The sequence below is a fragment of the Thalassophryne amazonica genome, chromosome 1 (assembly GCF_902500255.1).
Source record: "Thalassophryne amazonica chromosome 1, fThaAma1.1, whole genome shotgun sequence".
Classification (NCBI taxonomy): domain Eukaryota; kingdom Metazoa; phylum Chordata; class Actinopteri; order Batrachoidiformes; family Batrachoididae; genus Thalassophryne; species Thalassophryne amazonica.
In genome coordinates, this window is record NC_047103.1 from 7661545 (window position 1) to 7805723 (window position 144179).

Consider the following 144179-nt stretch of genomic DNA (forward strand, 5'->3'; position numbering starts at 1 on the left):
GTGTATTTGCCAGAGACTGGACCTTGTGACCAGACGGGTGAGATCGTCGTCTCGAGAGCCATCTCATCATCAGTGGATGCAGAGAACGTCCAGGTTTGATGCATGGTCTGTGAAAGAGGAGGGGGTGAGGTCTCACGCTCGTCAGCACACTTCCTGAGGTACGTTAGGTTTTGTGACTAACATTTGTACAGTCAGTAAATGTGGTGTCCCTCACACCTTATTATATTGAGCTGTTATGTTAGTCGTTTAATCAGCTTCCACTGCAGTTGAGTTTGTGAACAGGGTGTTCCATGCCTGCAGGGTGGGAAGCTGATTAGTAATTAAGCCAGGAAGTGTTTGCTGTTTATGAACACCTTTGAGCGGTCTCTCTGTGTGTGGAGTGTGGACTCACATGATGATTTCTTCTTTCACAGACTCGGTTTGTCGCGGCCACCTGGGGGGTGTCGGCGGGGTCCTTGGGTCCGAACAGTTTCTGGCTCCGGACCGTTTGTGCTGCTGGGAGCGCACCGTAATTCACCACGCCAGACCGTGCACTCATTTGTTGTATTTTCCACTTCACTGTTATGTCATTAAATTTAGTTATCCTTTGTACCGTGCTCTGCTTATTTCATACTGGGTCCTTCAAACGCTGGTCGGTTCTCCGGGCTGCGTCCGACACATAACACGTGGATCCCCACTGGGAATGCACTAGTTTCTTTTTAAAACCCTATTAACTCAACCAATTATTTACATCACATTTTACTAAAACTGAAGCAGCTTTGGTGATGGTCTAGTGGTTAAGTGTTGGGCTTGAGACCAGAGGATGCTTGATTAAAATCCCAGCCTGACCGGAAAATTAAACCTTGGGCAAGGTCCTTAATCCTCTAGTTGCTCCCGGTGTGTAGTGAACGCCTTTGAATGGCAGCACCCTGACATCGGGGTGAATGTGAGGCATTATTGTAAAGTGCTTTGAGCATCTGATGCAGATGGAAAAGCACTATATAGATGCAGTCCATTTACCATTTAACTTTTGATCACTGAACAAACTGAACTTGACCTTTGTCCCCATTTTTGCTTTTTTTACCCCATTACTCAGTCACAGCTAGTGAAGGTATACGTTTTTGGAATCTGTATGAACAGCCAAGTAATGTGATATAATTTCCAATATGATTGGAACATATTTATTTGTTAGCCGACATTTAATTCTTCATTGACCCCTACCTGACTATAGCTGCCACCCTGGTATGGCCACCAAGTGCACTAACCACTTGGTCACGACCCCTGCTCAACAACATTAACTGGAGATATATAGCTAATAAATTATGCGTGGTAGATTTTGTCACACGGGGTGAGTACACGCCTACTTTCAGGGGTCTGGCCCAAGGAATAGTTCACTGTAAATATCTTTAACAGTTTTTTGCTTACAAATCCAAGGTGGTGTTTGACCACGCTGGACAGGACGTGGCTCAAAATCATCTCTAACTATATCCACCAATCTTGCTTTGAAGCAGCTGTATCACAACAACAAAACCGTCAAATTTACTTCCAGTTAAGTCTTAAAGAAGAGAAGGAGTTTTGCTTTACATTTATGTTTCTCGTCTGTAATATCTGTGTAAACAACATTTGGGTTTTGATAACAGACAGCAGAGTGAGAGGTCTTTGCAGCCTCCTCCTCATCTTTGCAGCTTGGCTCAAGGAGGAGGAGGTGGAGTGGGCGGGGTTAAAGAGGAAGGAGAAAGATGAGCATCATCTGACTGATGCTGAGTCACATACAGAGCGACTGCTGCCGCATCCCATGAGCCTTTGGGGAGGATGGAGGAGCTTGAACACACCTGTCCACACCTGAGGACGGTAGGACACGTCATACGGTGTGGGTGAGACGGGGGACAAAGCGAGGGTGAGGCTGTGAGATGCGCAAAGCGCTGAGTGGACAACAAAGAGACCCAATCTTCTCTCCATCTTTACAGTCAGGCGCCGTCTCTCCTCGCTGTCTTTCTTTGTCCTCTGTCTCCTTTCTAATCTTGTAAGAAGCTGTTGTTGTTGTCGCCGTCTCTTTTTTCTCTACTTTAATCCTTCTGGTGACAGTCGTCCTTCGGCTGTGGCAACTTGACCTGGATCCAGACCAATCAAATGCCCTCATGTCTTCTAGTTATGAGACGTGGTCAAAGGTCACATTACAAAAGCAGTTTAACTGTTTGTACCCCAAATGCAAAATTGTGCTTTACTTGTGCAGCATGCATGTTTGTTTGTTTACAAATATGTCAGCTGATCCATCATTTGAGTGATTGATCCGTCAGAGAGCAGAGCTCAGCCGAACAGAAACCACACCGCAACTTCAACAACTTTACCACGCTTGGAACTGTTTTGTTACAACATTTTTCAACAATGGATTGAACTTTTTTCCCTGCCCTGGTTGCCTCGTAACACATGGACAGACAAAAACTAAGGAGATGAGTGAGTGAATGAGTGAGTCCATCCCAGCTGGCGTCTGGAGACACTAACTAAAAAACAATAAACGCTATCATCTTGTAACTCACCAAATTAGAATAACATACGAGGTCTGTCAATAAAGTATAGGTCCTTTTTATTTTTTTCAAAAACTATATGGATCTCATTCATATGTTTTTACGTCAGACATGCTTGAACCCTCGTGCGCATGCGTGAGTTTTTCCACGCCTGTCAGTGACGTCATTCGCCTCACGACGTCCTGGATCAATAGAGCCTGAAATGTGGAGGTTTTCAGCTTGAAACAGGCTGACGACGGTGCCTGGGACCGCTGCGCGACGTCTCACTCCGTGAGAAGTCCTTAAAGCGACAGTATCACCTCAAAATCTCTCATCAGCCGTTAAAATTTTCACAGAAAACCAGCTTAATTTTTCGAACCGTGTCCACTTCGATGTGTCTCACAGGTTTAGAAAAAATTTTGATCAAACAAAGCGCCAGTCTCTCAGCAACTTCTCAGACAAAGGAATTCTGTCGAGGGGCTGGACGACTCCTCCCACAAGGAGTGCTCACAGGCGAATGACGTCACCGACAGGCGTGGAAAAACTCACGCATGCGCACGAGGGTTCAAGCATGTCTGACGTAAAAACATATGAATGAAATCCATATAGTTTTTGAAAAAAATAAAAAGGACCTATACTTTATTGACAGCCCTCGTATATTGAAGACAAATCCCGAAACATCTGGTGAACTTTAACGTACTGCATCGATCAAAAGAGCAGCTTTGGTTTGCCGTTGTAATATACAATAGACGTGTCTGCCACCTGCTGGATGGATTATGAAAAATTATAAACAGCTGTGGTTGAACTTGCGTGCAAGTTTGCCTGCCTCCCGACCTCTGGGCATATCGCGTGTGCGTCGCTGCACTCTGCCAAGCTATATCAGTTTAACCTAGCAGACACTACATGGGCGAATACGGGGCAAAAAAGAATAATGAACCAGGATAAAAGGATGGATAGAATGTGTGGCTGGGGATAGTACAAAACCTATCATCAATACTGCAAATTAGTGATGGGTAACTCCACATGCTAAATGGGCAGCGACTGTGTCCATAGAATTGTTTCATTCCAGCTGACAGCTTTGATCATCCATTATAATCTTCTGTCAATGTTTAATGATTTTGGAGGGAAAAGATGGCACCTGTGTTGGCAAGCCGTCTGCCTCGCTCTCTTACTGTTTTGTTTGCTTTTACTCTGCTTTTGCTTTTTTAAGCCTATCAAGATCTGCCTGCTCTTCTGGTTTATGATCAAACTCTTCTCAAAATTAAAGCTTCATCTGAGGCTTTATTGTCATTTGATCGTTCATTGTTTGTTCGGCAAACACTTCGTCCTGTGGTGGTGGACGTTCTTCATCATTTGCGTGTCTTTCCCCAAAGGGGGCACGGTCGGAGGCAACGCTCCGCCAGTGTTCGGGACACCATCACGGAACATCTACACCAGCTGTCTTGTCTACCCCCCACTAAGAAAGTGAATTAGAAGACGTAAAAGGCGTAAAATAAAAACAAAACAAATAAAACTGTTAAAGTAGACACGGGTATCACACTGCAAAGCAAAACCTTCCAGTCATTGTACAAGAGCCTTTAACAATAGCGTCTCTAAGGTTTCTGGGAAGGTAATCAGTAAGAGGCTGCCACATTTCCATAAACAAGTTGTCATTGCCTCTCAGTTTTGCGCTTATTCTTTCCATTGGCATAACTCTAAAAATGTCATATCACTCTTTGACTGTAGGAAGTTTGTCCATTATCCACTTATTCAGGATACATTTCCTAGGCAAAGAGAGAAACGTCTTGAGTAATTTACCATTGAAGTACAGTAGTGCTCAGAATAATAGTAGTGCTATGTGACTAAAAAGATTAATCCAGGTTTTGAGTATATTTCTTATTGTTACATGGGAAACAAGGTACCAGTAGATTCAGTAGATTCTCACAAATCCAACAAGACCAAGCATTCATGATATGCACACTCTTAAGGCTATGAAATTGGGCTATTAGTGAAAAAAAGTAGAAAAGGGGGTGTTCACAATAATAGTAGTGTCGCATTCAGTCAGTGAGTTCGTCAATTTTGTGGAACAAACAGGTGTGAATCAGGTGTCCCCTATTTAAGGATGAAGCCAGCACCTGTTGAACATGCTTTTCTCTTTGAAAGCCTGGGGAAAATGGGACGTTCAAGACATTGTTCAGAAGAACAGCATAGTTTGATTAAAAAGTTGATTGGAGAGAGGAAAACTTATACGCAGGTGCAAAAAATTCTAGGCTGTTCATCTACAATGATCTCCAATGCTTTAAAATGGAAAAAAAAAAAAAAAAAAAAAAAACAAAGACGTGTGGAAGAAAATGGAAAATAACCATCAAAATGGATAGAAGAATAACCAGAATGGCAAAGGCTCACCCATTGATCAGCTCCAGGATGATCAAAGACAGTCCGGAGTTACCTGTAAGTGCTGTGACACTTAGAAGACGCCTGTGTGAAGCTAATTTATTTGCAAGAATCCCCCGCAAAGTCCCTCTGTTAAATAAAAGACATGTGCAGAAGAGGTTACAATTTGCCAAAGAACACATCAACTGGCCTAAAGAGAAATGGAGGAATATTTTGTGGACTGATGAGAGTAAAATTGTTCTTTTGGGTCCAAGGGCCGCAGACAGTTTGTGAGACGACCCCCAAACTCTGAATTCAAGCCACATTTCACAGTGAAGACAGTGAAGCATGGTGGTGCAAGCATCATGATATGGGCATGTTTCTCCTACTATGGTGTTGGGCCTATATATCGCATACCAGGTATCATGGATCAGTTTGGATATGTCAAAATACTTGAAGAGGTCATGTTGCCTTATGCTGAAGAGGACATGCCCTTGAAATGGGTGTTTCAACAAGACAGTGACCCCAAGCACACTACTAAACGAGCAAAATCTTGGTTCCAAACCAACAAAATTAATGCCTCGCAGATGTGAAGAACTCAGGAAAAACTGGTTATACAACTAAACTAGTTTAGTGATTCACAGGATTGCTAAAAAAGCAGCTTGAACTTAATAGTTTTGAGTTTGTAGCATCAACAGCAGATGCTACTATTATTGTGAACACCCCCTTTTCTACTTTTTTTTACTAATAGCCCAATTTCATAGCCTTAAGAGTGTGGATATCATGAATGCTTGGTCTTGTTGGATTTGTGAGAATCTACCCAATCTACTGGTACCTTGTTTCCCATGTAACAATAAGAAATATACTCAAAACCTGGATTAATCTTTTTCGTCACATAGCACTACTATTATTCTGAACACTACTGTATGTAGTTTTAGCTGGCAGTCCTAATAAAAACTGACTGGAGTCCAAAAAGATTTTACATTTTAAAATTGCACCAATCTCCTTTGTTACAAGGAACTAAAATCTTGATATTTTTAGGACATGACCAGAAACAATGAATATATGTACCCAGAGCCTGACTGTGCCTTTAGCTTTTAAACATGTTGTGGTGAAACCTTTAATTAAAAAGAAAAATGTTGATCCTTCTATCCTTTCTAATTTTAAGCCTATATCTCAACTCCCCTTTTTATCTAAGGTGTTGGAGAGAGCAGTCTATATCCAGTTGCAGTCATTTTTAGCTCAGCATGACAAACCCAGGCATAGCACTGAAACCACTCTACTGAGAATTTTTAATGATTTGATTTTAGCTGCCGACTCAGGTAGTCCTGCCATCCCGATGCTTTTAGACTTGTCAGCTGCCTTTGACACAGTGGATCATGCGATTCTGCTGCGTGTGGGTATTACAGGCTCTGCTCTCACCTGGTTTAGGTCTTACCTCACAGAGCAGAGCTTTTCTGTGCAGCTGGGTCACTTTTCTTCAGATGTGGCCCCTCTGACCTGTGGAGTCCCTCAAGGCTCCATTCTAGGGCCTATTCTTTTCTCTCTTTTTTGTACGTGTTACCTCTCGTGTTCAAAAATACCAAATATCTTTCCATTTCTTTGCTGATGATGTCCAAATTTACCTGCCACTAAGGTCGTTAGGCAGTGACCCAATGCAGCCATTATTGGATTGTTTGAGTGAGGTCAAATCTTGGATGGGTGCTAACTTATTAAATCTTAATAAATCCAAGATGGAGGTTATCCTGTTTGGGGGGAGCACGTCCACAGCCTGCTCTGCTCATGTCCAGGGTCCCCTGGGTTCCAACATTCACTCCTGTGTGAAGAAACTTGGGGTGATTTTTGACCATTTAAAATTTGATAAGTATATTAGTGCCGTTGTTAGAACAAGTTTCTTTCAACTCTGTCTCTTAGCCAAGTCCAAGCCATATTTCTCTAGGATTGACCTTGAGAAGGTTATCCACGCCTTTGTCACAAGTAGACTAGATTATTGTAACTCTCTGTATGTTGGCTTGGATCAGACGTCTCTAAACCGCCTCCAGCTTATTCAGAACGCTGCTGCTCATCTTCTTTCTGGAAAGAAAAAGTCCGACCACATTACGCATCACTGGCTTCTGGTCCGTTACCGGGTTGATTTTAAACTTCTTTTAATTGTTTTTAAAGCCCTCAATGGCCCCAGTGTATCTTTTGGAGCTTCTTTTCCTTACACCCCAACCAGAGCCTTAAGGTCTTCTGACCAACTGTTGCTGGAGGTGCCTAAAACCAGATTAAAGATGAGAGGTGACAGAGCCTTTGCAGCAGCTGTCCACAGGCTCTGGAATAGTCTCCCCTTTAATATTAGATCATCCCTCTCTCATTTCCTAAATGAGCGATTACATCTCTGTTTCACCTTAGTATTTCTCCTGTTTTTCCTGTTGCTTAAATGCTGACAAATTTACCTTATTTGTAGTCTTTCGGTAGCATGGCAAGCAGAGGGTCACCCCTTTGAGTCTGGTCTGCTTGAGCTTTCTTCCTCAAATCATCAGAGGGAGTTTTTCCTTACCACTGTTGCCTGTGTTCTTGCTCTAGGGGTCAGTAAGGTGAGACCTTACTTATGCGTTGCACCTGAGGCAGCTTTGTTGTGATTTGGTGCTATGCAAATAAAATAAATTAAAATAAAATAAAAAATTATTTCCTACTACTTTTTACTCTTTATTTTACCTTGTCTTTTATCAGTTTTATTGCCTGTTGTAATTTTATTGTTATTTTTAATTAATTTATTTATGACTGGGGTAACTTGGTGCCCATTTTTTAATTGTACAGCACTTTGGTCGATTGCTGTCGGTTTAAATGTGCTTTAGAAATAAAGGTTGAGTTGAGTTGAATTGATTTGCACCCTCTTGTGTTAAAACATAATAAAACGTAACTAAATAAATGAGGACCACGTTTATGATTTTCATACACAGACAGTGCAGGTCTGTGCATGCAGCAGCACACACATTTCTTATTTGCATCTCAGCATAACTTCACAAAATAAAATCCAACTAATTATAATAAATAATATCAATAAAAACTAAGTAATAATAATAATCGTAGATGGAATCCACTGAGCCCAGAAATGAGCCACAACAGTTCTGGAACAAAGTTTTATGGATGAACCTCTACCAAAGTGAATGAAAGCCCAAAGTGTGGCAGAACAAAAGATCTGCTTGTGATCCAAAACATACAGGCTGATGCGTGAAACGTGTCAGAGGTCAAATACTAAAAAAGAAAAAAAAAAAATCAACCTTGTTAGTTATTGATGAGGCCATCAAAGTTCAGCTGTGCATCTAAAAGTAGCTCCAAAACACAAACCTAAATGCAGCAGAGGTGCACAAGCTTGTGTGAGTTACAGTAACACCCATTAAGTTATTGATTACAGTTCGTGCACCGTACGTGCACACTAAATAGAGCTGCAGTCAGTGTTATTGATCGCTGCGTGTGGGCTTTTGTCAAAAGCCTCTCAGGAAGCCACTATAATGGAAACGAGAAGATTAAAGGTGAAAGAGGTCCAGACGCGAGCCAGCGGGTCTCAGGAATAACCTGGTTTCATCTTAGAGGCATCACATCGTGGTGACATTCCACGTGAGTGACAAGAGGAAAAACATGTAGCACCAGTGATGGATTCACCCAGGTTGACAAAGTCGCATCAGGTCAGACAGCTGAGTGCAAACACTTGCCTCCTCATCGCTGTCGGCACACCTGCTACCGTACGGCACCACAACAGTCACATTTCTCCCATCGGTGGAAATCACAAGGATGCACATTGAGGGAGTCATAAGCTTTGTTCGGTGAATGTCAGCATGTGACAGCAAGGATGTGGACGTTTTCTTGAAAGTGAACCCTGCACGGGGTATTTCCTGTGGTAAGCTTGGTGAAAGGAAAGTATCACTCGGAATCCCGACGAATGTGATGTCACAGGATTTCCTCAGGCTGTATCCACTACTATAAGCAGCAGGTTAGTCATTGTGTCCCACAGTAGCCCATACTCAAGGTTCTTGAAATGGAGCAATATCTCCACCTGGTGGACATTAACCATTAATGCAGGTACAATATCCAATCCAATCCACTTTATTTATATAGCACATTTAAACAACAGAACAGTTTCCAAAGTGCTGCACATAAAAATGATTATACAACTATACAAAACAATAAACCCACTCAGATACTAATAAATAAATAAACATAAAACAATAAACAATAAATAAATAAAACACTAGGCCAAAGACAACAGAGGACCATACAACTCATGCAGAGCTAAAAGCCAGAGAATAAAGTGGGTCTTCAGACGAGACAATAGAAATTTACCAAGAGCTCTAGTATATTATACTGTCATCCAGTGTCACCTTTATCCTGACCTTAACCGATTCCAAACAAACCTGCACTCTGTCTTTATGCAGTGGTCCCCAATGTAGAGAACTGCGCCCCTTGTGGCATATCCACCACATTGCTATATAGCCCATTTCAAGGTGTGTTTCTGGACCTACACACAGGGGACAACTTCATCCTGGGACACACTGAGTACAGACAGGTTGAGGGAAGAGTTGTACCCTGATGCGTTACCACATACTGATCGGGACATGTGCACTGCACATATACTGCTTCCCACCACCCCGTTGTGGGTTTCCTGCATCTTTCACATCTTGTCCTGAACTGTCCCATCATCTCTCCCAAGTCTTTGAGCGATCCCCTCCACAAGCCATCCCTAAACTGGAATTAAATGTACATGTCTTTGTTTGAAAGTATCCATCTTCTTTCCTGGAACATGTGCAATAGGCGAGAAACGTGCATGGGGTTGTGTGTGTGTGCTTAGATTTGGGTGTTCAATCAGTCACTGTCGGATTGTGACATAGATTTCATCTCTGATGACATAATATACGTTGGTATTTTCCCACTCAGCTGACCTTTTCATTGAAGAAAGCGTCAGACAAACCATCTAATAATAAGATTCTTTGTGTCTCAGACTCTGAAAGAACCTGCCATCTTTGCCAGAGAGACCAGCTGCGATTGTCGAGCACCTCATGACAAACTCACCATCGCAGAGGCCCGCAGAGGCACCCCAGGTAGACCCAACCCTGCTCAGATCACCTCACCTTCAACTGTCCTCTCCCAATCATCAGCTTATCTTCAGCTGACAGAGTAACTTACCTTTTATAGTGGATGGTCATTCAAACTGGTTTCCTCAGATAAAGTTCTGGGGCCTCATGTACAAAGGTTGCGCATGCACAAAAACGTAGCGTACGTCCGTCCCCACACTAACGTTCAGATGTATCGAAAGTGAAATGAGCATGGAAATGTGTGGTGTGTCACACAAAAATCCTGGCTGCTGTACACACGTTTTTACAGCTATTGGTACACTGCCAACACGTAGAGGTGATGCTGGGGACCGTTAATAGTGTGAAAACAAGAAGTGGCCGATCGGTCAGGAGTGTGCCAGTCAACCTTGCGGCAAGCCATGCCAGCTGTGTGGAACGCAATCATCTGAATGTCATCTAGGTACATCACATTCCAACATTAAATTGCAATTTGCAGTGAGAGGTTTTTCTAATGTAATTGGAGCTGTTGACTGTACACATATTTCTATAAAGGTGCCATCACATGATGAATTTGTTTTTATCAATAGGAAACATTTTCATTCCATAAATGTTCAAATCATATGTGATGCACAAATGCATTGGGTTGGGTTGGGAACAGGCTAGAGGCTGGCACGGTGCGTGATGGCTGGCTGCTTGGTGAATTAATAGTTAATTCATGCAATTGTTCCAAACAAAAACCAGGGCAGGCACATTTGGGCATGTGTCATTCAAATGTATACATATTTTTTTAGTGTTTTTTTCCTTGGTGGTTAGACTGGAGCAGCAGAGCTTCTTAACCAATTGTCTCCCTGTGCTCAGTAAATGCGTGTGTAAAGTTGTGAATGTCACAGCGGCGCACCTCATTTTTTTTACTTCATTGTGTGCGTGCTGCTGTGAGCCCACAGCATTTACAGTTTCACACACACACATTCCCACTAACATTTTTCCCATTTCATGTTTATTGTTTGCAAGGGTACCAAATAAACTATCACTGCATGTCACCACGTCATGTCAAGTCATTTGTAGCTCACACCCGGTGTAATTTCTTTTCTGTGTTCATGTTGACTGGTCTGACCAAGTATTGAATCCCAGCTCCCAGGGGCCAATTTATATTAATTTGCATATTTAACTAGGGACATGGAAAGGGATAAGTTTGGTACATCTGCATCTGCATGTGCAATTCCACATTGATTGGAATGTACAAATGGAGCGTGCTTGGAGCCATGCCTATGCACACTTTGATACATCTGGATATTTTTGTGCTTACAACAGTTTCTGGGTTTTGGCAAACGCCATGTTTCAGTAGGAAATCCATGCAAGTCTTTGTATATGAGGCCTCTGTTCTTTAAATTCCAAATTCTGATTTTAAAACATAAGTCATGTGATTGAATTTCATTTTACATTTGTAAGAGCTGTAGTACTCTGTTCTAAAAGTAGGGTGTGTGCTAACTTTAAAGTAAAAATTTTCTAAATATTTAGAAAATTTCAAAGCACTGGTTGTTTGAAACAATTTGAATCTAGTTTAAAGTTTTAATTCTGCTATAAACACTTGGCTGGAACAACAGCAAAATGAAAATGGCAGAGTTGAACACTGAAGAGCAGGAGTGAGATCACTAAAGACATAAAGAAGATAATCAAACATGATTCAGTGCCAGTCTGCCCCCTGCTGGATACATATTTTGAATTTATTTACACAAAATTATGTATGTAAGTGTGTGAAACAAGACACTTGCGATGTTTGTGATGCATTGAAAAGTAAAACTGGTATTTCATTCTGAAGCGAGAAAACTAATTTCTTTCACTTTAACTTTGATGTCGTCATTGTGATCATTTGTGACTGTATTTTTGTCAGTGGACCGACCTGTCAGAGTCTACGCAGACGGCATCTTTGATCTGTTCCACTCAGGTCATGCTCGGGCTCTCATGCAGGCCAAGAACCTCTTTCCCAACACCTACCTCATCGTGGGAGGTAAGGACAATTAACACTGAAGTACCATATTTTCCCGAATTCTAAATGGCATCTGTCAAAACAATGCATTGTGGTATGTGATATATATACACTCAACAAAAATATAAACGCAACACTTTTGGTTTTGCTCCCATTTTGTATGAGATGAACTCAAAGATCTAAAACTTTTTCCACATACACAATATCACCATTTCTCTCAAATATTGTTCACAACCAGTCTAAATCTGTGATAGTGAGCACTTCTCCTTTGCTGAGATAATCCATCCCACCTCACAGGTGTGCCATATCAAGATGCTGATTAGACACCATGATTAGTGCACAGGTGTGCCTTAGACTGCCCACAATAAAAGGCCACTCTGAAAGGTGCAGTTTTGTTTTATTGGGGGGGGGGGGGGGGGGGGATACCAGTCAGTATCTGGTGTGACCACCATTTGCCTCATGCAGTGCAACACATCTCCTTCGCATCATCCGTGAAGAGAACACCTCTCCAACGTGCCAAACGCCAGCGAATGTGAGCATTTGCCCACTCAAGTCGGTTACGACGACGAATTGGAGTCAGGTCAAGACCCTGATGAGGACGACAAGCATGCAGATGAGCTTCGCAGAGACAGTTTCTGACAGTTTGTGCAGAAATTCTTTGGTTATGCAAACCGATTGTTTCAGCAGCTGTCCGAGTGGCTGGTCTCAGACGATCTTCGAGGTGAACATGCTGGATGTGGAGGTCCTGGGCTGGTGTGGTTACACGTGGTCTGCGGTTGTGAGGCTGGTCGGATGTACTGCCAAATTCTCTGAAAAACCTTTGGAGACGGCTTATGGTAGAGAAATGAACATTCAATACATGAGCAACAGCTCTGGTTGACATTCCTGCTGTCAGCATGCCAATTGCACGCTCCCTCAAATCTTGCGACATCTGTGGCATTGTGCTGTGTGATAAAACTGCACCTTTCAGAGTGGCCTTTTATTGTGGGCAGTCTAAGGCACACCTGTGCACTAATCATGGTGTCTAATCAGCAACTTGATATGGCACACCTGTGAGGTGGGATGGATTATCTCAGCAAAGGAGAAGTGCTCACTATCACAGATTTAGACTGGTTTGTGAACAATATTTGAGGGAAATGGTGATATTGTGTATGTGGAAAAAGTTTTAGATCTTTGAGTTCATCTCATAAAAAATTGGAGCAAAACCAAAAGTGTTGCGTTTATATTTTTGTTGAGTGTATATATATATATATATATATATATATATATATATATATATATATATATATATATATATAGGCTCTAGATTGGGTAGTGTTTATAAAATAGGTAGCTGACATTTTTGTGGTAAGGCTGGTAATAAATTAAGCAAAGTTTATAATGAGTTGAAATGGCTCGAGTCCAGAATGTTTTTAGAATGTTAGACCTCAACAATTCCTGATAATTATGTAATTTTTTTAAATGTTAATTTGCTGTCTTAATGTATTTATAAATTGTTTAGGTTCTTGCTATCATATACACACTATTATTTTATTTTTACTTCTATTTTGCCATTTGATTTTTAAATGGACCACAATGGAAATAAGTATTTTCATGTTCTTGTGTCATCCATGTATTTTTAACATATTTACAATTAGATTATGCACTTACATTGAACTTAAAATCATTCACCACACTCACCCTTTTAATATAAAGATGACTTACCGCTTCCTGCCAGAATGGCGTGTGTCCAGGCAACACGCACGCACAGGTGCTGTAAGCAGGTGGTTTTAATTTGACAAACAAAGACGGCAGCTGAAGACATTAAAACTACTGAGCATTTAACTCATGGTACCAACATGAAACTTAAGTCACTCATGGTAATAGCAATATCTAAACTGACTAAACCAATTGAGCTACAAAAAACAAATAAATCAATAACTAACAACACTGTTGAACTAACATACCACACTAATCACAATACCACAATAACATTTAAAACCTCAAAACCCTGAACTGCCATGGTGCATTACAGCACAGCATCCATTGTTTATTGGTTAGCTAAAATTGCTAATTTCTCCAAAAATATTTGTCCTATCAACTTTCCATTTTTGCAGCATTCATCCTTGACCCAAAACACATAAGCATACCAAACGGCAAATGCCAGCTTTCCTGGGTTTCAATTATTGGATGTTATTTGATGCAGTTTGGTAGTAAAAAAAATAAATAAATAAACATCAGATGCACATGGATTGCTGGCCTACAGCAACATGGAGAACTGTGCATTTATGCAGTAAACCCTCAGCTTGTGGTGTGTATCATAAGGATTGTTAAATCCAAACATAAACAAAATGGACAAATAAACATATGATAGACAACATACTGGAAGTTATTTGACACAGTTTGGCCAAAAGAAACTATCAGATGGACACAGATTGCTGACCCACAGCTTTGGAAACGCTACAAGAAAAGCGATTTCTAAATCAGCTCTTTAATTTGGGATTTTTGTGCATTGTTGTAGTGTTTTTTTTTTTTATTTTTATTTTTTTATTAGTGGTGTTTTGATTTCTGGGAAAGCCCGATATAAGTAAATCATTATTATTAATAAGAAATCCATGAAGTTGCACCAGTGTCTGAGTAACAGCACCTCCAAAACTAGTAAATAATAAAACAAAAAACAATTTATACTCTGGAAAATATGGTAAATGGACTGCATTTAAATAGCGCTTTTCCATCTGCATCAGACGCTCAAAGCGCTTTACAATTATGCCTCACATTCACCCCGATGTCAGGGTGCTGCCATACAAGGTGCTCACTACACACCGGGAGCAATGGGGGATTAAAGGCCTTGCCCAAGGGCCCTTAGTGATTTTCTAGACAGGCGGGGATTTGAACCCATGATCTTCTAGACTCAAGCCCAACACCTTAACTGGTAGACCACCACCTCCCCCATGGTACTGCTCGAGGTGACATATTTGTCTGCCTGGGTTTTAATTTTCTATTTTGTGTGTCTGTGAACGTCTCTGTGACAGTGTGCAGTGATGAATTGACCCACAAATACAAAGGATTTACAGTCATGACGGAGAGGGAGCGCTATGAAGCTCTACGACACTGTCGCTACGTCGACGAGATTTTGAGAGATGCTCCCTGGACGCTGACGGCTGAATTTCTTGATAAACACAAGGTGTGTTTGATTTTGTGTGTTTATGTCAAAGCCGAACTGTGTGTGAAACAAAGAGTTAGATTTTTGGACTACATGTGTGCGTTTATGACCAACAGGTCATTTACGCTAAACCTCAGAGGGGACATCCCAAGATGTTCCCGAGCCATATCAGATATACCAATAACTTCAATGTATTCTTCATCTTCCCCGCTGTCTCCTTATAGTTGGACATACCTGAAAAACCTCCAAAATTAGACATCTGGTGAACATGGTAGTCAAATGGGCCAAAACACCCAATCTGGCATCTTTCAATAAAATGGACCAGATGATCCACACAGAGGTCCTCCCCCTGAGTTCTGCCACCCTGCAAAGAATTCTCACTTCAGCTGCTTGTGCCATGACCTCAGTGTTTTAGTCACGGTCCAAACTTCATGACCATAGCTGAGGGTTGGAACAAAGATCAAATGCTAATTCAAGAACTATGCCTTACAACAAAGCTTGTTTGTCATCATGACAGTCCAAAGTAACTTTGGCATCACTGTGGACACCGTCAGTCTCTTGCTCCATTTTGCAGAGATCTCAACAAACCGTCATGATACTTGGATTCTTTGACTTGTGGCAACAACGTGTTCCAACCCCAGAAGACATATTCCAGTTTAGAACAAAGTACCACAGATTTGAAAGTGATAGTTCTCATCCCAACTTCTTCACAGTTGGCTACAAACAGTCACAATGTGCACTGGAGGTCTCATCCAGGAGTCTTCTCGTTGTCATGGTGGATGGGTCTATGCACTCCTGTGGTCCTGGGAATAAAGTTATTGAAAGCCTATGGCCCCGGTACAGTCTCCAAGGTGAGGGGCCCCACTCCTACACCTGAGACACCAGATGCTGCATCAGCATCATCTGGAACAGGGAAATCTTAAGGTGCCTTCCTGATGCCAGGGGCCTGCTAGAGGCATTTGTTGGTGAGCTCTTGATGGATGACCTGTGTGGCATCAGGTCTCTTTTGTAAGCAGATGGAAACCCCACTGAGTCTGGTCTGCTTCACGTTTCTTCCTGTTAAAAGGATAGTGTTGGGTGGGAGTGGGGGGGGGGGGGGGTTGCTGTTGTCTCCGATCTACTCACTCATGCCGTGAGTCGGGTCTACACCCTATGTTTTTGGAGGAGGTTCCACTTTGAGATGACTTTTGCTGTGATTTGGTGTATGCTGCAAATAAATGAACATTTGTTCATTATGACTAGCTGTGATCATAAGCCCCCCCCCCCACCAAAAAAAATCCCCCAAACAAATATAAAGACAACAGACTTCAACATCCTCAGTAGCTGTATATCAAACATGAAGATGTTCCAATGACGCATTCAGCAGCTATTTTCAGACCAAACCTACTGGTTCTTTTTCAGCCTTGTTTTTGTTGCCTTGTTTTCTTCCAAACTTGCGCTTTGATTGTTTCTTAGATCGATTTTGTGGCTCATGATGATATCCCATACTCCTCAGCAGGAACCGAGGACGTTTATAAACACATAAAGGAGGCCGGTCAGTGCATCCGCCATGCCGTTATTCTTATGAAAAGAAAAAAAAAAAAAAGCTGGTGGTTGATCATTTGTGTTCCTTTTCAGGGATGTTTGTGCCGACACAGCGCACGGAGGGAATCTCCACCTCTGACCTTATCACCAGAATCGTCAGAGATTATGATGTCTACGCCCGACGTAACCTCCAACGTGGCTACACGGCCAAAGAGCTCAACGTCAGCTACATCAACGTAAGACGTGGAACAAATGTGATTACTCGCTACCATCAGCAAAAGCTTGATTATCTACCTTACTTCACCTCTTGGCAAAATTCTATTGTACCCGCATTAATGGTAAATGCCCACCAGGGGGAGATACTGCTCCATTTCAAGAACCTTCCATACAGGCTTCTGTGGGACACAATGAAGAACCTGTTGCTTATTGTGGTAGATAAATCAATTATGAAATAAGAAGAAAAATACATAATTGGGATTGTCTTGAAATGTCCATGTGGGCATTATGTGTATTGTGTAAGCTACTTGACACCTTAATTTCCCCCTGGGGATCAATAAAGTTACTCTACTCTACTACTCTACTTGTCTTGCTTGTCTTCTGTTCTGTTCAGGAAAAGAAGTACCGGCTCCAGAACCAGGTGGATCGCATGAAGGAGAAGGTCCGCACAGTGGAGGAGAAGAGCAAACATTTTGTTTACCGGGTGGAAGAGAAGAGTCACGACCTCATTCAGAAGTGGGAGGAAAAATCCAGAGAGTTTATTGGGAACTTCCTAGAACTGTTTGGACCTGATGGGACTTGGGTAAGTAACTGGTTGGTCACATGATCCTAATTCCATACCAAACTGTTGTAGCTTTATGTCTAAAAATGCCACAAACTGATGTCAGATATAGTTGAAATATTTGTTTCACTTTTAGTTAAAAAAAATTCCTTCCACTCGGTGGTTTCCGCATTTCCATTTGTTCCTGTCGATTCTTCAATCCTTTACAGCCAGTCGGTTTAGGTTTGGTCCTAGATGTCGACGCCACACATTGCTCCAACCATCACACTGCCGACTCACTGTGGGTCCTGGATGGACCAGTTTTTTTTTTTTTTTACCTGAGTGGTTGTCATCCAGGACCCAAAGCAGTTGTGTAGTATGGTGCAGGACATGAACCCAGACCTGATCTGAATTTAGAATATCGAAGACAACACAAAGAACAAATTTTGTAGAATTAAAAACAAGATTACTGAACATCTGCAAAAATCTGAAAACACTTATGTTCGTCTGAGATCTGGTTTCTCTAAACAAGGAGGTCGAAAATGACTACTTACTGGATGCATACGTAACGATGATCCCTTGTCCATTATTGCATGAGGTTAAGGGATAAAGGGTTATTCCCACATCAACCAGAGGAAGCATCCGCGCACGCTCTCCATGTGGCGGCTGTTTTGAGGAAGAGCTATTTCAAAACATGTTTTTGGCTTTTTTTTAAGTCGTTTCAGACTTCCTGCTTCATGATAGTTTGCTCAAACTGCGTCATAGCGTTCTTAAACACAGATCAATGACTCGTCTAATCATGTTCTCTGCCTCTGTCCTGCACAGAAACAAGTGTTTCAGGAGCGTAGTGGACGGATGCTGTCCTACGCTCTGTCTCCCAGAGAGTCGCCTTCCAACAGTCCTCCACGCGAACTGTCGCCTCTACGCTCTCCGTCTCCACCCTCTCCGCCATCCCGCTGGCACGATGCACGACCTTCGCCCCCGATCTCTCCCAAAGGAGCATCGGCCTCCATCAGCAGCATGAGTGAAGGTGATGAGGATGAGAAGTAGATGTGCCCTGATGTGCATTAGTCTACCTCCGCGATGGTTCCACTGAAAACCAGAACAAACGCTGGCTGGTTCCTGAACCAGAGTGTCTGCGGTGGAAACGCACCAATGGTGTGCTCACGTGTGTGCAAACACAAACACAAGTAATCCTCCTAAAACGGATCCCAACACCTATATCCTCACGGACACACAGAGAGAAGTTAGCGGTTGTGAGAGTTTTAGTTCTGTGCGCCCCAGCTAAGAAGCCATCAAAGTCTCTGCTGTCAGGAAAACCAAGGACACAGGATCTGGATCGAGAGCTCTGTTATGTCAAATTCATGTTTGCATTTTAAATGCAAAATGTTTGGAGGGAATTCCAGCATATTTTGGACAGAATTTGTTTCAACTAAACAACATCAGAACATTCTGATCTTCAAATACGCACCGAGTCCAAATCACAAACCGATATGAGTCCGAGGCAACAAAATGTCACCAGATGTATACATGAACCGGCTTTTTCACATAATCTGGTTTTAGAAAAGCTTACTCTGCCAAATTAGCTTTTAAAATACTTCATATTCTGGCACAAATATAGCTTGCAGTTAGTTCGAAGATCAGGGTGAACATCACCGTATTTTCTGGAGTATAAGATGCACAAAGAGTACAAGTCACACCTACCAAAAAATGCTTCAACATTAGTTGCACGTTTTTTGTTTTTTTTTTCTGTATGTGGAACTTGTTTTGTAACACAGCGTTTCCCTGGAGGTGAGTTTAACAACAGGCAGGAACGCCATGCAGCACCTGTGAACACCACAGCCGGTGCTGTTCCTTTATGTAAGGCCAGTTAAATTCCAAAAATAAGTAAGATGGACAAATAAACATGCGATGGACAACATTTTTATTTGATGCTGTTTGGACAAAAGAAATGACCACATGGACAAGGATTGCTGGCCATCAGCAAAATGGAGAAGTGAACAATCGATTTATGCAGGAAGCCCTCAGCTTGTGGCGTGTACCATAAGGACTGTTAAATTCCAAAAATCAGCAACATGGACAAATTATCTTGGCAATCCCTCTGTGGTAAGGAAGATGGTCTCTTGGTAGATTTCCAGACAGGATTGTGGACTCAGAGATGACTGAGTCATACTGTTTCTGACAGATGCAGCATGTTTTTGCTGCGGGAAGCTTCTGGTCAGGATCTTGCTATCTCTCCTTCCTCTTTCTCCTCTTCTACTTACAGCTGTTCATCCACATTTTTTTCAAAGACTGCTCCAATGTGGATTGTTGCTCGCTGGATGGCTCCATCCCTCACGTGTTCTTCCCAATTCTTCCAGTTGATGGAGCAGTTCTTGAGGTTGTGCTTCAGGAGGTCCTTGTAGCGTTTCTTCTGCCCTTCTGTGGACTGTTTTCCTTCACTCACCTGGGAGTAGAAAGATCTGCTTGGACATCATTTGATGCAGTTTACAGAAAAGGAATTATCAAATGCAAAAAGAATTCTGGCCCATAGCGAAGTGACATACTCCAAAAAATATGGTAGGTGTCGAATCTCATCATGGCTACTAATCCTCAAGAACTTTTGAGAAGGTCCTGATAATGCAACAAGGCTGTCGGTTGGTTTGCTCCTTGCGTGTAAACACATGATGGTAAACATAATCAACTGCTGCTTTAAGTTGTGACAAATTAATCCAACCATCTTCCACTTGTTATCCAAGATCAGGTTGCTATGGCAGCAGGCCATGGAAGGTAGCCTCCAATCTCGTGGTCCAACTAGGCCTCGCTTGTGTGTGAGACCTCAAGATACTTGAATGTCTTCGCTAAGAAGCAAAATCTTAGTACCCACCAGGAGGAAGTGATTCATTTTCCATCAGAGTACCATGGCCACAGGGCTGGAGGTCTTAATACTAACACCAATCCCTTCACATCTATCCAGAAAATATCACCAAGTGCACTGGAGGTTATGTTCTAAAGGATCTATCAGAACTACTCTCCAAAAGTACAGGAACAACAAGGCCGATTATCCTGTTTTTGCGCCACGCTGAGGACTTTTGAGTTTGAGATCAAACGACAAACACGAAAAGATACTTTAGAACGTCAGCTTTTGTTTATTTCCTGGTATATACAGTAGCATTCAGAATAATAGTAGTGCTATGTAACTAAAAAGATTAATCCAGGTTTTGAGAATATTTCTTATTGTTACATGGGAAACAAGGTACCAGTAGATTCTCACAAATCCAACAAGACCAAGCATTCATGATATGCACACTCTTAAGACTATGAAATTGGGCTATTAGTAAAAAAAAAAAAAAAAAGTAGAAAAGGGGGTGTTCACAATAATAATAATGTGGCATTCAGTCAGTGAGTTCATCAATTTTGTGGAACAAACAGGTGTGAATCAGGTGTCCCCTATTTAAGGATGAAGCCAGCACCTGTTGAACATGCTTTTCTCTTTGAAAGCCTGAGGAAAATGGGACGTTCAAGACTTGTTCAGAAGAACAGCGTAGTTTGATTAAAAAGTTAATTGGAGAGGGGAAAACTTATACGCAGGTGCAAAAAATTATAGGCTGTTCATCTACAATGATCTCCAATGCTTTAAAATGGAAAAAACAAACAACAACAAAAAAAAAACAGAGATGTGTGGAAGAAAACGGAAAACAACCATCAAAATGGACAGAAGAATAACCAGAATGGCAAAGGCTCACCCATTGATCAGCTCCAGGATGATCAAAGACATTCTGGAGTTACCTGTAAGTGCTGTGACAGAAGACGCCTGTGTGAAGCTAATTTATTTGCAAGAATCCCCCGCAAAGTCCCTCTGTTAAATAAAAGATGTGCAGAAGAGGTTAAAATTTGCCAAAGAACACATCAACTGGCCTAAAGAGAAATGGAGGAATATTTTGTGGACTGATGAGAGTAAAATTGTTCTTTTTGAGTCCAAGGGCTGCAGACAGTTGTGAGATGACCCCAAAACTCTGAATTCAGCCACAGTTCACAGTGAAGACAGTGAAGCATGGTAGTGCAAGCATCATGATATGGGCATGTTTCTCCTACTATGGTGCTGGGCCTATATATTACGTACCAGGTATCATGGATCAGTTTGGATATGTCAAAGTACTTGAAGAGGTCATGTTGCCTTATGCTGAAGAGGACATGCCCTTGAAATGGGTGTTTCAACAAGACAGTGACCCCAAGCAAACTATTAAACGAGCAAATCTTGGTTCCAAACCAACAAAATTAATGCCTCGCAGATGTGAAGAAATCAGGAAAAACTGGTTATACGAGGTCTGTCCATAAAGTAACGTACCTGTTTATTTTTTTCAAAAACTATATGGATTTCATTCATATGTTTTTACGTCAGACATGCTTGAACCCTTGTGCACATGCGTGAGTTTTTCCACGCCTGTCGGTGACGTCATTCGCCTGTGAGCACGCCTTGTGGAAGGAGTGGTCCCGTCTCCTCGTCGGATTTTCACTGTCTGGAAATGGCGGAATGAAAAGGACTTTTTTTCCATCAGAATTTTTTCAGAAGCTGTTAGAGACTGGCACCTGGAAACCATTCGAAAAATTTATCTTGCTTTCAGTGAAAATTTTACGGGCTTCACAGAGAATAAGGACTTTAACTACAGGTTTAAGGACCCCTTTAAGGACGGTCGGTGCGCCGCGCTCCGAGCTGCGACGTCGCGGCACAAACCACTGGATCATTTCTAAGCTGATGGCTCTGTGGATACGAGGCCGTCGTGTGCTCTTTCTCTGGTTATCACAAGACCTGGACATCAGTCATTTTCCAGCAGATTTCACTTTTAACAAGAGATTTTGTCATGGAAAGCCGCGCGGAGGCTTCGCGCGTCACGACCGATTCGCTGATGAATTGAGACAAAGGAACACCTCCGTTTCGGAGTGTTAGAGGACAAGTTGGGACATGTCCAGCTCTCCACAAGTTCTTTATACTCACTCGACTGGTAAGCACTGAAAGCCGAGATAGACATGTCCCAACTTGTCCTCTAACACTCCGAAACGGAGGTGTTCCTTTGTCTCGCTTCATCAGCGAATTGGTCGTGACGCGCGAAGCCTCCGCGCGGCTTTCCATGACAAAATCTCTTGTTAAACGTGAAATCTGCCGGAAAATGGCTGATGTCCAGCTCTTGTGATAACCAGAGAAAGAGCACACGACGGTCTCGTATCCACAGAGCCATCAGCTTAGAAATGATCCAGTGGTTTGTGCCGCATCGTTGCAGCTCGCAGCGCGGCGCACCGACCGTCCTTAAAGGGGTCCTTAAACCTGTAGTTAAAGTCCTTATTCTCTGTGAAGCCCATAAAAGTTTCACCGAAAGCCAGATAAATTTTTTGAATGGTTTCTAGGTGCCAGTCTCTAACAGCTTCTGAAAAAATTCTGATGGAGAAAAAAGTCCTTTTCATTCCGCCATTTCCAGACAATGAAAATCCGACGAGGGGGCGGGACCACTCCTTCCACAAGGCGTGCTCACAGGCGAATGACGTCACCGACAGGCGTGGAAAAACCCACGCATGCGCACGAGGGTTCAAGCCTGTCTGACGTAAAAACATATGAATGAAATCCATATAGTTTTTGAAAAAAATAAAAAGGTACTTTACTTATGGACAGACCTCGTACAACTAAACTAGTTTAGTGATTCACAGGATTGCTAAAAAAGCAGCTTGAACTTATAGTTTTGAGTTTGTAGCGTCAACAGCAGATGCTACTATTATTGTGAACACCCCTTTTCTATTTTTTTTTTTTTTTTTTTTTTTTTTTTACTAATACCCAATTTCATAGCCTTAAGAGTGTGCATATCATGAATGATTGGTCTTGTTGGATTTGTGAGAATCTACTGAATCTACTGGTAGCCTTGTTTCCCATGTAACAATAAGAAATATACTCAAAACCTGGATTAATTTTTTTAGTCACATAGCACTACTATTATTCTGAACTACTGTACATGCAACATGGAAGCTTTTATTTCAAATGGCCCACGTTCATCTCAAAGCCAGATATCTTCCATGCACAACAAAAATGCCAACTCAATTGGTCCGGTTGTTCCAAAAGTTTTTGAGTGAGGTGTACATCTTATAAAACGCAACGATTCAATCCTGACACTTCCAGAAAAAAAACACAAGGCATTTTTTTTTGTTGTTGTTGGTTTCACCACTGGTGACTTAAAAAAAAAATCATGTGTTGGTAAACTTGGAGTTTTATCGGCGGCTCTGGTCATACTTGAAATGTTAGCTCACCAGGTCAAAAGAACATCACCCAAACACGAACGCAATACATCCATTAATGTGCCTGTAACTTTAGGAATGTGTCTTTTTTTATTGTTAAACAGGCTGATATGTAAATAAAATGAAACGTGAACATGATTGTGAGTTCCTTAATAAAAAAAAAAAAAACAAAAAAGGCAAAGTTGGGTCACACAGTTTTTCCTTTATTGTCACATTAAATAATAACGTGATTTGATCTGAATGCCATAATTGAACTGCTGCCGTGTTACTTTGCTGATGCCATTCATTTGTTCCACGGCCGCCTCCACAGGGAAGGCGCTGGCGCACACGTTAATAAACTGGATTTACAGCAGGACTGAGTGAACACACGCATAAATATCATGCACCTTATTTAGAATTATATACACAGGGACACTACAGGAAGACACAGAGAAGGTCAACAAGGAAACCCCCAAAATTCAGCCATTGGCAAAGATTAAACAAACAAACAAACCCCCCCCAAAAAAACAAAAAAAAAACCCCTAAACATTTTTGCCAAACGTGTTTCTGTACAAAGTTACTCAAGCACTTCAACTTTAATAATACAAAGGATACTCTTTAATTTCTACAACTCAATTTAAAGTAACTGATGAAAAACTGGCTGTAAAAAGTGATCATTAGTTGTGTTACATGAAAGGGATGAGTACTTATGTACTCTGGTGTAACTTGTATTTATTACATTTTTTAAGATTATGATGCAGGAGATTTGTTTTCGCTTTAGGATTAAGGGACATATTTTATTAAATTGATTATCCTCCGCTGGCTAACAGGCTCAGAGCGGGAATATCGAAACGCACTCCGTCCGTCCAGTGTGACCGAGCATCCAGCAGGTTTTGTATCAATTCTACAGCCACGCAGAAAAAAAAGTTGTTTGGAACGTATTTGGGGAACAATCCTGCCATTCTTTTCACTTCGTTTCCTTGGATCCAGCCAAATTCAATGCATCTCATGACATCAATTTCTTCCATACAAGATTTTCCACATATTGGGTAAGTCTTTAAAAAAAGTTTAGAGTCCAAATATTTTTGCCCACTCATTATGCAAATTTCCACAGGTGATCTTCAGAGTAAGCCTCACAATTCGGCCTACATGGTTTGAATCTTTTTTTTTTTTTTTTTTTTGAAGGCACTGGTCCATCACAGACAATGTTGGTGATGAAGCCCCGAACAGAAGTAGGTCATATCTCTGCAACAATTTAACATATGAAAGCCAAACTGGTAAGTGGCCTTATAATCCCATCAAGAAGCACAAAAAAGGTACTGTCATTTAACCTATAGGTGGCGCTGCCTTTGGCAGGGGATGCTCAGTCCTAAGTGCCTTGCTATATAATAAAGCTTGATTTTTTAAAATTATTATTTACCGTTTGTTGTAGTCAAACAAAATGTTAGTCAAAGGTGGCGAGTACGTTTCATAGACATTATATGTACAAATGATTCCCTTAAATGAAGATGATAGTTACATTAAAAAGGCAACAATAAACTGCGGCTGTAAAACAGGAATGGAGCTACAGGACGCAGATTTCCAAACTGGAAGGGCAGCTCAAACTTCTTCCTTTACACTCTTTTGTTTTCACATCAGATGAAACTGAAGGAAATGAGAAGGATCACTTCAGACTGATGAGAAACTTCCTCAGTTTGCTCTTAAACAACAAAAACGAAGCTCTGAGTTTAGATTTGGACCATCATCCTGAGATCTGTTTCAGTTGATCAAGGCATCGCCAAATAATATGAAGCTCTGAAATTATTTGTGAAAACTATGTTTTTTCCAAGTGCACAAAAAAAAAAGAAGACAAAATTGTGGTTTTATTTGACAGCGTTTCCTGCTTCTCCAATCCTCAAGTGAAATGTCTTCAAACTGAATCTTAAAAAGAAAAAACAAAATGTTACACTTAATCCTGTTCACAAGATAACAGTAAGATTAGCTCACGAAAGACAGGTCTGAAATGGTTAATGTCGGTAAAATTGAATAACAAATGCAGATCAGTTATCATTACCTCCACCAAGGGGACTGAGACCACCAGCATGAAGACAAGGGATTTTCATTTAAATGCACTGAAAAGGTGGAGTCTCCTCTGAAAAACACCATAAAAATTCTATAGAGGACCGCAAAAGGGGTGGAGCTATGGTTTTGTTTTTTGTTTGTTTTTTTAAGTATGCATTCCAGAGACAGGGAACTTTGATAGTGATGGACAGGTCAGGGTCTGTGAACACCCGCTGTCGACACACATCCTTCACACTATGGAACTGCACTGGTTCCTGGTTGGCAACCACCCAAGCAGAGAACTGCCCCAATTCAGTTCAGTCTGTTCATTTATACAGTGGCAAATCACAATATAAGTCACCCCAAGACGCTTTACAAGGGTAAAGTCTAACCTTACCCACCCACCTGAGCTAGCGCCTTAGCAACAGTGGTGAGGAACAACTCCCTGATGATTTTTTTGTTTGTTGTAGGAAGAAATCTGAAGCAGGCCAGACTCAGAGGAGGGGACCATCTGCTTTGGCCAAATGTTCAGTCATGTGTCATAATGATGGTGAATTGATGGGGTGGCAAAGATGGCTGACCAGTGACCATCATGGTTAGCACACATTCAATCCCTTCAAAGTCACCGCCACCTAAACAGTGTCAATGTTTCATTTATTGTCAGTGAAGGTCAGGGCAGTCATTTTAGGACGCATGCGACGATCATCTGCACGGTACATCTCACGATCGATGAAGATTCAGAGCAAAATCAATTAGCTAGAATGAACAACTCATAGGAGCAGTATCTTACAACAGAAAAATAACAGACAGGTTGATAACATGATCGTTGGCAGCACAGCCCGAGGTTTTTAAATTTGCACAGGCAAAAATTAAAAACTGTAAAGTACTTTTCCTTAGTACATAACTCAAAAATATGTATACATTTGTGGAGAGTTCAAAGTAAAAAAAAAAAAAAATTAGGCCTTGGCGGAGGTACGCACTCAAATGGATGCAGTTTTAGTTTCTCTCGCACTTAAATCCTTCCATGTTTTAGGAAGAAAACAAACATTTTCAAAACACAAAATGCAGGATTCGTTCAAACATCAAAAGAAAGTGAATGTTAGTACAAGCATTCTGATTGGACGCAGTGTTGTCAAGGAAACAAGGCAAGAATCCACCAGGCAGCTCAACCCAGACACAGAAAGACAGAGGACAGAGGACAGGTTTGTCCTGTGAGGGTTTGTGCAATAAGATGTGTCAGAGACTAAACTGACATGGTGGCTTTCACAAACATTCTCAGACGCTTCCACAGTCACTCATTAAATCAGTAATGCATGGCTCTGCCACGCACTCAGCATGCTGAACGCACGCTACAGCACAAAAAACAAAACTAAAAACCCAAGAATGAAAAAGTCTGATTCACTGCAGGAACCATGAATGAGTTCCCTGACCAGGGCCACCAACGCAACGAACATAAAAAAAGCTACAGTGTAGAAACATTCAGGGGAAACATTTTAAAACAGGTCTGAGATGTCGGGTGCACAAGGACAAAGAGGAATGGATCAGAGAACCTCTGTTTGTCTGCAGCAGAGGGAGCGAAGCCTCAGACACAGCTAGCCGTGTGTGTGTGTGTGTGGATGCTGGAGCCATTGTTCCACCTCAACGGGAAGGGCAGTCAAGAGTCAAAGTGATTCAGCATATAGAGTCTATCAAGCTGCAACTTCTAGTGCTGAAAAATGAAGCCACTCAGAAGTGCCAAAAGCTGAAGTTCCTTGAGCCGGGCTCCAAAAATGAGTCATTCTCCATAAATCCCCACATTAAACTCTCCAACTGTACAGCAGAAATAAACATTTACTGCCTGGAAAAAAAAAAAAAAAGTTTTTGGTATCTGTCTCTATAGGTAGTTCCTCACTCAACACAACTACATGAGGTGTAAGTTTTTATAGAACTCATAAATATAAGCTGTTTTTAGACCTAAATTTATGGATAACTGGGGTTGTGGTCGATTTGATTGATGACGAGCATGTCAGATCCATCCGCTAGCGAAGGCTGCTAGCTGCTGTCAACAGAGTTTGTCCGGTATCTTGATAAGATAGCTTCTTGTGTGGTTCATTGTATTAACGGATCATCTGAGTAGTTGATACTTCAGTATTTTCAGTGAGTAACATTTAAATATTATGTTAGCTTTAATTTGCATGTACTGACAGCTAGGTAGCATTAGTTACACTGATAGCTCCACAATTATGGAGGCCATGTGCTGGTCATAATTTTTAGTCACCACACCCAAACCACACAGCCTATTCACTAAAATATGCTTTAATCAAACACCCAAACCCATCTTACCTAGCTGGTAAGGTCGAGACAGGTGGGCGGTTCGGGCTTCATTCATCCCACCCGGGTTACACTATTTCTTACCCAGACTCCACCCGTTTACCCTCTTATGGGTTTGCCGGAAGTCAGGTGGAGTCACACACTGCCCCGCCCCATCTGAGCTCAAAACCTGCTGTTCTGAAAACCTGCGGGTGACGTTACAGAGGGTCTGTACAGTTGACGTAGGAGACGTTGCTCTGACAGTGTGAAAGCTGCACTTCAGACCACATTCATCTGCATTGTCTCACTTTTTGTTCTCTACTTCCTGCTCAATCTTTACATTTTCTTTGGTATCTGTGGTGACAAAACTCACAAAAATCAACTAAACATTCCACCAAATTACACCTCACATTTCCACCTGAAAGAACGGGTACAAAAAGAACAATCAATCAACCCTTTTTCACCCTTAAAACAAATATTTCATTTCTAACAATCTTACATTACAAATTAACAGACTTCAAATTGCCCTGGAGGCAGGTTTTCTTAATAAATAATAAATTACTGATTCTAGAAGTAAGGCTCGTTAACATGACAATCCAGACTTCTATAAATATTAAAAGCTTTGCGTTGGATTAATGAAGTGTGACTAAAATAAGACACTTCTACTCGTGTCCTTGGTGCGTTCAATCAAAAGCTTCTCCAAAAGAAACAGAAACTAATCCTCCTCCTTTCTGTGGACTCTGCTTTTTTGTGAAGGAGGAAAAAAAACAAACAAACACTTCACTGATGACCAGAAAGAGGTGTTGAACCACAGGAAGCAGGAAAAAAAAACTAACTGTGCACAAAGACAGACAGAAAAGTTCATAAAAATATATCAGCCGGCTAAAAGAACAAACAGAAAAAAAAAACGTTGGAAACCATCACAGCAACCAGCTCAACGCAAACCAGATCATTGCCGTTGGGTTCGGATCAGTCGGTCTATCGTTGACCAGTTTTCACACAGATCGAGACGGAGCTTCCACCAACATTTACCCAACGGCATGTCTCCTCCCACATGCACATTACTGCACTAGCGAGCAGGCGGAGTTATCTGTTGGCTTTGTATTTGGACTTGCTGGCATCGCGAGGCTCTTTGCTGGGGTTGCTCCAGTCGTCGGCCTCCGGGTTGGTCTTATAGTGGCGCCACGCAGACTTGTTGAAGACGGGCAGGCGTTCGAATGACTCGCTCGACAGGCCTGACGGTGAGGGAACACAAGACTGGGCTCAGAACCCAAAAAATGACGGAACACGACAGAGTGCAGCAGCAATCTGAGGAGCTTCAGTTACCTTCAGGTAGATGACGGCATCCGTGCCGACGCCTTCTCATAGAGTAGGCTTCAGATCCCCCTGGAATACCGGGCATAGAGTCTGGAAATGGGTAACCGTAGCCAAACCAGCCTGGATGGGACGAGATGGATTCTAATTAGACATGTTATATAATCAGAGTCCGTACAGACTGAACCATCAGTTAAATATTACAAGAACTCAACAAGAATGACTACGCAGAGAGGGCAATCCACCTCCAGCTCCAAAGTATGTGAAGACAAAGAGCCTGTCAACTATAAAATAGAGCAGTAAAACAATAGGAGTAACATGGTCATAATACTAAAAAATAACTACTGCAACCCCCATGAAGAACCCACTCTAATCATGCAGAATAAATCTCTCAAGTACGTGATCACAGGTAGATGTTCGCCTGCAAGGTATATGCTCCCTGACGCACCTCCTCCGGTGCCTACAGGTTGGCCTGCTGCAGGGTCGTCAGCCGGGTACCACCAATCCTTGACGTTTCACACCCTTTGAATCCAGAATGTCTCCTGGTGGCGGGGCCAGTGACTTGGATGTCTCCCAGTCGCCCCCTGCAGCCTGCCCTTGAGCTAGGTTTTGCCCCAGCATGTATCCCTCCTTTTCAGCCAAGCCAGAAGCTACTTCTCTCCGCCTCCTCTGCCAGGTCTTTTCGCTGCTTTTTCGGAGACCTGCCCTGCACACACCAACCTCCCTCAGGAGGTGGATGGCTGATTGTTCCCACGCAACCATGGCAGCCAACCTCCACAGGGTACATAGTGGTCCTCCAGTCCGCCTCCCTGCACTCTTCTGCAGGTCAGAGTATTTAAGCCTCTTCCACTCCCATGCCGCCTCCACGCCTGCTTCCTACGGGACAGTTACGCGATGAAGCACTGTCTTAGTGCTGCTGGACCACAGCACAATGTCTGACGCAGGCTTGTGGTGATTGATCTCGGCAGGCAACTACAGCCTCCTGCTCAGGTCAACTCTCATACTGCAGTCCTGGGTCGCAAGCTGTGATGACTGTGGAAGCCTCCGAGGAGCTGCAGAGTGGTCTTTGCTCCTGTCTCCCCTTCATGAACAAGAGTCAATGTGCCGGTCCCTGAGCAACTGCCTTGATCTTGAGATGCTCACATCTCCATACTCGTCACCTCAGCCACAATCAGCTCCTTCCTCTCTTTCCTAGTTGCCTTGACCAGATCTTTGGGGCTTTGGGCTCTCCCACTTGCACATGGCCAATGATTTATTTCATGACTGCAGCCTGCTTATTGCCTTGGCAACTTCAGCCTGGGCATCCCACTTATGGCCGGTATGGACCCAGATGTTGGCAGCTTTCAATGCCTGGTCATTTGGACTCCTTCAACTCCAGCACCAGCCTGGTCTTCTCCTGCATATAGCTGAGAGTGATAGATTTCAATGGCAGCGTGAGATGTTTCTCCCAAAAAGACAGTCTCTGACAGGCAACGCGCAACCCCAGCCATTTCCGGATAAATGTATTTGCTTTTCCATCCAGCTTGCTTACTGTGGATAGTGGGATCTCACATAGCTTTAGTGGCCACAGAATCCTGTTGTACAGTGTGGTACGGATAACACCAGTCTTGAGTTTCCCTGAGCTGGCTTTGGTCGATTTTTGAGAGGCCATCTAATAGCTGCTTCATCACAGCTTTCCCAGCTGTCTTGTCCGAGAGCTCTGATGTATAGTATCTCCCCAGCTTTTTATGGGATGGTCAGCAAGCATGGGAATCATCTCCCAATTCTCAGTAAACAATAGTTAACTATTTTAACAGATTTCTTTAGTCATACTATTTACAAACAAGAGCAATTATAGATTTCTGACGTCTGCCAATCCAGATCCGGATCACCTCTCAAATTCAGCGGAGTCTTCCATGTCCTAATATCTGTCTGTGGTGAAAATCTGTAAAGTAGTTTTGACATAATCCTTCAAAACCTACTTAAAATCTTGATCCGGAATCCAGATCTGTATCACCTCCAAATTTAATGTAGTCTTCATTGTCCTAATATCTGTCTGTGGTGAAAATTTTGTCAAAATCTGTGCAGCAGTTTTGACGTAATTCTTCTAACAGACAGACAGACAAATAAATAAACGGCAATGATTTTATTATGTCCTTGGGGCATAATGAAAAACTAACTTTGACCTTGAAAATTGAATCAGTTCTTGCCTATCAGGATATGAATCCTCTGTCCAGCTTCGTTGGCAGCGGTAATTAGACATATTGTAACACAGCTGCTGTAAAGTTTAGCTGGTCTGTATTTATTAAACCAGAGCTCTTCAAACATCAGACCTGCTGATCTGGAAACACAATGATGTTGATGTCTGGGAGAGAAGAACTTTGACTCCACATAAACAGAGGCTCCGTGCGATCGCGCAGGTTTACGAGCCATAAATCTGACCACTGCTGTGAGGATTCTCTTGTTTGATCTCAGACGTTTGATTAGTAATCACAAAAAACTGTTTTAGTATCTTTGAGAGTGGCTAGAGCAGCCAACAACACAGCAGTGGGAGGTCACATGACCATGCAAAGCCTCTAATCTATGAGCACTGAGGCTCTCGGGCGCACTAAATCCGCTGCTGCCCCCCCACCCCCCCCAACGCTAATGCAGCGTGGCGGCATCATTAAAGCAAAGTTACACTCGTCCAGGCACAGTGGAACTCTGTCTGAAAACCCTACGTACATAAAGTGTCTGAGGGCAGCACAGCGTGGTGTGGTGTGTGTCTCGGATGGAGGGGGGCAGTAAACAGTCGACAACGGCAAATAAATACCTACTAAAATTCTACAGTCCACATCAGGATCCTCTGCAAAACACAAACACTTGTTCTCAGCCTGGAAACTTGACCTCACAAATAACCTTCAAACAACTTGCGACAAAGTAAATGGCAGCTAAACAAAAGTAAACAAATCAAATCATCATGGGCTCAATATTCATTTAGATCTCACAGATGTGCGTGTTTACCATTGGCACAGCTCCAGGCTCCAGGCTCGGCGTCGGGGCCGTGGAGTACATGTAGTTAAACAAACGGTCGATCTTCCTCAGAGGAACTCCTCCTCCTCCGTCGCTAATCTGGACAAACAGAACGGGAGCGAGAAAAAGAGAGTGTGCAAGAGTGAAACTGAGATTAAGAATGAATGCGCAAGTGAGCACGAGCTAACGTGAGACTGGGTATGAGAGTGGACATGAGATCATGCGTGAGAGTGAAGGTGAGAGAGCGTGGGAGTGAACGTGAGGACAAGTGTGAGAGGTTATGTGAGATTGAGTGTGAGAGTCAAAGTGAGAGAGCATATGAGAGAGAACATGAGGTCAAGTGTGAGGTTTCATGAGATAGCATCAGAGTCAAAGTGAGATAGCGTGTAAGAGTGAATGTGAGAGAGTGTGGGAGTGAACATGAGGTCAAGTGTGAGGTTATGTGCAATTGAGTGTGAGAGTGAACATGAGGTTAAGTGTGAGAGGTTACTTGACATTGAGTGGTATTGGGAGCTGGTTCCACAGGAGAACCAGCTCCCAATTCAGATCAGGGAGACAGACACCCTCTCTACTTTTAAGATTAGGCTTAATTAGTGATCGATCTCTGCTCCCCTCCACAGCATGTCTTTTTCCTGGTTCTCTCCCTCAGCCCCAACCAGTCCCAGCAGAAGACTGCCCCTCCCTGAGCCTGGTCTGCTGGAGGTTTCTTCCTGTTAAAAGGGAGTTTTTCCTTCCCACTGTAGCCAAGTGCTTGCTCACAGGGGGTCGTTTTGACCGTTGGGGTTTTACATAATTATTGTATGGCCTTGCCTTACAATATAAAGCGCCTTGGGGCAACTGTTTGTTGTGATTTGGCGCTATAAAAAAAATTGATTGATTGATTGATTGAGTGTGAGAGTGAATGTGAGAGATAGTGTGGGAGTGAACACGAGGTCAAGTGTGAGAGGTTATTTGAGACTGAGTGTGAGAGTCAAAGTGCGATTGTGCGTCAGAGTGAATGTGAGATTGGATGCGACAGTGAATGTGAGATCATGCATGAGACTAAACGTGAGGTTGAGCATAAGAGTGAATGAGTTTTTGCTGACTTTTGACTGCCAACACCGATCTTACAGACCAGAGGACTTAAAACCAAACAACACATTTTCATTAAAAAAAAAATAACTGGAGAAAACGCTGTCAATTTAGTTATTTGTCTTTTCTGAGATATTTATGGCCAATTCTGTTTTTCTCCCCATGAAGGCTTTTGAAGAGATGAGTCAGAATGCCAGTTAACACTAATCATTATTAGTATAATTAAGACTTAACTAGCCGCTAAACCAGGTGTTTAGTTTGATTTTGTTTTTTTACCTTTATGGAGAGATCCTCTTTACCCAAAGTGACTCGAGTCTTGATTGGCGGTAATTCCTCCCAACTGTTCTCCTGAAGCTCCACTGTTGCCCGCATTGAGTTCTGCAAACCCCCCCATGGAGGGAGATAATCTCAGTCCTGAGGGATTAACAGTCACGTCAGAGTTTAGCGTGCCGGACAGACACGGCGCTGCTCACCTTGAAGAGCTCAAACAGCATATGGAAGAGATGTGAGGGCACGTAGACCACCTGGACGGGCTTATTAGGCGTCTTCACTGGAACACAAAGAACCACAGAGTCAACAGCCGCACCAGGAAGGCGATGCCCTGGTTCTTAATGCAGTGAGTGCATGTGCTAACTCCTGTAAGGGCTGCTACATGTCAGACTATCCATACAACCATTAGGGGCAGCAAATGTTCACATGAAAATCTGAACATTTTGTGCCTTATTAACTAAAAGCTTGCGTGTGTAAAAAATGTGTGCAAATTCCAAAGGTCACACAAAAATTGCACATACCAAGTTATTAATGGCGTGCAATGTGGACTGCATCTTTCAAAGCACAAAATATCACGTATTGTTACCATGTTTGCCTCCGTGAATATGCAATTCAGGGTGTGTCCATCCACCCAAGTGCAAAATTGTAGTTGGTGAACATGTGAATGGGTGAGGTTTGCACACTAGGGATACAATTTTTTTTTTTTCCCTCAAAAAATCTGTTCCATATTTAGATGTTATGCATAAATAACTGAAGTGAACTCACTTCCGAGCTACGATCCCATGTTTGTACTCTTATGTATAACTTGTTTGAATAGGAGCAATGTTGCAGAGCACTCTTGGCTTTCAATAAATTCAAAATAAAAATTTCAATGTTAGTCATGGGTGAACTTTTTTTGATCAAATACAAAAATAAACCCAAAAACAAAACATTGATTTTTTTCAGAATATGTACACAACTATGGGGTTGCAAAACATTGTATCCCTAATGCGAATGCTACAAGCAATTTCCAGGGCTGAGATTGCATCTGTAAACGTGCGTGTTTGAAACTGCAGCACTAACGCAATTGAGTGTTGCCCCATCAATGCAGACACGCACAAATCTGATTCAAAGTCATTTCCTGTGAGCTGTTTAGGTACGCATTTATTTATTTTCATTCAATAATTCTATAACTGTCTGGTGGTTGGCTCTCACTGCGGTATTGTATCACTTCCTGTTCCGGAGCACAGCGGTGTTTTGCTGTATCTGTTAGCTGTTTAATCTGCGCAGTTAGATGGATCTAGTTAACTAGATAACGATTTGTTTAACAGTGTAATCTTCACGTGCCTTAACTAAAGCACTCCCTCTGCTAAATCACCTCTAAATAATTTACACATTATTCACTTTGTGTGTTTTTAGGAATCCGCTAGCTTAGCGCAGCTACTAGCTCTTAGCCGGTTTAGCATGGCGGCTTCTCCTGTCTCTCCCGCACTTTTCTGCTCTGGGTGTAAAATGTAGTTTAGTTATTCCTCAGCATCCTTTAGCAGTAATGGTACTTGTAATAAGTGTAGCTTATTCGTAGCTTTGGAGGCCAGGCTGGGCGAATTGGAGACTCGGCTCCGCACCTTGGAAAATCCTACAGCTAGCCAGGCCCCTGTAGTCTGTGCGGACCAAGGTAGCTTAGACGCCGTTAGTTCCCCTCCGGCAGATCTCGAGCAGCCGGGAAAGCAGGCCGGCTGGGTGACTGTGAGGAGGACGCGTAGTCCTAAACAGAAGCCCCGTGTACACCGCCAACCCGTTCACATCTCTAACCGTTTTTCCCCACTTGGCAACACACCCGCCGAGGATCAAACTCTGGTTATTGGCGACTCTGTTTTGAGAAGTTAGCGACACCAGCAACCATAGTCAATTGTCTTCCGGGGGCCAGAGCAGGCGACATTGAAAGAAATTTGAAACTGCTGGCTAAGGCTAAGCGTACATTTGGTAAGATTGAAATTCACGTCGGCAGTAATGACCCGGTTACGCCAATAGGAGGTCACTAAAATTAACATTTGAATCGGTGTAACTTTGCAAAAACAATGTCGGACTCTGTAGTTTTCTCTGGGCCCCTCCCCAATCGGACCGGGAGTGACATGTTTAGCCGCATATTCTCCCTGAATTGCTGGCTGTCTGAGTGGTGTCCAAAAATGAGGTGGGCTTCATAGATAATTGGCAAAGCTTCTGGGGAAAACCTGGTCTTGTTAGGAGAGATGGCATCCATCCCACTTTGGATGGAGCAGCTCTCATTTCTAGAAATCTGGCCAATTTTCTTAAATCCTCCAAACCGTGACTATCCAGGGTTGGGACCAGGAAGCAGAGTTGTAGTCTTACACACCTCTCTGCAGCTTCTCTCTCCCTGCCATCCCCTCAATACTCCATCCCCGTAGAGACGGTGCCTGCTCCCAGACTACCAATAACCAGTAAAAATCTATTTAAGGATCAAATACTAAAAAAGAAAAAAAAAAAAAATCAACCTTGTTAGTTATTGATGAGGCCATCAAAGTTCAGCTGTGCATCTAAAAGTAGCTCCAAAACACAAACCTAAATGCAGCAGAGGTGCACAAGCTTGTGTGAGTTACAGTAACACCCATTAAGTTATTGATTACAGTTCGTGCACCGTACGTGCACACTAAATAGAGCTGCAGTCAGTGTTATTGATCGCTGCGTGTGGGCTTTTGTCAAAAGCCTCTCAGGAAGCCACTATAATGGAAACGAGAAGATTAAAGGTGAAAGAGGTCCAGACGCGAGCCAGCGGGTCTCAGGAATAACCTGGTTTCATCTTAGAGGCATCACATCGTGGTGACATTCCACGTGAGTGACAAGAGGAAAACATGTAGCACCAGTGATGGATTCACCCAGGTTGACAAAGTCGCATCAGGTCAGACAGCTGAGTGCAAACACTTGCCTCCTCATCGCTGTCGGCACACCTGCTACCGTACGGCACCACAACAGTCACATTTCTCCCATCGGTGGAAATCACAAGGATGCACATTGAGGGAGTCATAAGCTTTGTTCGGTGAATGTCAGCATGTGACAGCAAGGATGTGGACGTTTTCTTGAAAGTGAACCCTGCACGGGGTATTTCCTGTGGTAAGCTTGGTGAAAGGAAAGTATCACTCGGAATCCCGACGAATGTGATGTCACAGGATTTCCTCAGGCTGTATCCACTACTATAAGCAGCAGGTTAGTCATTGTGTCCCACAGTAGCCCATACTCAAGGTTCTTGAAATGGAGCAATATCTCCACCTGGTGGACATTAACCATTAATGCAGGTACAATATCCAATCCAATCCACTTTATTTATATAGCACATTTAAACAACAGAACAGTTTCCAAAGTGCTGCACATAAAAATGATTATACAACTATACAAAACAATAAACCCACTCAGATACTAATAAATAAATAAACATAAAAACAATAAAACAATAAATAAATAAAACACTAGGCCAAAGACAACAGAGGACCATACAACTCATGCAGAGCTAAAAGCCAGAGAATAAAAGTGGGTCTTCAGACGAGACAATAGAAATTTACCAAGAGCTCTAGTATATTATACTGTCATCCAGTGTCACCTTTATCCTGACCTTAACCGATTCCAAACAAACCTGCACTCTGTCTTTATGCAGTGGTCCCCAATGTAGAGAACTGCGCCCTTGTGGCATATCCACCACGTTGCTATATAGCCCATTTCAAGGTGTGTTTCTGGACCTACACACAGGGGACAACTTCATGGGACACACTGAGTACAGACAGGTTGAGGGAAGAGTTGTACCCTGATGCGTTACCACATACTGATCGGGACATGTGCACTGCACATATACTGCTTCCCACCACCCCGTTGTGGGTTTCCTGCATCTTTCACATCTTGTCCTGAACTGTCCCATCATCTCTCCCAAGTCTTTGAGCGATCCCCTCCACAAGCCATCCCTAAACTGGAATTAAATGTACATGTCTTTGTTTGAAAGTATCCATCTTCTTTCCTGGAACATGTGCAATAGGCGAGAAACGTGCATGGGGTTGTGTGTGTGTGCTTAGATTTGGGTGTTCAATCAGTCACTGTCGGATTGTGACATAGATTTCATCTCTGATGACATAATATACGTTGGTATTTTCCCACTCAGCTGACCTTTTCATTGAAGAAAGCGTCAGACAAACCATCTAATAATAAGATTCTTTGTGTCTCAGACTCTGAAAGAACCTGCCATCTTTGCCAGAGAGACCAGCTGCGATTGTCGAGCACCTCATGACAAACTCACCATCGCAGAGGCCCGCAGAGGCACCCCAGGTAGACCCAACCCTGCTCAGATCACCTCACCTTCAACTGTCCTCTCCAATCATCAGCTTATCTTCAGCTGACATAGAGTAACTTACCTTTTATAGTGGATGGTCATTCAAACTGGTTTCCTCAGATAAAGTTCTGGGGCCTCATGTACAAAGGTTGCGCATGCACAAAAACGTAGCGTACGTCCGTCCCCACACTAACGTTCAGATGTATCGAAAGTGAAATGAGCATGGAAATGTGTGGTGTGTCACAAAAATCCTGGCTGCTGTACACACGTTTTTACAGCTATTGGTACACTGCCAACACGTAGAGGTGATGCTGGGGACCGTTAATAGTGTGAAAACAAGAAGTGGCCGATCGGTCAGGAGTGTGCCAGTCAACCTTGCGGCAAGCCATGCCAGCTGTGTGGAACGCAATCATCCGAATGTCATCTAGGTACTTCACATTCCAACATTAAAGTGTAATTTGCAGTGAGAGTCGGTTTCCGTAATGTGATCGGAGCTATTGACTGCACACATATTGCTATAAAGGTGCCATCACATGATGAATTTGTTTTTGTTAATAGGAAACATTTTCATTCCATAAATGTTCAAATCATATGTGATGCACAAATGCATTGGGTTGGGTTGGGAACAGGCTAGAGGCTGGCACGGTGCGTGATGGCTGGCTGCTTGGTGAATTAATAGTTAATTCATGCAATTGTTCCAAACAAAAACCAGGGCAGGCACATTTGGGCATGTGTCATTCAAATGTATACATATTTTTTTTAGTGTTTTTTTCCTTGGTGGTTAGACTGGAGCAGCAGAGCTTCTTAACCAATTGTCTCCTGTGCTCAGTAAATGCGTGTGTAAAGTTGTGAATGTCACAGCGGCGCACCTCATTTTTTTTACTTCATTGTGTGCGTGCTGCTGTGAGCCCACAGCATTTACAGTTTCACACACACACATTCCCACTAACATTTTCCCATTTCATGTTTATTGTTTGCAAGGGTACCAAATAAACTATCACTGCATGTCACCACGTCATGTCAAGTCATTTGTAGCTCACACCCGGTGTAATTTCTTTTCTGTGTTCATGTTGACTGGTCTGACCAAGTATTGAATCCCAGCTCCCAGGGGCCAATTTATATTAATTTGCATATTTAACTAGGGACATGGAAAGGGATAAGTTTGGTACATCTGCATCTGCATGTGCAATTCCACATTGATTGGAATGTACAAATGGAGCGTGCTTGGAGCCATGCCTATGCACACTTTGATACATCTGGATATTTTTGTGCTTACAACAGTTTCTGGGTTTTGGCAAACGCCATGTTTCAGTAGGAAATCCATGCAAGTCTTTGTACATGAGGCCTCTGTTCTTTAAATTCCAAATTCTGATTTTAAAACATAAGTCATGTGATTGAATTTCATTTTACATTTGTAAGAGCTGTAGTACTCTGTTCTAAAAGTAGGGTGTGTGCTAACTTTAAAGTAAAAATTTTCTAAATATTTAGAAAATTTCAAAGCACTGGTTGTTTGAAACAATTTGAATCTAGTTTAAAGTTTTAATTCTGCTATAAACACTTGGCTGGAACAACAGCAAAATGAAAATGGCAGAGTTGAACACTGAAGAGCAGGAGTGAGATCACTAAAGACATAAAGAAGATAATCAAACATGATTCAGTGCCAGTCTGCCCCCTGCTGGATACATATTTTGAATTTATTTACACAAAATTATGTATGTAAGTGTGTGAAACAAGACACTTGCGATGTTTGTGATGCATTGAAAAGTAAAACTGGTATTTCATTCTGAAGCGAGAAAACTAATTTCTTTCACTTTAACTTTGATGTCGTCATTGTGATCATTTGTGACTGTATTTTTGTCAGTGGACCGACCTGTCAGAGTCTACGCAGACGGCATCTTTGATCTGTTCCACTCAGGTCATGCTCGGGCTCTCATGCAGGCCAAGAACCTCTTTCCCAACACCTACCTCATCGTGGGAGGTAAGGACAATTTAACACTGAAGTACCATATTTTCCCGAATTCTAAATGGCATCTGTCAAAACAATGCATTGTGGTATGTGATATATACACTCAACAAAAATATAAACGCAACACTTTTGGTTTTGCTCCCATTTTGTATGAGATGAACTCAAAGATCTAAAACTTTTTCCACATACACAATATCACCATTTCTCTCAAATATTGTTCACAAACCAGTCTAAATCTGTGATAGTGAGCACTTCTCCTTTGCTGAGATAATCCATCCCACCTCACAGGTGTGCCATATCAAGATGCTGATTAGACACCATGATTAGTGCACAGGTGTGCCTTAGACTGCCCACAATAAAAGGCCACTCTGAAAGGTGCAGTTTTGTTTTATTGGGGGGGGGGGGGGGGGGATACCAGTCAGTATCTGGTGTGACCACCATTTGCCTCATGCAGTGCAACACATCTCCTTCGCATCATCGTGAAGAGAACACCTCTCCAACGTGCCAAACGCCAGCGAATGTGAGCATTTGCCCACTCAAGTCGGTTACGACGACGAATTGGAGTCAGGTCAAGACCCTGATGAGGACGACAAGCATGCAGATGAGCTTCGCAGAGACAGTTTCTGACAGTTTGTGCAGAAATTCTTTGGTTATGCAAACCGATTGTTTCAGCAGCTGTCCGAGTGGCTGGTCTCAGACGATCTTGGAGGTGAACATGCTGGATGTGGAGGTCCTGGGTGGTGTGGTTACACGTGGTCTGCGGTTGTGAGGCTGGTCGGATGTACTGCCAAATTCTCTGAAAAACCTTTGGAGACGGCTTATGGTAGAGAAATGAACATTCAATACATGAGCAACAGCTCTGGTTGACATTCCTGCTGTCAGCATGCCAATTGCACGCTCCCTCAAATCTTGCGACATCTGTGGCATTGTGCTGTGTGATAAAACTGCACCTTTCAGAGTGGCCTTTTATTGTGGGCAGTCTAAGGCACACCTGTGCACTAATCATGGTGTCTAATCAGCACTTGATATGGCACACCTGTGAGGTGGGATGGATTATCTCAGCAAAGGAGAAGTGCTCACTATCACAGATTTAGACTGGTTTGTGAACAATATTTGAGGGAAATGGTGATATTGTGTATGTGGAAAAACTTTTAGATCTTTGAGTTCATCTCATAAAAAATTGGAGCAAAACCAAAAGTGTTGCGTTTATATTTTTGTTGAGTAATATTATATATATATATATATATATATATAGGCTCTAGATTGGGTAGTGTTTATAAAATAGGTAGCTGACATTTTTGTGGTAAGGCTGGTAATAAATTAAGCAAAGTTTATAATGAGTTGAAATGGCTCGAGTCCAGAATGTTTTTAGAATGTTAGACCTCAACAATTCCTGATAATTATGTAATTTTTTTAAATGTTAATTTGCTGTCTTAATGTATTTATAAATTGTTTAGGTTCTTGCTATCATATACACACTATTATTTTTTACTTCTATTTTGCCATTTGATTTTTAAATGGACCACAATGGAAATAAGTATTTTCATGTTCTTGTGTCATCCATGTATTTTTAACATATTTACAATTAGATTATGCACTTACATTGAACTTAAAATCATTCACCACACTCACCCTTTTAATATAAAGATGACTTACCGCTTCCTGCCAGAATGGCGTGTGTCCAGGCAACACGCACGCACAGGTGCTGTAAGCAGGTGGTTTTAATTTGACAAACAAAGACGGCAGCTGAAGACATTAAAACTACTGAGCATTTAACTCATGGTACCAACATGAAACTTAAGTCACTCATGGTAATAGCAATATCTAAACTGACTAAACCAATTGAGCTACAAAAAACAAATAAATCAATAACTAACAACACTGTTGAACTAACATACCACACTAATCACAATACCACAATAACATTTAAAACCTCAAAACCCTGAACTGCCATGGTGTATTTCAGCACAACATCCACTGCTTATTGGTAAGATAAAATTGCTGATTTCTTCAAAAATATTTGTCCTATCAACTTTCCATTTTTGCAGCATTCATCCTTGACCCAAAATACATAAGCATACCAAACGGCAAATGCCAGCTTTCCTGGGTTTCAATTATTGGATGTTATTTGATGCAGTTTGGTAGTAAAAAAAATAAATAAATAAACATCAGATGCACATGGATTGCTGGCCTACAGCAACATGGAGAACTGTGCATTTATGCAGTAAACCCTCAGCTTGTGGTGTGTATCATAAGGATTGTTAAATCCAAACATAAACAAAATGGACAAATAAACATATGATAGACAACATACTGGAAGTTATTTGACACAGTTTGGCCAAAAGAAACTATCAGATGGACACAGATTGCTGACCCACAGCTTTGGAAACGCTACAAGAAAAGCGATTTCTAAATCAGCTCTTTAATTTGGGATTTTGTGCATTGTTGTAGTGTTTTTTTTTTTTTTTTTTTTTTTATTAGTGGTGTTTTGATTTCTGGGAAAGCCCGATAAGTAATCATTATTATTAATAAGAAATCCATGAAGTTGCACCAGTGTCTGAGTAACAGCACCTCCAAAACTAGTAAATAATAAAACAAAAAACAATTTATACTCTGGAAAATATGGTAAATGGACTGCATTTAAATAGCGCTTTTCCATCTGCATCAGACGCTCAAAGCGCTTTACAATTATGCCTCACATTCACCCCGATGTCAGGGTGCTGCCATACAAGGTGCTCACTACACACCGGGAGCAATGGGGGATTAAAGGCCTTGCCCAAGGGCCCTTAGTGATTTTCTAGACAGGCGGGGATTTGAACCCATGATCTTCTAGACTCAAGCCCAACACCTTAACTGGTAGACCACCACCTCCCCATGGTACTGCTCGAGGTGACATATTTGTCTGCCTGGGTTTTAATTTTCTATTTTGTGTGTCTGTGAACGTCTCTGTGACAGTGTGCAGTGATGAATTGACCCACAAATACAAAGGATTTACAGTATGACGGAGAGGGAGCGCTATGAAGCTCTACGACACTGTCGCTACGTCGACGAGATTTTGAGAGATGCTCCCTGGACGCTGACGGCTGAATTTCTTGATAAACACAAGGTGTGTTTGATTTTGTGTGTTTATGTCAAAGCCGAACTGTGTGTGAAACAAAGAGTTAGATTTTTGGACTACATGTGTGCGTTTATGACCAACAGGTCATTTACGCTAAACCTCAGAGGGGACATCCCAAGATGTTCCCGAGCCATATCAGATATACCAATAACTTCAATGTATTCTTCATCTTCCCCGCTGTCTCCTTATAGTTGGACATACCTGAAAAACCTCCAAAATTAGACATCTGGTGAACATGGTAGTCAAATGGGCCAAAACACCCAATCTGGCATCTTTCAATAAAATGGACCAGATGATCCACACAGAGGTCCTCCCCCTGAGTTCTGCCACCCTGCAAAGAATTCTCACTTCAGCTGCTTGTGCCATGACCTCAGTGTTTTAGTCACGGTCCAAACTTCATGACCATAGCTGAGGGTTGGAACAAAGATCAAATGCTAATTCAAGAACTATGCCTTACAACAAAGCTTGTTTGTCATCATGACAGTCCAAAGTAACTTTGGCATCACTGTGGACACCGTCAGTCTCTTGCTCCATTTTGCAGAGATCTCACAAACCGTCATGATACTTGGATTCTTTGACTTGTGGCCACAACGTGTTCCAACCCCAGAAGACATATTCCAGTGTAGAACAAAGTACCACAGATTTGAAAGTGATAGTTCTCATCCCAACTTCTTCACAGTTGGCTACAAACAGTCACAATGTGCACTGGAGGTCTCATCCAGGAGTCTTCTCGTTGTCATGGTGGATGGGTCTATGCACTCCTGTGGTCCTGGGAATAAAGTTATTGAAAGCCTATGGCCCCGGTACAGTCTCCAAGGTGAGGGGCCCCACTCCTACACCTGAGGACACCAGATGCCTGCATCAGCATCATCTGGAACAGGGAAATCTTAAGGTGCCTTCCTGATGCCAGGGGCCTGCTAGAGGCATTTGTTGGTGAGCTCTTGATGGATGACCTGTGTGGCATCAGGTCTCTTTTGTAAGCAGATGGAAACCCCACTGAGTCTGGTCTGCTTCACGTTTCTTCCTGTTAAAAGGATAGTGTTGGGTGGGAGTGGGGGGGGGGGGGGGGGTTTGCTGTTGTCTCCGATCTACTCACTCATGCCGTGAGTCGGGTCTACACCCTATGTTTTTGGAGGAGGTTCCACTTTGAGATGACTTTTGCTGTGATTTGGTGTATGCTGCAAATAAATGAACATTTGTTCATTATGACTAGCTGTGATCATAAGCCCCCCCCCCCCACCAAAAAAAATCCCCCAAACAAATATAAAGACAACAGACTTCAACATCCTCAGTAGCTGTATATCAAACATGAAGATGTTCCAATGACGCATTCAGCAGCTATTTTCAGACCAAACCTACTGGTTCTTTTTCAGCCTTGTTTTTGTTGCCTTGTTTTCTTCCAAACTTGCGCTTTGATTGTTTCTTAGATCGATTTTGTGGCTCATGATGATATCCCATACTCCTCAGCAGGAACCGAGGACGTTTATAAACACATAAAGGAGGCCGGTCAGTGCATCCGCCATGCCGTTATTTCTTATGAAAAGAAAAAAAAAAAAAAAGCTGGTGGTTGATCATTTGTGTTCCTTTTCAGGGATGTTTGTGCCGACACAGCGCACGGAGGGAATCTCCACCTCTGACCTTATCACCAGAATCGTCAGAGATTATGATGTCTACGCCCGACGTAACCTCCAACGTGGCTACACGGCCAAAGAGCTCAACGTCAGCTACATCAACGTAAGACGTGGAACAAATGTGATTACTCGCTACCATCAGCAAAAGCTTGATTATCTACCTTACTTCACCTCTTGGCAAAATTCTATTGTACCCGCATTAATGGTAAATGCCCACCAGGGGGAGATACTGCTCCATTTCAAGAACCTTCCATACAGGCTTCTGTGGGACACAATGAAGAACCTGTTGCTTATTGTGGTAGATAAATCAATTATGAAATAAGAAGAAAAATACATAATTGGGATTGTCTTGAAATGTCCATGTGGGCATTATGTGTATTGTGTAAGCTACTTGACACCTTAATTTCCCCCTGGGGATCAATAAAGTTACTCTACTCTACTACTCTACTTGTCTTGCTTGTCTTCTGTTCTGTTCAGGAAAAGAAGTACCGGCTCCAGAACCAGGTGGATCGCATGAAGGAGAAGGTCCGCACAGTGGAGGAGAAGAGCAAACATTTTGTTTACCGGGTGGAAGAGAAGAGTCACGACCTCATTCAGAAGTGGGAGGAAAAATCCAGAGAGTTTATTGGGAACTTCCTAGAACTGTTTGGACCTGATGGGACTTGGGTAAGTAACTGGTTGGTCACATGATCCTAATTCCATACCAAACTGTTGTAGCTTTATGTCTAAAAATGCCACAAACTGATGTCAGATATAGTTGAAATATTTGTTTCACTTTTAGTTAAAAAAAATTCCTTCCACTCGGTGGTTTCCGCATTTCCATTTGTTCCTGTCGATTCTTCAAATCCTTTACAGCCAGTCGGTTTAGGTTTGGTCCTAGATGTCGACGCCACACATTGCTCCAACCATCACACTGCCGACTCACTGTGGGTCCTGGATGGACCAGTTTTTTTTTTTTTTACCTGAGTGGTTGTCATCCAGGACCCAAAGCAGTTGTGTAGTATGGTGCAGGACATGAACCCAGACCTGATCTGAATTTAGAATATCGAAGACAACACAAAGAACAAATTTTGTAGAATTAAAAACAAGATTACTGAACATCTGCAAAATCTGAAAACACTTATGTTCGTCTGAGATCTGGTTTCTCTAAACAAGGAGGTCGAAAATGACTACTTACTGGATGCATACGTAACGATGATCCCTTGTCCATTATTGCATGAGGTTAAGGGATAAAGGGTTATTCCCACATCAACCAGAGGAAGCATCCGCGCACGCTCTCCATGTGGCGGCTGTTTTGAGGAAGAGCTATTTCAAAACATGTTTTTGGCTTTTTTTTAAGTCGTTTCAGACTTCCTGCTTCATGATAGTTTGCTCAAACTGCGTCATAGCGTTCTTAAACACAGATCAATGACTCGTCTAATCATGTTCTCTGCCTCTGTCCTGCACAGAAACAAGTGTTTCAGGAGCGTAGTGGACGGATGCTGTCCTACGCTCTGTCTCCCAGAGAGTCGCCTTCCAACAGTCCTCCACGCGAACTGTCGCCTCTACGCTCTCCGTCTCCACCCTCTCCGCCATCCCGCTGGCACGATGCACGACCTTCGCCCCCGATCTCTCCCAAAGGAGCATCGGCCTCCATCAGCAGCATGAGTGAAGGTGATGAGGATGAGAAGTAGATGTGCCCTGATGTGCATTAGTCTACCTCCGCGATGGTTCCACTGAAAACCAGAACAAACGCTGGCTGGTTCCTGAACCAGAGTGTCTGCGGTGGAAACGCACCAATGGTGTGCTCACGTGTGTGCAAACACAAACACAAGTAATCCTCCTAAAACGGATCCCAACACCTATATCCTCACGGACACACAGAGAGAAGTTAGCGGTTGTGAGAGTTTTAGTTCTGTGCGCCCCAGCTAAGAAGCCATCAAAGTCTCTGCTGTCAGGAAAACCAAGGACACAGGATCTGGATCGAGAGCTCTGTTATGTCAAATTCATGTTTGCATTTTAAATGCAAAATGTTTGGAGGGAATTCCAGCATATTTTGGACAGAATTTGTTTCAACTAAACAACATCAGAACATTCTGATCTTCAAATACGCACCGAGTCCAAATCACAAACCGATATGAGTCCGAGGCAACAAAATGTCACCAGATGTATACATGAACCGGCTTTTTCACATAATCTGGTTTTAGAAAAGCTTACTCTGCCAAATTAGCTTTTAAAATACTTCATATTCTGGCACAAATATAGCTTGCAGTTAGTTCGAAGATCAGGGTGAACATCACCGTATTTCTGGAGTATAAGATGCACAAAGAGTACAAGTCACACCTACCAAAAAATGCTTCAACATTAGTTGCACGTTTTTTGTTTTTTTTTTCTGTATGTGGAACTTGTTTTGTAACACAGCGTTTCCCTGGAGGTGAGTTTAACAACAGGCAGGAACGCCATGCAGCACCTGTGAACACCACAGCCGGTGCTGTTCCTTTATGTAAGGCCAGTTAAATTCCAAAAATAAGTAAGATGGACAAATAAACATGCGATGGACAACATTTTTATTTGATGCTGTTTGGACAAAAGAAATGACCACATGGACAAGGATTGCTGGCCATCAGCAAAATGGAGAAGTGAACAATCGATTTATGCAGGAAGCCCTCAGCTTGTGGCGTGTACCATAAGGACTGTTAAATTCCAAAAATCAGCAACATGGACAAATTATCTTGGCAATCCCTCTGTGGTAAGGAAGATGGTCTCTTGGTAGATTTCCAGACAGGATTGTGGACTCAGAGATGACTGAGTCATACTGTTTCTGACAGATGCAGCATGTTTTTGCTGCGGGAAGCTTCTGGTCAGGATCTTGCTATCTCTCCTTCCTCTTTCTCCTCTTCTACTTACAGCTGTTCATCCACATTTTTTTTCAAAGACTGCTCCAATGTGGATTGTTGCTCGCTGGATGGCTCCATCCCTCACGTGTTCTTCCCAATTCTTCCAGTTGATGGAGCAGTTCTTGAGGTTGTGCTTCAGGAGGTCCTTGTAGCGTTTCTTCTGCCCTTCTGTGGACTGTTTTCCTTCACTCACCTGGGAGTAGAAGATCTGCTTGGACATCATTTGATGCAGTTTACAGAAAAGGAATTATCAAATGCAAAAAGAATTCTGGCCCATAGCGAAGTGACATACTCCAAAAAATATGGTAGGTGTCGAATCTCATCATGGCTACTAATCCTCAAGAACTTTTGAGAAGGTCCTGATAATGCAACAAGGCTGTCGGTTGGTTTGCTCCTTGCGTGTAAACACATGATGGTAAACATAATCAACTGCTGCTTTAAGTTGTGACAAATTAATCCGACCATCTTCCACTTGTTATCCAAGATCAGGTTGCTATGGCAGCAGGCCATGGAAGGTAGCCTCCAATCTCGTGGTCCAACTAGGCCTTGCTTGTGTGTGAGACCTCAAGATACTTGAATGTCTTCGCTAAGAAGCAAAATCTTAGTACCCACCAGGAGGAAATGATTCATTTTCCATAAGAGTACCATGGCCACAGGGCTGGAGGTCTTAATACTAACACCAATCCCTTCACATCTATCCAGAAAATATCACCAAGTGCACTGGAGGTTATGTTCTAAAGGATCCATCAGAACTACTCTCCAAAAGTACAGGAACAACAAGGCCGATTATCCTGTTTTTGCTCCACGCTGAGGACTTTTGAGTTTGAGATCAAACGACAAACACGAAAAGATACTTTAGAACGTCAGCTTTTGTTTATTTCCTGGTATATACAGTAGCATTCAGAATAATAGTAGTGCTATGTAACTAAAAAGATTAATCCAGGTTTTGAGAATATTTCTTATTGTTACATGGGAAACAAGGTACCAGTAGATTCTCACAAATCCAACAAGACCAAGCATTCATGATATGCACACTCTTAAGACTATGAAATTGGGCTATTAGTAAAAAAAAAAAAAAAAGTAGAAAAGGGGGTGTTCACAATAATAATAATGTGGCATTCAGTCAGTGAGTTCATCAATTTTGTGGAACAAACAGGTGTGAATCAGGTGTCCCCTATTTAAGGATGAAGCCAGCACCTGTTGAACATGCTTTTCTCTTTGAAAGCCTGAGGAAAATGGGACGTTCAAGACTTGTTCAGAAGAACAGCGTAGTTTGATTAAAAAGTTAATTGGAGAGGGGAAAACTTATACGCAGGTGCAAAAATTATAGGCTGTTCATCTACAATGATCTCCAATGCTTTAAAATGGAAAAAAACAAACAACAACAAAAAAAAAACAGAGATGTGTGGAAGAAAACGGAAAACAACCATCAAAATGGACAGAAGAATAACCAGAATGGCAAAGGCTCACCCATTGATCAGCTCCAGGATGATCAAAGACATTCTGGAGTTACCTGTAAGTGCTGTGACAGAAGACGCCTGTGTGAAGCTAATTTATTTGCAAGAATCCCCCGCAAAGTCCCTCTGTTAAATAAAAGATGTGCAGAAGAGGTTAAAATTTGCCAAAGAACACATCAACTGGCCTAAAGAGAAATGGAGGAATATTTTGTGGACTGATGAGAGTAAAATTGTTCTTTTTGAGTCCAAGGGCTGCAGACAGTTTGTGAGATGACCCCAAAACTCTGAATTCAAGCCACAGTTCACAGTGAAGACAGTGAAGCATGGTAGTGCAAGCATCATGATATGGGCATGTTTCTCCTACTATGGTGCTGGGCCTATATATTACGTACCAGGTATCATGGATCAGTTTGGATATGTCAAAGTACTTGAAGAGGTCATGTTGCCTTATGCTGAAGAGGACATGCCCTTGAAATGGGTGTTTCAACAAGACAGTGACCCCAAGCAAACTATTAAACGAGCAAAATCTTGGTTCCAAACCAACAAAATTAATGCCTCGCAGATGTGAAGAAATCAGGAAAAACTGGTTATACGAGGTCTGTCCATAAAGTAACGTACCTGTTTATTTTTTTCAAAAACTATATGGATTTCATTCATATGTTTTTACGTCAGACATGCTTGAACCCTTGTGCACATGCGTGAGTTTTTCCACGCCTGTCGGTGACGTCATTCGCCTGTGAGCACGCCTTGTGGAAGGAGTGGTCCCGTCTCCTCGTCGGATTTTCACTGTCTGGAAATGGCGGAATGAAAAGGACTTTTTTTCCATCAGAATTTTTTCAGAAGCTGTTAGAGACTGGCACCTGGAAACCATTCGAAAAATTTATCTTGCTTTCAGTGAAAATTTTACGGGCTTCACAGAGAATAAGGACTTTAACTACAGGTTTAAGGACCCCTTTAAGGACGGTCGGTGCGCCGCGCTCCGAGCTGCGACGTCGCGGCACAAACCACTGGATCATTTCTAAGCTGATGGCTCTGTGGATACGAGGCCGTCGTGTGCTCTTTCTCTGGTTATCACAAGACCTGGACATCAGTCATTTTCCAGCAGATTTCACTTTTAACAAGAGATTTTGTCATGGAAAGCCGCGCGGAGGCTTCGCGCGTCACGACCGATTCGCTGATGAATTGAGACAAAGGAACACCTCCGTTTCGGAGTGTTAGAGGACAAGTTGGGACATGTCCAGCTCTCCACAAGTTCTTTTATACTCACTCGACTGGTAAGCACTGAAAGCCGAGATAGACATGTCCCAACTTGTCCTCTAACACTCCGAAACGGAGGTGTTCCTTTGTCTCGCTTCATCAGCGAATTGGTCGTGACGCGCGAAGCCTCCGCGCGGCTTTCCATGACAAAATCTCTTGTTAAACGTGAAATCTGCCGGAAAATGGCTGATGTCCAGCTCTTGTGATAACCAGAGAAAGAGCACACGACGGTCTCGTATCCACAGAGCCATCAGCTTAGAAATGATCCAGTGGTTTGTGCCGCATCGTTGCAGCTCGCAGCGCGGCGCACCGACCGTCCTTAAAGGGGTCCTTAAACCTGTAGTTAAAGTCCTTATTCTCTGTGAAGCCCATAAAAGTTTCACCGAAAGCCAGATAAATTTTTTGAATGGTTTCTAGGTGCCAGTCTCTAACAGCTTCTGAAAAAATTCTGATGGAGAAAAAGTCCTTTTCATTCCGCCATTTCCAGACAATGAAAATCCGACGAGGGGGCGGGACCACTCCTTCCACAAGGCGTGCTCACAGGCGAATGACGTCACCGACAGGCGTGGAAAAACCCACGCATGCGCACGAGGGTTCAAGCATGTCTGACGTAAAAACATATGAATGAAATCCATATAGTTTTTGAAAAAAATAAAAAGGTACTTTACTTTATGGACAGACCTCGTACAACTAAACTAGTTTAGTGATTCACAGGATTGCTAAAAAAGCAGCTTGAACTTAATAGTTTTGAGTTTGTAGCGTCAACAGCAGATGCTACTATTATTGTGAACACCCCCTTTTCTATTTTTTTTTTTTTTTTTTTTTTTTTTTTACTAATACCCAATTTCATAGCCTTAAGAGTGTGCATATCATGAATGATTGGTCTTGTTGGATTTGTGAGAATCTACTGAATCTACTGGTACCTTGTTTCCCATGTAACAATAAGAAATATACTCAAAACCTGGATTAATTTTTTTAGTCACATAGCACTACTATTATTCTGAACTACTGTACATGCAACATGGAAGCTTTTATTTCAAATGGCCCACGTTCATCTCAAAGCCAGATATCTTCCATGCACAACAAAAATGCCAACTCAATTGGTCCTGTTGTTCCAAAAGTTTTTGAGTGAGGTGTACATCTTTAAAACGCAACGATTCAATCCTGACACTTCCAGAAAAAAAACACAAAGGCATTTTTTTTGTTGTTGTTGGTTTCACCACTGGTGACTTAAAAAAAAAATCATGTTTGGTAAACTTGGAGTTTTATCGGCGGCTCTGGTCATACTTGAAATGTTAAGCTCACCAGGTCAAAAGAACATCACCCAAACACGAACGCAATACATCACATTAATGTGCACTGTAACTTTAGGAATGTGTCTTTTTTTATTGTTCAAACAGGCTGATATGTAAATAAAATGAAAACGTGAACATGATTGTGAGTTCCTTAATAAAAAAAAAAAAAAACAAAAAAGGCAAAGTTGGGTCACACAGTTTTTCCTTTATTGTCACATTAAATAATAACGTGTAATTTGATCTGAATGCCATAATTGAACTGCTGCCGTGTTACTTTGCTGATGCATTCATTTGTTCACACGGCCGCCTCCACAGGGAGGCGCTGGCGCACACGTTTAAACTGGATTTACAGCAGGACTGAGTGAACACACGCATAAATATCATGCACCTTATTTAGAATTATATACACAGGGACACTACAGGAAGACACAGAGAAGGTCAACAAGGAAACCCCCAAAATTCAGACATTGGCAAAGATTAAACAAACAAACAAACCCCCCCCAAAAAAACAAAAAAAAAACCCTAAACATTTTTTGCCAAACGTGTTTCTGTACAAAGTTACTCAAGCACTTCAACTTTAATAATACAAAGGATACTCTTTAATTTCTACAACTCAATTTAAAGTAACTGATGAAAAACTGGCTGTAAAAGTGATCATTAGTTGTGTTACATGAAAGGGATGAGTACTTATGTACTCTGGTGTAACTTGTATTTATTACATTTTTTAAGATTATGATGCAGAGATTTGTTTTCGCTTTAGGATTAAGGGACATATTTTATTAAATTGATTATCCTCCGCTGGCTAACAGGCTCAGAGCGGGAATATCGAAACGCACTCCGTCCGTCAGTGTGACCGAGCATCCAGCAGGTTTTGTATCAATTCTACAGCCACGCAGAAAAAAAGTTGTTGGAACGTATTTGGGGAACAATCCTGCCATTCTTTTCACTTCGTTTCCTTGGATCCAGCCAAATTCAATGCATCTCATGACATCAATTTCTTCCATACAAGATTTTCCACAATATTGGGTAAGTCTTTAAAAAAAGTTTAGAGTCCAAATATTTTTGCCCACTCATTATGCAAATTTCCACAGGTGATCTTCAGAGTAAGCCTCACAATTCGGCCTACATGGTTTTGAATCTTTTTTTTTTTTTTTTTTTGAAGGCACTGGTCCATCACAGACAATGTTGGTGATGAAGCCCCGAACAGAAGTAAGGTCATATCTCTGCAACAATTTAACATATGAAAGCCAAACTTGGTAAGTGGCCTTATAATCCCATCAAGAAGCACAAAAAAGGTACTGTCATTTAACCTATAGGTGGCGCTGCCTTTGGCAGGGGATGCTCAGTCCTAAGTTGCCTTGCTATATAATAAAGCTTGATTTTTTAAAATTATTATTTACCGTTTGTTGTAGTCAAACAAAATGTTAGTCAAAGGTGGCGAGTACGTTTCATAGACATTATATGTACAAAATGATTCCCTTAAATGAAGATGATAGTTACATTAAAAAGGCAACAATAAACTGCGGCTGTAAAACAGGAATGGAGCTACAGGACGCAGATTTCCAAACTGGAAGGGCAGCTCAAACTTCTTCCTTTACACTCCTTTTGTTTTCACATCAGATGAAACTGAAGGAAATGAGAAGGAATCACTTCAGACTGATGAGAAACTTCCTCAGTTTGCTCTTAAACAACAAAAAACGAAGCTCTGAGTTTAGATTTGGACCATCATCCTGAGATCTGTTTCAGTTGATCAAAGGCATCGCCAAATAAATATGAAGCTCTGAAATTATTTGTGAAAACTATGTTTTTTCCAAGTGCACAAAAAAAAAAGAAGACAAAATTGTGGTTTTATTTGACAGCGTTTCCTGCTTCTCCAAATCCTCAAGTGAAATGTCTTCAAACTGAATCTTAAAAAGAAAAAACAAAATGTTACACTTAATCCTGTTCACAAGATAACAGTAAGATTAGCTCACGAAAGACAGGTCTGAAATGGTTAATGTCGGTAAAATTGAATAAACAAATGCAGATCAGTTATCAATTACCTCCACCAAGGGGACTGAGACCACCAGCATGAAGACAAGGGATTTTCATTTAAATGCACTGAAAAGGTGGAGTCTCCTCTGAAAACACCATAAAATTCTATAGAGGACCGCAAAAGGGGTGGAGCTATGGTTTTGTTTTTTGTTTGTTTTTTTAAGTATGCATTCCAGAGACAGGGAACTTTGATAGTGATGGACAGGTCAGGTCTGTGAACACCCGCTGTCGACACACATCCTTCACACTATGGAACTGCACTGGTTCCTGGTTGGCAACCACCCAAGCAGAGAACTGCCCCAATTCAGTTCAAGTCTGTTCATTTATACAGTGGCAAATCACAATATAAGTCACCCCAAGACGCTTTACAAGGGTAAAGTCTAACCTTACCCACCCACCTGAGCTAGCGCCTTAGCAACAGTGGTGAGGAACAACTCCCTGATGATTTTTTTTGTTTTGTTGTAGGAAGAAATCTGAAGCAGGCCAGACTCAGAGGAGGGGACCATCTGCTTTGGCCAAATGTTCAGTCATGTGGTCATAATGATGGTGAATTGATGGGGTGGCAAAGATGGCTGACCAGTGACCATCATGGTTAGCACACAATTCAATCCCTTCAAAGTCACCGCCACCTAAACAGTGTCAATGTTTCATTTATTGTCAGTGAAGGTCAGGGCAGTCATTTTAGGACGCATGCGACGATCATCTGCACGGTACATCTCACGATCGATGAAGATTCAGAGCAAAAATCAATTAGCTAGAATGAACAACTCATAGGAGCAGTATCTTACAACAGAAAAATAACAGACAGGTTGATAACATGATCGTTGGCAGCACAGCCCGAGGTTTTTAAATTTGCACAGGCAAAATTAAAAACTGTAAAGTACTTTTCCTTAGTACATAACTCAAAAATATGTATACATTTGTGGAGAGTTCAAAGTAAAAAAAAAAAAAAATTAGGCCTTGGCGGAGGTACGCACTCAAATGGATGCAGTTTTAGTTTCTCTCGCACTTAAATCCTTCCATGTTTTAGGAAGAAAACAAACATTTTCAAAACACAAAATGCAGGATTCGTTCAAACATCAAAAGAAAGTGAATGTTAGTACAAGCATTCTGATTGGACGCAGTGTTGTCAAGGAAACAAGGCAAGAATCCACCAGGCAGCTCAACACAGACACAGAAAGACAGAGGACAGAGGACAGGTTTGTCCTGTGAGGGTTTGTGCAATAAGATGTGTCAGAGACTAAACTGACATGGTGGCTTTTCACAAACATTCTCAGACGCTTCCACAGTCACTCATTAAATTCAGTAAATGCATGGCTCTGCCACGCACTCAGCATGCTGAACGCACGCTACAGCACAAAAAACAAAACTAAAAACCCAAGAATGAAAAAGTCTGATTCCACTGCAGGAACCATGAATGAGTTCCCTGACCAGGGCCACCAACGCACGAACATAAAAAAAGCTACAGTGTAGAAACATTCAGGGGAAACATTTTAAAACAGGTCTGAGATGTCGGGTGCACAAGGACAAAGAGGAATGGATCAGAGAACCTTCTGTTTGTCTGCAGCAGAGGGAGCGAAGCCTCAGACACAGCTAGCCGTGTGTGTGTGTGTGTGGATGCTGGAGCCATTGTTCCACCTCAACGGGAAGGCAGTCAAGAGTCAAAGTGATTCAGCATATAGAGTCTATCAAGCTGCAACTTCTAGTGCTGAAAAATGAAGCCAACTCAGAAGTGCCAAAAGCTGAAGTTCCTTGAGCCGGGCTCCAAAAATGAGTCATTCTCCATAAATCCCCACATTAAACTCTCCAACTGTACAGCAGAAATAAACATTTACTGCCTGGAAAAAAAAAAAAAAAGTTTTGGTATCTGTCTCTATAGGTAGTTTCCTCACTCAACACAACTACATGAGGTGTAAGTTTTTATAGAACTCATAAATATAAGCTGTTTTTAGACCTAAATTTATGGATAACTGGGGTTGTGGTCGATTTGATTGATGACGAGCATGTCAGATCCATCCGCTAGCGAAGGCTGCTAGCTGCTGTCAACAGAGTTTGTCCGGTATCTTGATAAGATAGCTTCTTGTGTGGTTCATTGTATTAACGGATCATCTGAGTAGTTGATACTTCAGTATTTCAGTGAGTAACATTTAAATATTATGTTAGCTTTAATTTGCATGTACTGACAGCTAGGTAGCATTAGTTACACTGATAGCTCCACAATTATGGAGGCCATGTGCTGGTCATAATTTTTAGTCACCACACCCAAACCACACAGCCTATTCACTAAAATATGCTTTAATCAAACACCCAAACCCATCTTACCTAGCTTGGTAAGGTCGAGACAGGTGGGCGTGTTCGGGCTTCATTCATCCCACCCGGGTTACACTATTTCTTACCCAGACTCCACCCGTTTACCCTCTTATGGGTTTGCCGGAAGTCAGGTGGAGTCACACACTGCCCCGCCCCATCTGAGCTCAAAAACCTGCTGTTCTGAAAACCTGCGGGTGACGTTACAGAGGGTCTGTACAGTTGACGTAGGAGACGTTGCTCTGACAGTGTGAAAGCTGCACTTCAGACCACATTCATCTGCATTGTCTCACTTTTTGTTCATCTACTTCCTGCTCAATCTTTACATTTTTCTTTGGTATCTGTGGTGACAAAACTCACAAAAATCAAACTAAACATTCCACCAAATTACACCTCACATTTCCACCTGAAAGAACGGGTACAAAAAGAACAATCAATCAACCCTTTTTCACCCTTAAAACAAAATATTTCATTTCTAACAATCTTACATTACAAATTAACAGACTTCAAATTGCCCTGGAGGCAGGTTTTCTTAATAAATAAATAAATATACTGATTCTAGAAGTAAGGCTCGTTAACATGACAATCCAGACTTCTATAAATATTAAAAGCTTTGCGTTGGATTAATGAAGTGTGACTAAAATAAGACACTTCTACTCGTGTCCTTGTGCGTTCAATCAAAAGCTTCTCCAAAAGAAACAGAAACTAATCCTCCTCCTTTCTGTGGACTCTGCTTTTTTTGTGAAGGAGGAAAAAAAACAAACAAACACTTCACTGATGACCAGAAAGAGTGTTGAACCACAGGAAGCAGGAAAAAAAAACTAACTGTGCACAAGACAGACAGAAAAAGTTCATAAAAATATCAGCCGGCTAAAAGAACAAACAGAAAAAAAACGTTGGAAACCATCACAGCAACCAGCTCAACGCAAACCAAGATCATTGCCGTTGGGTTCGGATCAGTCGGTCTATCGTTGACCAGTTTTCACACCAGATCGAGACGGATCTTCCACCAACATTTACCCAACGGCAATGTCTCCTCCCACATGCACATTACTGCACTAGCGAGCAAGGCGGAGTTATCTGTTGGCTTTGTATTTGGACTTGCTGGCATCGCGAGGCTCTTTGCTGGGGTTGCTCCAGTCGTCGGCCTCCGGGTTGGTCTTATAGTGGCGCCACGCAGACTTGTTGAAGACGGGCAGGCGTTCGAATGACTCGCTCGACAAGGCCTGACGGTGAGGGAACACAAGACTGGCTCAGAACCCAAAAAATGACGGAACACGACAGAGTGCAGCAGCCAATCTGAGGAGCTTCAGTTACCTTCAGGTAGATGACGGCATCCGTGCCGACGCCTTCCATAGAGTAGAGCTTCAGATCCCCCTGGAAATACCGGGCATAGAGTCTGGAAATGGGTAAACCGTAGCCAAAACCAGCCTGGATGGGACGAGATGGATTCTAATTAGACATGTTATATAATCAGAGTCCGTACAGACGTGAACCATCAGTTAAATATTACAAGAACTCAACAAGAATGACTACTCAGAGAGGGCAATCCACTCCAGCTCCAAAGTATGTGAAGACAAAGAGCGTGTCAACTATAAAATATGAGCAGTAAACAATAGGAGTAACATGGTAATAATACTAAAAATAACTACTGCAACCCCCATGAAGAACCCACTCTAATCATGCAGAATATAAAATCTCTCAAGTACGTGATCACAGGTAGATGTTCGCCTGCAATGGTATATGCTCCCTGACGCACCTCCTCCGGTGCCTACAGGTTGGCCTGCTGCAGGGTCGTCAGCCGGGTACCACCAATCCTTGACGTTTCACCCCTTTGAATCCAGAATGTCTCCTGGTGGCGGGGCAGTGACTTGGATGTCTCCCAGTCGCCCCCTGCAGCCTGCCCTTGAGCTAGGTTTTGCCCCAGCATGTATCCCTCCTTTTCAGCCAAAGCCAGAAGCTACTTCTCTCCGCCTCCTCTGCCAGGTCTTTCGCTGCTTTTCGGAGACCTGCCCTGCACACACCAACCTCCCTCAGGAGGTGGATGGCTGATGTTCCCACGCAACCATGGCAGCCAACCTCCACAGGGTACATAGTGGTCCTCCAGTCCGCCTCCCTGCACTCTTCTGCAAGGTCAGAGTATTTAAGCCTCTTCCACTCCCATGCCGCCTCCACGCCTGCTTCCTACGGGACAGTTAGCTCTATGAGAAGCACTGTCTTAGTGCTGCTGGACCACAGCACAATGTCTGGACGCAGGCTTGTGGTGATGATCTCGGCAGGAAACTACAGCCTCCTGCTCAGGTCAACTCTCATACTGCAGTCCTGGGTCGCAAGCTGTGATGACTGTGGAAGCCTCCGAGGAGCTTGCAGAGTGGTCTTTGCTCCTGTCTCCCCTTCATGAACAAAGTCAATGTGCCGGTCCCTGAGCAACTGCCTTGATCTTGAGATGCTCACTCTCCATACTCGTCACCTCAGCCACAATCAGCTCCTTCCTCTCTTTCCTAGTTGCCTTTGACCAGATCTTTGGGGCTTTGGGGCTCTCCCCACTTGCACATGGCCAATGATTTATTTCTGCTGCAGCCTGCTTATTGCCTTGGCAACTTCAGCCTGGGCATCCCACTTATGGCCGGTATGGACCCAGATGTTGGCAGCTTTCAATGCCTGGTCATTTGACTCCTTCAACTCCAGCACCAGCCTGGTCTTCTCCTGCATATAGCTGAGAGTGATAGATTTCAATGGCAGCTGGAGGATGTTTCTCCCAAAAAGACCAGTCTCTGACAGGCAACGCGGCAACCCCAGCCATTTCCGGATAAATGTATTTGCTTTTCCATCCAGCTTGCTTACTGTGGATAGTGGGATCTCACATAGCTTTAGTGGCCACATAATCCTGTTGTACAGTGTGGTACGATAACACCAGGTCTTGAGTTTTCCCGGGAGCTGGCTTTGGTCGATTTTTGAGAGGCCATCTAATAGCTGCTTCATCACAGCTTTCCCAGCTGTCTTGTCCGAGAGCTCTGATGTATAGTATCTCCCCAGGCTTTTTATGGGATGGTCAGCAAGCATGGGAATCATCTCCCAATTCTCAGTAAACAATAGTTAACTATTTTAACAGATTTCTTTAGTCATACTATTTACAAACAAGAGCAATTATAGATTTCTGACGTCTGCCAATCCAGATCCGGATCACCTCTCAAATTCAGCGGAGTCTTCCATGTCCTAATATCTGTCTGTGGTGAAAATCTGTAAAGTAGTTTTGACATAATCCTTCAAAACCTACTTAAAATCTTGATCCGGAATCCAGATCTGTATCACCTCCAAATTTAATGTAGTCTTCATTGTCCTAATATCTGTCTGTGGTGAAAATTTTGTCAAAATCTGTGCAGCAGTTTTGACGTAATTCTTCTAACAGACAGACAGACAAATAAATAAACGGCAATGATTTTATTATGTCCTTGGGGGCATAATGAAAACTAACTTTGACCTTGAAAATTGAATCAGTTCTTGCCTATCAGGATATGAATCCTCTGTCCAGCTTCGTTGGCAGCGGTAATTAGACATATTGTAACACAGCTGCTGTAAAGTTTAGCTGGTCTGTATTTATTAAACCAGAGCTCTTCAAACATCAGACCTGCTGATCTGGAAACACAAAATGATTGTTGATGTCTGGGAGAGAAGAACTTTGACTCCACATAAACAGAGGCTCCGTGCGATCGCGCAGGTTTACGAGCCATAAATCTGACCACTGCTGTGAGGATTCTCTTGTTTGATCTCAGACGTTTGATTAGTAATCACAAAAAACTGTTTTAGTATCTTTGAGAGTGGCTAGAGCAGCCAACAACACAGCAGTGGGAGGTCACATGACCATGCAAAGCCTCTAATCTATGAGCACTGAGGCTCTCGGGCGCACTAAATCCGCTGCTGCCCCCCCACCCCCCCCAACGCTAATGCAGCGTGGCGGCATCATTAAAGCAAAGTTACACTCGTCCAGGCACAGTGGAACTCTGTCTGAAAACCCTACGTACATAAAGTGTCTGATGGCAGCACAGCGTGTGTGTGTGTGTGTGTCTCGGATGGAGGGGGGCAGTAAACAGTCGACAACGGCAAATAAATACCTACTAAAATTCTACAGTCCACATCAGGATCCTCTGCAAAACACAAACACTTGTTCTCAGCCTGGAAACTTGACCTCACAAATAACCTTCAAACAAACTTGCGACAAAGTAAATGGCAGCTAAACAAAAGTAAACAAATCAAATCATCATGGGCTCAATATTCATTTAGATCTCACAGATGTGCGTGTTTACCATTGGCACAGCTCCAGGCTCCAGGCTCGGCGTCGGGGCCGTGGAGTACATGTAGTTAAACAAACGGTCGATCTTCCTCAGAGGAACTCCTCCTCCTCCGTCGCTAATCTGGACAAACAGAACGGGAGCGAGAAAAAGAGAGTGTGCAAGAGTGAAACTGAGATTAAGAATGAATGCGCAAGTGAGCACGAGCTAACGTGAGACTGGGTATGAGAGTGGACATGAGATCATGCGTGAGAGTGAAGGTGAGAGAGCGTGGGAGTGAACGTGAGGACAAGTGTGAGAGGTTATGTGAGATTGAGTGTGAGAGTCAAAGTGAGAGAGCATATGAGAGAGAACATGAGGTCAAGTGTGAGGTTTCATGAGATAGCATCAGAGTCAAAGTGAGATAGCGTGTAAGAGTGAATGTGAGAGAGTGTGGGAGTGAACATGAGGTCAAGTGTGAGGTTATGTGCAATTGAGTGTGAGAGTGAACATGAGGTTAAGTGTGAGAGGTTACTTGACATTGAGTGGTATTGGGAGCTGGTTCCACAGGAGAACCAGCTCCCAATTCAGATCAGGGAGACAGACACCCTCTCTACTTTTAAGATTAGGCTTAATTAGTGATCGATCTCTGCTCCCCTCCACAGCATGTCTTTTTCCTGGTTCTCTCCCTCAGCCCCAACCAGTCCCAGCAGAAGACTGCCCCTCCCTGAGCCTGGTTCTGCTGGAGGTTTCTTCCTGTTAAAAGGGAGTTTTTCCTTCCCACTGTAGCCAAGTGCTTGCTCACAGGGGGTCGTTTTGACCGTTGGGGTTTTACATAATTATTGTATGGCCTTGCCTTACAATATAAAGCGCCTTGGGGCAACTGTTTGTTGTGATTTGGCGCTATATAAAAAAAATTGATTGATTGATTGATTGAGTGTGAGAGTGAATGTGAGAGATAGTGTGGGAGTGAACACGAGGTCAAGTGTGAGAGGTTATTTGAGACTGAGTGTGAGAGTCAAAGTGCGATTGTGCGTCAGAGTGAATGTGAGATTGGATGCGACAGTGAATGTGAGATCATGCATGAGACTAAACGTGAGGTTGAGCATAAGAGTGAATGAGTTTTTGCTGACTTTTGACTGCCAACACCGATCTTACAGACCAGAGGACTTAAAACCAAACAACACATTTTCATTAAAAAAAAAAATAACTGGAGAAAACGCTGTCAATTTAGTTATTTGTCTTTTCTGAGATATTTATGGCCAATTCTGTTTTTCTCCCCATGAAGGCTTTTGAAGAGATGAGTCAGAATGCCAGTTAACACATAATCATTATTAGTATAATTAAGACTTAACTAGCCGCTAAACCAGGTGTTTAGTTTGATTTTGTTTTTTTACCTTTATGGAGAGATCCTCTTTACCCAAAGTGACTCGAGTCTTGATTGGCGGTAATTCCTCCCAACTGTTCTCCTGAAGCTCCACTGTTGCCCGCATTGAGTTCTGCAAACCCCCCCATGGAGGGAGATAATCTCAGTCCTGAGGGATTAACAGTCACGTCAGAGTTTAGCGTGCCGGACAGACACGGCGCTGCTCACCTTGAAGAGCTCAAACAGCATATGGAAGAGATGTGAGGGCACGTAGACCACCTGGACGGGCTTATTAGGCGTCTTCACTGGAACACAAAGAACCACAGAGTCAACAGCCGCACCAGGAAGGCGATGCCCTGGTTCTTAATGCAGTGAGTGCATGTGCTAACTCCTGTAAGGGCTGCTACATGTCAGACTATCCATACAACCATTAGGGGGCAGCAAATGTTCACATGAAAATCTGAACATTTTGTGCCTTATTAACTAAAAGCTTGCGTGTGTAAAAAATGTGTGCAAATTCCAAAGGTCACACAAAAATTGCACATACCAAGTTATTAATGGCGTGCAATGTGGACTGCATCTTTCAAAAGCACAAAATATCACGTATTGTTACCATGTTTGCCTCCGTGAATATGCAATTCAGGGTGTGTCCATCCACCCAAGTGCACAAAATTGTAGTTGGTGAACATGTGAATGGGTGAGGTTTGCACACTAGGGATACAACTTTTTTTTTTTTCCCTCAAAAAATCTGTTCCATATTTAGATGTTATGCATAAATAACTGAAGTGAACTCACTTCCGAGCTACGATCCCATGTTTGTACTCTTATGTATAACTTGTTTGAATAGGAGCAATGTTGCAGAGCACTCTTGGCTTTCAATAAATTCAAAATAAAAATTTCAATGTTAGTCATGGGTGAACTTTTTTTGATCAAATACAAAAATAAACCCAAAAACAAAACATTGATTTTTTTCAGAATATGTACACAACTATGGGGTTGCAAAAACATTGTATCCCTAATGCGAATGCTACAAGCAATTTCCAGGGCTGAGATTGCATCTGTAAACGTGCGTGTTTGAAACTGCAGCACTAACGCAATTGAGTGTTGCCCCATCAATGCAGACACGCACAAATCTGATTCAAAGTCATTTCCTGTGAGCTGTTTAGGTACGCATTTATTTATTTTCATTCAATAATTCTATAACTGTCTGGTGGTTGGCTCTCACTGCGGTATTGTATCACTTCCTGTTCCGGAGCACAGCGGTGTTTTGCTGTATCTGTTAGCTGTTTAATCTGCGCAGTTAGATGGATCTAGTTAACTAGATAACGATTTGTTTAACAGTGTAATCTTCACGTGCCTTAACTAAAGCACTCCCTCTGCTAAATCACCTCTAAATAATTTACACATTATTCACTTTGTGTGTTTTTAGGAATCCGCTAGCTTAGCGCAGCTACTAGCTCTTAGCCGGTTTAGCATGGCGGCTTCTCCTGTCTCTCCCGCACTTTTCTGCTCTGGGTGTAAAATGTTTAGTTATTCCTCAGCATCCTTTAGCAGTAATGGTACTTGTAATAAGTGTAGCTTATTCGTAGCTTTGGAGGCCAGGCTGGGCGAATTGGAGACTCGGCTCCGCACCTTGGAAAATCCTACAGCTAGCCAGGCCCCTGTAGTCTGTGCGGACCAAGGTAGCTTAGACGCCGTTAGTTCCCCTCCGGCAGATCTCGAGCAGCCGGGAAAGCAGGCCGGCTGGGTGACTGTGAGGAGGACGCGTAGTCCTAAACAGAAGCCCCGTGTACACCGCCAACCCGTTCACATCTCTAACCGTTTTTCCCCACTTGGCAACACACCCGCCGAGGATCAAACTCTGGTTATTGGCGACTCTGTTTTGAGAAGTTAGCGACACCAGCAACCATAGTCAATTGTCTTCCGGGGGCCAGAGCAGGCGACATTGAAAGAAATTTGAAACTGCTGGCTAAGGCTAAGCGTACATTTGGTAAGATTGAAATTCACGTCGGCAGTAATGACACCCGGTTACGCCAATAGGAGGTCACTAAAATTAACATTGAATCGGTGTGTAACTTTGCAAAAACAATGTCGGACTCTGTAGTTTTCTCTGGGCCCCTCCCCAATCGGACCGGGAGTGACATGTTTAGCCGCATATTCTCCCTGAATTGCTGGCTGTCTGAGTGGTGTCCAAAAAATGAGGTGGGCTTCATAGATAATTGGCAAAGCTTCTGGGGAAAACCTGGTCTTGTTAGGAGAGATGGCATCCATCCCACTTTGGATGGAGCAGCTCTCATTTCTAGAAATCTGGCCAATTTTCTTAAATCCTCCAAACCGTGACTATCCAGGGTTGGGACCAGGAAGCAGAGTTGTAGTCTTACACACCTCTCTGCAGCTTCTCTCTCCCTGCCATCCCCTCAATACTCCATCCCCGTAGAGACGGTGCCTGCTCCCAGACTACCAATAACCAGTAAAAATCTATTTAAGCATAAAAATTCAAAAAGAAAAAAAAATAATATAGCACCTTCAACTGCACCACAGACTAAAACAATTAAATGTGGTCTACATCCCCTGGCAAAAATTATGGAATCACCAGCCTCGGAGGATGTTCATTCAGTTGTTTAATCTTATAGAAAAAAAGCAGATCACAGACATGACACAAAACTAAAGTCATTTCTAATGGCAACTTTCTGGCTTTAAGAAACACTATAAGAAATCAGGAAAAATAATTGTGGCAGTCAGTAATGGTTACTTTTTTAGACCAAGCACAGGGAAAAAAATATGGACTCACTCAATTCTGAGGAATAAATTATGGAATCACCCTGTAAATTTTCATCCCCAAAACTAACACCTGCATCAAATCAGATCTGCTCGTTAGTCTGCATCTAAAAACGAGTGATCACACCTTGGAGAGCTGTTGCACCAAGTGGACTGACATGAATCATGGCTCCAACACGAGAGATGTCAATTGAAACAAAGGAGAGGATTATCAAATTCTTAAAAGAGGGTAAATCATCACGCAATGTTGCAAAAGATGTTGGTTATGCACAATCAGCTGTGTCTAAACTCTGGACCAAATACAAACAACATGGGAAGGTTGTTAAAGGCAAACATACTGGTAGACCAAGGAAGACAAAGCGTCAAGACAGAAAACCTAAAGCAATATGTCTCAAAAATCGAAAATGCACAACAAAACAAATGAGGAACGAATGGGAGGAAACTGGAGTCAACGTCTGTGACCGAACTGTAAGAAACCGCCTAAAGGAAATGGGATTTACATACAGAAAAGCTAAACAAAAGCCATCATTAACACCTAAACAATAATAATAAAAAAAAAGGTTACAATGGGCTAAGGAAAAGCAATCGTAGACTGTGGATGACTGGATGAAAGTCATATTCAGTGATGAATCTCGAATCTGCATTGGGCAAGGTGATGATGCTGGAACTTTTGTTTGGTGCCGTTCCAATGAGATTTATAAAGATGACTGCCTGAAGAGAACATGTAAATTTCCACAGTCATTGATGATATGGGGCTGCATGTCAGGTAAAGGCACTGGGGAGATGGCTGTCATTACATCATCAATAAATGCACAAGTTTATGTTGATATTTTGGACAATTGAAAGGATGTTTGGGGATTATGAAATCATTTTTCAAGATGATAATGCATCTTGCCATAGAGCAAAAACTGTGAAAACATTCCTTGCAAAAAGACACATAGGGTCAATGTCATGGCCTGCAAATAGTCCGGATCTTAATCCAATTGAAAATCTTTGGTGGAAGTTGAAGAAAATGGTCCATGACAAGGCTCCAACCTGCAAAGCTGATCTGGCAACAGCAATCAGAGAAAGTTGGAGCCAGATTGATGAAGAGTACTGTTTGTCACTCATTAAGTCCATGCCTCAGAGACTGCAAGCTGTTATAAAAGCCAGAGGTGGTGCAACAAAATACTAGTGATGTGTTGGAGCGTTCTTTTGTTTTTCATGATTCCATAATTTTTTCCTCAGAATTGAGTGATTCCACATTTTTTTCCCTCTGCTTGGTCTAAAAAATATAAACGCAACACTTTTGGTTTTGCTCCCATTTTGTATGAGATGAACTCAAAGATCTAAAACTTTTTCCACATACACAATATCACCATTTCCCTCAAATATTATTCACAGACCAGCCTAAATCTGTGATAGTGAGCACTTCTCCTTTGCTGAGATAATCCATCCCACCTCACAGGTGTGCTATATCAAGATGCTGATTAGACACCATGATTAGTGCACAGGTGTGCCTTAGACTGCCCACAATAAAAGGCCACTCTGAAAGTTGCAGTTTTGTTTTACTGGGGGGGGGGGGGGATACCAGTCAGTATGTGGCGTGATCACCATTTGCCTCATGCAGTGCAACACATCTCCTTCGCATAGAGTTGATCAGGTTGTCAATTGTGGCCTGTGGAATGTTGGTCCTCTCCTCTTCAATGGCTGTGCGAAGTTGCTGGATACTGGCAGGAACTGGTAGACGCTGTCGTATACGCCGGTACAGAGCATCCCAAACATGCTCAATGGGTGACATGTCCGGTGAGTATGCCGGCCATGCAAGAACTGGGCCATTTTCAGCTTCCAAGAATTGTGTACAGATCCTTGCAACATGGGGCCGTGCATTATCCTGCTGCAACATGAGGTGATGTTCTTGGATGTATGGCACAACAATGGGCCTCAGGATCTCGTCACGGTATCTCTGTGCATTCAAAATGCCATCAATAAAATGCACCTGTGTTCTTCGTCCATACCAGACGCCTGCCCATACCATAACCTCACCACCACCATGGGTCACTTGATCCACAACATTGACATCAGAAAACCGCTCACCCACACGACGCCACACATGCTGTCTGCCATCTGCCGTGAACAGTGTGAACCGGGATTCATCCGTGAAGAGAACACCTCTCCAACGTGCCAAACGCCAGCGAATGTGAGCATTTGCCCACTCAAGTCGGTTATGACGACGAACTGGAGTCAGGTCGAGACCCCGACGAGGACAACGAGCATGCAGATGAGCTTCCCTGAGATGGTTTCTGACAGTTTCTGCAGAAATTCTTTGGTTATGCAAACCGATTGTTTCAGCAGCTGTCCGAGTGGCTGGTCTCAGACTATCCTGGAGGTGAACATGCTGGATGTGGAGGTCCTGGGCTGGTGTGGTTACACGTGGTCTGCGGTTGTAAGGCTGGTTGGATGTACTGCCAAATTCTCTGAAATGCCTTTGGAGATGGCTTATGGTAGAGAAATGAACATTCAATACACGAGCAACAGCTCTGGTTGACATTCCTGCTGTCAGCATGCCAATTGCACGCTCCCTCAAATCTTGCGACATCTGTGGCATTGTGCTGTGTGATAAAACTGCACCTTTTCAGAGTGGCCTTTTATTGTGGGCAGTCTAAGGCACACCTGAGGTGGGATGGATTATCTCAGCAAAGGAGAAGTGCTCACTATCACAGATTTAGACTGGTTTGTGAACAATATTTGAGGGAAATGGTGATATTGTGTATGTGGAAAAACTTTTAGAATAGTTTTATATCCTCATTGAGGACACCTTTGGATGCTGTAGCTCCTCTGAAAAAGAGAGCCTTAAATCAGAAATGCCTGACTCCGTGGTCTAACTCACAAACTCGCAGCTTAAAGCAGATAACCCGTAAGTTGGAGAGGAAATGGCGTCTCACTAATTTAGAAGATCTTCACTTAGCCTGGAAAAAGAGTCTGTTGCTCTATATAAAAAGCCCTCTGTAAAGCTAGGACATCTTTCTACTCATCACTAATTGAAGAAAATAAGAACAACCCCAGGTTTCTTTTCAGCACTGTAGCCTGACAAAGAGTCAGGGCTCTATTGAGCCGAGTATTCCTTTAACTAGTAATAACTTCATGACTTTCTTTGCTAATAAAATTTTAACTGTTAGAAAAAAAATTACTCATAACCATCCCAAAGACATATCGTTCTCTTTGGCTGCTTTCAGTGATGCCGGTATTTGGTTAGTCTCTTTCTCTCCGATTGTTTTGTCTGAGTTATTTTCGTTAATTACTTCCTCCAAACCATCAACATGTCTATTAGACCCCATTCCTACCAGGCTGCTCAAGGAAGCCCTACCATTAATTAATGCTTCGATCTTAAATATGATCAATCTGTCTTTATTAGTTGGCTATGTACCACAGGCTTTTAAGGTGGCAGCAATTAAACCATTACTTAAAAAGCCATCACTTGACCCAGCTATCTTAGCCAATTATAGGCCAATCTCCAACCTTCCTTTTCTCTCAAAAAGTCTTGAAAGGGTAGTTGTAAAACAGCTAACTGATCATCTGCAGAGGAATGGTCTATTTGAAGAGTTTCAGTCAGGGTTTAGAATTCATCATAGTACAGAAACAGCATTAGTGAAGGTTACAAATGATCTTCTTATGGCCTCAGACAGTGGACTCATCTCTGTGCTTGTTCTGTTAGACCTCAGTGCTGCTTCTGATACTGTTGACCATGAAATTTTATTACAGAGATTAGAGCATGCCATAGGTATTAAAGGCACTGCGCTGCAGTGGTTTGAATCATATTTATCTAATAGATTACAATTTGTTCATGTAAATGGGGAGTCTTCTTCACAGACTAAGGATAATTATGGAGTTCCACAAGGTTCTGTGCTAGGACCGATTTTATTCACTTTATACATGCTTCCCTTAGGCAGTATTATTAGACAGCATTGCTTAAATTTTCATTGTTACGCAGATGATATCCAGCTTTATCTATCCATGAAGCCAGAGGACACACACCAATTAGCTAAACTGCAGGATTGTCTTACAGACATAAAGACATGGATGACCTCTAATTTCCTGCTTTTAAACTCAGATAAAACCGAAGTTATTGTACTTGGCCCCACAAATCTTAGAAACATGGTGTCTAACCAGATCCTTACTCTGGATGGCATTACCCTGACCTCTAGTAATACTGTGAGAAATCTTGGAGTCATTTTTGATCAGGATATGTCATTCAATGTGCATATTAAACAAATATGTAGAACTGCTTTTTTGCATTTGCGCAATATCTCTAAAATTAGAAAGGTCTTGTCTCAGAGTGATGCTGAAAAACTAATTCATGCATTTATTTCCTCTAGGCTGGACTATTGTAATTCATTATTATCAGGTTGTCCTAAAAGTTCCCTGAAAAGCCTTCAGTTAATTCAAAATGCTGCAGCTAGAGTACTGACGGGGACTAGAAGGAGAGAGCATATCTCACCCATATTGGCCTCTCTTCATTGGCTTCCTGTTAATTCTAGAATAGAATTTAAAATTCTTCTTCTTACTTATAAGGTTTTGAATAATCAGGTCCCATCTTATCTTAGGGACCTCATAGTACCATATCATCCCAATAGAGCGCTTCGCTCTCAGACTGCAGGCTTACTTGTAGTTCCTAGGGTTTGTAAGAGTAGAATGGGAGGCAGAGCCTTCAGCTTTCAGGCTCCTCTCCTCTGGAACCAGCTCCCAATTTGGATCAGGGAGACAGACACCCTCTCTACTTTTAAGATTAGGCTTAAAACTTTCCTTTTTGCTAAAGCTTATAGTTAGGGCTGGATCAGGTGACCCTGAACCATCCCTTAGTTATGCTGCTATAGACTTAGACTGCTGGGGGGTTCCCATGATGCACTGAGTGTTTCTTTCTCTTTTTGCTCTGTATGCACCACTCTGCATTTAATCATTAGTGATTGATCTCTGCTCCCCTCCACAGCATTCTTTTTCCTGGTTCTCTCCCTCAGCCCCAACCAGTCCCAGCAGAAGACTGCCCCTCCCTGAGCCTGGTTCTGCTGGAAGTTTCTTCCTGTTAAAAGGGAGTTTTTCCTTCCCACTGTCGCCAAGTGCTTGCTCACAGGGGGTCGTTTTGACCGTTGGGGTTTTTCCGTAATTATTGTATGGCTTTGCCTTACAATATAAACACCTTGGGGCAACTGTTTGTTGTGATGTGGCGCTATATAAATAAAATTGATTTGATTTTAATAATTGTCTTTAACACAGAAGACAACACAAATTAATTTACAGTGGCCTATTTTTTTTCCAACAAAATTAAACAACACTCCCTAAATAAAATTAAATGTGACGTTTAGCATGGTCTTTCTATGTTTGAGAAATATAAGTAGAAAGTCCTGTGGGCCACAAAGCACAAGACCAGTCAGCACCACAGTCTACTGTCAGGACCAAAGACAGAAACCCACACAAATGATTTTCATTCTATGTTACATCATCTATGATTATGTAGTAGGGCTGCAACAAACGATTATTTTGATCATCAATGAATCTGATGGGGTTTCGACATGATTAATCGATTAATCGGATTAGCGGGGAATTTTTTAAAAATGTGCCAGGGAAACAATTTTTCTCTCCTTCCATCACTTTATTTAACAACAGAACATTATTTGAAAACTTAAAATACTTGAAAATCAACAAATCGTCAAATGTCCCTTGGCTGTTAAAATATAAAATAATAAAGAATAAAACAGTTTACAAAAAAAACAAAAATAATTATTTCAAATGGCATTGCTTTACTGTGGGTTCACCACCTGCAGAGGGGGCCATGGGGGTCGGGTGCAGAGAGGATTGGGTGGCGGTCGAGGGCGAGTGGCCCAGCGGCCCGGTCCATGCTCACAGCCCCTGGCTGTTGGGACGTGGAATGTCACCTCGCTGGGGGGCAAGGAGCCTGAGCTTGTGCGGGAGGTTGAGAGATACCGACTAGAGATAGTCGGGCTCACCTCCACGCACAGCATGGGCTCTGGTACCCAACTCCTGGAGAGGGGCTGGACGCTTCATTTTTCTGGCGTTGCCCACGGGGAGAGGCGGAGAGCTGGGGTTGCATTGGTTATTGCTCCCCAGCTCAGTCGCCATGTGTTGAAGTTCACTCCGGTGAACGAGAGGGTCGCGTCCCTACGCCTTCGGGTCGGGGACAGGTCTCTCACCGTTGTCTCGGCCTACGGGCCGAGCGGCAATGTAGAGTACCCGACCTTCCTGGAGTCCCTGGGAGGGGTACTAGATAGCGCTCCGACTGGGGACTCCATTGTTCTCCTGGGGGATTTCAAAGCCCACGTGGGCGGCGACAGTGAGACCTGTAGGGGGGTGATCGGGAAGCACGGCCTTCCCGATCTGAACCCGAGTGGTGTTCAGTTGTTGGACTTCTGTGCTAGTCACAGTTTGTCCATCACGAACACCATGTTCGAGCACAAGGGTGTCCATAAGTGCACGTGGCACCAGGACACCCTGAGCCGGAGGTCGATGATCGACTTTGTAGTCGTATCATCTGACCTTCGGCCACGTGTCTCGGACACTCGAGTAAAGAGAGGGGCAGAGCTGTCGACCGATCACCACCTGGTGGTGAGTTGGATCCGCTGGGAGGGGAGGAAGCCGGTCAGACCTGGCAGGCCCAAACGTATCGTGAGGGTCTGCTGGGAACGACTGGCGGAACCCTCTGTCAGGGAGGTCGCAAGGTCTCTGGTGCCTGTCGCGGCGGCAATCCCTGAACCCGGTGGTGGACACCGGAAGTAAGGGATGCCATCAAGCTGAAGAAGGAGTCCTACTTATCTTTGTTGGTAGGTGGGATCCCAGAGGCAGCTGACGGGTACCAGCAAGCCAAGCGTGCCGCAGCCCGTGCAGTCGCAGAGGCAAAAACTTGGGACTGGGAGGAGTTCGGGGAGGCTATGGAGGAGGACTATCGGTCGGCCTCGAAGAGATTCTGGCAAACCGTCCGATGCCTCAGGAGGCGGAAGCAGCTCTCCACCAGCACTGTTTACGGTGCGGGTGGGGAGCTGTTGACCCTGACTGGGGATGTTGTTGGGCGGTGGAAGGAGCACTTCGAGGATCTCCTCAATCCCATCGTCACGTCTTCCGAAGAGGAAGCAGAGACTGGGGACCCAGAGGCGGACTCATCCATTAACCAGGAAGAAGTCACCGAGGTGGTTAGAAAGCTCCTCGGTGGCAAGGGTCCTGGGGTTGATGAAATCCGTCCTGAGTACCTTAAGTCTCTGGATGTTGTGGGAATGTCTTGGCTGACACGCCTCTGCAACATCGCGTGGCAATCAGGGACAGTGCCTCTGGACTGGCAGACCGGGGTGGTGGTCCCTCTGTTTAACAAGGGGGACAGGAGGGTGTGTTCCAACTATAGGGGGATCACACTCCTCAGCCTCCCCGGTAAGGTCTATTCCAGAGTACTGGAGAGGAGAATTCGACCAATGGTTGAACCTCAGAGTGCTCCGGGAGTACGGGGTCCGGGGTCCTTTGCTAAGGGCTATCCGGTCCCTGTACGACCGCAGCAGGAGCTTGGTTCGCATTGCCAGTAGTAAGTCAAACCTGTTTCCAGTGCACGTTGGCCTCCAACCAGGGCTGCCCTTTGTCACCGGTTCTATTCATTATTTTTATGGACAGAATTTCTAGGCGCAGCCAGGTTGTAGAGGGTGTCTGGTTTGGGAACCACAGAATCTCGTCTCTGCTGTTTGCGGACGAAGTGGTTCTGTTGGCTTCGTCAAATCAGGACCTTCAGCGTGCACTGGGGCGGTTTGCAGCCGAGTGTGAGGCGTCCGGGATGAAGATCAGCACCTCCAAATCCGAGGCCATGGTTCTCGACTGGAAAAAGGTGCTTTGCCCTCTTCAGGTCAGTGGAGTGTCCTTGCCTCAAGTGGAGGAGTTTAAGTATCTCGGGGTCTTGTTCACAAGTGAGGGACGGATGGAGCGTGAGATTGATAGACGGATCAGTGCAGCATCTGCAGTGATGCGGTCGCTGTATCGGACCGTCGTGGTGAAGACAGAGCTGAGTAGGGGGGCAAAGCTCTCGATTTACCGATCGATCTACATTCCGATCCTCACCTACGGTCATGAGATTTGGCTAATGACCGAAAGAACGAGATCGCGAGTACAAGCGGCCGAGATGAGTTTCCTCCACAGGGTGGCTTGGCGCTCCCTTAGAGATAGGGTGAGGATCTCGGTCACTCGGGAGGAGCTCGGAGTCGAGCCGCTGCTCCTCCACGTCGAAAGGAGTCAGTTGAGGTGGCTCGGGCATCTTTTCCGGATGCCCCCGGACGCCTCGCTGGAGAGGTGTTCCGGGCATGTCCCATTGGGAGGAGGCCCCGGGGAAGACCCAGGACACGCTGGAGGGATTACATCTCTCGGCTGGCTTGGGAACGCCTTGGGGTTCCCCCGGAGGAGCTGGGGGAGGTGTGTGTGGATCGGGAGGTCTGGGCGGCTTTGCTTGAGCTGCTGCCCCCGCGACCCGACTCCGGCTAAAACAGAAGAAAATGGATGGATGGATGGATGGCATTGCTTTATCAAAGTGCTGAGTTGCCAAAAAACAACATTGAAACATAGAAATGTTATAAAATATATGGTGAAAAAAAAGAGATTTTTGTTGCTGCAAATGAGCAATTGGCATAACCAGTTAACCATAAAACCTAAATCAAAAACTGTAGCCTGACTCATTATATGTGCAACATTCTCTGTATAACTATGTGATCATTTCACAATGACACAAAATTCATTATTAGTTATTATTACTACTGTTGCTATTATTATTAATATATAAATAAAAATTTAAAAATATTATAATTTGTAATACATCTGACTCTTTTACGACAACAAACGCTGAGCCATTAATTATTATACAGAAAACAAATGCACAAACATGCTGAAATGCCAGCAGCTTAATGCTAACTTTAACATTGAAAACGCCATAGATATGCTAAGGCGTTAGCATAAAATACATCTATCAACTGTTTCAGAAGACCATAACAGGTCAGTTTAACATAAAAAAGGTAAATATTCCTCACAGTCATGTGCTCTTTAGGGTTTCAGTGGGGAAAAATTAAGATAAAGCAAAATAAAACAAATGAAACCAACGAAGCAGCAGCTCGAAGCACTCCTTCATTGGTTCAAGATTCAAAGCAAAGCTCGGTTGATTATATGGAAGAAACGAAACATTTGTGGTAAAACAAAGTTATTTAGCATCGATGACTAAATTAGTTGACAACTATTTTAATAATCGATTTTAATCGATTAACTTGATTAGTTGTTTCAGCTCTATTATGTAGTATGTCTGATATTTATATTTGCAAACTTTTTTTAATTTTCACTTTTGATAGTCTGTGTGCTTCTTACCCTGTGTGCTGCTATAAAACGCTGCTGGAAACTCAATTTCCCTGAGGGACTCTTCCCAAGGGATCAATAAAGTTCTCTTTAATTTAATCTATGTGACAGTGAAACAAATATGAACACTGGAGTGAAATGCACCTCGTCTTGGGAACTAACGTGCATTTGCAGATTGTTGCCTTTAAGGTGCTCAGTTTGGACTTGTGCCAAATGCTGCACACCTCCTGTGACACACCATTTTCAAAGAACATTCATTTTGAGCTGTTAAAGGTTCCATAAATGACATTATAATTTAAAATGCACGTGTCCTTCTTAATGTGCAAGTTTTCTGCGTAAATCAGCCACAAAATGTTCACTAACATAACACGCAAAGGTTTGGAAAACCCACACAATTTAGTACTCGTTTATTTACCCTTCACATCCATAAACTGGTTTTGCACTCACTTTCTCAATGGGTATAATTCTGATGTACATGACAACAGAAACAGATCCAAACATCCCAAAAATGACATAAAATCCACTGAGAGGTTTCTCAGAACTATTTCTGGATATGCACATGGATTTAATATAACCAATAAACGGCTGGTGAGGGACAAATAGATGTAATTCCAACAATGCTGCCAAACGTGGTGGTGGTTGGTGGTGTGACCACAGCTCTGTGTGTTTTTCACGTGGATTACTGCACAAAAACAAGTCTTACTGTTGAACTCTTCTATCTTGAGCTCGGGGGAAGCCAGGTAGTTCTTCTCACAGAGCATCTTTGCGGTTTCATAAGCATCTGTTGGTGGACAGAGTGGAGAGTCAGGCTCAACCAGGGGGTTGTTATTTCTTTTGGACCTACATGGTGTCAGCAAGAGAATTTTCACAAATTTCTACAGCTGTGGAAACAGACACTTTGTTTGGTTGGGATCACTTATTTCCTCCACATTTTGCACCAGCTATAAAAAGTGTTCATTCATTCATTCTTTTTTAATTTCTTGCACTCACCTTTGACGACTTCTGCCACATCACAGTTTGGATCAATACTGCCGATGTGTTTGGGGTGAGCCGGGTTGGTGTCGTTGCCAAAGAGGAGCGCTGAAGAGAAACACAAAGAAAACAGCACGTCTAAAATCAAAGTCCAAGTCTGGATCCAGCTGATGATTGAGACTCTTTTCCTGCTATAAAGTACAAAGTGTAGCCACGCGTATCACTGAGTTAGCAGTTAGCATGTTGGCAAATGGCGCCACAATAAAGATAAAAAAAAAAAAAAAAAATCATCCAGGAAACTCAAACCAGATCCAGATCCTCCCCCAACATCTAATCTGTTTGAGTTTATAAAACTGAACCCTGCAAAATAAATGTGTCTACAGACAGAGATAATTACAGGAATCATTTTGGATTACATGTTCCCCCAGTCAGGCACGCAAAGAGCCTAACTGGTCCAGATGGACCAGCCTGGTTCCTGAGACTCACTGTGCTGGTTGATCAGCATGCGGAAGGAGATGCGGTTGGTGTAGAAGCGGTCGAGGAAATACTGGATGTTGCTGCTGGTGGTGAGATCAAAGCCAAACTTCTCCTTGTACTCGATGACTCCCTGAGCCATGGTCGGAATCACATCGTTGTGGCGGTTACGGATCTCAATCAGCAACTCCAGAAAACTGAAAAGAAGAAAAGGAATTGTGCAAAATAAAATGTTACACTTTGTTCATAAGTAGATCCAGTTGCAACTGTGAAAATTTAATTCTTCAACTGCAAAATTAACTCAAAATAACTCAGGAACAGACCTTCAAAGGGGAGTTAATGGTGGTAATAAGGACGGAGCAGGAGCTTTTCCTTCACCACGTACATACATCCAGTCTACGTATATGTAGAACCTACAACCTTCTGGCCTAAAGGCTTCAAGAAAGTTTGCTCCTAAACAAAACTATCAAGTGAAGATTTGTGAGCGAGCAGCGAGCACACAGAGGGTCATCATCACGCCAGAGGGCACTGATCCAAGTGCTCTGATCAGTCTACATCATAGGACCTGTGAAGGACAGTCAATCAATCAATCAATTTTTTATATAGCGCCAAATCACAACAAACAGTTGCCCCAAGGCGCTTTATATTGTAAGGCAAGGCCATACAATAATTACGTAAAACCCCAACGGTCAAAACGACCCCCTGTGAGCAAGCACTTGGCTACAATGGGAAGGACAGTAAGAACTACAGCAATCCCCTGTTGCCAGGGCAGTTCTAGAGTCCACCAAAGTGTGTACCACATCTGGTCCACATCAGATTGAAAATCAAATTCTTTGAGTTTTGTCAAAATAAGTTATTTAAGGGCAATTTCAGAGTCAGCCTTCATTGATAGGATTAGAAGAAATCAGCAGAAGGACCTGGGAGGATTAGAACCCCACGCAGACAGGCAGGCGAGACTCGGAAACAGGAGAAGTTGGCCCGACGCAAACACAGCCCCAAGTGTGAACTCGGTAAGGGCTAACCCTACCCCAACCCATGCTAACTTTTTAACCTGGGCTATGTTCTCCTAAGCGCCAAGTTCTCTTGGTATCATGACCTTGCCCTCAGTGATTGACCTTTGCTTGGTAATTCTGGAATCCACCTTCACTTGTGGACCAGGATGAAACAAATCAGACTGAAAAACTTTAATTTTGACCTTTGGTCTTAATCATTGACCACACTGGACATCGGCTGGACAATACCAGAATCCACCTACATAAAGTGGGTGGACATCAAAGTAAAAACCCAAATTATAGCCTCTGACCCCAATGATCTTGACATTTGCCAAGAAAAACTCTTTAGAGGTTCTTTGAGGTCGACCGTCATCCACGTGTCAGGTTTGGTGGACCTCGGCCAAGGGACGTGGGAGGAGTTAAAGCCATTATTTTCGTTTTCACTGAGCTGACAATTGCTGGTGAAAGCTTTCCTGAAAACACAATTACCCACATTCCATCTGTGTTTATCAGCTCTGTGCGGCTGTTTATCACACGGCCATTGTTATCGTGTAAATAGATAGAGATACTTGCACAGCCAGCAGAGGTCAACTTTTCAGAAGAAGGGACGTGAACATACCTCACTTATAGGTCTGCAAATGTCGAAACAATAACAAACTGACTGCAGCTTTCTGCCTGAAAAGTCCTTTATAACAGCTGGCCAGGTCAAGAACACCCTCCAGGAGGATGAAGCATCAAGAAAATAATTCCAGAGATGTAAATCATTGGTAACCCTTAAACACAGGAGGGGGTGGGGTTAGAGAACGGTGCCAATGTAGCCTCAAAGCTGTGGCATGAAACTCGACATTTTTAGAGCTCCACGAACGAACCACATTCAGCCAAAAGCTTCAAGGTCAACTATCTGGTCTCTCTGGCTGTGTGACTCACTCAGTGAGAACATGAGTGTCTTCTGGTTTCCGGTTCTCGTAATCCAGCAGCTCCACAAAGCTCTGCATGTACCTGATACAGCAGACAGAGGTTAAAGGTCAACTCGTGCAGCGCCATAAACCTTATCACCTGGCTGAAAAGGTTCCTCACCACTTCTGAACCCGTCTGACGGATGGCTGGTTGAGCAGTTTGTCGGGGAGCAGGTTGACTTCCCTCATGGTGTTGGCCAGTCGCACCGGTAACTCCTTACGCAGGAACATGTATGACGTTTTCTCACACGCATTGTTGGTGCCTGAAATACACAAACGTCACGCCATCAACAGCGTATCTTAAAATAAATAAATAAATTAAAACTACAGAAAACAACCCAATTAATGACAGCTCACAATTCAGTAAAATACAACAGACATTGATATAAGCATGGATATAAGGCAGTTTTTCAGGAAGAAGGAGGCTGACTTGGCTGAGGTTCACGTCTCCGGGGAGGCGTCACCAGAAACAGGTAAATGAATAATTTAAATTCTGTTTGTAAAATGTGTAGTGTTAGGCGGCCGTGCTGGCGGAGGATAGATGCTCTTAGATGAGCTGAAAATCCCAGAAGGCTCGGTACGACTGGTGACTTTTCCCACACATAAATTCAGTGATATTTTTCTCTCGCTGCATCACTTCCTTGTATTGCTTCATTGGTCTGTACTGTACACACATTTGCGAAGACTTCTGAAGCGCTGCCGAGGCCCACTCCCTCATTTTGCTGGTGTTCTGTGGTGCGGGAGTTGAGAGTAAACAGCACTTTATGAAACTAGAGATCATTACTTAGTGTTGGTGCAACAACGTTACTTATGCAATTCATGCATTTATACAGTTACTCTTGTAAATATTTGTCAAATTAGTTATTGATTAGACTACTCATATAATGTTGCAACATTTAAATGTAAATATCATGTATTTCAATGATTTATTCTGTTTTCCACTTCCATTTACTTGGGAATATAAAACTTTTTCATCAAGTTTGCATATTTAGTGTATTTACAGTAGTGTTCAGTAGTGTGACTAAAAAGATTAATCCAGGTTTTGAGTATATTTCTTATTGTTACATGGGAAACAAGGTACCAGTAGATTCAGAAGATTCTCACAAATCTAATAATACCAAGTATTCATAATATGCACACTCTTAAGGCTATGAAATTGGGCTATTAGTAAAAATACTAGCAGCATTTGCTGTTGATGCTACAAACTCAAAACTATTATGTTCAAACTGCTTTTTTTTTAGCAATCCTGTGAATCACTAAACTAGTATTTACGTAGTTGTATAACCACAGTTTTCCATGATTTCTTCACATCTGCGAGGCATGGAGTCAACCAACCTGTGGCACATTTCAGCTGTTATTCAACTCCAAGATTCTTTAACAGCATTCGACAATTCATTCATATTTCTTGGTTTTGCTTCAGAGACAGCTTTTTTGATGTCACCCCACAAGTTCTCAATTGGATTTAGATCCGGGGATTGGGCAGGCCACTCCAAAACATTAATTTTGTTGGTTTGGAACCGAGGTTTTGCTTGTTTACTAGTGTGCATTGTCATGTTGAAACACCCATTTCAAGGGCATGTCATCTTCAGCATAAGGCAACATGACCTCTTCAAGTATTTTGACATATCCAAACTGATCCATGATACCTGGTATGCGATATATAGGCCCAGCACCATAGTAGGAGAAACATGCCCATATCATGATGATTGCACCACCATGCTTCACTGTCTTCACTGTGAACTGTGGCTTGAATTCAGAGTTTGGGGGTCGTCTCACAAACTGTCTGCGGCCCTTGGACCCAAAAAGAACAATTTTACTCTCATCAGTCCACAAAATATTCCTCCATTTCTCTTTAAGCCAGTTGATATGTTCTTTGGCAAATTGTAACCTCTTCTGCACATGTCTTTTATTTAACAGAGGTACTTTGCAGTTGATTCTTGCAAATAAATTAGCTTCACACAGGCGTCTTCTAACTGTCACAGCACTTACAGGTAACTCCAGACTGTCTTTGATCATCCTGGAGCTGATCAATGGGTGAGCCTTTGTCATTCTGGTTATTCTTCTATTCATTTTGATGGTTGTTTTCTGTTTTCTTCCACGCATCTGTTTTTTTTTGTCCATTTTAAAGCATTGGAGATCATTGTAGATGAACAGCCTATAATTTTTTGCACCTGCGTATAAGTTTTCCCTTCTCCAATCAACTTTTTAATCAAACTACATTGTTCTTCTGAACAATGTCTTGAACATCCCATTTTCCTCAGGCTTTCAAAGAGAAAGCATGTTCAACAGGTGCTGGCTTCATCCTTAAATAGGGGACACCTGATTCACACCTGTTTGTTCCACAAAATTGACGAACTCACTGACTGAATGCCACACTACTATTATTGTGAACACCCCCTTTTCTACTTTTTTACTAATAGCCCAATTTCACACTTTTATAGTTATCTTTACAATGAAAGTGTGTTAAGAAATTTGTTCTAGTAGTCTATGATGACTTTTTCGCCTTTTTTCAGCATCATTATATGCAAATATTGATGTTTTGTGCTTGTCCCACACCCAGACTTTTGATCTTCAATGATAAAAATGAATGGTAAAGAAACGTTTTTTCTAATGTTTTTAAAATATCTTTGAATAAAATATCAGTAAAATAATCAAACATAATTGGGGTATTCAATGTCATACAACTGTTGTGATTTTATTAAACAAAATGTAGTTGTCCCACACTATTGCCGTAATTTCCACCACAACACTGTAATGGGACATACAGTTTGTATGAAAGATTGTTTGGGTAGTTTTAGTTTCTATGGAGATAAACAGTGACATCAGAGCACATGTATATAGCGCCAAATCACAACAAACAGTTGCCCCAAGGCGCTTATACTGTAAGGCAATGGTGTGGTGGAAATTACATTTACAAGGCCAATAGTGCCCGTAGTTAAAGAATCACCCGTAAACACATGATGGTAAACATAATCAACTGCTGCTTTAAGTTGTGACAATTAATCAACATCTTCCACTTGTTATCCAAGATCAGGTTGCTATGGCAGCAGGCCATGGAAGGTAGCCTCCAATCTCGTGGTCCAACTAGGCCTCGCTTGTGTGTGAGACCTCAAGATACTTGAATGTCTTCGCTAAGAAGCAAAATCTTAGTACCCACCAGGAGGAAGTGATTCATTTCCATCAGAGTACCATGGCCACAGGGCTGGAGGTCTTAATACTAACACCAATCCCTCACATCTATCCAGAAAATATCACCAAGTGCACTGGAGGTTATGTTCTAAAGGATCTATCAGAACTACTCTCCAAAAGTACAGGAACAACAAGGCCGATTATCCTGTTTTTGCGCCACGCTGAGGACTTTTGAGTTTGAGATCAAACGACAAACACGAAAAGATACTTTAGAATGTCAGCTTTTATGTTTATTTCCTGGTATATACAGTAGTATTCAGAATAATAGTAGTGCTATGTAACTAAAAAGATTAATCCAGGTTTTGAGAATATTCCTTATTGTTACATGGGAAACAAGGTACCAGTAGATTCAGTAGATTCTCACAAATCCAACAAGACCAAGCATTCATGATATGCACACTCTTAAGGCTGTGAAATTTGGCTATTAGTAAAAAAAAAAAAAAAAAAAGCAGAAAAGGGGGTGTTCACAATAATAATAATGTGGCATTCAGTCAGTGAGTTCATCAGTTTTGTGGAACAAACAGGTGTGAATCAGGTGTCCCCTATTTAAGGATGAAGCCAGCACCTGTTGAACATGCTTTTCTCTTTGAAAGCCTGAGGAAAATGGGACGTTCAAGACATTGTTCAGAAGAACAGCGTAGTTTGATTAAAAAGTTGATGAGCAGATCCGTGTCACTTTCAACACTAATATTTCAGTGTGTGGGTGTGTGTCAGAGTAAGTTCAATACTTTCCTGACACGATTTAATGTTAATTAATTTTACTGGCTCGATATCCAAGTCAGAACAGCATTTTAACATGTATTTTGTGAGTGTTTTTCTGAGTGTGTTCAGTCGCGAATCCCCATTGAAAAGGTATTAACATCCAGGAACTTCGTCAGTATTTTGCGCGGTTAGGTGGCGTCATGTCGCTGTCCATGAAGGGACGTTGGCGTTTAGTAGGCAGTGTTGGGAGTGTGGACTCTAGTAGTCATATATAAGCTCTTTGTTGGTGCCTGTGGCAGGGAATCTCAGAACGAGGCTCATCTTCCCCCCAATCAGTGACGTCACCGGCCTGACCTGCATAAATGGCGGCAGCCGGTCAATGTCAAAGACACTCAGAACACGACTGAAACATGGTTTTCTGTAGATGTTTTATGGTCTTTAGAGTTTCTTCAACTATCAAAAGAACACTTTTTTGTGTGTATTTATTCATGCTATAAATAATCCATGGGCATTTCTGTTCCCCTTTAAACTCACACAGGACCACATGCATCCCACATGACGCTCTAGTGGTTAAGTGTTGGGCTTGACAGCAGAGGATCCTCTGTTCAAATCCCAGCCTGACCGTAAAATCACTAAGGGGCCTTGGGTAAGGTCCTTAATCCCCTCGTTGCTCCCGGTGTGTAGTGAGCACCTTGTATGGCAGCAGCCTGACATCGGGGTGAATGTGAGGCATTATTGTAAAGTGTTTTGAGTGTCTGATGCAGATGGAAAAGCACTATATAAATGCAGTCCATTTGACATTTATTTAGAATTTACCTGGAAAAATTTAACACTTTTTTATTATTACACCAAATTTAAAAAGCAAACAATTATTAAAGCAACAAACATGCTGGAGGCAATGTGGTCAAATAAATGCAAACCATACACACGTCTTCTAATGCTGCCCCAAAATAGAACTGTTGTGGGATAATGTGAACCCTGGGATAAAGGATGTGCTTGGATACAGGATTACCAAGGAGTTCTCCACCCTGTATTTGAGAAATATAAACAAAGTAGTACTGAAAGAGGACAATTATCTGGTAAAACTTCTTCTCATGGCTGGAAGGAAGACCATAACAAGGAAGCGGCTTGCTTCAGACCCTCCTATACATAAAGAATGGTTAGATATAGTACAGGAAATGTGTAATGAAAAAAATGAGATTAAGATTTTTTTTTTATTATTATTATTATTTTAATAGGATGTGGAGCAAATGAATACGTTATATAAATAAAGACATTAACATTTAAAAAAAATTTTTTCTCTTTATCGAAATGAAAATGTTAACTGAAACTGTAACCCCGCCCACCCGTTCGCTTTAAAATAACTAAATTCCAACAAAACTGTCAAATTTACTGTTTGAACTCTGAAGTAATAACCTCAAATTCTTTGAGTTTAGCTTCTTACATATCAATATTTTCTGGTTCCTTTACTCCTCTCTGACCGTAAACTCAATATTTTTTTGGTTGTGGACAAAACAAGATATTTGAAGACGTCATATTGGGCTTTTGGAAACATCGACTGACATTTTTCACCATTTTCTGACATTTTATTGACTACTCAAGTCAACTAATGGATTAATTCAAAAAATAATCAATAGATAAAACAGATAATTAATCGTTAGCTGCAGAGTTAAACTGACCTGAGCTAGCCAAAACTAGTGCAGAAAGAACATCTATTCACATGATGTTCCCACTAAGTTTGATCCATGTCAGGCTTCTTGGTTGTGGAGACACACAAAAACGAGAATTTTTCAGACCATGTTTTCCAAGACCATCGACCAAACTACTCCAAAATCTAATCACCTCTAGATATGTATCAAAGTTATTTGGTTGTTAAGTCTGACGTAACGCGTCACATGATTTTCAACTTCTGGGTCCAAAAATAAATAAATAAATAAATTAAAATATGCATGCTTTGTCAGCTGTTTCTGGCCATTGGTCGTCTTCATCAGCTGAGCTTCTTTTGAAGCCAAAACCTCACAGGCAGAGTTCTCAGATGTGCGACCGAGGCAACAGGTCGGAAACATCACCGGAGCTGTCGTTTTATAGGTTCCCAGCCGATGACAAACAGAAACAGAAGTGGCTACAACTGATCATGTCGGGCCCCCACCCTGGCCTTTCTGTTTTGATTGCTGACGCTGTAGCGGCTGTACAGATCATTTATGAAATTAATCTCCTCAATTTACATAACCATAAGTGTTTGGACCTGGAAACAGACTTATCACATAATGTGTTACGTCAGAGTTTAACAGTCCAACATTCCCACCAAATCTGAAGGAAATCTGTTGAGCCATTTTTTATTTACAGCAGTTTCTCAACTGTATCCAGGCCAAGGACCACTTAACCATTAAACATAATCTTGGGGACCACCTAACCCCCCAAATATCCAAAAACAACATGTCAGCATATTACTCCAACAGGATAATACCACCTGTTAGACTTTGGGGTCATTTTAACCAGTTTGAGAAACACTTGCATTGATATTAATGATATTAATTAAAAATGTGATATTTTACCAATGTACTCACAGACCACTAGGGGTCACTTGCTGAAAGGCTGATTTACAGTATCTTGTCCACACACACACACACACACACACACACACACACACACACACACACACACACACACACACACACACACACACACACACACACACACACACACACACACACAAGTGAAAACAGTACCCTGCTCCCCATGTCACTGAGGCGTAAGGTACAAAATCCACTGAAGTCGGCCATATTTCCTCATGTGTACTACACCACTAACACAGACTATTTAAAAAAAAAAAAAAAAAAAAAAAAAAGAAAAGCAGACCTCTAATTGTGTTGCTATTTTAACGAAGAGTAGATTTTTAGGTGCCCCACTGACTGTCACAGAATACTTTCAAAACTCACTTTCAAAAACAAATATGACATGGATTGTAAAAAAAAAAAAAAAAATGCATCAAATTACTGGTTTGACAAAAACAGTAAAATCCCATAAACATCTTTGTAACAAAGGCAGCGCGTCTTAAACTGGATTCAGTCTGTGAGTATATTATTCTTATGTATTATGGAAATTCATTCATTCATTCACATTCTGCTGCTTACTGTCCCGGTCCAGGTCGCGGTGGCAGTGGACCAAGCAGCTCATCCCAAACTCCCCGATCCTCAACCAAGTCCTCCAACTCTTCTTCCCGCCTGGCGTTCCCAAGCCTACTGGGAAATCTAATCCCTTCATCACATCGCATCGAAAGGAGCCAACTGAGGTGGTTCGGGGATCCAGTGAGGATGCCCCGTGGTCGTCTCACTGAGGGAGGTCTGCCAGGCATGTCCACCTGGGAGGAGACCCAGAGGAACACCCAGGAAATCTATTTAGGAATCAGTCACTTTTGAGTCAGCGTGCACGTGTGCATCAGTTAGGTGCAGTTATGTAACACGTTAAATCCTGGGGGTAATCATTTAAAATGTGCTTCTGGCTGACAGGAAAAACCTCCAGATGCTTCTAATGGAATAATGGGAATGGTTCATTAAACCAAAGACTTCAAAGGCGAACGTGACGAGTTCGGGATTTAGTGTCTCCTGGACTCTGTGAGACCACACTGACCTGCGTGTGACCTCACACAAAACACAAAGTTAGACGCACTGTTTTTTTTATGTCATTTTAGAAGGTCAAACTTGATGCTGTCGCTGAATAAACAGCCGTGTTTTTTTTGTCTCTGTGTGACAAGCAGACTTCCCAGGATTCAGCACAACAACGCGAGGGGCGGGGCACATCAAACAGACACACGGACGGCAGACGCTCAATGACGTGGAAGGTGCTCTTTCAGGAAATGCTCCAGTATTTTTGTCCAGTTGATACCCAGACTGCAGCTTGTTGTTGTGAGATTAGTGACACTTCTGGGGCGTCTGAAAGAACAAACTGTACAACGGTTTCATCTGTAATGGATTAAGAAAAGCCTCGAGTTCATAAAATGACTTCAACAACCATCATGTCGGGTTTTTAACATCATCTCCACCAAACCACCAAATCCTGATTGGTTTTACTGCTTTATATGACATTTACATTCTATAAACATGTAATAATGTTCTGCAACAAGCAATGATAAGTTTCTTAAACAGTTAATCCTTCAGGTTAAGGTCAATTCTACCCAACTAGGTATTCGATTGAAGGTCAACCCTGACAATGCCCTGAAAGGGTTTGGTTCAGCAAAGATCAAAGCCAATGGGTTCAAGGTCACTGGTGTCTAAATTGAGATTAGTGGGGTCAAAGGCCTTTTTTAATTTAACCTTTATTTAACCAGGCTAGTCCCATGAGATTGAGACCTCTTTTGCAAGGGAGACCTGGACAAATATAAAGTTTCCAATTCACCTAACCTGCATATCTTTAAATGTGGGAGGAAACCCACGCAAACACGGGGAGAACATGCAAACTCCACAGGTGGGAATCAAACCTATGACCTTCTTGCTGTGAGGTATCAGTGCAAACCAATAAGTCACCATGCTGTCGTTAACAGGCTCGTTAAGAGGCTTTTAATGAGCCTTTCATTGGATTCAGGTGTGTTGGAGCAGGGAGACAACTAAGAGTATCAGGAAGGTAGCTCTCGAGGACCGAACTTGAGCACCCCTGGACTAATCCCTTCAGACAAATAAGAATAAGCATTAACCTGTCAACAGTCAGTGTTTTAATCTTAGAAACAGGTGTTTTTTTGCGACTTGGTCCAAGAAAATGTTAACATTCGTAATAAGAAGTGTATTTCATAGTCTAATCGTTTAGACTTTTACAAAATCAAAGACAAAATAATAAATCCCACAAATGTCTGGTGGCCATATGGAACTGACAGACCCCCAGGACCACACTTTGAGACCCCTTCAGTCTGCTGTTTGTCACATGGTCGTGTTGTATATACAATCAACAGTCGTAGACAGGGAGAGCTGTGACCCAGAGCCAGCAGCCCCGTGCTGCGGGTTCAGTTACAGTTCGGTTACTAAAAGTAAACTCGTCAGATCACACGCCTCAAGTTTCACTGCAGCCTCTCATGAGCGCTCATCTGTCATCCCATCTGTGCCGCCTCCCACGATCCAGAGCCAATGATCACAAGGTGGCACACGTTTGAGCTACAGTAACACTGGACAGTCCCGGGGGCGGGGGTCTGTCCTTTAAAAGTGAACTCGAGCGCTCGTCAAGTCGCATTTCCAATATTTTATAATCAGCACATCTCAAGAAAATGGCAATAAATGAATTTTAATGATCAGGTTACATTCTCCAAAACAAGCTGAAGGACTTTTAGTGATTTTTAAACGCCACCATCCAAATTAAAATACAACAAAGCACAAAACAGCCTCAAAGCTATAACATAGTTTCCTGATGACATCACTGCTGGGGGTGCAGGTCATAAATTTTAAAGTCCTTCACTGTGATTGGAAAAGAACCGAGCAGAGGATTTGATTGATGGGGTCGATGACCCTACCCTGTACCAATTGTTGTTTAATCAGGGTAAAATAATGGGTGCCTTTGAAACGTTCATCCACACAGTAAAATAACATTTTACTCACTCACTCATCTTCACCCGCTTACTCCAGTTAAGGGTCGGGGGCGGAGCCTATCCCAGCAGCAAAAACTGCATAATCTGAAATAAAATCCTCTGTTTGCCGAAGTATTTAAGATGTTCCTGTGTTTTTATAGCCGTCACTGGAGCTGAGACCTCAGCCACATGTGCTGTGCAGCCAGTACATTCTGAGTGCCGGTCCCAAGACCAGATAAATGAGGAGGGTTGTGTCAGGAAGGGCATCTGGCGTAAAACAAGCCAACCCAACTATGCAGACTAAGAATCGAATTTCCATACCGGATCAGTGGAGGCCCGGGCTAACAACATCCACCACCGGTGCCGCTGCCCAACAGGGTGTCGGTGGAAACTGGGCTACTGCTGGACGAAGACGAAGAAGAGGAGAACGTTTCCACAAAGAAAATAGGAAAACTAGAAGGGTGGAAATGAGATGGGGACTTTGAATGTTGGTAGTATGACTGGTAAAGGGAGAGAGCTGGCTGATATGATGGAGAGGAGAAAGGTAGACACAGAGACAAGACAAAGAGATTGGCAAAAAAGTTTTGGGACAGTTGGAGAGATGAAGAAAGTAGTCAGGACTACAAGGAGATGTGGTGTAAGGTGAAAAGAAGTGGCAAAAGTGAAGGAAAAGGCATTTTGCGTGCTGTACAAGAAGCTGAATATTAAGGAAAGTAACGATTGGCCAGACAAAGGGACAGAGCTGGAAAGGATGTGCAGCAGGTTAGGGTGGTAAAAGATCAAATCAATTTTATTTATATAGCGCCAAATCACAACAGACAGTTGCCCCAAGGCGTTTTATATTGTAAGGCAAAGCCATACAATAATTACGGAAAAACCCCAACGGTCAAAACGACCCCCTGTGAGCAAGCACTTGGCGACAGTGGGAAGGAAAAACTCCCTTTTAACAGGAAGAAACCTCCAGCAGAACCAGGCTCAGGGAGGGGCAGTCTTCTGCTGGGACTGGTTGGGGCTGAGGGAGAGAACCAGGAAAAAGACATGCTGTGGAGGGGAGCAGAGATCAATCACTAATGATTAAATGCAGAGTGGTGCATACAGAGCAAAAAGAGAAAGAAACACTCAGTGCATCATGGGAACCCCATGACTAAGGGATAAGGGCATAACTAAGGCATGGTTCAGGGTCACCTGATCCAGACCTAACTATAAGCTTTTTCAAAAAGGAAAGTTTTAAGCTTAATCTTAAAAGTAGAGAGGGTGTCTGTCTCCCTGATCCGAATTGGGAGCTGGTTCCACAGGAGAGGAGCCTGAAAGCTGAAGGCTCTGCCTCCCATTCTACTCTCACAAACCCTAGGAACTACAAGTAAGCCTGCAGTCTGAGAGCGAAGCGCTCCATTGGGGTGATATGGTACTATGAGGTCCCTAAGATAAGATGGGACCTGATTATTCAAAACCTTATAACTAAGAAGAAGAATTTTAAATTTTATTCTAGAATTAACAGGAAGCCAATGAAGAGAGGCCAATATGGGTGAGATATGCTCTCTCCTTCTAGTCCCTGTTAGTACTCTAGCTGCAGCATTTTGAATTAATTGAAGGCTTTTCAGGGAACTTTTAAGACAACCTGATAATAATGAATTACAATAGTCCAGCCTAGAGGAAATAAATGCATGAATAGTTTTCAGCATCACTCTGAGACAAGACCTTTCTAATTTTAGAGATACTGCGGCAAATGCAAAAGCAGTCATACTAATTTGTTTAATATGCGCATGAATGACATATCCTGATCAAAAATTACTCCAAGATTTCTCGCAGTATTACTAGAGGTTCAGGGTAATGCCATCCAGAGTAAGGCTCTGTTAGACACCATGTTTCTAAGATTTGTGAGGCCAAGTACAATAACTTCAGCTTTATCCGAGTTTAAAAGCAGGAAATTAGAGGTCATCCATGTCTTTATGTCTGTCAGACAATCCTGCAGTTTAGCTAATTGGTGTGTCCCCTCTGGCTTCATGGATAGATAAAGCTGGGTCTCATCTGCGTAACAATGAAAATTTAAGCAATGCTGTCTAATAATACTGCCTAAGGGAAGCATGTATAAAGTGAATAAAATTGGTCCTAGCACAGAACCTTGTGGAACTCCATAATTAACCTTAGTCTGTGAAGAAGATTCCCCATCTACATGAACAAATTGTGATCTATTAGATAAATATGATTCAAACCACCGCAGCGCAGTGCCTTTAATACCTGTGGCATGCTCTAATCTCTGTAATAAATTTTATGGTCAACAGTATCAAAAGCCAGCATGAGGTCTAACAGAACAAGCACAGAGATGAGTCCACTGTCTGAGGCCATAAGAAGATCATTTGTAACCTTCACTAATGCTGTTTCTGTCTATGATGAATTCTAAAACCCTGACTGAAACTCTTCAAATAGGACCATTCCTCTGCAGATGATCAGTTAGCTGTTTTACAACTAACCCTTTCAAGAATTTTTGAGAGAAAGGAAGGTGGAGATTGGCCCTATAATTAGCTAAGATAGCTGGGTCAAGTGATGGCTTTTAAGTAATGGTTTAATTACTGCCACCTTAAAAGCCTGTGGTACATAGCCAACTAATAAAGATAGATTGATCATATTTAAGATCGAAGCATTAATTAAGGTAGGGCTTCCTTGAGCAGCTGGTAGGAATGGGGTCTAACAGCCATGTTGATGGTTGGAGGAACTAACTAATGAAAATAACTCGGACCAGAACAATCGGAGAGAAAGAGTCTAACCAAATACCGGCATCACTGAAAGCAGCCAAAGAGAACGTAATGTCTTTGGGATGGTTAGAGTAATTGTTTCTCTAATAGTTAAAATTTTATTAGCAAAGAAAGTCATGAAGTCATTACTAGTTAAAGTTAAAGGAATACTCAGCTCAATAGAGCTCTGACTCTTTGTCAGCCTGGCTACAGTGCTGAAAAGAAACCTAGTGTTCTTATTTTCTTCAATTAGTGATGAGTAGTAAGATGTCGTAGCTTTACGGAGGGCTTTTTTATAGAGCAACAGACTCTTTTTCCAGGCTAAGTGAAGATCTTCTAAATTAGTGAGACGCCATTTCCTCTCCAACTTACGGGTTATCTGCTTTAAGCTGCGAGTTTGTGAGTTATACCATGGAGTCAGGCACTTCTGATTTAAGGCTTCCACTGTAATGAAACTTATTCCCCACTGCTGGGTAGTCCATTAAAGTAAATGTAAATGTTATTAAGAAATGATCAGACAGAAGGGGTTTTCAGGGGATACTGTTAAGTCCTTCAATTTCCATACCATAAGTCAGAACAAGATCTAAGGTATGATTAAAGTGGTGGGGGACTCATTTACATTTTGAGCAAAGCCAATCGAGTCTAACAATAGATTAAATGCAGTGTTGAGGCTGTCATTCTCAGCATCTGTGTGGATGTTAAAATCGCCCACTATAATTATCTTATCTGAGCTAAGCACTAAAGACCAAAAGTCCGAAAAATTCACAGAGAAACTCACAGTAACGACCGGTGGACGATAGATAACAACAAATAAAACTGTTTTTTGGGACTTCCAATTTGGATGGACTAGAGTAAGAGACAAGCTTTCAAATGAATTAAAGCTCTGTCTGGGTTTTTGATTAATTAATAAGCTGGAGTGGAAGATTGCTGCTAATCCTCCCCCTCAGCCCGTGCTACGAGCGCTCTGGCAGTTAGTGTGACTCGGGGGTGTTGACTCATTTAAACTAACAATCATCCTGCTGTAACCAGGTTTCTGTAAGGCAGAATAAATCAATATGTTGATCAATTATTATATCATTTACTAACAGGGACTTAGAAGAGAGAGGACCTAATGTTTAATAGACCACATTTAACTGTTTCTAGTCTGTGGTGCAGTGAAAGTGCTATATTATATTTATACCAGAGGAGACGGATGCGGCCTGTGGACCCAGAGGAGACGTGTGCAGCTTGTGAATCCAGACAAGAGAGGGACGTTGGCCTGTGGACGGCAGAGGATACAGATGTGGCATATGGACCCACAAGAGAGACGGATGCGGCCTGTGGTCCCAGAGGAGACGGACGCGGCCTGTGGACCCTGCTGTAACCAGAATTCTGTAAGGCAGAATAAATCAATATGTTGATCAATTATTATATAATTTACTAACAGGGACTTAAACATTAGGTCTCTCTCCTCTAATAGACCACATTTAATTGTTTTAGTCTGTGGTGCAGTTGAAGGTGCTATATTATTTTTTCTTTTTGAATTTTTATGCTTAAATAGATTTTTGCTGGGTATTGGTGGTCTGGGAGCAGGCACCGTCTCTACGGGGATGGGGTAATGAGGGGATGGCAGGGGGAGAGAAGCTGCAGAGAGGTGTGTAAGACTACAACTCTGCTTCCTGGTCCCAACCCTGGATATTCACGGTTTGGAGGATTTAAGAAAATTGCCCAGATTTCTAGAAATGAGAGCTGCTCCATCCAAAGTGGGATGGATGCCGTCTCTCCTAACAAGATCAGGTTTTCCCCAGAAGCTTTGTCAATTATCTCTGAAGCCCACCTCATTTTTTGGACACCACTCAGACAGACAGCAATTCAGGGAGAACATGCGGCTCTAAACATGTCACTCCCGGTCCGATTGGGGAGGGGCCCAGAGAAAACTACAGAGTCCGACATTGTTTTTGCAAAGTTACACACCGATTTAATATTAATTTTAGTGACCTCCGATTGGCGTAACCGGGTGTCATTACTGCCGACGTGAATTACAATCTTACTAAATTTACGCTTAGCCTTAGCCAGCAGTTTCAAATTTCCTTCAATGTCGCCTGCTCTGGCCCCCAGAAGACATTTGACTATGGTTGCTGGTGTCGCTAACTTCACATTTCTCAAAACAGAGTCGCCAATAACCAGAGTTTGTTCCTGGGCGGGTGTGTCGCCGAGTGGGGAAAAACGGTTAGAGATGTGAACGGGTTGGCGGTGTACACGGGGCTTCTGTTTAGAACTACGCTTCCTCCTCACAGTTACCCAGTCGGCCTGCTTTCCCGGCTGCTCGGGATCTGCCGGAGGGGAACTAACGGCGGCTAAGCTACCTTGGTCCGCACCGACTACAGGGGCCTGACTAGCTGTAGGATTTTCCATGGTGCAGAGCCGAGTCTCCAATTCGCCCAGCCTGGCCTCCAAAGCTACGAATAAGCTACACTTATTACAAGTACCATTACTGCTAAAGGAGGCTGAGAAATAACTAAACATTTTACACCCAGAGCAAAAAAGTGCGGGAGAGACAGGAGAAGCCGCCATGCTAAACCGGCTAAGAGCTAGTAGCTGCGCTAAGCTAGCGGATTCCTAAAAACACACAAAGTGAATAATGTGTAAATAATTTAGAGGTGATTCAGCAGAGGGAGTGCTTTAGTTAAGGCACGTGAAGATTACACTGTTAAACAAATCGTTATCTAGTTAACTAGATCAATCTAACTGCGCAGATTAAACAGCTAACAGATACAGCAAAACACCACTGTGCTCCGGAACAGGAAGTGATACAATACCGCAACCACCAGTAGGGCCAACCACCAGTAGAGGCATCAGTGCAAAAGATGCACATGGTAATGTGCTGACAAGTGAGGAGTGTGTGTTGAGAAGGTGGAGGCAATATTTTGAGGAGCTGATGAATGAAGAAAATGAGCGAGAGAAAAGGCTTGAAGATGTGGTGAGAGTAAGTCAGGAAGCACAAGAGATTAGTAAGGAAGAAGTAGTGAGGGCTGCTATGAAGAGGATGAAGAGTGGAAAGGCAGTTGGTCCAGATGACATTCCTGAAGGCATGGAAATGTCTAGGAGAGATGGCAGTGGAGTTTCTAACCAGATTGTTTAATAAAATCTTGAAAAGTGAGAGGATGCCTGAGGAGTGGAGACAAAGTGTGCTGTTCCTATTTTCAAGAACAAGGGTGATGTGCAGAGCTGCAGTATGTACAGAGGCATAAAGGTAATCAGCCACAGCATGACGTTATGAGACAAAGTAGTAGAAGCTAGGCTTAGAAAACAGGTGAAGATTTGTGAGCAGCAATATGGTTTCATGCCAAGAAAGAGATGCAATGTTTGCTCTGAGAATACTGTTGGAGAAGTACAGAAAAGGCCAGAAAGACTTACATTGTGTGTTTGTAGACTTAGAAAAAGCTTATGATAGTGTGCCAAGAGAAGAGCTGTGGTATTGTATGAGGAAGTCTGGAGTGGCAGAGAATTATGTTAGGGTAGTGCAGGACATGTACAAGAATAGTGTGACAGCGGTGAGATGCGCAGTAGGAATGACAGACTCATTCAAGGTGGAGGTGGGATCAGCTCTGAGTCCTTTCTTGTTGGCAATGGTGATGGACAGATTGACGGATGAGATCAGACAGGAGTCCCCATGGACTATGATGTTTGCTGATGACATTGTGATCTGTAGTGAGAGTAGAGAGCAAGTTGAGTCTAGTCTAGAGAGGTGGAGATACGCTCTTGTCACGGCCCTCCCCTGCCTGTTATGGGAGGCTCCCCATGGCAGGCAGGGGTGGGGTCGCCTGAGTGGTGGAACCTGTGCTGTTAAATTGTTTGTGCTGTGCTCATTCCCTCTCTCTGCTCTCTCCCCACCAGGTAACACATTTGGTTTGTCTTCAGTTTATCTTTCGTTCCAGTTACCTTTGGTTTTCACATGCCAACACATTCGCACTCACATATTCACTCGCATTCACGCACTGCACACACCACTGATTCTTACTCACATTTGCATACCTTGTGTTTATGTTGCATTTTGTTATTTGTCAAATAAACCATTTTAATTGGCCTGAACCTCTTGAGTTATTTCCCCACAGTTAGTTTTGTTTGGGTTGTGACTTGCCATCGAGCCAGGCTTGTTACACTCTGCAGAGCAGGGGAATGAAAGTCAGTAGAAGCAAGACTGAGTCCATGTGTGTGAATGAGAGGGAGCCCAGTGGAATAGTGCAGTTAGAAGGAGTACAAGTGGTGAAAATAGATGAGTTTAAATACTTGGGGTCAACTGTTCAAAGTAATGGAGAGTGTGGCAGAGAGGGGAAGAAGAGAGTGCAGGCAGGGTGGAGTAGGTGGAGAAAGGTGGCAGGAGTGATTTGTGACCAAAGAATATCAGCAAGAATTAAGGGCAAAGTTTACAAGACAGTAGTGAGACCAGCTACACTGAGGAAAATAAGTATTTGAACACCCTGTGGTTTTGCAAGTTCTCCCACTTAGAAATCATGGAGGGGTCTGAAATTTTCATCTTAGGTGCATGTCCACTGTGAGAGACATAATCTAAAAAAAAAAAAAAATCCAGAAATCACAATGTATTTTTTTTTTTTTTATAATTTATTTGTATGTTACTGCTGCAAATAAGTATTTGAACACCTGCCAACCAGCAAGAATTCTGGCTCACACAGACCTGTTAATTTTTCTTTAAGAAGCCCCCTTATTCTGCACTCTTTACCAGTATTAATTGCACCTGTTTGAACTTGTTACCTGTATAAAAGACACCTGTTCACACACTCAATCAATCACACTCCAACCTGTCCACCCAAGCCAAGACCAAAGAGCTGTCTACGGACACCAGGGACAAAACTGTAGACCTGCACAAGGCTCGGATGGACTACAGGACAACAGACAAGCACCTTGGTAGAAGACAACAACTGTTATGATTATTTATTAGAAAGTGGAAGAAACACAAGATGACTGTCAATCTCCTTCAGTCTGGAATTCCATGCAAGATCTCACTTTGTGGGTTAAGGATTCTGAGAAAGCTCAGAACTACACAGGAGGACCTGGTCAATGACCTGAAGAGAGTTGGGACCACAGTCACAAAGATTACATTAGTAACACATGATGCTATCATGGTTTAAAATCCTGCAGGGCAGCATGGTCCCCCTGCTCAAGCCAGCACATGTCCAGGCCCGTTTGAAGTTCACCAGTGACCATCTGGATGATCCAGAGGAGGCATGGGAGAAGGTCATGTGGTCAGATGAGACCAGAATAGAGCTTTTTGGAATCAACTACACTTACCATGTTTAGAGGATGAGAACAACCCCAAGAAAACCATCCCAACTGTGAAGCATGGGGGTGGAAACATCATACTCTGGGGGTGCTCTTTTGCAAAGGGGACAGGACGACTGCACTGTATTGAAGGGAGGATGGATGGGGTCATGTATTGGGAGATTTTGGCAAACAACCTCCTTCCCTCAGTAAGAGCATTGAAGATGGGTCATGGCTGGGTCTTCCAGCATGACAATGACCCCAAACACACAGCCAGGGCAACTAAGGAGGGGCTCTGTAAGAAGCATATCAAGGTCCTGGAGTGGCCTGGCCAGTCTCCAGACCTGAACTCAATAGAAAATCTTTGGAGGGAGCTGAAACTCCAAACCTTAAAGATCCAGAGAAGATCTGTGTGGAGGAGTGGACCAAAATCCCTGCTGCAGTGTGTGCAAACCTGGTGAAAAACTACAGGGAACGTTTGACCTCTGTAATTGCAAACAAAGGCTACTGTACCAAATATTAACATTGATTTTCACAGGTGTTCAAATACTTATTTGCAGCAGTAACATACAAATAAATTATTAAAAAAAAAAAATCATACATTGTGATTTCCAGATTTTTTTTTAAGATTATGTTTCTCACAGTGGACATGCACCTAAGATGAAAATTTCAGACCCCTCCATGATTTCTAAGTGGGACAACTTGCAAAAATGGCAGGCTGTTCAAATACTTATTTTCCTCACTGTATGTTGTACAGCTTAGAGACGGTGGCACTAACAAAAAGACAGGAGGCGGAGCTGGAGGTTACAGAGCTAAAGATGTTGAGATTCTCTTTGGGATAGATGAGAATGGACAAGATTAGGAATAAAAATCTAAATCTTCGTCTGAAAATATCAGAGGGACAGCTCAGGTGGGACGGTTTGGAGACAATGTCAGAGAAGTGAGATTGAGATGGTTTGGACATGTGCAGAGGAGGGACCCAGGGTATATAGGAAGAAGGATGCTGAGGATGGAGACACCAGGAAGGAGGAGAAGAGGGAGGCCAAAGAGGAGGTTTATGGATGTGCTAAGGGAGGACATGCAGGTGGTTGGTGTGACAGAGGAAGATACAGAGGACAGGGTGAGATGGAAACGACTGATCTGCTGTGGCGACCCCTAACGGGAACAGCCGGAAAAAAAAAAAAAGACTGGAGATGAGAATGTCTAAACTTGATGAAAACTAATTTTTGTTCAATTGTAAAAGATTTTCTGTTAGTTTATCCAAAGTAAATGACTCCTGCATCATATGTTCATGTCAGGGCGGATGGCTGTCCGGCAACTGTAGTGACTGGACCCGCAAAGCAGACTCCCAGACTTGGCATAGGTGTAGGAAAAACATGGTCTTTATTCCAGGCTTAGGTTCGGTGCACAGATGGTCAAGCAGTGGAGCAGAGGTACAATTGGGGTCAGACAAAAACGCAGTCATGATCAAGCAGGGGTCAAGGCACGAGCAAGCACAGTACGTAATCAAAGAGGAGGCAAAAAGGCCTGGTAGAGGAGAACAGAGCAATAATCGGTACACAGCTAGGCAAAACAAAACGGAGAACAAAAGGCTGGAACATGTGCAAGAAGCTCCAACAAACTGGCAGTGAGCTGTGAGAGTTTAAATAAGGAGCAAATAAATCAGAGTGATGTGAAACAGGTGTTAATTTGGTGCATGTGAGGAACAATCTAGAAAGGGGCGTGGCTAGAGGGCAAAGAGTATACATGGGTAAGATAGTGGGGAAGGGAGTGCACAAAGTGGAGTGATGTCAGATACCAAGATATGTGAACAGATGCCAAGAGTGTGAGTGAATGGAAACACTAAACAGACTGAATCAAAGTGAGGGACAAAGACATAATGGCAGGTGCAGAGCATGGCGTGAATGAGGACAAACTGAGAAAGCTATAACAGAATATTACAATGAACAGGAGCTAGACCAGAGCAGGAACATGAGACTTAACCAGAGAATAATAAAATAATTATAAAATAATAATAAAATAAAATAATAAAATTAACAAAAGACAAAACAAGACTGGACCTGACAACTGACTGAAGTATACCAACAGATAACAAAACAAAGATTAATAATTAACAGAAAACAAAACCTGATACTTAAGCATAACTGATAACACAAATGAGAACAGCAAAATAAACAAGTGAGAAACTAATGAACAATAAATGAAAACACAACTGACAGAACGAAACTGAAGTATGGCCGAAGTATAAAAGTAACAAAGAAACAAAGTGGCAAAGCAAAATAAAACACAGAATAAACATGAAAATAAATGAGTAATAAAGCAAAGCTGGGGCGGACGATGGGCAAAAGAAAGAGGGAACAACAGAACCAAAGCCCTGATCAAGGCCAAAACTTGACAGTTCAGAAGTAAAAAACCTTTACTTTTGGGTTGTTCCCTTAAGTGGAAAAAACACAATAACACTCAAGTCAAACAAATAAATAAATATTAAGTCCCTTCAGCTGCTCCCTTGTTTTCACTTGGGGTTGGCCACAGCAGATCCAAGGTGGATCTACATGTTGAATTGTCACAACTTTGACACCGGATGTCTTCCAGAATCAACTCCACATTACATGGAGAAATGTGGCAGGGGTGAGGTTTGAACTAGGAACCTTCCACACTGAAACCAAGCATAGTAATCCTTCGACCAACACCCCCACCTCAACTCAACCAACCAACCTAAGACACCTCAGGTATGTGTGTTTACTGGCCTTTGTGTTCTGGTGCCACGAAAGGTGACGCTACATGACTGGACACAGATCCAACACAAATAAAAGACAACTCAGCGCTGCAACAGCACCTTGTTGTTCATACTGTATTTACTATCAGCATTTCTGCAGTGTTTAATGTATTTTTCTCACCGATTTTAAGCTCTGTGTTGTTGCTATGTCCTCCAGCCAGCTGTTCTGCATATCCAACACTTTCACTGAAAACAAGAATTCTCTCAAATCTAGCCGTGACCACCTTTTAAATCATTTCTCACTGTGACCCGTTCTGTTTTCGCTAGATTCAGGAGCACATTCATGGCTAAACATACACTTAAAATTTTATAAACCTCAATTGTATCCCTGCTTTCGCATGTAACGTTAGTATTTTGAGTTTTTCCTGGTGTGAATATATTGAAAACATTTTATTTGTTTTGTTGCTCTTCTCTGAACTGCCTCCAGTTTGTTTATCTCTCCAACGTATGATGGACCCCGTATCACCCGTCCATATTCCAGCCTGCTCCTAATTGGGACTTCTGAAAAAAAAAATTCAGAAGTGAGATTACGGAAAGTTCTCCTGATCATATCTATCATTTGTGAAGCCTTTTTGATAATTTCAGATCTATATTGATTAAAGATTGAAAATACTTTCTTCATCTCTTTGTCCATCCTTTCCATCTTCACCTCATTTGCTTTCTGATGATCCTCTGAGTGAAAGTGTCAAGTGTCAGTGTTCTGTTACATCAATTCTTTTTTGCTGAAAAACTTTGTTTTTCTATTTGTTTGTTTACATCTGTCTGTATTCAATTTTACTAACCAATCTTCTGCCCCTTATGGATCTCATCCAAATCTTTTTGAACATTATTTACCTCATTTATTAAATAACAGTATCCACAAGTTCCGGTAGGGGGTCATGGTTACAATTAGAGTAAGTTCCACTGTTATCCGAGGCCAAAACAACAGCCAGTGTTTGGAAGAGCTCCAGACTGCGTTTGATTCAACACACGTGCATCAGCCAGAAGAAAAGCCAGTATGTCGTGTTCAAATTTGTACAGAAGGCATTTGGTATTATTATTATTATAATACCAAAGTCCAGTTCTGGATCTAGATCAGTGTGCAGATAAATACCACTCCCTGGACCTTGACCATCTCAGAATTACAGTGAAGACCCGCCATCTGTTAAATTATTATAGACAAAGAACACTTGACAAATAGAGGCCAAAAATTTTAGCCACTCCTCAAGGTAAACAATCTTTTTTCTTTTTGTTTTTAAATAAGACCCTTCACACAAGCTCTGGAACCAGAACCAACTGGGCTCAGGACTGTAAATGAGACGGTGCAGCCGCAGTAAAACTGTCATTAACACAACTTCACAATTCTCAATAACGTCTGGTGTGGACAACGTGCCGTTAGAACGGTTTCGTGTGCAGCCTGTCGGCCGCTTACTTCAAGGAGTGTTTGAGAAACGACCAATCCTCTGCTGTCAGTGCTTTTGTTTGTCTGGAGGTGAAGGTTCTGTGTTTTCAGCTGCACAGACAGACGATGAACTAAACGTTCTCAGCTGATTAGTGGAGTTCACTGTGCGGTCGGCAACCAGAGCCACTGCTTTCACCAACGGCTCCAGAACATCCTGAGCTTCTGGCCTTAAACCACATCAACAAGAAGTTATGAATGCTGCTAGAAACTTAAATTTTATCTGACTTAACAGCAAATCTTTCAACATAATACAGGGTCAATATTTTGAATTTTCCACGCTTGTCTAAAGCCAGTGACCCATGAGTCATGGTGCCTAAATTTGCCACATTTTAGAGGTTAATTCAAAAGAATTCCAGCAGATTCCATCAATTGTGTCTCAGTGTTTTTGTAACTTCTTACTCTTGTACATTAGTGATCACAAAGTATATCTTCTGACCTTTTATAGCTTCTTGTACCCGCTCTTCCCACAATGCCTTTGTGAATTTTGACTTTCGCACAGCTTTGAGGTGCAACAAATTTCTGCCCATTTATTTTATGTGACACAGACAGAGGTGCCAGAAAGTCTGTGAACCAGCGAGCTTTTACATGTCTGAATTTTGTCATTAAATTAAATATAACGCAATCTTAAAATACCCGCATGACCATAAAAATAGGAAACAGGATGTGACCTTTTGACCTCTTAAAATAGGCCAAGGTTAGCCATCTCTGAACTTATCCAAGGTCGGTTTCCCAAGAATGGTCATTGTGAATTTGAAGACCCTGGAAGTAATAGGACTGGACTTATGCTGAGCACAGACAGACGGACAGACACCAAGTCTTAACACCCAATGGCCATATTTTGGCCTTGAGGAAAAAAATAAAAATAAAAAACATAAAAAATAAATCAATAAATCTGGATTATTTAAATTAAAATGTCTAAAATGATGGCGTTTAAACTCACAGTGAAAGGTAATACCTACAAGATGATGTAAATAAAATACTCAATGGTGTGCACAAACACCGGCCCCTTTAAGTCTAACACAACCGAATTATCACTTTTACAGCCAGCTTTCTTCAGACAACTCATGATGAACACATGAACTTTTCTAATTTACTGAATATTTTAGAATTTCCTTTCCATCAACTGTTAAAAATTTTAAACAGCAACTGTATGTTACTGTGCGGTTATTAATCTGTCTGGACGAGGCTGTTCTCAAAAACTGAGCAACCATGCAAGAAGGAGACAAGAGAGTAATCTTTTATTTTTTTATTTTCTAATTTTATTTTTCCATTCATAATTTAATGTTCACTTACATAATAAGAAGCCAACTTGTTTCAAATAATGCCCAATAATAAGGTGCAGAATTATGGAAAATAACACTATTTTAACTCAAGGCTTTAAAAACTTATTACAAAAAAGTGTCCAAAATTGTCAGCAGTGTCACACAATTTTCAACCATGATTATTATTCTTGTACAACTGATGCTTCCTGTCTTCTTCCAGGATTTGAGGACCCAGGGCTCTCCACACCAAAATCTGTCTTAGTGGGCGGGGCAATGCACAAGCATGGCCAATATCATCTACATCTGAATGCCAATTTCAATAAAATACCTAATTTCATCACAAATAAAAAATATATCACAAAAAAACTGATTGTCAATTTTTGTCATTTTGTCATTCAATAAATGTATTCCTTGTAATTTAATTTAATTTCAGGTGGGGTGTAACCAACTTTCTTCAAAAAAAGGGGGTGAGCTGATGCTTGGCCCTGGGCTCTCCGATGGGCAAATATGGTATATTCAGATGTGAGATTTTAAATATGTCAGGAGTGTAATGCCCTGAGCTTTGTAAGTGTTACAATCCTAACGGTTTTGGCCATTTTTAAAATACGTTTTTAATGCATCAGGATAAAATACTGTTATTACAGCCGCCAAGATTGTAATAAAATCATCAGCATTTATTTATTTGTCTGTCTGTCTGTTAGCAGGATTACATCAAAACTACTGCACAGATTTTGACAAAACATTCCCCACAGATAGTTATTAAGGTGTGGAAGACTCCTTTAAATTCTGGAGGTGATCCGGATTCTGGATCAAGATTTCATTGATATAGGCTTGGAAGGATTACGCAAAAAAAAAAAAAAAAAAAAACTACTTCACGGATGCTCACCAAATTTGCACCACAGATAGACATTAGGATATGGAAAACTGCACTGAATTTTGGAGGTGATCTGAATCAAGATCCGGACTCTGGATAATTTCTTAAATTTTCACCATTTTGAGGATCATCTCAAATCTGCTTGATGGATCTTGACCAAATTTAAATCACATCTGGCTGTTGCACAAAGGAAGCCCCTGTTATAGTGTTGGATGTTGGCAGTGATCCAGATCAATATGCAGGTTCTGCAGCAGAAAAATACAACATCACGATTTAAAACCAAGATCAGGAAGACACTATTTTGTTTCAGCTTGTGCATTAAATATCAGATTGCAACATCTTGATCAGTCGGACCATTCCAGATCAGAACGCAATTATTACATTGTGTTATGGAATCCGGATCCAGGTGAAGTCCAGGTCATGATTATTTTGAGCCTTTGTCAACCCTTGTCAATGTCAGAAATCTCTGATTGCTTTTGTTTACTGTAATTCTGGACCTCATTATTGGGCATTATTTGAAACAAGTTTGCTTGTACATGAAAGCTAAAATATTAAGGGAAATATAAAACTAGCCTTTTTTTGTTATTACATTCATGCTTTCATCAGCTCCAGACTTGATTATTGTAATCCACTTTATTCTGCCGTTAATCAGTCTTCTGTTGCACATCTTCAATTGGTGCAGAATGCTGCTGCTTGTCTTTAAACAAATACTTTTAGATGTGAGAATATTACGCCTGTCCTGTATTCACTCCACTGGCTTCCATTTGAATTTGAATGTTTGTTTTTAAAGCTATTTATGGCCTTGCACCTCCCTACTTGTCTGAAATTTTAACTTTGCGCATTTACAATAGGATATTATGGGCATCTGGCCAGCTTTACTTAGATGTTCCAAGGTCAAATCAAATCAATTTTATTTATATAGCGCCAAATCACAACAAACAGTCGCCCAAGGCGCTATATATTGTAAGGCAAAAGCCATACAATAATTACAGAAAAACCCCAACGGTCAAAACGACCCCCTATGAGCAAGCACTTGTCGACAGTGGGAAGGAAAACTCCCTTTTAACAGGAAGAAACCTCCAGCAGAACCAGGCTCAGGGAGGGGCAGTCTTCTGCTGGGACTGGTTGGGGCTGAGGGGAGAGAATTAGGAAAAAGACATGCTGTGGAAGAGAGCAGAGATCAGTCACTAATGATTAAAAGCAGAGTGGTGCATACAGAGCAAAAAGAGGTGAATAAAAAGAAACACTGGGTGCATCATGGGAAACCTCCCAGCAGTCTAAGTCTATAGCAGCATAACTAAGGGATGGTTCAGGGTCACCTGATCCAGACCTAATTATAAGCTTTTTCAAAAAGGAAAGTTTTAAGCCTAATCTTAAAAGTAGAGAGGGTGTCTGTCTCCCTAATCCGAATTGGGAGCTGGTTCCACAGGAGAGGAGCCTGAAAGCTGAAGGCTCTGCCTCCCATTCTACTCTTAAAAACCCTAGGAACTACAAGTAAGCCTGCAGTCTGAGAGCGAAGCGCTCTATTGGGGTGATATAGTACTATGAGGTCCCTAAGATAAGATGGGACCTGATTATTCAAAACCTTATAAGTAAGAAGAAGAATGTTAAATTCTATTCTAGAATTAACAGGAAGCCAATGAAGAGAGGCCAATATGGGTGAGATATGCTCTCTCCTTCTAGTCCCCGTTAGTACTCTAGCTGCAGCATTTTGAATTAACTGAAGGCTTTTCAGGGAACTTTTAGGACAACCTGATAATAATGAATTACAATAGTCCAGCCTAGAGGAAATAAATGCATGAATTAGCTTTTCAGCATCACTCTGAGACAAGACCTTTATAATTTTAGAGATATTGCGCAAATGCAAAAAAGCAGTCCTACATATTTGCTTAATATGCGCATTGAAGTACATATCCTGATCAAAAATGACTCCAAGATTTCTCACAGTATTACTGGAGGTCAAGGTAATGCCATCCAGAGTAAGGATCTGGTTAGACACCATGTTTCTAAGATTTGTGGGGCCAAGTACAATAACTTCAGTTTTATCTGAATTTAAAGGCAGGAAATTAGAGGTCATCCATGTCTTTATGTCTGAAAGACATTCCTGCAGTTTACCTAATTGGTGTGTGTTCTCTGGCTTAATGGATAGATAAAGCTGGGTATCATCTGCGTAACAATGAAAATTTAAGCAATGCTGTCTAATAATACTGCCTAAGGGAAGCATGTATAAAGTGAATAAAATCGGTCCTAGCACAGAACCTTGTGGAACTCCATAATTAACCTTAGTCTGTGAAGAAGACTCCCCATTTACATGAACAAATTGTAGTCTATTAGATAAATATGATTCAAACCACTGCAGCACAGTCCCTTTAATACCTATGGCATGCTCTAATCTCTGTAATAAAATTTTATGGTCAACAGATTCAAAAGCTGCACTGAGGTCTAACAGGACGAGCACAGAGATGAGTCCACTGTCTGAGGCCATAAGAAGATCATTTGTAATCTTCACTAATGCTGTTTCTGTACTATGATGAATTCTGAAACCTGACAAACTCTTCAAATAGACCATTCCTCTGCAGATGATCAGTTAGCTGTTTTACAACTACCCTTTCAAGAATTTTTGAGAGAAAAGGAGGGTTGGAGATTGGCCTATAATCAGCAAAGATAGCTGGGTCAAGTGATGGCTTTTTAAGTAATGGTTTAATTACTGCCACCTTAAAAGCCTGTGGTACATAGCCAACTAATAAAGATAGATTGATCATATTTAAGACCGAAGCATTAATTAATGGTAGGGCTTGCTTGAGCAGTCTGGTAGGAATGGGGTCTAATAGACATGTTGATGGTTTGGAGGAAGTAACTAATGAAAATAACTCAGACAGAACAATCGGAGAGAAAGAGTCTAACCAAATACCAGCATTACTGAAAGCAGTCGAACATAAAGATATGTCTTTGGGATGGTTATGAATAATTTTTTCTTTAATAGTTAAAATTTTATTTGCAAAGAAAGTCATGAAGTCATTACTAGTTAAAGTTAAAAGGAATACTGCGCTCAATGGAGCTCTGACTCTTTGTCAGCCTGGCTACAGTGCTGAAAAGAAACCTGGGGTTGTTCTTATTTTCTTCAATTAGTGATAATGAATAGTAAGATGTCCTAGCTTTACGGAGGGCTTTTTTATAGAACAACAGACTCTTTTTCCAGGCTAAATGAAGATCTTGTAAATTAGTGAGACGCCATTTCCTCTCCAGCTTACGGGTTATCTGCTTAAAGCTGCGAGTTTGTGGGTTATACCACGGAGTCAGGTACTTTTGATTTAAGGCTCTCTTTTTCAGAGGAGCTACAGCATCCAAAGATGTGCTCAATGAGGATGTAAAGCTATTGACGAGATAATCTATCTCACTCACAGAGTTTAGGTAGCTACTCTGCACTGTGTTGGTATATGGCATTGAAGAACATAAAGAAGGAATCATATCCTTAAACCTAGTTACAGCGCTTTCAGAAAGACTTCTACTGTAATGAAAAATATTCCCCCTGGGTAGTCCATTAAAGTAAATGTAAATGTTATTAAGAAATGATCAGACAAAAAGGGGTTTTCAGGGAATACTGTTAAGTCTTCAATTTCTATGCCATATGTCAGAACAAGATCTAAAGTGTGGCTAAGGTGGTGGGTGGGCTCATTCACATTTTGAGCGAAGCCAACTGAGTCTAATAATAGATTAAATGCAGTGTTGAGGCTGTCATTCTCAGCATCTATGTGGATGTTAAAATCAAAATATGATTAGAATCAAGATATAAAGGTCAAGATATAAATGCTGGGGTGATCATGCTTTCGCGGTAGCTGGCCCCAGACTGTGGAACAAGCTACCTACTATTCCTGACCAAGCCCTTTTTAAATCTAAGGTAAAGACTTATTTATTTAAACTGGCTTTTAAGCCAGTTTAAATACTTAGTGAGGAGGTCACATGTTCTATTTTTACGTGCCCTTTTAAAATTTAGTTGCATATGTGCTTTATTTTTGTGACTTTTTGTGTTTTTAATGTTAATCACTTTGGACACCAGTCGGTGCTATAAAGCACTCTATAAATAAATGTTGACTGATTGATTGATTGCTTGCTTGCTTGATTATTCAAGTGAGGAAAGCCACCAAGACACCCAGATGACAACTCTGAAGAAGTTATACAAAGTATATTAATCTATGTTTCATGATACGGTCACAAAATGGGGTGCTTTTCATGATGGGGCATGCGGGGTGACACGGGGGTCTGGAGGTTACAGTTAGAAGAAGTGGTAGAATTAGAAATAGTAAAATAAAAAACAGCATCACAAATATGTGAGTCATTTCAGAATATAATTCTTCTCAGTGCCAGTCTGACATGAAGTAAAATAAGTGGTGCTGCAACAGACAAAAGTTGCACTGAGGACAGTTTCTCCAACCAGAACACCTTCAGCTACACATAAAAGGTTCATGAATTTTCAGGCACCTCTGTGTGGAGGTTTGGTATAACTGTACGTGGCTTTTTTTCTCCCTGTTGAACACCTACTGATCAACATATCGGACATAAAATCCAAAGTAAAGTCTCTCTTCAACACTCAACACACAAAAGGCACAAATCTATCTTATATTACTGTTTGAGATAAATTACTATTTCACTGTTATGAAACAGCAGCACTGACAGGATTTTCTATATACAAGGTCTGTTAGAAAAGTGACAGACCTTTTTATTTTATGCAAAAAATATATGGATTTGATTCATATATTTTACGTCAGCCAAGCTTGAACCTTCGTGCGCATGCGTGAGTTTTTTCACGCCTGTCGGTTGCGTCATTCGCCTGTGGGCAGGCTTTGAGTGAGCACTGGTCCACCCCCCTCGTTGGATTTTTATTGTCAGGGAAATGGCGGAATGATTTGGGCTTTGCTCCATCAGAATTTTTCAGAAACTGTTCGAGACAGGCAGCTGGAAACCATTCGGAAAATTCATTTGGCTTCCGGTGAACATTTTTTGGGCTTCACAGAGATTAAGGAGTGTTACTACCGCTTTAAGGACAGCCCACAATGGCACATGGCGCGCCGCACTCCGAGCCGCGATCGACAGGCAGAAACGACCATTTCATTTCTAAACGGATGGCTGTATGGCTCCGGGACCATCGTGTGCAATTTCTCTGGTTATCACAAGAGCTGGACATCAGCCATTTTCCGGCAGATTTCACTTTTAACAAGAGATTTTGTCATGGAAAGCTGCGCGGAGGCTTCGGATTCGCTGATGGAGCGAGACAAAGAACACCTCCGTTTTGGAGTGTCAGAGGACAAGTTGGGACATGCCCAGCTCTCCACAATTTCTCTTATACTCACTCGACTGGTAAGCCACTGAAAGCCGAGATAGGCATGTCACCTGTATTAACCCACAGGCAAGAATGAAGCCCTTGACATTGAAGTAGGTTATAAGAGTTCTATATGCACCACAGCTGTTTGCAAGCCTACGAGTCTGAAAAGAAGCCCTAAGCAAGGTCACAATCCTCTCAAAGGTCGAAGCGGTGACACTTTTCAGGCTGATCGGTGACCAAACAATGAAAAAAGAACAACAACCTGTTCGTTTAGATCTCCCTATGAGATAACCCCACGAACACCTAAAATGGGTAACTGCTGTTGTTCTCACAGTAAACATGACACACAGCCAAATGATGTTAGGTACATGGAGACAAAAGATCCAGCATCACCTGAACACTTAAAAATGTGGCGAGAAACAGTTAACGTCTCGGGAAAATTACAGTTAAACTCCACAACAAAGTCATTTGATACCATAAAGAGAACACCAGTGATTTTACAAAAAGGCAAGAGATGTGGAGTGAAAAATACACCAGACCATGCTTTTGCACCAAACACAACAGTTTTTAAACCTGCCGGAGCAGTCATAATGATGTGTGAGGAAGAAGTGTATTTTGCAGGAAAGGGTAAAGGTCAGCGCCGCAGAGTGGCCAGAGGCAAAGCCCGTGGGCGTGACATAAAGAGGAAATTGACATGTTGGAAGTGTGGGAAAAATGGACACTTTGCGCATGAATGTACACACTCGCAAAGATAAGGAGTCCTCCGTTTTCAACATGAATTATGTTTATGTACACATAAGGTTGCAGTTCTTTCTTTTCTACAAGATCATGCTTGTTATCAATTTTTCCTTACTTTTTATTCTGTTGTCGCTATATAGACAGATTGTGTGTAATTATTGTGAATTGTTTTAGATAGTAGAGAAGCTTGAATCTTCGACTGGACTGGGTTACTTGACGCAAGGACGTTTCGCTTCAAATCGCAGAAGCTTTCTCAGCTAAAATTCTTGCTCTGGTGGTCTGACTTCTGTCTTGACTCTTGTAGAGAAGAATAATCAAGAAGTCACAAAAGCTGGAGTTTTAAACCTAACCAGACCCCTCCTACCAAGAGGCAGACTGCTATAGGCTGGTGACTAAACAATAGCTCTAATTAGCACCTATTGTGCTCTAGTTAGCACCCTCCTAATGACAGGGCAGCTGTCCCTCTCCTGATGGCTCCCTTGACGACTCTGCTGATGACGTGAATGACTCATTACCATGAACAAAAGACTGAAACTGCTTTGACCTGAGTACCCCATTGTAAACAGGGGATAAAACGTGTCTCAGACCCCCTCCCCGGTTAAGGCTGGGTTTCAAACGTTTCACAAAGAATGCCTCCTTGACCCCTCTCTCAAACCATTTCTTCTCTCTGGCTAATATTTTAACTTCCTTGTCCTCAAACGTGTGGTTAGTGTCTTTCAGGTGGAGATGAACTGCAGACTGAGCTCCACTGGTGCGCTCTCTGCGGTGCTGGTATAGCCTTTTGTGTAAAGGTTGCTTAGTCTCACCTATGTAGTGTTCATTACAGTTTTCCTGACATCTGATAGAATACACTACATTGCTCTGTTTGTAACTAGTGATCCTGTCCTTAGGGTGAACCAATTTCTGTCTCAAGGTGTTAAACGGTTTAAAGTAAACTGGGATTTTGTGCTGTCTGAAGATCCTCTGTAGTTTTTCCCCTACTCCTGCTAAATAAGGGAGAGACACTCTTCTTCTTGTCTCCGTCTCCTGTCTATCTGGTCTCTTTGTTCTCTGGGACTTCTGCACTTTGTCGAGGGACCATCGTGGGTACCCACATACTGTGAGGGCTTTCCAGACAAGTTGTTGTTCTTTAGCCCTTCCCTCTGCAGTTGTAGGCACCTGTAGGGCTCTGTGTTGAAGCGTCCTGATCACCCCGAGCTTGTGTTCAAGGGGGTGGTTTGAGCCAAAGAGCAGATATTGGTCAGTGTGAGTTGGTTTTCTGTAAACCCCCGTCTGGAGCTGCCTGTTCTCTCCAATCGTAACATCACAGTCCAAGAAGGCTAAATGGTTGTTTCTGGCATCCTCACGTGTGAACTTGATATTGGCGTCCACCGAGTTGATGTGTTCTGTAAAGTCCTCAACTTCCTGTTGCTTGATTTTAACCCATGTGTCATCAACATATCTGAACCAGTGACTGGGAGAGATGCCCGTGAAAGACGTCAAGGCTGTCTTCTCCACTCACTCCATGTACAGATTGGCCATAATGGGGGATGCCGGAGACCCCATTGCACAGCCATGAATCTGCCTGTAGTAATTCCCCCTAAACAGGAAATACGTGGTGTTAAGACAGATCTCCACGAGCTGGCAGATGTGGTCTGGTATGAGTTTGGTCCTTTCAAGTAGAGACACATCCTCCAGCAGTCTCTGCCTCACAGCTGAGACAGCCTCAGCGGTGGGGATGCAGGTGAACAACGAAGTCACATCAAAAGACACAATTGTTTCATCTGCCTCCAGCTGCAGGTCCTTGATCTTGCTCACAAAATCTTGTGTGTTCTCCACATGGTGTTCTGAGTTACCCACTAGAGGAGCCAAAATCCACTTGAGGTGCTTGGCCACATTGTACGTGATAGAATCTGTGCTACATACAATAGGCTTGAGTGGCACGTCCTGTTTGTGGATTTTGGGCAGTCCATAGATGCACGGAGTGGTGTCCCCAGGGTACAGTCTGTAGTATGTCTGCCTGTCGATGAGTCCCTCTTTCTCCAGGTTTTGGAGGTAGATAATGATTTTCTTCTTATAGCCGCTCGTGGGGTCTCTCTTCAGACGTTCGTATGTATTGGAGTCACTGAGCAAGTTGTTGATCTTGGCCTCGTAGTCAGATGTGTTCAGGACCACCGTGCATCTGCCTTTATCCGCTGGCAGGATAAGGATGCTTTGGTCCTTTTGCAGTGCTGACAAAGCTTTCCGTTCTTCTCCTGTGATGTTGGATGGAGGAGGCTTAGCACTGTTCAGCACTGCTGTGACTCTTAGTCGGAGGTCCCCAGCTTCTGACTCTGACAAACTGTTATGTTTAATGGCTGACTCTACTGCAGTGATGTAATCTACTGTCGGTATATGTTTAGGGGACACTGAGAAATTTAGTCCTTTAGCGAGCACATCCTTTTCTGTCTGTGTAAGAACCCTGTTGGAGAGATTCTTTACCCAATTTTCGCTGTTGTCACTAATTTGTCTGGGTGTACCTTAAAAAGTAAGCAGCGGCAAATCAGGAAGTTTCACAACCTTTTAGTGCAGAAAAGGCGTACTTTCAGTGGGAGTATTTTTTAAAAATACCTTTGTACGTGTATGTGAGTGTGAGTTGGTGTCCAGAGTAAAAGATAGAGTATTTTGAGAGAGAATTCTGAAATAGATCTGTTGATGAAATAAAACTTTTCACCTTGTTAAGATGATAACTCAAAGACAATAAATACTGTCATCTTCCTACTTTCCATATTGAATGATCATGTAACTGGGATGAAGTTGTTAAAATATGGTTGATTTTTGTACACTAGATAAGGTGTAAAAGTTGGTTAGTTTCGCCTACTTAACAGATTTTAAGCAAAGCTAATCAAGATTATATTCCATTAGAGTTAATGATTGCATTTATTGTTGTGTGATATATTTTTGTGTGGTGTTGGTTTGAAATTTGTGTGGGTTAGTTCTTTTCTGTCTGGGGAAAAAGAAGACAATTCTATGGGTTCTAAAACATTTCTATGAATCAGTTCCCCAGTATACATATTAAATACTGCTAAAAGATCGAAAAATTGTTGACTGACTGATCCACTAATTATTTTTGATGGCACATAACAGACAGAAGGGAGCAGTGGTTGTGGTAGATTCTCTGGGGACTACGAGTATTAAAAACTGATTGTGAGACTGTGATTGCATACCCGGTTCTTGACCTTCGGGCCCCAAACAGCCCGACAGAAGATTGGCGAAAGGAAAAAAAAAAGAAAAAAAAAGGTCTCCTATCAGTTCACTGTAATTAATAGTTCCGTTGAGTTCTACGTGTCTACATGTGTGTACAGTATGTTGCGTGTAATGTAACACAGGTCTTCTTTGGACCTGTGGACGTTTTTTGGGTTTTTATTTGAGAAGAGTTGGGGTATTTTGCTTGTTTGTTGTAGCAGTTGTGGTATTCTGTTCCTGGTCTGGGGTGCTGGAGGAGGAACGTGTATACACACAGCTGCTGAGGGAAGCTCCAAATGCTCACTTCCCTCCTCCTCCTCTCCCTACTGCTCCACACCTCCAAAACTTGAGAAACACTGCAGCGATGTTTTGTTGTGCTTTAACACATGAAATACAGGAGTTTTACATGTAATTGCTTACATGTAACTGATACTAGTGTTTTAAAAGTGTTTGTTACTGTTAACTTTAGAGAGATAGTTTACTTGATGTAATCAATTCCAGCTTTGATGTTGTTTTGCATTACACTGCATTGACTTTACCAAATACATTCAGTGTTCTATTTTTTTGAAGCGTGGTTTGTTTTGGAAACAAAGTGTAATTTATCGCTCCAGCCGAAGAGCAGAGCAGAAGGCTGTACAGTGTGTGAACTATGTTGAATATTGTAACATGTTTATAGAGCTCCTGTTGAAAGCATTAATGTTGATGAGGGTGAATTGATAATAACTCAATATTTTGATCTGATTGAAATAATGTGAACTCTCATGAGATGCAACTAACCTCTGCTGCAAATCAAACAAGAAGCTGCAGGCTTTCATAAAGCATTGATGACCAATGAAGTGCTTCTTAATTATTATTTGATGTATGCAGATTAAGTTAGGCCTTAAAGGATAGAGATTGTTGGACAACTTTTCACATGATTATTGTCCATCCTGACCCATAGTTTTTCCTACGAACCAAACATTGGTTATGTATCAGATTCTGTCATTATTTCCATTTATTATTGGTGTTTAAGCATTGATTAATCCAACAGTTCTAGTCTGGGATGATTTGCTAAAAGATACTTCAATTCACTTTCAATGATCCTGTATGTTTGATGTTCTGTGCAATTAAAGCTGTTTTGACATGACACCTCTTAATGGGTGTTCCCCCACCCCTTGGAACCCTTGCCCAGTATGGAAGGCTGCGAGCCCATGACGGGTAAGATCCCATCTTAAACCCTGGGACAACCTAAGACAGGCCCAGTCACGATTACTCGACCTTGTCTCTGTGACGCTCTGACTCACTAGGACATGGCACTGGGGTACTGTGGTGGGGTCAAATTTACCCATATGCTTACATGGTAGGCAGTGTAATGATCTAACTGGAGTATTGAATCATTGTTGGGAATTGAATTGTTATATTAAGACTGGCCTGCACGTAATAATCTATATTAATCAATGCTTATCATTCATCCAATCAATGAATTTTTGCAAATTAATGCGTCACAATGTCCACCAAACCGCTGATGGTGTGTATGCCTGATCCTCAAACAAACCTGTCCTACCCTGCAGCCTTTTCAAGTGGGCAGCTGTCTTAAGTCATGGACCATGTCACGTTTCTACGGCTGGGATGGTTGGACTGGTTAATAATCATTTTGTGACATTTGGATTTCAGGCATATGCAAAACATTACTGCAGAACATGTCTAATTTGTGCAAAGCACAACCCACAGGGTAATGAGAGGCTAATACGAGGAAAATTTCCAACACCTCAATACCCGTTCCAAATAATCCATATGGATTTTATTGAATTGAACCAATGTGAAGGGAAAAAATATTGCCTAGTATTGATTGATGCAGATAGCAAATGGGTAGAGGTGTTCCCTGTTAAACATGCAGATGCTCTGACAGTTGCAAAGATACTTTGTAGAGACATAATTCCAAGACATGGACTACCTGAAACAATGTACAGTGATAATGATACACATTTTGTAAATAAAATCATCCAACATTTGACAGAACATTTGAAAATAAATGCAAAAACACATTGTGCTTATCATCCCCAAAGTGCAGGTTTAGTGGAAAGAACAAATAGAACAATTAAAAGTAAGCTCAGAAAATGCATGAAAGAAGAGAGAGAAAAAAAAAAAACTGGGTTCATTGTTTGGATTTGGTGAAACTGTACATGCATATAACACCCAGCTCAGAGACTGGCCTTACACCATTTGAAATTTTGTGTGGCAGGCCCTACAGAATACCAGATTTACAGAAAATAGCTGGGTCTGATAGTGAGGATGAGGGATTAATTGATTACATGAGGTGAGTATTGTCCCATAAGAACGTTACACATTCTAAGACGATACCAGACTCTCCTATTTCTGTGCAGGGCCCTGAGAATCAAATCCAGATTGGCGATTGGGTGCTAATAAAGACTATTAAGAGAAAGAACTGGTCATCTCCGAGGGGGAAAGGTCCGTTCCAAGTGCTGCTAACCACCCCCACTGCAGTGAAAGTTGCAGAGAGGTCATCTTGGGTGCATCTATCCCACTGCAAAAGACAAAGATACCTGAAAGATCCCAAACTAGACAAGGGGAGTGACGGGTAACAGTGACGGCTGATGGCCTACGGGCCCAGCAACGGCTGGAAGCGCGTCATAACAGAGACAGAGAGTGACCAGAAGTGAACAAAGACAAAGACCAGAGACTGAAGCAGATACCAGGGTCCTGAAGCAGATGAGTAACCAGCTATAACCGAGGAGAGGCCTGTGAACTTGAACCAGGATCAGAAGCAGACGTCTTACAAGCTTTAAATACAGCACTGAAGCTGACGTGACCAGACCAGGAGAAAGAAGCAGACAGAACTGCATCTTTGAGAATGGGAGATAAGAAAATCCTTGTGTTTGAAGAAAACGTCAAGAACAGGGCACAGGTCAGAGTACATGAAACATTATTTTACTTCCAATTGCAGCATTCTTTACACATACTGATGATAGTACAGATTTATGCACTACAGCTGAAGGGAAATAACATAAAAAGAGTTCCTGATTCCCTCAGTCCCTTGCTGAACTGAACTGAGACTGTGAACTGTCACCTTCAGCCCCTAAGCCCAGACAAACTGAACTTTTGAACTGTCATCAAAGAAAGAAGACATCTTTAAGACCAGAACTGCTGTCTCTCTCTGTCCCTAGAGAAAAAGAAAAAAAAAAAACTCACGACAGAGAGAGAGGGAGAGAAATATGAAGTATCAACAGTAGGGATGTGAATCTTACAACAACTCACAATTCAATTCGATTCCGATTCTTGGGGTGACAATTCGATTCAGAATCGATTTTCGATTGAAAGAGCTCTGAGAAATAGTTATATTACTTAAAAAATGTTTATGTTTAAGAAAATGGAGCTTTACAAGGTTAATCAAGTGACTCTAAAGACGTAAATTTACTTATCTGCTTTGCTCGTTCAGAGTTGGCTGGCAGTTTAGCGAAGCGCTGGTCAGTAGTTGGCAGATACCACTCCTCCGCTTCTTTTAGCTCCGGGTGATGGCGTAGCATGTGGGCTTGCAAATTTGAAGTGTTTCTGAAGTACTTGACTTTCATTTTTCAGATTTTGCACACTGCATAAGTCATATCAAGCTCCTTCTTACGCAGCAAATAATAAAATCCAAAATGCGCCTAAAACATTTGCCTTCAGCAAAGACGTGCTGTCTGAATTAGCTCTTCATCCGCCATGCTAAGCTGCAGCTCACGAATGTTTGAAGCACGCGGGGACGCTGTAGTACGGAGGCCAATGCCTGGCAAACAGTACACGCAGCGAGTAAGCAAGAAAATGTTTTAAAAAAATGCTTTTTAAAAATCGATTCTTAGACATTTTGGATTGATTCAGAATCTTAATAAATAAGAATCGCGATGCGGATGTGAATCGATTTTTTTCCGGCACCTCTAATCAACAGGTTGTTCAAAACACTGTTTTAGCTATGGAGAGCTTTGCTACGAGAGCAGAATGCAAACTACACACCCTGCTGATGATTTTTTGTCATTTGTGGAGTTCCTCAGGGTTCTGTGTTGGCACCAAAGTTATTCATATTGTATATCAATGATTTATGTAAAGTCTCGGATCTGTTTAGAGCAGTCCTCTTTGCAGATGATATGAACTTATTTTGCTCAGGAGATAATTGGCAACAATTATTAGATGATCTGGGATCAGAAAAGATAAAGTTGAAGAGTTGGTTCGATTCGATATGAACAAAGTGTCACTAAATTGGTCTAAAAACTAAAATAATGTTATTTGGTAACCATAAAAAGATGAACAAATACAGTTAAACATGTCAAAGAGAACAAGTTGTTAGGTGTGGTCATCGATGACAGAATCAACTGGAAAGCACATATTCAACTTAGTCAAAAGAAAGCACTACATACTCTGTATTGCACATTGACTGCACCTTACTTGACTTATGGTGCTGAAGTATGGGGCAATAACTACAAAACTACAGCGTTAAGAATAATTCATAATGCAGGTTATTGGGATCATACAATCCACTGTTTATTAAATCAAAGATTTTAAAACTCCATGACATGATTTAATTAAGACTGTTCGATTGATGTATACGAGTAAAGTAAAAATTAGCAAGTACCTTTCAGAATTCAAGGATATTTTACGCAAAGAGAAGAAATTAGTTAAGTACACTGTTTGTACAATTACTGATGTTTCTACAATGATGATGTTGTGAATGTAGACATTAAAATTCGATAAACAGGGGGGAAGAATGACAGGATTTTCTATATATTAGCAATGTGATTATCAAGTATTAATGTCTTTACTTTGATTGTTAATGCCTTTACTTTGATGTCCTGTCTTTGATCTTGTCTTTGATTCTGTTCTCTATTTTTCATATATTTATTATTTATTATTTTTTTAATTAATCACTAATTGTCAAAGAAACCATATACAGTGAACTGTTCAAGTAATCATTAAAACTGCTCACACGAGAGGGTGAACAGATGATCTTTGGCTTAGTGGAATGCGCAGACTGTTTAGCTAAAGTTATGTTTTTGCTAAGCACAGATGTGCGTCTTTAGTCAATGGTTCAGCCTTGAGGGAAGAGCAGTGTGACCGGCACACTGGTTCAGGGCTGGATATTGTTATGGGAAGCGTAGGAGACTGAAGGCTTAAAGCCATAACAGTTTTCATATCAATGTGAGACCAGACTCTGTGTCTTTTCCTTGTTTGTGATATTGCCACTCCTATATGCTTGTATGTAACTTTTATTCAATAAATATGAGAGGGAGATGGGCGGGGCCCTTCAGAGCTGACAGAACGGTTGGTGATGAGGGTTAAGCTCGTTCTGCTCTCTCCTGATCAGGAAAAGAAATTCAGTGTCATCTGCGTGATTATTTTCTGTGTTAACTGAGTTGTTCTTTTCAGGTTCAACTCTGAACAACTCTCACAGCACAGACACATTTTTGATACTTTTGCTTTCAAATGAACAGAGAACAGTTTTTCTATGTTAATTAAATTCTCAACCGTTTTACTTGTAATCAACTGAAGTATATCACAAAAAAATAAAATTAAAGTTAAAAACGGCTGGTGAGGTGAGACTTTACTCTTGGGAGACTTGTGTTACGATTTGACACTTTATAAATAAACTAGTGAACTTGACCTTGGACCGCTGACCCTTCATAATAATATTAATAATTAGTTCAATAAAAAAAAGCTGGAATTGGAGACAAAACGTGACAAATGATGTCATCATTTAATAATAATAAAAACAAACAAACAATAATCACTATAACCACTTGTTTCCAGCCTTCAGTCTAAAACATTCAAAGTTCACGCACGAGGGCTCCGGAAGGCCCCAGAACCGTGACTCACCGAAATCCAAGAACTGTTTGATGGAGAGCGGCGAGGGCGAGAACCTGGAGTAGAGCTCGATCTTCAGGTTGGTGTTTTTCCGGAGTGACGTGAAGATCCTCATTTTGACATTTAACCAAATGTGGCGCTGAAATCAACAAACGGGCTGATGGCTACATCCGGTGATGCTGACACGCGCTGTCCTCTGTCGGCGTCCACATGTGTCCCCGCACCGAGTCCCGCAGGACGCGCACGGACCGGATGAAAGTCCATAAGGTGACGAGGTACAGTATCAGACGGAAAAAAAATATGCGCCCTTCCTGGATCTGGATCAGCTGCAGCTAGTTCGTGTGTCTGCGCGCTGCGCACGCGCGGCTCCGACTCTGACGTCACACTTATTACAAGGTGGAAGAAATAAAAATAAGATTTAACATTTAACAACAAACCAACAAATAGAAATTAAAACCTTACCCTATTTATAAACAACACACCAAAAACAGGAGCAAAATTAATAATAATCGTTATTATTGTGGACCACAATGGAAACAAGTGCTTTTTGCTTTTTTGGGTTATGCTGTATATTTATGTATCCACGTTTATTTAATACATTTTTATATGGTATTATCTTGCACATGTTTACATTTTATACGAATAAAAATCAAATCAAATTATTGTTATAGGAGGGCGCCCGTGCGCCCTCTGGTGGCCATTTTTGGCCGCTGAAAACATGGCGGAACTCAATAGGCCGTATCGGAGTTCCGCGCGCGCGACTCTATGCACTTCCCAAAGAATTTGTTTTCCTCTCAGCCAACATTGTAGCAAACCAAATTATACACCCCAGTATGCCTTCTTTATCAGTACAGGGCGTTCCAATTCTAGACCAAAAATGTAATAATTATTTCATAAGAAGTTATCTAACAGAGAAAATGTTTCCAGGATTACAAAATAAAAATGATATAATGAACAAACTTGAAAAAAAAGACAATAATAAAACTAAGAACAATGTATCTAACCTTTCCTATAGCTCCTAAAGTGAAGGAAACACACTTTAAAATTATGAATAACATTTATCCATCCAAAGAATTACTTCAAATGCGCTTCAAAATCCAAGAAAATGTATGCTCCTTTTGTGAAAAAGATATTGAAAGTACTGATCATCTTTTTTTCTTCTGTGATATAGTCCAATTATTCTGGTACGACATACAACAATGGATCAATACAGCAATCTTATCTTCTCCAGTCTCACTAAATAGAGATATTGTTATTTTTGGTACTCCTATGAAATGTAAAAAAGAACTCTGTACGAATTTAATTTTATGTCTTGCCAAGTTTTTTAATCCACAAATGTAAAATCCAAAAATGCTCCCCGAACTCTACATTCTTCACAAATTAATTTAAATTATACATGAAATCCTTGAAATGTATGAATCAATCAATCAATCAATTAATCAATTGTATTTATATAGCGCCAAATCACAACAAACAGTTGCCCCAAGGCGCTTTATATTGTAAGGCAAGGCCATACAATAATTACGTAAAAACCCCAATGGTCAAAACGACCCCCTGTGAGCAAGCACTTGGCTACAGTGGGAAGGAAAAACTCCCTTTTAACAGGAAGAAACCTCCAGCAGAACCAGGCTCAGGGAGGGGCAGTCTTCTGCTGGGACTGGTTGGAGCTAAGGGAGAGAACCAGGAAAAAGACATGCTGTGGAGGGGAGCAGAGATCAATCACTAATGATTAAATGCAGAGTGGTGCATACAGAGCAAAAAGAGAAAGAATCACTCAGTGCATCATGGGAACCCCCCAGCAGTCTAAGTCTATAGCAGCATAACTAAGGGATGGTCCAGGGTGAATGAACCTAAAGCAGTGAAAATGTATTCCTACTTGTCTGATTTCCCCCTGGACTCCATGGACTGAATGCACTATAAGCTCCTTGCTATTTAATTATTTTATTTATCTTGTTAATGATTGAATTTCTCATTCTGTAACACTTGAATGTTCCCTCATCTGTGTAACTTGATGACACACAGCCATGTTTGTTTTATAATAAAAAAAAAGGAAGAAAGAGGAGAAAGGTAGACATATTGTGTGTGCAAGAGACCAAGTGGAAGGGAAGTAAGAGCAGGAGCATCGGCGGTGGGTACAAGTTGTTGTACCATGGTGAGGACAGGAAGAGAAATGGTGTTGGGGTCATTTTAAAGGAAGAGTATGTTAAAAGTGTGTTGGAGGTTAAGCGAGTGTCTGACAGGGTGATGAGTGTGAAGTTGGAAATTGAAGGGGTGATGATGAATATCATCAGTGCATATGCCCCACAGGTAGGTTGTGAGATGAAGGAGAAAGAAGATTTCTGGAGTGTATTAGATGAGGTGGTGGAGAGTGTGCCCAAGCATGAAAGAGTGGTGATAGGAGCAGAATTCAATGGGCATGTTGGTGAAGGGAACAGAGGTGATGAGGAAGTAATGGGTAGATATGGTATCAAGGATAGGAATGGGGAAGGACAGATGGTAGTTGATTTTGCAAAAAAGGATGGAAATGGCTGTGGTGAATACCTACTTTAAGAAAAGGGAGGAGCACAGGGTAACATAAGAGTGGAGGAAGGTACACACAGGTGGACTAGATTCTTTATAGGAGATGCAAGCTAAAATAAATCACAGACTGTAAGGTGGTAGCAGGAGAGAGTGTCACTAGACAGCATAGGATGGTTGTTTGTAGGATGACTTTAGAGGTAAAGAAGAAGAAGAGAGTGAGAGCTCAACAAAGGATCAGATGGTGGAAGCTGAAGGAGGAAGAGTGTTGTGTGAAATTTAGCGAGCAGGTGAGAGAAGCACTAGTTGGAGGGGAAGCAATTTTGGACAACTGGAAAAGTACTGCAGATGTGGTAAGGGAGACAGCTAGGGCAGTACTGGGTATGACATCTGGACAGTGGAAGGAAGACAAGGAGACTTGGTGGTGGAATGAAGAGGTCCAGGAAAGCATAAGGAGAAAGAGGTTGGCGAAAAAGTTTTGGGATAGTCGGAGAGATGAAGAAAGTAGACAGGAGTACAAGGAGATGTGGCGTAAGGCGAGAAGAGAAGTGGCAAAAGCAAAGGAAAAGGCATATTGCAAGCTGTACAAGAAGTTGAATTGTAAGGAAGGAGAAAAGGACTTGTACCGATTGGCCAGACAAAAGGACAGAGCTGGAAAGGATGTGCAGCAGGTTAGGGTGGTAAAAGATGCACATGGTAATGTGCTGAGAAGCTGGAGGGAATATTTTGAAGAGTTGATGAATAAAGAAAATGAGCAAGAGAAAAGGCTGGATGATGTGGCAAGAGTAAATCAGGAAGTAAAAGAGATTAGCAAGGAAGAAGTGAGGGCTGCTATGAAGAGGATGAAGAGTGGAAAGGCAGTTGGTCCAGATGACATTCCAATGGAGGCATGGAAATGTCTAGGAGAGATGGCAGTAGAGTTTCTAACCAGATTGTTTAATAAAATCTTGGAAAGTGAGAGGATGCCTGAGGAGTGGAGACGAAGTGTGCTGGTTCCTATTTTCAAGAACAAGGGTGATGTGCAGAGCTGCAGTAACTACAGAGGCATAAAGCTGATCAGCCACAGCATGAAGTTATGGGAAAGAGTAGTAGAAGCTAGGCTTAGAAAACAGGTGAAGATCTGTGAGCAGCAATATGGTTTCATGCCGAGAAAGAGCACTACAGATGCAATGTTTGCTCTGAGAATACTGTTGGAAAAGTACAGAGAAGGACAGAAAGAGTTACATTGTGTGTTTGTGGACTTAGAAAAAGCTTATGATAGGGTGCCAAGAGAAGAGTTGTGGCATTGTATGAGGAAGTCTGGAGTGGCAGAGAAGTATGTTAGGGTAGTGCAGGACATGTACAAGAATAGTGTGACAGCAGTGAGATGCACAGTCGGAATGACAGACTCATTCAAGGTGGAGGTGGGATTACACCAAGGATCAGCTCTGAGTCCTTTCTTGTTTGCAGTGGTGATGGACAGGTTGACAGATGAGATCAGACAGGAGTCCCCATGGACTATGATGTTTGCAGATGACATTGTGATCTGTAGTGAGAGTAGAGAGCAAGTTGAGTCTAGTCTGGAGAAGTGGAGCTATGCTTTGGAGAGAAGGGGAATGAAAGTCAGTAGAAGCAATTCTGAGTACATGTGTGTGAATGAGAGGGAGCCCAGTGGAATAGTGCAGTTACAAGGAGTAGAAGTGGTGAAAGTAGATGAGTTTAAATATTTGGGGTCAACTGTTCAAAGTAATGGAGAGTGTGGTAGAGAGGTGAAGAAGAGAGTGCAGGCAGGGTGGAGTGGGTGGAGAAAGGTGGCAGGAGTGATTTGTGACCGAAGAATATCAGCAAGAGTGAAGGGGAAAGTTTACAAAACAGTAGTGAGACCAGCTATGTTGTATGGTTTAGAGACAGTGGCACTAACAAAAAGACAGGAGGCAGAGCTGGAGGTGGCAGATCTGAAGATGTTGAGATTCTCTTTGGGAGTGACAAGAATGGACAAGATTAGGAATGAACATATCAGAGGGACAGCTCAGGTGGGACGGTTTGGAGACAAAGTCAGAGAGGCGAGATTGAGATGGTTTGGACATGTGCAGAGGAGGGACCCAGGGTATATAGGGAGAAGGATGCTGAGGATGGAGCCACCAGGCAGGAGGAGAAGAGGGAGACCAAAGAGGAGGTTCATGGATGTGCTGAGAGAGGACATGCAGGTGGTTGGTGTGACAGAGGAAGATACAGAGGACAGGGTGAGATGGAAACGATTGATCTGCTGTGGCGACCCCTAACGGGAACAGCCGAAAGACAAAGAAGAAGGAGTTGCCACTTCGCTGGAAGTGACGTGTGATTCATCAATTATTCATAACTGTGTTTGTGACGTCACCAACAAAGAGCGCAGGGTTGTGTGATGACGTAAGATCACAAAGAGGAAAATCTTGACTTTAGTGTCTGTGTGCTGTGTTACTTTGTGCTGTGGTCCTTCATTTCAGTTAGTTACCAGGCAAACTGTCATCGCTGCTGATAGTTACAGCTTGAATCACAGGTGATCATTACCAGGTTTAACAAGACCATCTTCAGTCAGCTGATCGTTACCTTTTCTCAGCAAGACTCATTTTACTGCAAATGAAGCATCAGAAAAACTAAATGTTTTCCACAACACAACCAAAGGTAATTTTTTTTCTAATTTCAACATTTGATTCCCTGTTTGATTGTAACCTGTTTGTTTTTTTTCAAGTGTCCATTTTTAGAGAAAACTGACAAATAAACTAGAAGTTAAATTATACGTCACATTGTCTCCATCTGGAGTTGGTCCCCGGGCACTGGACTGTAGCTCTACACTGCCCCTAGTGGTTAGATTGTGTTTAACTGTAATTAGGATGAGTTCAATGCAGAGGACACATTTTGTTGTCTGTCCAATGATAATAAAAGCTTTTTTTCTTCTTCCTCCTCCTTCACAACATTGCAGGAGACGTGGTCAGATGATGAAGAGCAGCCCTTCATCCTAAAAATTAAACCTTCTCTGAACACGAAGAAAAAGAAGAAGAAGAACAGGAACGGAGCTTCAGCTCTGTACAGTGATGGGGCAGCGTCCAAACAGAGCTCACCTGTCACACTGCATGATTACATCACGGCAGCAACGGAAGCAAAACTCCATCATGACGACACGGTGGACCAGCACCCCAAGACGGTGAGTCTGACTGTCCATTTTGGAGCAAACGACTTTACATGTTGCAATCCTAAAAATCAAAAATAAGATTTTATTGTACATTTCAGCAGACTGTCAAACACTGGGGGGTGGGTTTTCATTGTGGGACCTGTTCCCTCATTTAATCAGGGAACTGAACGTTGTAGTCACCTCCTCAGTTTATTGGGACAGGGTGAGACACTCCGATATCAGAGAGGGACTTGGAGTAGAGGGTTCAGGAAAATGAATGACTGTTTCAGTGGTGCTGAGATGACAGATGAAAATGAAATACTTCATGTTTTTTTTCTTTGTTGTACACAGAGACGTGAGGATAAGAAAGAGAAGGACAAGCAGAGGGAAGAAACACCACCAAAGGAGTGTTTTGACACCGAATTTCCACCTTTGGAGTCTATGAAACCTCCAAAAATTGAGGTCAACACAGTGACGCCGGCCGCTAGACAACCTGTGAAGCCGACTGTCGAGTTCAGCACAGAGATCCCAGCCACTGACCAGCCAGAGAGGCTTCGAGTCGATGCCGGCCACTAGACAACCTGTAAAACCTAAAATCAAGGTCAGGAAAGTGAAGCCGGCCACTAAAATACCCCAAAAACCTCTGGTTGGACTCAGCAGAGCGATGCCGGCCCCTAAAGACTCTGAGAAAGTAACTGTTCAGTTCGGCACTGTAACGATGGCCCCTAAACGGCCTGTGAAACCTGCTCAGGTCAGCACAGCAGTGATGACCACCAAGGACCTGCCAGATGCTCATCAGTTGGTCAAAATGACAAAAGAGCGAGGACATCTGTGGGAGGAGCTGGAGGCTCTGAAACTCAATTTCAAGGAGGAGCTGGCAGGTATCAGGAAAGGACATGAGAAAGAGCTGCAAGCCATGGAGGCAATCTGTTTGAGGAAGATGGAAGACCAACAATGAAAAAGAGCTGAAGGAACGAGAAGAGCAATTTTATCAAAAGCTGAAAGCTCAGAGCAGTAATGCTCAAAAAGAGCTGGACTCAGTGAGGGAAAAAGCACAGCAAGGAGCTCCAAGAAATGGCAGGAAACTTCCAAAAAGAGCTCAAAGCTCAGAAAACCAACGCCGGAAAACAGCTGGAGGAACAAGGAGCCCAATTCCAGCACAAGCTAGATGCTCAGAGCAGTAATGTGCAAAAAGAGTTGGAATCAATGAGGAAAGAGCACAACAAAAATCTAAGGGCAGCGGAAGCAAAATTCCAAAAAGAGCTCAAAGCTCAGATGACCAACTCAGCAAAAGAGCTGAAGGTACAACATGCTCAGTTCCAACAAATGCTGGATGATCAGAGCACTGATGCCCAGAAAGAGATGGAAGCATTGAGGGAGGGCTTTAAGAAAGAGCTCAGAGCAAAGGAAGCAAGCTTGCAAAAGGAGCTCGGGGGTCAGAAGAGCAGAGCCAGAAAGAATAAGAGCTCCAATTCAAGCAACAGCTGGAAACCCAGGAAGCCAACTATGAAAAGAAGCTGGAACCCAAGACGAGCCGCTCTTGGGTTTATATTGCTGGTAGTACTTGTGCGCTCATTGGGTTCTTAGCAGCAAAGATTGTGATAATGTTGTGTCGGACGTGGTCGGAGCACCGACCCAGCACGAAATAAGCAGAGCACGGTTCAAAAGATAACAGAATTTAATAATCATAATGAGTGCAGTGATAAACAACCAAAAATGTCCGCGGTCTGGTGAGGTGAAAACACAGCACGCTCTCAGCAGCGCAAACGGTCCGGAGCCACAGCAGTTTGGACCCAGGGACCCCGCCGACACCCCCCAGGTGGCCGCAACAAACCGAGTCTGTGAAGAAAGAAAACATAAGGTGAGTCCAACACTCTCCACCCAGAGAGATAGCTCAAAAGGTGCACACAATCAGCAAACACTTCCTGGCTTAAATATATATCAGCTTCTCACCCTGCAGGCACGGAACAACTCAGTTCAAATCTCCACTGCAGCAGAAGCTGATTAGACAATTAGAATAACGTGACAGCTCAATAACACAAGGTGTGAGGGACACCAAATCCACTGTCATTACTTCATAAAAGTCACCAAAACCAAATTACCTCAGGAAGTGTGCTGAAGAGCGTGAGACCTCACCCAATCCTCCTTCAGACTGTGGCGTCAAACCTGGAGCGGTCTCTGCGTCCGTAATGGTGAGATTGTTCTCCTGACGTCAATCTCACACGTCTGCTCACAAGGTTGAGTCTCTGGCAATCACACACTGTGCATTCAAGGTTTAAATGCAGCAATCTCTGATCAAGACAGAATACACCACAGCTGTGAGTCCTGATGACCTGCACGTGAAAACAAGCCTCAGGTGTTCAGGGTGAGGTCCTAATGCTCAGCCACTCAGTCCTGAATGCATACCACCTGGTGGGAGAAACAGAAAACAAAGCCAGCCAAACACCCCAGCCCACAACAGTACCCCACCCTCACGGGAAGCCTCCTGGCGACCACACGAACCTGGGCTAGGAAAAACACCCCCCTCCAGGGAGCATGGCTGGAATGTCAGCTGGGAGCAAAAAAAAAAAAAAAAAAACACCTCCTGCAGCTTCAGTCTCAGCTCTGTGTGCTGATGATCCAGCTGGGAAAGCCTGTCTCCAAGAGCCGAGCGTTACTGCGCTCTGAAGACAGCTCCGTCGTCAGCTGCTCAACCTCATGTGAATTTCATCATGCGGTCATTGACCCTCTCAATGTTGAGCTTCTCCTAGTTTTTCCTTCAGCTGGATGATACGAGCTTCCAGCTGCCTCTTCTCTGCCAACAGGGAACTCTGTGTTGAGACTATAGATCTCATCCTTTCACTCCCTGAGCCTGTCTGCAGTAGACAGCTCCTCCTGGATGTGTAACATGTCTCCCTTCATGGCTTTAAGCTTCTTATCGCTGTCTTTAGCATCAGTAACTGCTTCATCCCCGAACATTCACAGCTCTTCCAGTCCTCTCATCTGGTCTTTCATTCGGGCCTGCAGTTTCTTCAAGTGCTATAAGACATTATCGCGATTTTCAGTAGCATCTTCAAGATGGCCTTCAAGCCCTCCCAGATCCAGCTCCCATTTCTTCTTGGCAGAGTGGGCCTGGAAACATTACCTATATACATCCTCCAGCTGAATCTTCATCTCCTCCAGTCGCTGCTCCATGGCATGGTTGGACCTCTTCAAACTATAAACTCTTTCCGAAGTCATCCGTCTCGGTCTTGAGCACTTTATTAAATCGGTCAAGTTCATCTTTCAGGTCTGTAAGAGTCTTTAACTCTCTTGCCAGGGTCAACACTTTTGTCTCCTCCCTGGCCTCCGCTTCGGCACGATCATACTCCTCTGCATGTAGAGTAGCAATACGTTTCTCTTTGGCCCACATCTGGTCAAACTTTCTTTTTTTTTGCTTCCTCTACAGATTGGAGACAATCTGCCGAAGGTGGTCCTGGTCCACCAAGAGGTCATCCATTTCTCTTGCTGCAAACGGATCTCTTATCCAGTTTGTCCATAGGCTGAACTTTTCTACTCCAGCTGCCGCTGAACACCGTCCAAATTCCCACTGGACTCCTTTGAGGCCCTCTTCAGCCCCCTCTACTGACAAGGCGTTCTATCCTGCCTTTGTCTTTCAGCCAGCTGAGTCTAGAGAGCAAAGACGTACTTCTCTACAGTCTTCTTGCTCTCGTTCTCTTCTTTCAGCTTCTCCCGCAAAATATACCCCTCATCCTCCATCTACCCTAGGCAGATGGAGAAGGAAGGTGTCTACTGGACTTCCTCTTGGAGCAGCTCCTGAATGTCCTGCAGCTGACACTCCAGTGCAGAGATATCTTTTGTTAAATTTGATGGTCTTGCCTACTGCTTCATTTAGCGGACCTATTAGCGTCTCCACCTCTGACTGCATCTTTGCATTCGTTTCTGTCAACTCTTGCTTCTGTCATTCACTTTGCACAGATGTGGTCAGGAGTTCATAAACCTGTGCATTCAGCCTTCTTTCGACCATGTTCAGAGTCTGCCTAGTCACAAAACAAAAAGAAAAACACAAACAACCATACCAACCCCCCAGGGAACACCACAACCAACCCCAGGGGTGCAAACTGGGAGAAAAGAAAAAAAAAAAACACAACCAACCATATCAACACCCCCCCTCCCCAGAGGACCGTCCCATCAAACCCTGGGAAGAGGAGAAAAGAAAAAACAAAACACAACCCAAACTTAAGCTTGCAAAAAAAAAGAAAATCTAACACCCCCCCTCCCCCGGATGACATGTAGGGACCAACACCCCCCAGAGGACATCCCGCCAGCTCCAGGAGTAATAACCACAGCCAAGGTCCCTCTGGGATCCAAAGTCACCCACGGGGGCTCCTAGCGCCTCCCAGAGGACCGTTCCATCAAACCCCAGGAGACACCCCCCCATGACTAACAACAGACCCAGCCCCGGCCGTCTATGGCTAGATGGACCCACAGTCATTTCCCCCCCAGAGGACACCACAGTCACACCCTGAGGGTGGAAAAAAAAACAACCCCAACCCCACCCCCTCAGCGCAGGGGAAACTGGAAGTACGTCCAGTGTCACCAACCATGACTATACCCCAAAAGTCAACCGGGAGGAGTGGAACAGCGGTAATGGTGTACGGCACAAGACGGCGCCACCCCTCCAACTTTTAAACCAGCCATCAGCTGCGGGTATATTCCACTGCCCCAAACCTCAGCTACGCCGATGGCGTATGGCTCAAAGGTGCGCTGAAGCCGGAGGTCGAACAGGGAAGTAACGAAAAACACCCCTAAACCCCCCCCACCCGAGTGCAGAGGTTACCTGGGAATGCCCAGCATAACCGAACTGCACCACCCCAGCAACGCCAATGGCAAACGGCACAGAGGCGCGCCAAGGCTGGACGTTGTAGAGGGAATTAAAAAAAAATACCCCAAACCCCCCCTCCCTCCCGGGTGCAGAGGTCATCTGGGAAACGCCCAGCATAACCAAACTGCACCACTCCAGCAACGCCGACAACGTACGGCTCACATGGCAGGAGCCAGAGGAGAAGAGAGGGAACAACAAAAACAAAAAAAAAAAAGAGAAAAAGAAAAAAACAACCCAATTACCCCCCCCCCATCACCCCCCAGAGGACCGTCCCATCAAACCCTGGGAGGTGAAACCAAAAGAAATAAAAAAAGAAAGACCAACAGACAAACATAAAGTCACCTGGGTGAAACTATGCTCCAGACAGCCTGCATTTTCAACTCCACCAGACCACAGACAGTGCTTTAAAACCCACAAAAACTACAAATTAACCCCTGATAAACACACCACATACTAAAACAAGAAACAGATAATAGACCAATAAAAAAAAACTAACATTGGCCTACATTGTCAAGTGCAAAGAATGGAAAAACATTGTTTTCCATCCTTTGAACCTGGACGGTAATGTGACTGTCACCACCAGAGGGAGCTAAAGTGCCAAATAAGAAAATCCCTGTGGTAACAGAGTAAAAACCAATTCACACTGCTGTAAACGACAGCAGGTTATAACAAACAGCTTAAAGTGCAAACTAAATACCACCAGGGCTGCTACAACAAGCGTCGGAGCCAGCTGCACGGGAGGAGACGGGGCTACAGCCGTAACAGCGGGGTGCGACGCGACCCAAGCTGTAAACTCCGCCATGCGCGCACCAACGCGCACAACCCGGGCGGAGAGCACCCGCAACTGATCCCGGATCAACTCCAACATCTGCTGCAGCCGTCCCGGCAAAAATACCGTCTCTGCTTCCGCTGATCCATTGTTAAATGGCCAGAGACTACTGTTATGTGTCGGACGCGGTCGGAGCACCGACCCAGCGTTTGACAGGACCAAGCACGAAATAAGGAGAGCACGGTTCAAAAGATAACAGAATTTAATAATCATAATGAGTGCAGTGATAAACAACCAAAAATGTCCGCGGTCTGGTGAGGTGAAAACACGGCGCGCTCTCAGCAGCGCAAACAGTCCGGAGCCACAGCAGTTCGGACCCAGGGACCCCGCCGACACCCCCCAGGTGGCCGCAACAAACCGAGTCTGTGAAGAAAGAAAACATGAGGTGAGTCCAACACTCTCCACCCAGAGAGACACAGCTCAAAAGGTGCACACAATCAGCAAACACTTCCTGGCTTAAATATATATCAGCTTCTCACCCTGCAGGCACGGAACAACTCAGTTCAAATCTCCACTGCAGCAGAAGCTGATTAGACAATTAGCATAACGTGACAGCTCAATAACACAAGGTGTGAGGGACACCAAATCCACTGTCATTACTTCATAAAAGTCACCAAAACCAAATTACCTCAGGAAGTGTGCTGAAGAGCGTGAGACCTCACCCAATCCTCCTTCACAGACTGTGGCGTCAAACCTGGAGCGGTCTCTGCGTCCGTAATGGTGAGATTGTTCTCCTGACGTCAATCTCACACGTCTGCTCACAAGGTCGAGTCTCTGGCAATCACACACTGTGCATTCAAGGTTTAAATGCAGCAATCTCTGATCAAGACAGAATACACCACAGCTGTGAGTCCTGATGACCTGCACGTGAAAACAAGCCTCAGGTGTTCAGGGTGAGGTCCTAATGCTCAGCCACTCAGTCCTGAATGCATACCACCTGGTGGGAGAAACAGAAAACAAAGCCAGCCAAACACCCCAGCCCACAACAGATAAAATAATAATGTGAGAATGAACTGGACAATTTGGAAAATAAAATCAATAAAATAAAATCAGTTTTGCAATAATCAATATGTGCTTCTTTTTTGGATTGTAGCTTTTCATTTTTATTGATCATTTTCAGACATAGCCCCTCTTTTTTTCTGAGCTCTTAAGAATGTGGACAAACTACACTGCACACACAATTATTATTTGGCAAGTTGTGTTCCTTTACTCCGCCAATCACGTACAGCGTTGTAGACTTCCTGTGACACGAACACAGCAGCCATGACATCTGTATGAACCCCAGCAATCTGTCCACAGACTCCACCCATTCCATACTGTGAATCTGACATTTATTATTTCTTTTATTTATTTAAAAATAATGAATAGAACAAACTCTGCCCATTCCATACTGTGAGTCAACATTCATCCGGGTCTTTCATATTTATAATGAAGGTAAAATCATCAGTATTGCCGTCTTTTGCTTTAAAAATGCAAATTCCTTAGTCACATTTTCATGTTTCCTTTGATCTGTTGGACGGCGGAAACAACCCTGGAAACACTGAAAGTCAAAGTCAAACCAGACTTCAGACTCTGCAGATATGCAACCTGCACATGGCTTTTCCCGCCAAATTCTTATAGCCACACCTTCTTCACTTCACTTGTGCAATATTGGACTTCAGTCATTAGTTTCAAGTCATTTTACAAGGTGGACTTTTTCCACACTTGTTATTCATATTCACTTGCATATTCATTTTTTTTTTTTTTTTTATTCAATGTACAGAAAATTCTTCCAGTGACTGTGACACCATCACCTGCATGTTACACCTACAGTGAGGAAAATAAGTATTTGAACACCCTGCAATTTTGCAACTTCTCACACTTAGAAATCATGGAGGGGTCTGAAATTTTCATCTTAGGTGCATGTCCACTGTGAGAGACATAATCTAAAAAAAAAAAATCCAGAATTCACAATGCATGATTTTTTTTAATAATTTATTTGTATGTTACTGCTGCAAATAAGTATTTGAACGCCTGTGAAAATCAATGTTAATATTTGATACAGTAGCCTTTGTTTGCAATTACAGAGGTCAAACGTTTCCTGTAGTTTTTCACCAGGTTTGCACACACTGCAGCAGGGATTTTGGTCCACTCCTCCATACAGATCTTCTCCAAATCTTTCAGGTTTTGAGTTTCAGCTCCTTTCAAAGATTTTCTATTGAGTTCAGGTCTGGAGACTGGCCAGGCCACTGCAGCACCTTGAAATGCTTCTTACGGAGCCCCTCCTTAGTTGACCTGGCTGTGTATTTGGGGTCATTGTCATGCTGGAAGATTCAGCCATGACCCATCTTCAATGCTCTTACTGAGGGAAAGAGGTTGTTTGCCAAAATCTTGCAATACATGACCCCATCCATCCTCCCTTCAATACGGTGCAGTCATCCTGTCCCCTTTGCAGAAGAGCACCCCAGAGTATGATGTTTCCACCCCCACGCTTCATGGTTGGGATGGTTTTCTTGGGGTTGTTCTCATCCTCTAAACATGGTAAGTGGAGTTGATTCTAAAAAACTCTATTCCGGTCTCATCTGACCACATGACCTTCCCCCATGCCTCCTCTGGATCATCCAGATGGTCACTGGTGAACTTCAAATGGGCCTGGGCATGTGCTGGCTTGAGCAGGGGGACCTTGCTGCCCTGCAGGATTTTAAACCATGACAGCATCATGTGTTACTAATGTAATCTTTGTGACTGTGGTCCCAGCTCTCTTCAGGTCATTGACCAGGTCCTCCTGCATTGTTCTGAGCTTTCTCAGAATCATCCTTACCCCACAAAGTGACATCTTGCATGGAATCCCAGACCGAGGGGGATTGACAGTCATCTTGTGTTTCTTCCACTTTCTAATAAATAAACATAACAGTTGTTGTCTTCTACCAAGCTGCTTGCCTGTTGTCCTGTAGTCCATCCTAGCGTTGTGCAGGTCTACAGTTTTGTCCCTGGTGTCCTTAGACAGCTCTTTGGTCTTGGCTATGGTGGACAGGTTGGAGTGTGATTGATTGAGTGTGTGAACAGGTGTCTTTTATACAGGTAACAAGTTCAAACAGGTGCAATTAATACAGGTAAAGAGTGCAGAATAAGAAGGCTTCTTAAAGAAAAATTAACAGGTCTGTGGGAGACAGAATTCTTGCTGGTTGATCAAATACTTATTTGCAGCAGTAACATACACATAAATTATTAAAAAAAATCATACTTACATTATGATTTCTGGATTTTTTTTTTTTTAGATTATGTCTCTCACAGTGGACATGCACCTAAGATGAAAATTTCAGACCCCTCCATGATTTCTAAGTGGGAGAACTTGCAAAACCGCAGGGTGTTCAAATACTTACTTTCCTCACTGTACATGAAAGTTCACCTGTTTGTTTGTCACAGATATCTATTCAAGAAAGATTCAAGAAAAAAAAAAACACTACTATAATAGTTTTTGGTGAAATATATTCAATTTTACGATGTTTCAGAAATAAATGAAATGGTCCTGAATTCAGATCTGGATCTTGATCAGCACTCGGTTTTAATGGGTATTTGAGTAATCCGGTTAAAAATCAGCAATGACAAACTGGAACATCCTTCATGGTGGAGGTAAGAAGTTTTTTATATGTATATATAATTATGCAGCAGCAGTGATTCATATGCTACTTAACATTTTCTTTAGAATATTATAATTTATTCAGAAAATAACCCCAATAAAGTTGAATTTGTCTATTTTGTAATATTGCTAGAAATATTTTGCAATAACATCCATCCATCCATTTTCTTCCGCTTTATCCGGAGTCGGGTCGTGGGGGCAGCAGCTCAAGCAAAGCCGCCCAGACCTTCCGATCCACACACACCTCCCCCAGCTCCTCCGGGGGAACCCCAAGGCGTTCCCAAGCCAGCCGAGAGATGTAGTCCCTCCAGCGTGTCCTGGGTCTTCCCCGGGCCTCCTCCCAATGGGACGTGCCCGGAACACCTCTCCAGCGAGGCGTCCAGGGGGCATCCAGAAAAGATGCCCGAACCACCTCAACTGACTCCTTTCGACGTGGAGGAGCAGCGGCTCGAATCCGAGCTCCTTCCGAGTGACCGAGCTCCTCACCCTATCTCTAAGGGAGCGCCAAGCCACCCTGTGGAGGAAACTCATCTCGGCCGCTTGTACTCGCGATCTTGTTCTTTCGGTCATTAGCCAAATCTCATGACCATAGGTGAGGATCGGAACGTAGATCGATCGGTAAATCGAGAGCTTTGCCCCCCTACTCAGCTCTCTCTTCACCACGACAGTCCGATACAGCGACCGCATCGCTGCAGATGCTGCACTGATCCGTCTATCAATCTCACGCTCCATCCATCCCTCACTCGTGAACAAGACCCCGAGATACTTAAACTCCTCCACTTGAGGCAAGGACACTCCACCGACCTGAAGAGGGCAAAGCACCTTTTTCCGATCGAGAACCATGACCTCGGATTTGGAGGTGCTGATCTTCATCCCGGATGCTTCACACTCGGCTGCAAACCGCCCCAGTGCACGCTGAAGGTCCTGATTTGACGAAGCCAACAGAACCACATCGTCTGCAAACAGCAGAGACGAGATTCTGTGGTTGCCAAACCAGACCCCCTCTACACCCTGGCTGCACCTAGAAATTCTGTCCATAAAAATAATGAACAGAACCGGTGACAAAGGGCAGTCCTGGCGGAGGCCAACGTGCACTGGAAACAGGTTTGACTTACTACCAGCAATGCGAACCAAGCTCCTGCTGCGGTCGTACAGGGACCGGATAGCCCTTAGCAAAGGACCCCGGACCCCGTACTCCCGGAGCACTCCCCACAGGGTGCCCCGAGGGACACGGTTAAACGCCTTCTCCAGATCCACAAAACACATGTGGACTGGTTGGGTGAACTCCCATGAACCCTCGAGCACCCGATGGAGCGTGTAGAGCTGGTCCAGTGTGCCGCGACCAGGACAAAAACCACACTGCTCCTCCTGAATCCGAGGTTCGACCATCGGTCGAATTCTCCTCTCCAGTACTCTGGAATAGACCTTACCGGGGAGGCTGAGCAGTGTGATCCCCCTATAGTTGTAACACACCCTCCGGACCCCCTTCTTAAACAGAGGGACCACCACCCCTGTCTGCCAATCCAGAGGCACTGTCCCCGATTGCCATGCGATGTTGCAGAGGCGTGTCAGCCAAGACAGTCCCATAACATCCAGAGACTTAAGGTACTCAGGACGGATTTCATCCACCCCAGGAGCCTTGCCACCGAGGAGCTTTCTAACCACCTCGGTGACTTCTGCCTGGGTAATGGATGAGACCGCCTCTGAGTCCCCAGTCTCTGCTTCCTCTTCGGAAGACGTGACGATGGGACTGAGGAGATCCTCGAAGTACTCCTTCCACCGCCCGACAACATCCCCAGTCAGGGTCAACAGCTCCCCACCCGCACCGTAAACAGTGCCGGTGGAGAGCTGCTTCCGCCTCCTGAGTCGTCGGATGGTTTGCCAGAATCTCTTTGAGGCCGACCGATAGTCCTCCTCCATCTTCTTCTTCTTTGTCTTTCGGCTGTTCCCATTAGGGGTCGCCACAGCAGATCAATCGTTTCCATCTCACCCTTTCCTCTGTCACACCAACCACCTGCATGTCCTCTCTCAGCACATCCATGAACCTCCTCTTTGGTCTCCCTCTTCTCCTCCTGCCTGTTGGCTCCATCCTCAGCATCCTTCTCCCTATATACCCTGGGTCCCTCCTCTGCACATGTCCAAACCATCTCAATCTCACCTCTCTGACTTTGTCTCCAAACCGTCCCACCTGAGCTGTCCCTCTGATATGTTCATTCCTAATCTTGTCCATTCTTGTCACTCCCAAAGAGAATCTCAACATCTTCAGCTCTGCCACCTCCAGCTCTGCCTCCTGTCTTTTTGTTAGTGCCACTGTCTCTAAACCATAAAACATAGCTGGTCTCACTATTGTTTTGTAAACTTTCCCCTTCACTCTTGCTGATATTCTTCGGTCACAAATCACTCCTGCCACCTTTCTCCACCCACTCCACCCTGCCTGCACTCTCTTCTTCACCTCTCTACCACACTCTGCATTACTTTGAACAGTTGACCCCAAATATTTAAACTCATCTACTTTCACCACTTCTACTCCTTGTAACTGCACTATTCCACTGGGCTCCCTCTCATTCATACACATGTACTCAGTCTTGCTTCTACTGACTTTCATTCCCCTTCTCTCCAAAGCATATCTCCACTTCTCCAGACTAGACTCAACTTGCTCTCTACTCTCACTACAGATCACAATGTCATCTGCAAACATCATAGTCCATGGGGACTCCTGTCTGATCTCATCTGTCAACCTGTCCATCACCACTGCAAACAAGAAAGGACTCAGAGCTGATCCTTGGTGTAATCCCACCTCCACCTTGAATGAGTCTGTCATTCCGACTGCGCATCTCACCACTGTCACACTATTCTTGTACATGTCCTGCACTACCCTAACGTACTTCTCTGCCACTCCAGACTTCCTCATACAATGCCACAACTCTTCTCTTGGCACCCTATCATAAGCTTTTTCTAAGTCCACAAACACACAATGTAACTCTTTCTGTCCTTCTCTGTACTTTTCCAACAGTATTCTCAGAGCAAACATTGCATCTGTAGTGCTCTTTCTCAGCATGAAACCATATTGCTGCTCACAGATCTTCACCTGTTTTCTAAGCCTAGCTTCTACTACTCTTTCCCATAACTTCATGCTGTGGCTGATCAGCTTTATGCCTCTGTAGTTACTGCAGCTCTGCACATCACCCTTGTTCTTGAAAATAGGAACCAGCACACTTCGTCTCCACTCCTCAGGCATCCTCTCACTTTCCAAGATTTTATTAAACAATCTGGTTAGAAACTCTACTGCCATCTCTCCTAGACATTTCCATGCCTCCATTGGAATGTCATCTGGACCAACTGCCTTTCCACTCTTCATCCTCTTCATAGCAGCCCTCACTTCTTCCTTGCTAATCTCTTTTACTTCCTGATTTACTCTCACCACATCATCCAGCCTTTTCTCTCGCTCATTTTCTTTATTCATCAACTCTTCAAAATATTCCCTCCACCTTCTCAGCACATACTCCTCACTTGTCAGCACATTACCATGTGCATCTTTTACCACCCTAACCTGCTGCACATCCTTTCCAGCTCTGTCCCTTTGTCTGGCCAATCAGTACAAGTCCTTTTCTCCTTCCTTACTATTCAACTTCTTGTACAGCTCGCAATATGCCTTTTCCTTTGCTTTTGCCACTTCTCTTCTCGCCTTACGCCGCATCTCCTTGTACTCCTGTCTACTTTCTTCATCTCTCCGACTATCCCAAAACGTTTTCGCCAACCTCTTTCTCCTTATGCTTTCCTGGACCTCTTCATTCCACCACCAACTCTCCTTGTCTTCCTTCCACTGTCCAGATGTCGTACCCAGTACTGCCCTAGCTGTCTCCTTCACCACATCTGCAGTACTTTTCCAGTTGTCCAAAACTGCTTCCCCTCCAACTAGTGCTTCTCTCACCTGCTCGCTAAATTTCACACAACAGTCTTCCTCCTTCAGCTTCCACCATCTGATCCTTTGTTGAGCTCTCACTCTCTTCTTCTTCTTTACCTCTAAAGTCATCCTACAAACAACCATGCTATGCACTGATGATATTCATCATCACCCCTTCAATTCCCAACTTCACACTCATCACCCTGTCAGACACTCGCTTAACCTCCAACACACTTTTAACATACTCTTCCTTTAAAATGACCCCAACACCATTTCTCTTCCTGTCCTCACCATGGTACAACAACTTGTACCCACCGCCGATGCTCCTGCTCTTACTTCCCTTCCACTTGGTCTCTTGCACACACAATATGTCTACCTTTCTCCTCTCCATCATATCAGCCAGCTCTCTCCCTTTACCAGTCATTCTACCAACATTCAAAGTCCCCACTCTCATTTCCACCCTTCTAGTTTTCTTCTTCTCCCGCTGTTCGTGGCAACGTTTTCCTCCTCTTCTTCGTCGTCTTCGCCCAGCAGTAGCCCCATTTTCCACCGGCACCCTGTTGGGCAATAGCACCGGTGGCGGACATTGTTAACCCGGGCCGTGACCAAGCCGGTATGGGAATTCGATTCTGAGTCTGCATAGTTGGGTTGGCTTGTTTTACGCCGGATGCCCTTCCTGACGCAACCCTCCTGATTTATCCGGGCTTGGGACCGGCACTCAGAATGTACTGGCTGCACACCCCATGTGGCTGAGTTGATAGTCCTCCTCCATAGCCTCCCTGAACTCCTCCCAGACCCGTGTTTTTGCCTCTGCGACCGCACGGGCTGCGGCACGCTTGGCCTGCTGGTACCTGTCAGCTGCCTCTGGGGTCCCAACTACCAACAAAGATAAGTAGGACTCCTTCTTCAGCTTGACGGCATCCCTTACTTCCGGTGTCCACCACCGGGTTCGGGGATTGCCGACGTGACAGGCACCAGAGACCTTGCGACCACAGCTACGAGCGGCTGCATTGACAATGGAGGTGGAGAACATGGTCCACTCGGACTCCATGTCTCCAACCTCCCCCGGGATCTGGGAGAAGCATTCCCGGAGGTGGGAGTTGAAGACCTCGCTGACAGAGGGTTCCGCCAGTCGTTCCCAGTAGACCCTCACGATACGTTTGGGCCTGCCAGGTCTGACCGGCTTCCTCCCCTCCCAGCGGATCCAACTCACCACCAGGTGGTGATCGCTCAACAGCTCTGCCCCTCTCTTCACTCGAGTGTCCGAGACACTTGGCCGAAGGTCAGATGATACAACTACAAAGTCGATCATCGACTGTTAAGGATTTTATATATATATATATATGTTATCACTGTTAAACATTTGTACCTTCGTCTTCTTTCTTATGAAAACGGTGTTGTGCTGTTTGCACCTAACCCCGAGAATGTATGTGTTATTCAACCTTGTTTTAGCATGCTGGGGTCAATCTGAACTGGGAATGAAGAGCTGGATGTACTTATTATTATTATTATACAACTTGTTTTCGTAGCCGCTAACGACTGGGAGTGAAGCATGACGGGGTCAGGCTGAACTGGGAGTAAAAGAACTGAAGGTTGTTTTGACTGTTGTGACGTGATGCTTAGTGTGAAGACCAGGACACTCCAGGCAGATGCACAACAGCTGATAACTGCAACAGACGAACGAGATGTGCTGACCTCCGACGATAAGAGTAAAAGAAAGAAACTGTTTGTCCTTACAGCTGCGCTTATTGACGTATGTGTTTATGTTATGGGAAGAAACTTGTCTCGCGTTGTCCCCCCCCCCCTTAGGACAAGTTTTATGATGTAATGAGGGCATCTCTAATAAAAAGAGCGGGAGCACAGGCCAGACTTTAGTGTAGCCTTGGTGTACAGCCTGGCCGCACTCCGCTCGTGATTAATTTGACTTTCTGTCTCACTGGTGTTTCTTGACTCTGTTTGTCTTATCAAAGGTTTTAAGAATGTTTGGAGGAGAAAATACCCAACATTGACTGGGGGCTACGTCCGGGATCTCAACAATACCGGAGGTGTCCAGCGGAGGTCGTCAAGTCCAGACGTAAATCCTTGGCCAAGGTCCGATCGATTGATCGTGTCTGCAATTGTCGACCACCGTTGGCATCGTCTGGTTGACGAGATTTTCCCGAAGAAGACAGACAGGAAGTCGAGTCAGTGAGTAAAATTTCTTTGTAAACAGTACTGAGTGAGTGGTGATCAGATCACATAAACAGTTAAATTCCGCATGCGATGATACAGAATCGTCTGTTAATGCAAAGCAGTTAAACTCTGTAAGGAGGGTGCGGACTCCTCTGTTTATATACGCATACCGGTAGGGGATAAAAGTGATCACATAAAACAGTTAAACTCCGTAAGCGATGATACAGAATTGTCTGTTAATGAAACACAGTTAAACTCTGTAAGGAGGGCGGACTCCTCTACGGTTGCGAGGGACGCACGTAGTTCAATTCCGGAAGGAGGATACGGACTCCTCTGTTTTAATACGTAAAGGAAATCCCGGGTAGAAATACGTGCACTGTAAAAAAGCAGTTAAATCTGGCAGGGACGGCGGAGTCCCCTAATGCAGGACATTAGTTAAATTTCACGGGAGGGCGAGCTCCCCTGGGCTAAGAATACGCGTACGATTATTAAAAGTGTTTCTATGTGTAAATAGTGTTTTGTGTAAGTGTAAATAACTGTGTGAAAGTGTAATACTTTGGACAACGTTAGTGACAACCGTGCGTGTGGAAGCAGAGGCAAGTGATTCCGCTTCCTACGGGGAGGTGAAAGGAATCAACCACACGACGGCAAATTAATTGTCACGTCCAAAGAAAGTGTGAAAACTTCAGATTTAGAACACCCTAGGTGTGCCCCCGTCTGAAGTCCAAATTATAACAAGGGATAATAAAAATGGGGGGTAAGACGTCTAAAAATAAGGAAAATTTATCAACTGACGACTGGAAATTTATGGAAGCAAAAAAAATCCAAAAGCAACAAAGAAATTGGAGACCTGGATAAATAAACATGACTTTGACGGACGACTGAACCTGATCAGTATACAGAAGCTAAAGAAGGAGTTAGAACAGCAACATAAAGGTGATGAGAAAAAGATGCAGAAAGTAGGGGCAGATTTAGTGGCATTTTGGGAGGAGGAAGCAGAGAACAGACAGAAGGGAGCAGAGAAGCGACGATTAGAGAAAGCAAGGAAAAAGAAAGCTGTAGGTAAGGCAGAAGAAGATGTGATAATTCAGCACAGAGAACCAGAACAGCCTCAGCAACCACCGCCGGCTGGATCGTCGGTGACAACAACACCCTTATCTCCTCTACCAGAGGATGACGATGTACCGCCACCACAGTATGATTTGGCAGTAAAACCTAAGGTAAAAAGTGAAAAACCAGAAAAACCAGAAAAACCACAAACACGCAGTCAAGCGAAAGTGCCTACAGCCCCTCCCATGGTGGAACACAGTGACCAGGGAGGTGCCTATCCTATGATAGAAGTACCAAATCCTCGTGCAGGAACAGCAGGACAGCGATCAACCATGCTCGTATATCGAACATGGAATGCTGATGATATCAAAGCAGCAGTCGACATGATACCATCGCCACATGTCGACATTGAGGGATTTATGCAGGATATAGAAAACATTAGAAGTTCTTACCACCTTAGTGGACCTGAAGTCCAACAGGTGTGGATGAAAGCATGTGGCCCTAAAATGGAGTCAGATACGCGTAGACTGGAATCCTGCAGACCAGGATGGCGTACCATTGCCACATGATGATCCAGTCTTGAAAACAAGAGTGGAAGCTATGATTACACGTGCAAAAGGTGTGTTAGGACCAAAGATAAATTATACTGAAATTACCAGGACAACTCAGAAAGAAGGAGAACCATGGACAGAGTTTAGATGCAGATTTGAGAGTGTATTTAGAGTCCATAGTGGCATATTGCCAGGAACACCAGTGTATGAAAACAAATTGAAAAATATTTCACCTGTGAAGCTGACAATGACCGATTTGATTCATGATGGCAACTCAACAGCTGTCATAACAGTAACAGGTGCCACTGAAGATGTTTTAAAATTGAGATTCACAGGTATGCCATTACATGTGTCACTTTGTAAACCATATTTGACAGAATGGCAAGAATTGGGACTGACAGTCATAACAGCTTTGTCAGCCACTGATTGGAGCAGAGTTGGACCACGAACGGAGTTCAGTCCATCAACTAAATTGTATAAAGTGCCAGTTAATGTCTCATTGGTGCTGACAGCTGGAACACACATTGATGTGTCCACTTCACAATCCTGAGTGTTTCAGTTGAGTCCTGAAGAAGATGATCTTCTCTCTTCGGTACCATCAGGATTGTGGACAACAGGTCCTTCAGACGTAGGACTGATAAAAAAATGCACAACCTGTAGTTATAAGACCAAAAACAGAATACAGACCATGTGTAAGACAGTATCCATTGAAACCTGATGCAATTGAAGGAATCAGGCCAGTAATAGAGAATTTATTAACAGCAGGAGTAATAGTGCCATGTCCAGATTCACCATGTAACACACCCATATTTCCTGTAAAAAAGGCTCCGCCCTCAGTGGGGTGGAGAATGATTCAAGATCTGCAGGCAGTAAATGCTGCTGTGATTAAAAGAGCACCATGTGTCCCAGATCCACACACCTTGTTAAATTTGCTGAGACCAAATTCTAATAGTTTCTCAGTAATTGACATAAGTAATGCATTTTTCTCTGTGCCAGTACACCCAGATAGTCAATTCTGGTTTGCTTTTACCTTTAAAGGACAACGATATACATTTACCAGATTACCGCAGGGTTACGCAGAGAGTCCAACTATTTATTCTCAAGTCATGTCAGCATGTTTAGCCAATTTCGTTCCACCGGCAGATAGCCAACTATTAGTGTATGTTGATGACATTCTGATTGCCTCTGACACACGAGAAAACTGCATAACTGACACAGTAGCATTATTATGTTTCTTATTTGATAATGGCCACAAAGTGAGTAAAAACAAAGTTCAGTTGTGTAGGGATAAAGTAAAATATTTAGGACATGAATTATCAGCCACAGGGCGCACGATCCTGTCTGACAGGAAGGAAGCAATTTTACACGCTCCAAAACCACAAACCAAAAAGCAGATGATGTCATTTCTTGGACTGACTAATTACTGCAGGGCATGGATTCCCTGTTATGCAGAATTGACTAGTCCACTTTCTGATTTGATGTACAAGGATGATATTTCAATGTCAACCGTGTTGGAATGGAACAAAGATGCTGAGGAAGCTTTTGTAAAAGTAAAACAAACATTAGTGTCATCCACAGTTTTGGCACTACCAGATTATAGTAAACCATTCATTCAAACAGCTGATTGTAAGAATAAGTTCATGACTAGTGTTTTGGTTCAAGTGTATGGCTCAAAATTGAGGCCAGTTGCCTACTACTCATCTAAATTGGATGCAGTGGCAAGTGCTCTACCACCATGTGTACAGGCTGTTGTTGCAGCCTCTATGGCTGTTCAAAGTAGCAGTAATGTTGTTCTATTCCATCAGTTGACACTGAAAGTTCCACATGCAGTTTCTGCACTTCTGTTGCAGACAAACATGAGCCTTTTGTCCCCAGCAAGACATCTTTCGTGCATGTCCTTGCTATTATCACAACCACACCTTACGGTAGAGCGCTGTACAACATTGAATCCATCCACATTGATACCTTTACCTGAGGATGGTGAGCCGCACAATTGTCTTGATGTAGCTACGGTCTGTACGAAAGCACGCCCAGACCTCCAGGACACACCCATCCCAAACAGTACAATTGTGTATGTGGATGGTTCTTCCACTAAAAACGCTTATGGACAAACACAATCTGGATATGCTGTTGTCACAAATTCAGAAGTATTGGATTCTGCTTCATTGCCATCCTCATTTTCAGCACAAGCAGCTGAATTAGTTGCTTTAACTGCAGCTTGCTATCTGTTTAAAGGTACGGCTGTAACAATTTATACAGACAGCCAGTACGCTTTTAGCACAGTGCATGTGTTTGCAAAACTGTGGGAAGAGCGTGGAATGGTGACATCATCTGGAAAGCCAGTGACTCATGCCACACTCCTAACTGCACTACTGAAGGCTGTGAAATTGCCTAAACAAATTGCTATATGCAAATGTGCGGCTCACACCAAGGGCTCTGACAGTATTTCAAAAGGAAATGATTTTGCTGACAGAGCAGCAAAAGAGGCAGCAGCAGCTTCTTCTATTTTTGTTGTACAGGAAACCACTCCAGATTTGCATTTAGGTCATACACTGCTTGCTGACATGCAACAGCAGGCAACTGAAAGAAAAACAGATGTGGATAAATAAAGGAGCTACGTATGCAAATGATTTGTACGCATGCCCACAAAAGAAACCCATATTGCCAAAAAATATGTTTAAATGGGCAGCTATTATGAGCCATGGCGTGACGCATGTCTCATCAGGGGGTATGATATCGCAATTGCAATCTATTTTTTGTCTTTATGGGTTCGATGCATATGCAAAACAGCATTGTAGAGCATGCATGACATGTGCAAAACACAATTCACAAGGCAATTTGAGACCCCAAAGAGGCAAATTTCCAACACCACAATATCCCTTTCAAGTGATTCACATGGATTATATACAGCTGAGTAAACATGAAGGGAAGGAATTTTGTTTAGTCGTAATTGATGCCTTCTCAAAATGGGTAGAATTGTTCCCTACAAAACATGCAGATGCACTTACAGTGGCTAAGGCATTGTGCAAAGACATCATTCCACGATTTGGAATACCAGAAACAGTTTATTCAGATAATGGAGCGCATTTTGTTAATACAATAGTGCAATACGTAGGAGAAGCGCTACAGGTCAATCTCAAAAATCATTGTGCTTATCAACCACACAGTGCCGGATTAGTGGAAAGGACAAAGGGCACAATAAAAATAAGATTAAGGAAATGTATAGAAGAGACAAAATGAACCTGGATTGAATGTTGGACCTAGTAAAATTGTATATGAGAATAACACCAACACCATCAGGGTTAACACCATTTGAGATACTTTATGGACGACCATATCGTCTACCAATTTTGACATGGATACTAAAACAGCAGATGAGGAACAAACATTAGCAAATTTTATGAAAAAGACATTAACACAGAAAGAGATAACTTAAACACATTTACTGCCGAATAATTTTGATCTTCCACAGGACGGCCTTCCAGTAGTCTAGCCAGGAGACTGGGTGTTCATCAGAGTCCAGTCCTCGTTGGGAAGGTCTATACCAAGTGCTGTTAACAACACCAACTGCAGTAAAGATAGCGGAGAGATCAACGTGGATACATCACTGTAAGATACAGCGTGTGTTGGCGGCCTCCACAGTGTAAGGGGAAGTCTGGCTACAAAGGGAGTCTATTTAATTAGCAATAGATTGTCTCAATGCCAGTGACGCAGGGAGATCCTTGCACTATTAGGTGAGGTGGTTAACAACACTGTATCCTAGCAATCATGACTGAACTGATGATGCTGGGGTCAATCTGAACTGGGAATGAAGAGCTGGATGTACTTATTATTATTATTATACAACTTGTTTTCGTAGCCGCTAACGACTGGGAGTGAAGCATGACGGGGTCAGGCTGAACTGGGAGTAAAAGAACTGAAGGTTGTTTTGACTGTTGTGACGTGATGCTTAGTGTGAAGACCAGGACACTCCAGGCAGATGCACAACAGCTGATAACTGCAACAGACGAACGAGATGTGCTGACCTCCGACGATAAGAGTAAAAGAAAGAAACTGTTTGTCCTTACAGCTGCGCTTATTGACGTATGTGTTTATGTTACGGGAAGAAACTTGTCTTGCGTTGTCCCCCCCCCCCTTAGGACAAGTTTTATGATGTAATGAGGGCATCTCTAATAAAAAGAGCGGGAGCACAGGCCAGACTTTAGTGTAGCCTTGGTGTACAGCCTGGCCGCACTCCGCGCGTGATTAATTTGACTTTCTGTCTCACTGGTGTTTCTTGACTCTGTTTGTCTTATCAAAGGTTTTAAGAATGTTTGGAGGAGAAAATACCCAACATCGACCTCCGGCTCAGGGTGTCCTGGTGCCACGTGCACTTATGGACACCCTTGTGCTCGAACATGGTGTTCGTGATGGACAAACTGTGACTAGCACAGAAGTCCGACAACTGAACACCACTCAGGTTCAGATCGGGGAGGCCATGCTTCCCGATCACTCCCCTCCAGGTCTCACTGTCGCCGCCCATGTGGGCATTGAAATCCCCCAGGAGAACAATGGAGTTCTCAGTCGGAGCGTTATCTAGTACCCCTCCCAGGGACTCCAGGAAGGTCAGGTACTCTGCACTGGTGTTCGGCCCGTAGGCCGAGACAACGGTGAGAGACCTGTCCCCGACCCGAAGGCGTAGGGACACGACCCTCTCGTTTACTGGAGTGAACTCCAACACATGGCGACTGAGCTGGTTGAGCAATAAGCAATGCGACCCCAGCTCTCCGCCTCTCCCCGTGGGCAACGCCAGAAAAATGAAGCGTCCAGTCCCTCTCCAGGAGTTGGGTACCAGAGTCCAAGCTGTGCATGGAGGTGAGCCCGACTATCTCTAGTCGGTATCTCTCAACCTCCCGCACAAGCTCAGGCTCCTTCCCCCCTAGCGAGGTGACATTCCACGTCCCAACAGCCAGGGGCTGTGAGTATGGACCGGGCCAGCCGCCCTCAACCGCCACCCAATCCTCTCTGCACCCAACCCCCATGGTCCCCCTCTGCAGGTGGTGAACCCACAGGAGGGCGGGCCCACGTCGCTCTTTCGGGCTGAGCCCGGCCGGGCCCCATGGGCTAAGGCCCAACCACCAGACGCTCGCGCGCGAGCCCCAACCCCGGGCCTGGCTCCAGGGTGGGACCCCGGCTCCACCATACCGGGCGACGTCTCGGTCCTTGATTTTTTACTGGTCATGGAGGTTCTGAACTGCCCTTAGTCTGACCCGTCACCTAGGACCTGTTTGCCTTGGGAGACCCTACAGGGAGCACAAAGCCCCGACAACATAGCTCCTTGGATCATCCGGGTACGCAAACTCCCCCAACACGATAAGGTGGCAGCTAGAGGGGGAGTTTTGCAATAACAGTTCTCGATTGTATGGAACAAAGTATCTTTGCTCAGTGTTTTCATGACTAATTGTGCAACCTATATTCAATATAACTTCTTAGAATGAAGTAAAGTTTGTTAGAGGAACAAGAAAGAATCATTTGGTGGTGCTTCTGTTGATATCACTCTGAACTGATGCAGTTCATTCTGTCAAATTCAATGCACAAAAAAAGTGTACTGACCAGCGGGTCAATACACAAAAGTACATGGATGGATGACAAACAGAAAAATGGAAAACAATTATTTCCTTTGTGGTGCCATAAAGAATAATAAATAGTTTGGATATACCAGTGATTTTAAAGTGATCAAAGTGAAAGCAAGTGTTGTGGGCTGGGGTGTTT

At 42.8% G+C, this 144179-nt stretch overlaps 3 protein-coding genes, 1 long non-coding RNA gene and 1 pseudogene across 6 annotated transcripts in view; 3 read left to right on the top strand and 2 right to left on the bottom strand.

Moving 5' to 3' along the window:
- Positions 1-1680: 1680 nt before the first annotated feature.
- On the top strand, positions 1681-18630 carry pcyt1ba (phosphate cytidylyltransferase 1, choline, beta a). Of its 2 annotated transcripts, none has more exons than XM_034194970.1 (8): positions 1681-1830; positions 9817-9916; positions 11781-11897; positions 14888-15039; positions 16474-16552; positions 16636-16778; positions 17153-17341; positions 18131-18630. In XM_034194970.1, the coding sequence occupies exons 1-8, from the start codon at positions 1792-1794 to the stop codon at positions 18347-18349; spliced, it is 1038 nt and encodes a 345-aa protein (XP_034050861.1). In that variant the 5' UTR covers positions 1681-1791; the 3' UTR covers positions 18350-18630. The 2 variants fall into 2 exon arrangements, with proteins under 2 accessions (XP_034050861.1, XP_034050785.1); XM_034194894.1 differs by having other exon boundaries at positions 18125-18625.
- Positions 18631-28949: 10319 nt separating this feature from the next.
- LOC117532012 lies at positions 28950-33791 on the bottom strand (annotated as a pseudogene).
- Positions 33792-36234: 2443 nt separating this feature from the next.
- LOC117520052 (choline-phosphate cytidylyltransferase B-like) lies at positions 36235-46488 on the top strand. Its single transcript, XM_034181359.1, is given in 9 exon segments — positions 36235-36284; positions 37671-37816; positions 39682-39798; positions 42742-42780; positions 42783-42892; positions 44332-44410; positions 44496-44638; positions 45013-45201; positions 45984-46488. Coding segments are annotated over 9 exon segments (1098 nt in total). The 3' UTR covers positions 46209-46488.
- A 5656-nt stretch (positions 46489-52144) lies between these two features.
- Positions 52145-116138, bottom strand: pdk3a (pyruvate dehydrogenase kinase, isozyme 3a). Of its 2 annotated transcripts, XM_034195150.1 has the most exons (12): positions 115808-116138; positions 77043-77184; positions 76893-76964; positions 74986-75170; positions 74518-74607; positions 74231-74308; positions 61624-61700; positions 61427-61528; positions 60066-60173; positions 57079-57192; positions 56867-56987; positions 52145-53327 (listed from the first exon to the last, which is right to left on the bottom strand). In XM_034195150.1, the coding sequence occupies exons 1-12, from the start codon at positions 115908-115910 to the stop codon at positions 53317-53319; spliced, it is 1203 nt and encodes a 400-aa protein (XP_034051041.1). In that variant the 5' UTR covers positions 115911-116138; the 3' UTR covers positions 52145-53316. The 2 variants fall into 2 exon arrangements, with proteins under 2 accessions (XP_034051041.1, XP_034050975.1); XM_034195084.1 differs by lacking the exon at positions 52145-53327 and having other exon boundaries at positions 55613-56987.
- Positions 116139-132475: 16337 nt separating this feature from the next.
- LOC117532194 overlaps positions 132476-144179 on the top strand; it is a 15061-nt gene continuing 3357 nt past the window's right edge. The window contains exons 1-2 of the long non-coding RNA XR_004566812.1: positions 132476-132489; positions 142049-142051. This is a non-coding gene — a long non-coding RNA (uncharacterized LOC117532194). The remainder of the gene's footprint in view (positions 132490-142048; positions 142052-144179) is intronic.

Bases quoted from the DNA above. Each gene is read 5' to 3' on its own strand.
- pcyt1ba (XM_034194894.1), top strand. From the start codon at position 1,792: ATGGAGGAGCTTGAACACACCTGTCCACACCTGAGGACG. The intron at 16,779-17,152 runs GTAAGACGTGGA...TGTTCTGTTCAG, and splicing joins TCAACGTCAGCTACATCAAC to GAAAAGAAGTACCGGCTCCA. The intron at 17,342-18,124 runs GTAAGTAACTGG...TGTCCTGCACAG, and splicing joins TTGGACCTGATGGGACTTGG to AAACAAGTGTTTCAGGAGCG.
- pdk3a (XM_034195084.1), bottom strand. From the start codon at position 115,910: ATGAGGATCTTCACGTCACTCCGGAAAAACACCAACCTGAAGATCGAG. The intron at 61,701-74,230 runs GTAAGACTTGTT...TTTGTGTTCCAG, and splicing joins CAAGATAGAAGAGTTCAACA to TGAAGACGCCTAATAAGCCC. The intron at 61,529-61,623 runs GTGAGCAGCGCC...GGGGGTTTGCAG, and splicing joins TGCTGTTTGAGCTCTTCAAG to AACTCAATGCGGGCAACAGT.